Source organism: Rhea pennata, chromosome 3 (genome assembly GCF_028389875.1).
Source record: "Rhea pennata isolate bPtePen1 chromosome 3, bPtePen1.pri, whole genome shotgun sequence".
NCBI lineage: Eukaryota > Metazoa > Chordata > Aves > Rheiformes > Rheidae > Rhea > Rhea pennata.
In genome coordinates, this window is record NC_084665.1 from 15,353,848 (window position 1) to 15,497,478 (window position 143,631).

Genomic DNA, 143,631 nt, shown 5'->3' on the forward strand with positions numbered 1-143,631 from the left:
TTATTTCTGCAATCATTTTGAAAAGATAATTAGGATATGCAGTGTGACTACAGCTGTTCTTCATTTCAGCAATATCCATAGCATTTTAAGAAATGCTGGAAATAGCTGAAGATCAAACACCCAGAAAAAGAGATGACTGTTCTATTAGTGTTTGAGTCTCAGCTCTTTGGATAAGAAGTTTTTTTTTTCCAGATGGAATAATACGCATGCTGCAAACTATTAGTAATGTCTCATGGGATGATGGATCTACTGTGACACCCCCCCCAAATTCAACACAGCAGATTTTGCTGAAAATAAACACTGAAATGCTTTTATTTGACCGCTGATTTTCCAAGCACAATCTTTACCCGTCCTTGTAACCTCATTCTGTCTCATACATATCTTGAGTGGATCCATGTTCTGCTCTCAGAACAAGTGGTTCATTGGTTGTTTTCAAGACAGCTGTTAGCTGATGCCAGAACATTTTTTGTTTATGTTGTTCAGGGCTCCACTTTAAGTAGGTTTTTCTTTTCAATAGTTTCCTGAGTTTGCTGAACTTCTGTGGCACACTGTTGAATGGGAGGTCTTCCAACACAATCATAATGAGGGAATCTTGATTTTCATTCAGGACCCGGTGTTCAGCAAAATACAGCTCATATTGACACCAGCAACTGTTTACAAAACTGGGAGAGAGAACAAAAAGGACCTTGTGGCTGTTTTCTATACAGTAAAAGATGTTGCCAAGCACAGGATGCCCGGGTTTGAAGTCTCTCTCATGGTAACATATCTTGAACCCCTTCAGTTCTAGTTTTTCCAACAGATTCTCTTTTGTCCAATCTGCATCGTGTTCACTGTATGAAATGAAGGCATCATACAGCTTGTTTTCTGGCCTCTTCTCATACTGTTTCCTTTTTGCCATACACCAATACCAGCCCATTCTTACGTACCACAGTCCGTCAAAATGCCAGCATAAGCCTGTTAGCACTAAAACAACCAGGATGGCCACGCAAGCGGTAATAGCCATTTGAATGCCCACGGAACAATGCAAGAGTGTTAGATTACTGCTCTCAACCAGCAAGCCCCTTCTTTCTGGTGGAAAGCTACATCTAAGATTTTCTCTTCCATTTATATGCAAGAACGGATTATGGATATATATATTCACAAACCAGTACAAGTCACAGTTACAAAAAAAATGTCTGCCTTCAACAGTCAAAACACTCAAGCTTGTTAACTGGCCGAAAGTGTCCTCTACTATAGTGGTGATGGCATTGTTGCTAATGTCTAACTCAATCAAAGAAGCTGGAAGAGATCCGCTTTGTAGAAAGGAGATCTTATTCCCTGATAAATTAAGATATTTCAGTGCTGGAAGAGATTTCCCAAAGTGATCAGGGAGTTCTGCAATTAAATTGTGACTACTGTCTAGATTAGTGATTGCAGAAAATTGCCCAGTGGGTTCCAGTTTGCTTATTAGATTTCCAGAAACATTAAGATATTCAAGTTTCTTTAGGGTTTCAGTTAATGACAAAACCTGCAATTTATTTTTACTAATATCACATTTTGTTAAAGTTAATGGGAAATATTCAAGAGGCATATCTGTAATTTTATTATTTTGAATATTAAATATTGTTAAGTTAAAAAGGGATTTAAAACGAGGTGGTATTACTTTAATATCACTGTTACTTAAGTCCAGATGCTGCAGAGAGATAGGTAAGTAAGGAAATGTAGAAACAGGATTACTGCTGAGATCCAGAAGTAGTAATTCTTTCATTGTACCAGCAAACCATTCTGGAAGTTCTACAATAGAGCAGTTTGACATTTTTAAGTGTTTTACTTTTTTGGGAAGACTTTCAATGGGAGTACCAGCTTCATTTCTAACTAATGAAATTGCACTAATTCGTACAGTTCCAGGTGCAAGTTTTTGATTTTCATCGGTATTTTCTGGACTTGCAGTATATATGAAGTGATTTCCTTGAACATACATAGTTTCCAAGTTAAACAATTTTTTAGCAAAATTTTGGGGTATTTGACTTATGTTTGTGAAGGACAAATCAATTACCTTAATGGTCGAAGGGAGACATATTGTATCCAAGTTGTTCATGGGATTGTTGCTAATATTTAAAAAGAAAAAACTATGAAATTTGAAATGACAAATCGCTTCAACGTCTATGTTGTTAATTGTTATTTTGTTATAACTAGCATCAATAGACTGTACATTTTCCATTGGCAAAAACAAGATGAACAGTGATAAAAGGTCCATTTCTAGGTTACTGTGACTAATGTTAAGCTCTAAAATACTATCTAGCTGAGCTTGGCAAAGATCAGGGTTCAATATTTTCATGAGTTCTTCCTCAGACAGTTTACTCATTGACAGATCAAGTATTCCATTTATTGGTGTTCCACAGAAATTAGGCTTTAACTCAGCTGTTGGAGAGACTGTTACATTCTTCCCTGCTCTTGGAGGATCCTGTTTACTTCGTCTGAACCTTGGATTAGCATGCAGCCGGCCGGATGGACCTTCAGAGTGTTTCAGTCCTTTGGCTGACACAGAAGACTCCAGAGCAGTCTCTGATGGTGTTTCAAAGTATTTGTAAAGCTGTAAAACCCCCGAGACTTCTCCAGATGGTGGTAGTTTTAGATGAGATGTAAGACCAGATACATCAAGTTTCTTATCATTAAATGAAAAATTCACAGAAATCAGGCTAGGTAAGTTTTCAAGCGCACCAGATTCAATGTCCTTAATCTGATTGTAGGCAAGGTCTAAAACTTCCAGTGCATCAAAACCTTCAAAGTCTCTTTTGGTTATTTTTTCAATCATGTTATGTGAGAAATTGAGAACTCTTGCCATTTTTGGAGCTTGTGCTTCTGATACAGAAGAGAGGTTTAAATAAGAGTAGTTATAAAACTGGAAGGCATACATTCCAGATGTTCGCCAAGTTAGGAATCCGTCTACTCTACCGAATAGAAAAGACATGAGATAGAAATGAAGTTTTCCAAGAAGGATCCTCATCCTGGAGAGAAGAAATATAAAATCCATCAGTATAATATGCTCCACATGATATAAATGAGTACCCTCAAAATAATTCAAGAAAACACCTTGGTTTCCTTGCAAGTACAGAAATCATTTCTTTGTTGTATGAAAGAGTCCTTGCTTATCTATGTGCTATTTTGCTTCATTATTCAAGAGGCAATACTGAAAGAAATCATCCAAGAATGAGTTGAAGGAAAGCGTGCTAGACATCTCAAATCATTGTAAATAAAATCCAAAGGTTTCTCCCTTCTCTCCTGCCCTTCCCCTCCCAATCAGGTCATAGACAGTGTCTTTCCATTGCATAACCCAAACTACACTTTCCTGACCGCTGCTTACAATGCCGAGTTTACCCCTCTGGCTCTGCCCCGCTGCCGTTAACCAGCTCTACCAGCTGCAAACCTCTGCAGCCACCTAAGTAAAGGTGCTCAGAAGCAGCATGGCAGGGTCCTCCGCTTAACTGCTAGAATACATTAAAAGCTTGTGAGCCGGCAGTATTTTGTAGCTTGTATTCTGCCAAGAATTTGCTAGCGATTGTTTATTTAGCCCCACCCGCAGAGGCAAGGAAAACAGCAACTTCAAGTAGAACTTCAAAGATATCCATATATATATATATATATGGATATATACATATATATCCATATACATCTGTATCTATCTATCGCTGTACATAGACACAGGTCGCCGCCTCTCGCCCCGCGGCCGTTGCCGGCGCCCCCGGCCCCGCCCCGCGGCCGTTGCCGGCCCCGCGGCCGTTGACCGTGGCCGTTGCGCCGCTCGCGCTGCGCCACAGGCGCCCGGCGGGCAGCGCAGGGCAGGGCAGGGCGGCGACGGCCGGGGTCGGCGGCACAGCCCGACACGCCGCCCGGCCCGGTACCTGCTGCTGCGCAGAGCCGTTCCGCAGCACCCCGTCGGCGCGGCACGGCCAGCCCCATCCGGCCCGGCGCCTTTTGTCGGGTCGCGGCGGCGCCGGGGGGCGGGCCGGGGGGCGGTGCCGCGGTACCGGCCGCCCTCTCGGCCGCGGGCGGCGGCGCCTCCTTTGGTTTAGTGCGTGGAAAACGCAGGGGTCTGCGGGTAGCGTCTTACTGCTCGACTTTGCTGTGATGTGGCCGCGTTGTGGCAAAGGGAATCACGAGAACTAGCAGGCAGCAGGGAATCCTCCATAATCCGCCCTGTTAGCACCGTTTCTGTCTGAAGGCTTTGAGTCTCTGAATGGCTACGTACCACCGATGATAGTCACAAATACTTAGAGGCTAAGTGGCTGGCCAAAGACATGTATACTTCTAAAATAACGTTTGCCTTTTGTGCCTTCAAGGGGACATGGTCACAAAGGCTACTCCATAACTATGCTGGGTAGAAAGGAACTGCTTTTACAAAACAAAAGCTGAGGTTCTTACGAAACAAAAATGACTCTCAGAATTGATGCCTTAGGGGGAAAAAAAAACCCAAGTGTCATTAGACTTGTGATCGAAATCATGAGAGCTGGTCATGCTGCTGATGGACAGCTGGAAACTGAACGCAGCCGCCCCCATGTAAGCATCTGCTCGTGTCCGATTAAAAGCAGCATTAGCACATGAGTATTGTAGGGGAGGTCTGCAAAGCACCAAGCGTGACCATGGAGTCCTGAAACTGCTTTTCTCCTGCCCGGTGATTTGCTGTATATGTGTGTGGCAAGGTCTTTGCATTGGGCCCACTTACGTGTGTGAATACAAGGTCTTGTATTCTGAAAGCACTTCTGCAAACTGAGTAGTTGTGTATTTAGTGCACTTTAGCTAGGAAAAAAAATAGTATATTTTTGTAGTGTTTTCACTGATGCTTTGAAAGATGCATTCTTTGTCTCTAGCTGGTTCTGTTTCGGATGTTGACCAATGGGAAATGACCAGATTGCACAAGATGTAGATTCCTGTCCTCGATTCTGCTTTTTCCTTTATTGATTCTTCTTTCCTTTTCAACTGTCACTGACTGGAAACTCCTAAAGAAGCCCAGAGGATATCCTGTCCAAACCTGAGAGGTGGGAAAACCCCAATCCTCTTCTAGTCATACTGACCATTTTCCTGCTCAGTCAAGTTCTGTGACTTCACCTGAAGTCCTCCCTTCTTTAGACAAATCATAACTTGCTTTAATAGAAGAGACAGGAAATTGCAAACATTTTGGACATGTCAGGTTAGATTCTTCCTCCCTCTTTTAACTTCAGGCGATCTTCTGTAGCTACTCTTTTCTCCTTGACGAGTCATTCTTTCTACATCTAAATCCAGCTGTGCTCGTCTTCAAAGTCAGACTGTAGTTCCTTCCTTGACAAAATGGGCCAGCTATATTCTAATATGTGGGCTATCCAAACCATGTTTTCTTTGGCTTTCTAAGAAAGTATATTACATTGGAAGTAGCAAAGTTAAAAATAATATTTTTCTGTACAAGAGTAGTTTTTGCACCAACGCACTATGCTGGAGTTACTCTAACATTTGTTTCATCAGGCACGCACCGTGTATATTCATTCATTCTCCTGCTGTTGAAGGTTTGTGGAGGAACAGCAGCATATGAAAGAGGACTCTGTGGTTAAGAAAAGTACAAATAATATAGATGAGACCGTAACAAAGGCAGGATCTTAGTTCCCTGCAAAGACTCTGTAAAGAGATGCAATTTCTGAACTAGCTCTTCCGGGTTTTTTTGCTCTCTGCAAGGGATAGACTTTGTGTCTGACAGGTAATTTAAGAGAGAAGAGCCTGAGGAAGGCAGAGGAATGCACAGCCCTGATGGCTTGAAAGGTGTAAAATGTGTGTTCTGTCCCTTATTCTGGGCTATGGGATGAGATCAGAGATCCGTGGAATGGATTGCCCTTTCCATTTGACATATTACTCCTCTCTGTAGAAAAGCATGTTTTGGACGTTGTTTTAATGGCCTGGCATTTGCCAGCTCTGGTATGTTGCTTCAAGAAGGACAGTATTCCCTTAGCACACTCCTGGCTTTACGTCTGACAGCCAAGAAAAATAGTAGCCCTCACTCCTCTAGAATCACACCTGAGAATCTGAGCCATATATTGCAAAGATTTTATTTCCACCTTGGCAACTGTTATGGAGATATGCTTAATCAAGTTTATTCTTTTGTAAAATATGAGGAAAAATGAAAGAGAAAAATCTTTTTACTAGATTTTTTTACAGCAGGACACAAGAAAACATTTTTGAATGTGGGCAGACTGAGGGCAGATCAGCAGAAGCTGTACACGACCTTCTCAAATCCAAGGACAATGAGTATCAGTCTTCATGAATTCAGACCTCAGCAGGAGTTTCCTTTATTACAGTGGATTTACACATGCAGGCTGGATTAAACTTTAAGTAAGTCATATCTGGATAGCTGTGCAAATAGGATGTTTATGATCTGGAAATGCACTTTGTTGCTTGTGTGCAGGGAGAGAGAATAATATCCTGCACTTCCTTACCACCTGAGAAAATCTTTCCAAGATTCATGGTCTTATTTTGCCTTTCAGTTAAATGAAACTTTTCAGGGACTGTCTTTCCTTGCATCATGAACCACTGACTTGTCAGCCATGTGGATGCCTTACATAAGTGTTCACTCTAGTTTTTGATCCAATATTGCAACTAATTGATAATTTTTGAGTTTTAATAGCAAGTAAAAATAGCTCTAGAATTAGGCCTCATTGTCTGAGGTTTAACTGCTGCTATATTATTAAAGCAGTGTCTTTGGTTATGTAAGTAAGTAAAAACATAACAATACTCATATGGTTCTTTTAACATCTATAGAAAGTTCCAACTTCATTTCCTGATATTCAGTTAACAGATCTTGTCAAGAAATGAGCAGTGCTATTCTTATGTGTTTTGGTATTGTGTAAGAGTCCATCAGTTACTGACTCAGAAGTGAGTTTTAAACATGCCCGTAAGTTGGGAGGATTTTTTTACTTACTCGTATGCTAATGTACCTTCCTTCTCTGTGGATGTATCCTGTGCTCTGGGACCTAAAACAGTTCATTCTTTTTAGCTTTGATTAATTACCGATTATATCACTACTATTGCTGCAAAATTACTTTCTGCCATTCACGTTCTTTTCCACATCGTTAATTCTTAAATGAGCATGGAAACAAATGCCTCTCTAGCTGAGATATACAAACCTCGTGGATAACTTTAAGCAGATGATAGGCACAGAAAGCTACACAGCTCCAATTCTGCTTTGTACTTTCTGCATGCCATGGAAACCTATTTTCCCCATTTTTGGTGCTGAGATGTTCCCATATGCCTGGCGAGGGAGTGTCTGGGAGAGGGCTGAAGAAGCAAGATACTCTGAAGAACACATTTCTTTTAGACTCAAATGTGTTAGCATGTAAACCTATGGGAGAATTAATTACTTCAAGCAGAATCAACTCATGTTCTATCCTGCCCCATGAGGTTTTTGTGGTTTTTTTGTGCGTTATATGCTCAATGGTTCTTCTCTCCTAAATCAGCTGTTAGCAGGGAAGATATGGAAGAATGCAGAAAAACATGTTCTTTATCTTTGTAGATCTGTCTCCTTCTGGCCTAACTGGAAAAAGTCTTTTAAGGGAATTGTTAACATTGTCTTCTTGTCTGTCCCTAACCTCATGTTGCACCACCTATCAGTAAAAAGACTGGTGAAAACTTCTCATGACTGAAAAAATACCTTTAGATTGTCTTCAATTTCTATGAATATAGCATAAGTGAGGCAGAGGAGCAGTGCTACAGCTGTGCTTGGAGTAGACACAACAAGCAAAGTCGTAGGCTTGAATTTCGAGATTTTTGTGCTTGAGAGAACGTCGTATGGATGATCTTGCCCTGGAACACTTGTGAACAAACTGCTTCTTGTGCAAGAAGAAGTATAGGCTGAGGAATCTGAAGGACTAGGTACAAATTTTGTGACTTTGGGGATGCAGTTTGCTGATAAAACAGGAAAAGTCTTTCTTTGGCTTTAGTAGCATGTGAAGGAGCTCTGGCTGCTTAGTCGAAGAGGCTGCACTTCCCTGTCATGCTGGGGACTTCCCTCTTGTGTGGGGCAGGGGAATTCTTTTAAATTCTGTAAAATAGCTATTTCTGTCTTTTCATCTGATCTCATTATACCACAACTGAAGTATAGGCAGGAAGGATTTTGCTCTTTTTCCTTTAATGTGACCAACAGATGCGAAGTCTGGCACTATCCCCACAAACGCTGTGTTCTGCAATGGGGTGCAGTCCCTTTGACATGACACATGCTTTCCACTCAAACCTGAAGCTTGAGCACTCGCGACTCGAGAGCTCAGCACAGCTCTACAGAGTCCATGAACTCTGGACAGATGTTGTTTTTTGGAGCCAGCTGTTGCAATGGAAGAATGTGCTGCCTCCAGCAGATTCTCGCCCCTTTCAGCAATGGTTGAGGTGTGTTTGTTATAGCAGATCTGGCCCTTTTACACTAGTCTGCTAACTGATTTGAAAGGCAGCGCATCAGAAGAGCTCCATGCAGGGTAGGAAGCATTTTTTTTCCTGCTGCTTCTGTTCTTCACTAGCTCTTGCTGTGGGATCAAGAATAACCCTGCTGCCTCTGCTCAGTTCTACCTCCCTTCCTCCTGCTTACTTTCACACCGTAGACCCATTGTGGTCAGAGACTGCACAAACTGGAGAGAGAAGGAGCAGAGCTGGGGACTGCACTGTGCCTGTACCTGTGTTTTCCCTGCTGGCCTGTCACATGGGAGAAAGCACAGGGACACGTGTATGTTGTGGGGGGGATGGAGGGAGGAAAGGGAATGGTAGTGGCTCACACACATTGCTTTTTCACTGGTCCTGGTCCTGCTAGCGCCTGTCTAAAATGGCTGGGGTGAGGCCTGGCATGGTAGGCATAGAGGAAGAAGGCAGAAAAATTTGAACGAGAGTATCAAATTGCTGAAAGTGGAAACTGGAGAGCAAAAGCCATCCTGTCAATAGAATTCAGCTTCTGGCCTGCTCAACTTTGTTCCTACTCTGATCTAAGATTTTCTAAAAGCAGCTAAATAGGTATGAGGCAGCCTCAATTCAAAATAAAACTGTTATGAGGGATTGCTGAGTTTCTATATTTCTACCTACTGCTAGACTTTAATGAGAACATTCACCCAGCTGATAGTAGAGAGAGATTAGAGGAAGCTAAGGCTAACCATTTTTTCTCACTATATGCTGACTTGGGATGCACCTTCAGTGCTGTGTGCATGAGCTAGTTATACCTATGACACTCCAGAACTAGGCTAAGGCAGCTAATGGTAACAGTATAGCTGTAGGAGCAGGTGCTGAAATGCTAATCTGGAACTGCAGGAGCCCCTTCTAAAGTCTGTGTTGCTATAGTTGAGCCTGTCAGTACTCGAAGTAGATGGTTTAAAGATAGCTTGGTTGTAGCTACTCAAGCTGCAGCTATACCTCTGGCATCCAAGCAGATGGGGCTTGAGTGAAGCTACTGCTGAAGTCCATAGGTTTCTCCCCTCTAAACTTTCTAACGGACTCCTGTTCTTGATGAAATTTTGCTGTTTGATATGGAATTTACAAACTGATAGTGCAACAAATTGTTTGTGGTCAAAGAGAAACTTTGGTCAGCATCCAGCAACTATTACTCCATCCGTTGTTAGACAGTTGATGGGACACTGTTCTGTTTGATTATGGAGGCAAATAAAAGAATTTTAGGGAAACTAAGTTAGATGTGTAGATTCAGGAGAACACTCCTTTTAATATCTTTTCTAAAAGCTGCTGGCTAAAACATAGGATTAAAATTCAAGCAACTTTGTGATTTTCTCAGAATTTCACAAGAAAAAAAATCTAGGTAGAAGATGCTCTCCTCCTCTCCTAGTCTTCTTTGGCCCATCACTAGACCATTAAAATACAGATGGGATTAGGAACAAGGACTCAGAATTTAATATCTTGCTACTGCTTTGTTTCTTCTACTATATAAGATATAGTAAAATTAGTTTTCCTGTTTCAGCAGTCTAGCAGCTTAACTTGGTATTACAGGAACTATTCAACTAGTCATATGCCAAATGTTTGGCAAATTTCTTTTTGACATCAGTCACGAAACTCCTACACCTTGCACAACAGCTCTAGAAAAGAGGAAGCATGTAGCTGGCATACAAACAAGTAGTACTTACCAAGACACTGAACATACACAGTTGCTGCAGACTGAAATATTGCCCAGCTTTTGCCCAGTCCAACACATGAATCATCACAGCTAAGACTTTACACAAAGTTGCCAACCTCATGATGATGGAACTTAACACAAGAGAAGGTATATCAAAGTAAGTTCTTCCTCAGTGATAACCTGCTATTTCTGTCTTTTTGCAATGCATAATTAGTATGAGACAGCAACTTGAAGGACACACAGGTAATCTTGTCTTGTTTGGAGATGGTCTGTGTCTGACTTAGGTTAACTGGACCAGGTGTCTTAGAAAGGAGAACACAAAACAAGTGATCAGTGTAGCACATGGTACAGGCACTAAAATGATTTTTTGCCTGGCCTCCAGTGTTCTCCCTTGTGAGGGAAATCCTTGAAGGCATGTTGGCTCTAAATCAATAGTTCCATTTTATTTATTTACTTATTTTATTCCCCCTCCACTCTTTTAAATTGCTATTTCAGAAGTGTAAAGAAGTGCACTTCAGATACTGTTGTATCTGGAGGTAAGAAACCACTCGGACACTTGTGTAACACATGCCACTGAACATAGAGAAGTGTTCAGTGAAGTCAGGAGGCTTAGCTAGGCCTGGTATTGGCACAGAAATGTCAAGATTGTAGATTGCTAATATCATACGTGAGCTTCCTCTGATGCAAAAAAGTGAATCACTGACTGATGTCAGTAAAATAAATATATTGAAGTGAACTCTCCAATGTAGGTACCTGTAAATAAAAAGAGGTCCTGGAAAGTAGCCCAGGATGAAAGAAGGGGTAACAGCTGAGTGGGAGAAAGGCAAAGTAACAGGAGGAAGGACTGCAATATAAATACAGTTCCAAACGGTGACACTGATGCACTGTTTATGTTTAAATGACTATTAGTGTTCTAGGGGCCACTGAAGGCTCTTCAGCAAGAAGTGATTTTCCCTCTTCCATTCTATCTGTTGGCAGTTGACTCTTCACTTGATGCTAAGCCTTGTTTATTTGCCTTTCTAAAGTGGTAATTTATATCTTGATGATGATGTTGATTTGAGGACTTCTCATACACAAGTCAAACAGGAAGTGCAAGACAAGATTTTAATTGTTAAAAGTTTATCAATAACCTCTTATATACACATAGTTATACACAAAGTGGTTCATGAGTCCCCCATCTTACAGAATTCTGCTGGTAAGGTTGGTTGGCTGAAAATTTCAGTTTGCCTTTGTCATCTTGCAGAAGTGATATTAATACGGAAAATGGCAGGTGGGTGATTGACAGATATGGCTTTCTTCACAGGCTTTACTATTCTTCAGCTGGGCACTGAAAGGAGCCCATATTCATCTGCTGTATCCAAAATTTTACAGATGACTGGGGACTCCACCTTCAACATAAAAGATCAAAATGTTAAAAACTAGAATTACTGACAAACTTCTTATAAGAGATTGCAGCAGAGATTTACAGGAGATTAATTCCAATAGACTGCAACAGCCAGAGTTCTTCAGCATTACTTTGTAAAACTTAATATGCTATAGAGTCAGTACATCGAAGTAAAAAGCATAAATTAACAATGTAATTAATAATAATCCTCCTTTCCTAAGCAAAGGCAGTTGAACAAAAAGCAGTATTTGTTTAGCAACTATTATTAGCACTAAAGCATATGACATGACTCTTTGTGAAGAGTCACCTGAAGGGATGATTTTAAATGTAAAAAAATAGAGATAAAGCAGGTCTAAGGAACACAGAGGAAACTGCAGAACTGCAGCTTAGTAAGATTTAACAATAACACTTAAATAATTGTAACATTTTTCAGTGCATTTGAAAAACCCACCACGTCTTCATCTTTGGCCTCTATGCTCCCTTGTCAGAGGTGGATTGCATTACCATCTGTCAAGAGATGGTAGCTATAAAGGCTCTCATTTCACTAGAACTCTTCCTCTTGTCAAATAAAAGACTTTGTTTTTATTCTTTGGCTGATACAAGTAAAGGCTAAGATCAAAACCGATCACACACTTTCCATATAACGTGGACCATACACCTTGAGACACGCTCTACTAGGCAACACCTGATCTTACTGAATTCAAATATGTGTTTACATACCCCAAGAATGTATTGGCAAGAATGAGGCTCTAACATATATATAGTTACAGCATGAGGGGAATCAGATTCCTTACATCTGAAAAGAGAGAGAAAATTTTCAATTTATTATCCAAAAAGCACAAATCCAAAATATGGATTTTGTTAGTGTCGATAGCATTTTTTATGAAGCTCAGTTAACACTTTCTGAGCTTTATGAAAGAGAGTCTTTCTCCTCTGACATATGAAACAGAGAGATGAAATGCAAGTTTACATAAAAGGTTAACTTACTTCAATTTCACAGTCACCTGCCTTGGCTTGTCTGTTAAGTCACACACATCTCCATTTCCATAGAAATGAGACACCATCCTGCCACAAAAGTTTGGAATGAGAAAGCTTGGAAATATTAGACACTACATTCTCAAACGCTAAATTATTATACACACAGCTAAGTTGTGTAATAGAGTATCTCATAATTCTCCAAATGTTTAACTCCAATATACAGAACAAAAAAGCAATATGTTGTATTTAAATTACTGCAGAAGCAAATCATTGTTCACTATTTGAAGATTTCTTCGCATCATATCCAAAGCATTCAATTATCTTTTCTGATGTTCTATGTTGATTATGGAGAAAAACCTGTATGATCTTCTCTTGATAGTTTGTTTTATCTATTAGTAAAATGAATATTCACAAACTGCAGGAGTGGGCTCCAGTATTTCCTCTTCTCCTCCCACCTTGCAAGTGAGGGACCAGTTCAGGAAGAGCTAACCACAAGAGTAACCAAGGTGCCTGCAATCATACCTAACTGTCTGTGTACCATCTTCTCTGAGATAGTAGGTTCTAGCAGCATTCTTCTTGGACCATTCTATGTGTTCCTCCTTGCTCCACGTACCCACAACCACAGAAGTCTTGCCACTTTCCTTATCCTAAAAAAGGAAAAGCTGATAATTACCTTGTATCAGAAATTTAACAGAGAGGATGTTTCAATGACAATTAGCAGGTCATTTTTAGAGCAAGTCTTCTGCTGTCAATAATACATTGTTTGTGCATTTGGGACAAAGTACCAACGAACTTGTATGAAGGGTCAAGCCTCAATTTGACTGTCTTTTCGTAACAGCCGCCTTGGTTGTGTCAGCTGATAAAGGTGTTTCAAAGAACAAAACAGCATCCTGCCTTCCCTGCTTCCCCCCAAAAAAGCATAAAATGTTTTATTCAGCTTTGATCATCACTATGCTTTATCTGACATGGTTCCTACATCTCCCTGCATAAACTCTTCAGTAGCACACTGAGGATTTCTTCTCTTAAATCACTCCTCTCAAACCCAAGATGGGGATTAGCCAAGAAAAAAAGAATGTTCCCTTTCTCAATTTTTTTGAGGCGGATTCTCTAACCTTCCTCCCACCCCAAGATATTGCCTGATCATTATCAAAAAAGCAGGGTCCCCCAAAGCCATGTAGATTCAGCTATTACTGCAGAACAGAATGAGCCTCTCAAAATATCAAAAACAAGGTAAACAGTTGTACAGCTTGTCCAGTAAAACCTGAATTGTTAAAGGTTATTTAACAAAACACAAATATACCTCTCAAGGTCTTGTGGGGGCATGCAATATCTGCTTTGGTAAATATGTTAGGGACATAAAGGAAGAAATCTGTTCAGGTAGCAATTTTATCGTTTTAAAATGAATCTTCTTAAGGAAGCAAAGCGTCTGTTGCAGATTTGCCTAACTTTGAAAAGGAACGGCAGCTTTTGCTTTACACCCGAATGCCACACAGCTCAAAAGGAGTGAAGGAAACGTGGCTTTTTTTGCACGGTGCCTCATCCAGACACAGAAAAGCAAAGTGTTTTGAGGCAGAGAGGAGTTTCAAGGACCTAAAGAAGGCATGCGTCCAAGACAAATTAAGAAAGTTAATGGCTCAGTATGATTGCACATAGAAGACGAAGGTTAACAGTACCAGAACATATCTTTACTCAGGACCATCTTTGCTTGTTGCTGTTATTTAAACAGCACAACATCACTTTTGTTGAAAGTTAGTTTTCAAACAGTATATCAAAACTTGTAGGAACACAGAATTTTAAAAGTTTTTTTGGTTTTGTTTTTATATTTCTGCTCTTTTATTATTATAAATTTCTGTTGCTCCCACTTAAAAAAAGTCCTCACTCTTACAGGCTTTTGCTTTCAATAAGAGAAGCTGTAGCCATCTAGTGGCAGAATACAAAACTGTTTAAACATACCTCATGATACTGATGAACGTATTTCCCATAGCAGAATTCATATTTCCACCAACCAACACCCTGAGAAGAATAATTTCAGTTAGCACAAAAAAGAAAAAAAAAAACAAATCCAAAAATCCAAATCCCCAAAACACACAGACACACCAAATTTTCCTCATGACTCTAAATCACTGAGTATTATAGCTGAAAACTGCATACCTATTAGATACCTGATTCAAGGATCGCACTGAAAGAGATTCTCTTATTAGACAAATTGATATAGGCAAGAGATGGAATAGATCAGCTTAAGCGAAGAGAACCTAATTTTTCTGTGGACAGTCTGCTCTTGAAAGAGACTATATTCTTTAAAAGCTATTAGTATCCCCTCAATTTATCAAAAAAAAAAAAAAAAAAAAAAAGAAAAAAAAGAAAAAAGCTTTGTTCTTTCAAAGACAGGGAAGACTTCAGACTCCTTTTCTCTGCTGGCTGTTCTCTGAGTCTCCCTGAGTAAAACTCCTTTTTTAGTGCTTTGTCCTAATTGCTTCCTCTCTTAATGCCTTGCTGAGTTTTCACATTTTTTTTCTTCTTATTAACAAAATTGGTACAGAACATTCTCATCATCATCTACCTTAATTTCACAGTTTGTTCAAGGAAGTTTTATTTCAACAGAAAGATTGAAAGATTAAAGATACCTTTCACTAAATTTAATAGTGTAAACTTACAAGTTCGTAAGTATGGAAGTCCTCCTTATGTCAATGCAAGGAAAGGCAATTATTACGCATGTAATAATGCTCTTAAAACTCCTAAGTTGACATGGCTTGTGCAGTGAAAGCTCTGTTGTTACACTTAAATAGTAAAAGAACTATATTTTTACTTCAGCCTTGTATTTTGCTCAGTATGGCCAGGCAAGAACTAACTACAAGGTATTTGAAAGTCAGGGAAATAACATTTGCAAGTATAAAGCTCCTACTTTCCATGCTTCAGACCAGAGTGAAAGTAATAGGTTTAATGCTCAAAATATACTTTTCCTCACACACACAGCAGAATGACAGTATTTAGTGGGGAAGGGGGACAGAAACACAAATACAGATTGTACAGATACCAGAGCTGGCCCCAAGTTGTTGGCACAGCACAACACAACACTGCCAACGATATTAGTTTGGAGGCAGCCATGTAAACAAAGCATAATATGCAGAACAAGGACTGGGCAAAAGCAGGTCTTGAGCTTAAATTGAAGGAATATTTTCACTTAAAGCTAAAGTACCTAGAACATTTTTTAAAAAGAAAAATACCTCTTTTGTTATGAGAAATAAAGTCTCTGCTGAGGGAAGAATTTAAACTATTAAAGTTCATAAAAAACTAAAAAAATATAAAATAGTACATGCAAGTAAGAAGTGGTCATTTTATTATACATAGTTTTATTTCTCACCCCATGGAAGCAGTAGGAACCACTAAGAAACTCCTTTATAAGTTGGTCATCAGTCAGTTTTGAGATATGGGTTGTTCCCACAGTTAATAGCTGATGGCTTCCAACAGCAACTGGCTTATGGATGGAAGAAAATTTCTCTTCTTTTGTTGAATGCATTTCTTCCTGAAATTAGAGTATACATACGTATGTCCATTCAGACTTCATAAATATGTCCATTCAGACTTTATATGCCCCTTGCTAAATCTTAGGATCTATAAGAAGTCATCTAATATTAAAGTGGCAGGTTGTGGGAAAAAATATGAAAGCGTTTTGTCACTGTTTTTTCACAGTCTTCAGAACAGTTGAAAAAAGATGGAAGGTCAAAATACTAGTGACTTAGTAAACTGTAGGCTGAGGAGGCTACACGTTTTAAACTGGTAGCCCAAACTTAACTGCTTTATTTTCCTTCCAAATAAGGTAAGTCACAGATGATTGCAACAAACTTACTAAAGACCATTTGAAAGAATGACATGGTCTTAGACAGTTGGGGAAAAGAAATAATTCCACTGAAATCAAAGCTAAATGTGTTACAATATAAAAAATAGTACTATTTAAAATTACTTTCCTATTTCAAATTAAAGAAATCCTACCTCCTTAACCCTTCTAAAAGGCATCTTCATCATTTCCTGCTGTTTCTCCAGCTGTTCCAGGTTATGGGGTTTAAGTGGGGATCCCGGTAGTGATTGGCAAAAGATGTCATTCACAGGAGAAGCCCTGAACCTGTCCAAACAAGTTATGGATATACGACTTATGTTCTTTCAAATTTCTCATCATTGTACACACAGGTATGCCAACACACTCTCAGTACTGTTCAGCAGCTCAGAAACCTCTTCTAAAAACTTTTATTTTGGAGTAAAGACCTGATTTTTTATTACGGTTACTACAAATTCCATTGAGCTAAGTTGTGATTATTTTTTGTCTTGCACTTGCACCATCCAAGTCAAGACTACACTGTTGTCATAATAATTAAAACAGATGCAAATACTTTTTTGCCTTGTGTAGTCCATTAAAGCTGGCAGACAGCTAATCAACACAATCTAACCAGTCTTTTGCAAAAGGAAAATGGTGCATATCAAAAAGCAAACTGCATGGTGTATGTATTATGAATGCTGTGTCAACACTCTGAAAAAAGTTAGAAGTTGGGACACTCCAAAGGTTAAACTTCATAGATACAGTTCCTATATAATTAAAATAATATATTCTTACACAATCTGGTATGTAAGGCTTTTCATATACTCCTCCTCCTTTATCATCACCCTTTCTTTTCTCTACCTCTGTCTGCAAAAAGCAGCTCACCTTAGGAAAGAAATAACTAGAAGATGAAACAGAGTATCACAGCTTTCTCCTTATTTTACACAAATAAAGGGCTCATTAAAACACCAAAAAAGCCTTAACAGAAAATACTCAAAGGTCAACATTAAAATCCTACTGACAAATGATGAACTTGCTTAGCTTTCACTGTCCATCTCATTCAAAGATGTTATTTTGATGAAGCATATTTACAAAACAAACAAGTGGATACTCCTTCAGAAGCAAGATGGCTTTTTGTGACATTCTCCTAGAATGATGATGTGTGATACACAGCAGTAGTTATATAATAATAACCATTATATTTAAAAGAATCCGAAAATACTAGATCAACAAGTTCTGTACTAAAAAGCCTGGTCTTGAATTTTGTTTAAATAATATTACCGAACACTACCAGTTACAGTAGAAAAATAAATACTAGTCTTCACTGCCTTCTTCCCTGTCCCCAATTCCCACCTTCCTAAAGAAGGTCAATTTGTACCCAAATAAGACTGACAGACAGAACAAATGGCTATGCTCTTGCTAAACTAATGTGACTGCATTATTGGATAAGATAATAGGTTTAGAGGAAAAGGATTGGTGCCTACAATAGCGCTCAGTGCTGTTCCAGGGAACAGCACATGACAGAAAAAGTGTGCTTAACTTAAAATGAAGTTTGTTTGTTTGAATGTCTGCTGACACTGAGCAGCATTTCAAGCCTGCTGTATCCACCCTTTATTCACTAGGAAGACATATGTGGAAGAATAAAAATCTTTTATGCTTAGCTTAAGTATTTCTTGCTAGCAGCCAGAAAGCCTTCCAAACCTTCCTGTGGAAGGAAGAGGAGGCAGCAGCTTAAGATCTCTTTTTAAATTAGATTAAAAAAAAATTGCCTGTCCACCTTTTTGCCTCTGTAAGCATACAGAAGCTTAAAAGACACACAATGTATAATATACAAATAAGAGTGCAATAAATAAGCACAACAAATAACATAGTACTAATAGATCTGTTTACAGGAACAAAGTGATAAACGGTACTAAATACTTAGTAGCAGCATCACTTATTTACCTAACTGCCAAGTTTTTATAAAATGCATGATCAAGGATTTTATCTTACATGCTTTGTGCCTACTGCCAAATACTTAAATATTCAGTTGTTCAGAGATCAGTGTATATGGACAGTTCAGAGCTCCTGTCTGTTATATCCTGTTTCATATGAATGTCACGCACTTCCTTTGCTGTTCTGTTTACAGCCCTTGAAAGGCCAAAAATCTCTACAGTTGAGACTAAAGACATATTTTACAATTCAGGCAGGTGAAGAAAGAAATCAAAAGAAAGAAATCAATCAAACTTGATTTTTTGAAAATAACACTGAAATAATGAATTCTTTGTATGCATATGACTTCATATGCAGCTGAAGGTAAGGTAATGAGGCAGGACAGGACAGATGGGAACTCCTTAAGTTGGGAGTACTGCTAAAATAAATGCTAGTAAGGTTATCATTGAAGTCTGTGCATTTGTTTTCTGAAATTCAATAGAGAAGCTGAAATCTATGCACACATATATTGCACATGTGCAACTTGCAATATTTGAATACCATAAAAAAAAGACCCCTAAGACCTCAAAATCATAAAATACATAAGAGATTGGGTGTTCTTTGTCTGTCTGTGGCTGTCTCATCCTTCAGGCTCTACTTTATGTTTCTCTGGAATTACAAGGCTAGAAACTTACCTTTGAAAATAAAATAATATTTGTGCTTCTCATATGGGATCGATCAGCAGAGACTTATGACATGCAAATATTGTAGAATTTAAGATGAAAACAGCAAGAGTTGACAAAACTACACTGGCCAACATGCAAGTGTCACAGGAAATGTCTAGAAAATTTTGTACAAGAAACCACAGCTGGACATAAGACTTGCATAAACACATGCATGCATAGAAGTTGATGAAAATTTGGAGTCATAATGTTAGCCAAAATTTGGGTACCATACCTATATTTAGGATGGCTGCACAACAGAGGTGTCAATATAACCACTTCATATTCACAAGTTGTAACTTCTGCTACTGAAAGAATCTCATGTTTAGCTTCTGGATGACAGATGTACATCACTGTACTTGACCTGGGTAGGTTTTGTCTCAAGCTACAAGGTGTGCCATTTCCCATTTCTACAGGATAGTAGGGGGTCATCTGTCCTTCTATATTTTTTGTAGGTATCTAGGTGAAAGAAAGTAAAAGTTAGGAATCACAATAAAGTTCCTTTGCCTCTTCTGAAATGGAGGTGTTGCTGCAACTAAACGGGTTCCGGTTTATTACCTCCAGCACGGCACTGTACAAATGCACCAAACCTTGTGATTTGACTACAAAGCTCAGCCACATCTGATTGCAAAAGCAGCTGGAGTCTCTGCACAGGTTGCCTAATGTTTCAGTTTTAAGAAATCTTACCAGCCGAGTGCAATGTTTTGTCAGAGCACCAAGCCCCGCTATGTACAACCTGCAGCCTAGGAGACAAAGACACGTGAGTAGCTCTGCCAGGCTCAGCTTAGGCCTGACCAAGCATGTTACCTTCAGCGTGATGCCATATCATAAAGACCATGGCACCATGCAAAGCCATCCAGATATCTGCAGTCCACCCTTAGCACACAGCACATATAGTCTGCATTTTTCTTTATTTAGAGTATCCCAGCCATCTGCTACCTTGTCTAACAGAAAGTTAACAATACATACAAAATAAATCCCACTTTATAAGGTTTGAAAGGTTCATATAAAAAACTTTATTTTAAAAAGCTTTTTAAAGTACTTTATAAAGCCCAGGTAAAAGCCTTAAGTTCCCTCTCCTCCATTTTGTACATGCTTTAAATAAGATTTCTTCAGACTTGTTCCTTCATATTTAAAAACGCTTTTCCAATAGAAAAATAGCAACTCTCATTTAATGGCTTCTGAATACAATAGTTAATAGTGCACAATCATATTTTAATTTTTGTCCAGACAGAATTTTAAGGGCACTAGAAGCTAGTCATAAATGGATCTAAGTGTTCAAGTTTTGTCGAACTTCCACTTTGAGAGATTCATTCCTCAAACTGCTCATCATTCCATCAAAGCCCGCTCTTCTGGTTCCTATCTTGAATGCAGCTGGAGTTCCTGGGCAAAGTTCTGCTTATGCAAAAGCCACATTAGAATCTATGACACAGATCTTTCTCTACCTGTGTTTTTTGAACTAGTGAATATTATCAGTGCACAAGAAATCAGGCTCTGTGCTAAGTGGTGGTGGTGGTGGTGGTGCCTTCCATGGTCAGGACACTAACCCAAGAGACTTAGAACCCTTTCATACCTCACCTGCTTCAATTACCAAAGCACACGTTAATCCTGTCAAGGCCACTGACTCTCTCCTACTGAAACTGTTCCGTCATGAATGAATGAAGGGATACAATATTCATGAGGTAAAAGAATGAATATGACAGCAGCTTAATTGTTTAGGCACTCCGTTGCTTCCAGTCACTCCTCCACTCCACTTGAGTATTAAGTCACAGCTAGGAACTGAATATACATTCTGACTGTGTACAAAATAGCTGATAAAGGGAGTACCAGTGCCTTCCCTTCCCTTTTGAAGGAAACGACCTATCTTTCCTTAAATACTGAAGGACTGCCTAAGCATCTCATTGAGGGTCACTGTTGAAGACACCCAAAAGGAGACAGTTGTTGTCTGCACTTAACTGAAAGGCACCTACACAGGATTTAAGATAAAACCTCATCCTTTTTGGTTCTTTTTGGTTGCTTTAAGCACTTCCCTCCTGTGTTATCTGCCCTCTCCCTTTCATGACTACAGATTCCACTAAAATCGCACGTCTAAATTCTCTGTTGACTGAAACCTATGTACATCATAAATACTGCTGAAAAAGTTAGCAAAAGATTTAATTTATTCTGAAATGAAGAAAAAATTAGGCTACAAAGAATCTAGTTTTCTTCAACTTTAAAGAGGCCTAACTGCTGCAGTTACTGGAATGGGCCATGTTCTGTTTGGGCCTGCTTCCCCAACTGCCTCCATAATGCATACCAAGAACATCTATTTTCTGAGATACACTGCAGAAGAGGAACCACTCTTTGATACGTAAATTGGTACCACAAGAAACGTGTAGACAAAATTTGATTTCAGCAATTAACATGAAGGATAAGTGAAAATAAGGTAGGTGCATGTCATTCCACAGGTCAGATTTACTATTGCTGATTCTGAACTCCAACATGTTTCAGATACTTGTTTCACTATAAAGTAAAATAACTCAAAATTAAGTTTTGGACCTAATCAAATAAAAGTTCTCTAATGGAAAAGGGAAGCACAGAGTTTTATGGGATGGGTCATCAAGTCAGGTGAGAAATTTTCTACAGATTTAGCAAGACTAGTGCTGTAAGAGTTTGTTAGGTGTTTCTTCATATCCAAAATGCATGGGGCTAACATTAAAGGAATAGGGATCTCTGATGTAGCTTGAAAAATGACTGCTGCTAGGCCATAATGTCACTTTGTGTTTGTGTGTATTATCTTCATAGTGGAAAAGTAATTCATCTCTCTCAAATTTTAAGATTTGAGTAGCTTTGATGTCCTGGAACTGGAAGGGCAAGAAACTTGATGAAACAGATCAATAAACTTTTTGAGACGGGACCAATAATCAAAAGTGAGAAGAGTGCAGCTCAGGAAAGCAGTTTCATTTATTGTAGTAGGGCACTAATTATATAATTTCATCATATTTAAATTGCCTCCACTATTGACGGCAAAAATTAAAATAGATGTTTTTCACTTGCCTCTTTTGCACTCTCTTTTGGATTTTCCTTTTCTTCTTGATCTAGGGAATAATTAAGAATGAGGTAAGCATAAGGTCTGTGAACTTGAAATAAAATTAAATTATATACAAAGAGAAGTTTAGATGTTCTGTGTATTTGCTAGTATTTTGTGTATAAACTATCAGAGTCAGTTTCACTAACGTGCAGGTGCAAAAGAGGAAAGAAAGGAAAAAAACCCAGTGGTCTGGGATTCAGAGCAAACAGAACAAAATACGAGTCAGTAGCTTCTTGAAACAATTTCACAAGTGTTTCAGACAGGCCAAATTCATCCTTAGCACAACAATAAGGTGATACAGGCCAGAATAATATGTCATTACTGCTGTTCTCTGAGGGCCAGCTGACTATTCCTTTCAGAGTGAGTGAATTTACAGGCTAGGACAGTAAGCAGTAGGCAAGTACTTCAGCCCACCCACTAGTCTCAGCTGGAGGAAGAAGTTAGGCCAGAGTGCATGGTACACTAATGATCATGAAAGTAAGCATCAGTACAAGGCGACTAGAGGCTGGCACAGGTTAAAGCTATCCTTAGCATTCTGAATTGCTTCAGGAGGTAAGCCTGAACGGAGTGCAGACTGTATCAGAAAAAGGCAGCTCTGCTTTGCTGTCACCTGTTCAGTTGTTTCAAGCTTACTGTAATACACTTGTGGATTCATCTCAATCTGTTTTAATTTTGAAGAGAAGTAGCATGAATTGCTGTATAGGAAGCACAGACAGAATAAAATCTGCCACCCAAGCAGGAAGGACAGAGGGCCAGCATTCTGAGAGTCTTGGATATGATGATCTGGATTATCATACATGTAACTTCCTAGCATCTAAATCCAAGAAAAGAATTCATAAACTCAAACTAGACATCTGTTTTCTGTACAGCAGTATTTAGGGAAAATTATGTACCTCTGTACAGGATTAATAACAGCACAAACAAACACTGTAACTCCGTAATAAGAAATGCTAAAAAAAAATGCAATGTTTCTAAAACTCTGTTTCTGTTGAGAACTAAGATACCTAATTGAAGGCTGCAGGCAGGCATCCAAAGGCATGGAATTTATAGCTCTCAATCCCTTCTAGGACACAGGCACTCACGTTACCATTTTTATGAGGAGGAAAATGATGGCATCCACTTCTTACATATTAGCCCAGAATTTAAAAAAAAAAGACTCAAAGCTGATATATTTTCCGTTGTTTCCACTGAATCTAATGATGGACACTTAGTTTGTGGGTTTTTAAGAGTTCTTTGAACTAACATAGTGCCAAAATGCTCAGCCTTATATAAAGGAAGCAGCTATTGGCAGGTATGAACACAAAACTTTCAGCATTTACAGTAATTTGCTAGAAAAAAAGGAAGCGCTTAGAAAAATAGCTTGGGACTCAGCTACCTAAATTCCACTGAAGTTTCACTTCAGGCACTTAAATATTTTTGCAGATCTGTTGCAGAACTCTAAAAAAAAATCAAACAATTTTAAGAATCAAATCCATTTGCAAAGGCTATAAAAGGTTAGTTTGTATACTATGTTTTATTAAAGAACAGCAGAGCCGAACATATGCTACACACTCTGAACTCTGTTTATAGTTCGAAAGACACTTCCCCTCACCCAGAAAGAGGGTGAAGTAGGCTACATTATATCAAAAAATGAGATCAAGCACGTATCAGATCAACTACATATTTTCTCTACCTAATCCTAATTAACTATTGTATTTTATATAGTATGGCAAAACTGACAAGATGGATGTGATGTAAGGCACTGAAATTTATGGAAAACAACAGATTTTCAAAGAAAGAGTAATCCACAGAATTCTACTATCCTTTCACATTGGAAATAGTTTTCTACAGAAGTTCCAGCAGATTTCTCAGAATGTAGTAGTTAATACCAGAATCAGCATCAACAAAATAAAATAAACTAAGACAAACCTGGTTCTGACAATGGGTTCTTTATCATCATATTCCCAAGATAGTATTCTTGGATGTTTATTTTCTACAATTAAAAAACAAAAGTTAAAGTTTTTCAGTTACCATTTTCCATATATGATTTCAATTCTTTTTGAGAAGTTAAGCAGGTTTATGGCAGCCAAAAGGGGACAGAGACTATTAAATTTTAAGAAACCTACCTGGCCAGTTTCTTTCTCCTCGTGATATTGACGGATATGTTTTCCATGGCAGACTTCATAAGTCCAGTAAGATTCAATCTTTAAGAAAAAGGGGCGGGAGAAGGGGGAGAAGGAGGAAAAAATCATTTTCTGATTACATACACTACCAGAAGATGACAATCCCCCCCAAACTTTTGACCTTTACAGTAAAAAAATTTGGCCCAAGCAGGGGGATGAAAGCACAATTGCAAGTAGTAGCACAGCAAATGGTCTCAGCATTGCCCAAGGATTTTGACTAGGTTGCAAATAAACATAAAAGACAAATTTTAATTCAACTCTGCACAGACATAATACAGCAAAAAAAAAGAACTGAAGATGTGTTGGAGTTAATTCACTCTTTACCACTGGGGTTAAACTGTAGTGACTCAGCCCAGGCTATTTTTGGTCTCTGCTACAGATATCAGCTGTTTACTAGTAGGGCTTGACCCACTTTCTCTTCCTCCTCAAGGACTTCTGTGGGATCTGAAGATTCCATGATCCGTACAACAGCTGGACATTTTTGCTTTCTCTGCTTCTCAATACCCACTTGTTTGGTATTAGATTTGTTCTCAGAATATAAGAAGTGAATTTTAAAATAGTGATGATACTTGGTGAAACATTGGAAAACTTTTAGAATATCTAGAAGTACATTTGATTTTGATCTTCTAAAGTTTTCTGAGGAACGCCTTTCATTATAGACTGTGACACGCTAGGGCTTGACTCCGGGAATTTTAAATCCTGGACTCCTGGAACATTTTAAATCCCCATTTATAAATTGTTACTATAGTCACCCTGTTTATTTGAATTCTGAGATCTTCAATTATTTAGACTTTTTATAGTAGTAAGATACAGTCATTAAGATTTAGATTACTAAATCGGATTGAATTACTACCTGAACTACCTTTATCCACAGTTTGTAACTACATTGAACCTTGAATCTTAAAATGGGCTGGCTTGTAAACTTGTGATTAACATGCAAGTTATCAGGATAGAAATAACATACTCTATATGAACAGCTACTTTGCTTAAAAAGAGGTTCCAACAATTCTCCTGGAGTAGGACCTCTGTAATCCTTCTCTTCTTCCTAGAATAAAAAGATATTTTAATTAATTAAAATTAAAGGCATTCTGATAGTAAATACCCATTTGAAACAATTATGCTTTTAATTTTGCAATAAGGTTTTTTAAAAACTCATTAAGTCCTCCCATGAAGGAACAGTGTTGTGACTAGAAGATAATTTAGTTCAATAAAAAGAGACAAATAAAAGTCACAAATCAAAGTGTCAAACCAGCAAAATTCAGTGGTTTTAAGACATACAGATATTGCAAAAGAGTAGTAGCTCTCAACTTGCTCGTGTCAAGAGTGGCAGCTTGTGGGGTAAATAGGAAAACTGTATAAAAAATCTTTAATTTGTTAATCAATATTGATGTACTCATGCAGTACAATCAAAAGGTCATACAGCTTTCACTGAATAAAAAAAGTGCATCAGAAAGGCATATAAAATACTGAGGAAGCTTATTTCTGCATATTTTTAACTCTACAAATATGCATGCTATTGAAAAAATATGCACTGCAAAGTTCTATAGAACTAAAGATTTCTCACCTATGTTGAAGTACTCAGTACTGTCAATCACCTAGTGTCAAAATGGAGGCCCCTGCCATAGAAGTACGGCTTGTCTGCGCAAGCTTTTGCACGGTGTGAAAACAAGAACCATTGTAGGGACTGAAGACCAATGAGAAACCTCACCAATTTCCAAAGAAAGATGGACCGCCTCAATCTACTTTCTCCTGTATAAACAAATGTGTTCATATGTTTTAAAATTCAAACCCTGAATTGTACAATCAGTTTTCCAATATGGGAGAAGATAATGGAGATTGAAACTTTCATGACCGATACTACTAAATGCACTATGGCAGGCATTCAGATACAGTGATTGTGACAGCAATGTTAACAATCTTTTTAGTTATTTGCTGGCATAGAATTTGACAACGCTACTTAAAATATAAGAAATTTCCAATCAGTGTTGATTTTTGCTGAATTTCCAGAAGTAAAACTCATGACAGAGACTGACAGACCTATCAATTAATAACAAATGATTGCTCAGGTATCCTATAAAATGAGGATTTCAAGACTGTTCAGAGGGCTATACTTTGTATACAGCTAATATCTAATACAAAATGAATGCATCGATTATATGCTGTGAAAATGTTAATCACTCTTTAGATGATTTTTCTTTTATAGGAAAAAGATTATTTATTTTGAAAAAAACATAACAAAAGATGCTGTAGACTTATCTACAGCTTATAATTACGAAAAAAAAATCTTCTGAACTTACCTCATTGCCACTGGATATCAGTGGAAGCATACATTTATATTTTTCTTTATCCACAGTGGTCATGATGATGTAGTTATCCTCTTTGTACAGAACACCAGTGGTAGGCTAAGAAAACAAACAGCCTATGAAGTAGCCAGGGTTCTTTTTAAAATGATATTTGTTAAAAATATTCCTGAATGCGTGAATAATAAAGTTAATTCTGACTGATAGGACATGTGGTCCAGAGTATTTCCTGGGTTTTAATTACATCAAAAAAAAAATGGGCATTTCAACTTGAAGCACACAGCTAATATTTGCTTGCTTGGCTTCCTTTCTTCTTTGTTGGAATCCTTCTACTTCCAACCATAATCCTGCTCTCTTCTACACTCATTCTCTCGTATTTCCAATTCTGCCCCAAAAGAAATCCAAGATATTCCAACAACTTCTGTGTAGAATTTGCTCTTCTTTCGCATGTTGTCTGTTTTCTACGCAGAAAGTAGGATCTTGAGGAAAATGACAGTATCTTACTTTATAGTAGGAAAACAGACAATATCTAATACAGTACCTAATATAGTAGAACCACAGACAGTATCTCCAAGTAAAACACTACTTAATAAAAAAAAGAGGGGGATTTTGAGTTTACATGCTTTTAGATAAACTGCTTCCTATGAGTCTAGCTATGAAATAGCTTAATTAAAAAACAACCAACCTCCTCATAGCCACTACCATTTTGCAACCAGCAAAATGGTATTATATTATATTATTATATTGACTTTCAGATCACATTTGCCTGGGATTTTCCCATGTACAAATCCAGCAAACTCAGACTATGAGAGCTAAATTTAAGCTTTGACTCTCTTTGGATTCTTTCTGACTTGGTCACTCACAAGATTCTGTAACCATAAAATACAGTTTACATTAAAAGCATTGTTCAGGGAGAGATTTAATCGTGTTCATTTACTGATAGCACTGAAAAAGCCATAGGAACTACAGCAGTACAAATGTATTTATTTGCAAAGCACCAAGACAGTTAACAAAAAAACCAGGAGAACTTATATACAGTTTGTCACCACAAATAAAATGCATGGCGATCTTTAAACGGAGCTTAGTACAGCTACGCCAAGCACACCCGAAACTGAAATATCCTTTTTGCCACGCGGGACCTTTAAAAATACGTGCAAGGTGTGATTGTATTTATAGCTTCTGGAGACAGAAAGCAGCAGCAGCATATGAATTTAACTACCAGTGTCCTTTAGCAGTTACAGACTGCTAGCTCCTTTGGCAGAGTATTTTGTTAAAGCAGCATCTGGTAAAAAGGGACTTGAAAAACCACCTTTGCACCAGCAGACGAACGTAAGATTCTTGAGGCAGCGGTTACTGCGTGTATATTGCTAAATGCCCCGTCTAAACTCACAACCTTGACAGTCCTGTCAAGAAAAACCACAAATAAGGGGGAGAAAACCCGCCTTTTCCCGGCGCGCCCGCCCGCCCCGCCGCCGCGGCACCCACCAGGCTGAGCTCGGTGCCGGGCCAGTTCACCCTGAAGGGGATGTCGTCGCTGAGCTGCGGCGCGGCGCGCCCGCCGCCCGCCGCCCCCGCCGCCAGCAGCCCGCACAGCAGCGCCAGCGGCGCGGCCGGGCGCGGCGCCGGGGCCGGAGCGCGGCGCCGCCGCCCCGTCATGGCGCCCGCGCCGAGCCGAGCCGAGCCGAGCCGAGCCGAGCCGAGCCGAGCCGAGCCGAGCCGAGCTGAGGCGAGGCGGCCGCGGAGAGCCGCCGCCGCCGGCGCCCGCCGCCGGCCACGTCTGCTTCCGGCGCGGCGGCGCGGCGCGACGTCACGGCCGGGGCGGGGCCGCAGCGCATTAACATCCGGGGCGGCGCGCTGGGAGCCGTTAGCGCCGTTAGTGGCGGGCGGTAAGTGAGCGGCCGCGGGCGCTTTCGCGGCGCCGCTCGGGGCCGAGGGTGCCCCCTGGCCCGCCTCGGAGCTGCTTCCCGCGCCACCTTCCCGCTCCGGCCGTGGGAGCCAGGTTGGGGGAGGCCCGGCCCAGCAGGGCCGCTGCCCCCCGTCCCCGCCCCGCCGCCCCCCACCTGGGGCTGGGCACTTCCCTCCCGCCGGTTTCGCCGCGGCGTTTCAGCGGGTCCAGACCGGGGGCTCGGAGCCGCCGCGCGCGGCGGTGGCGGTAACGGCAGCTCTTCCCCGGCCCGGAGTGTCGCCCTGCCCGGTCCGGTCCGGTGCGGCAGCCGCTGCAGCCTGGGCCTGAAGGGAACGCGAGCGCCAGCGGGTGGCGCTCCCCGGCGTGTGGTTCGTGCCTAGTCTGTACCGGGCTGACCTGAAAGCAGATCAGGCAGGAAAGGCACCGGAGTTCCGCGTTATCGATGAGTTTGGCAGGCCTTACAGAAATGAGAACTTCTACCAGGCTAGGAGTAAAAAGCTGTCAAAAAGAGAGAATTTCTGGAAAACAAAGGTTGTCTTAGATTTATAAACTGATTATATACGCTTTTGTACTGATGTTGCAGCTCTGTATTTGCAATGAAATTGGGATTGCTGGTGAGAGATTTTTTTTTCTTTCTTTTTTTCTTTTTTTAGTATAGAAATACTTAAGCTGACTTCCAACAAATGAATGTTAGAAACAAAGTACCCGAAAGGTCTGTGTGGCTTACAGACCTTGCTGTGATGCTGAGGTTACTACTTACCTGGACTTGTTAGAAACTGATTAAAATCTAGATATGATTTTAAGAGACCTCCTGCCCTTGAAGTTTTACTGATTTTTATAGGCTAACTTGTGAAACAAACAGAAAAAAAATCAAGCATTTCTTTTCAGATTTTTTTTCTTCTACTTGTAGAAATCAGTCACTAGAATTCTATACTTTTATAGTTGTCTGGTCTGTCTACTTGATTCTGATGTTGTGTGGTTGTTTTCTTTATTCTTTTCAAATAAATCTTTATGAAATTAATCCTTTAAGGTAAGTGGCTGTGATGCTATCTAACATGTATTCTGCTGTGCTTTTATTATGAGAAGGCCCTCTAAGTAGAGGGCTTACTTGTGACTCTTGAAAATGAAATGCTGTGATTTGTGAAGATTAAGCAGTGATAAACCAGATAGGGACTACCTGTTACGACTCACTTACACAACCAATAGAAAAGTTAAGATGTTTTTAAGCCCTGATGTATCTATAACTTTTTTGAGAAACTAAAATACCGAGCTCATTTTTTTGTACAATACAGTTTTATTCAGTGTTAATAATACAGGTTGATGGAGAAGCTATCAGATCTTGTTCTCAAAGCTTTCTATTTGAGGAAACAATTTGTAAAGTTCATGTGTAATTTGTGTTAGTGTAAGTAAACACATCTATACTATTTAACAGTGAGGACTGTAGAAGTACTGTAACAGAATAAATGAACTTTACAGATAAGGGAGAAGTATTTCCCTGAAAAATAATAATACAGTAATTGTCAGAGTTGTTGGGAGTTGCAGGGGCTGGCTGTCCCGTGGGGGCTGGGGAGTTAGGAGATGGGTGGTAGCAAGGCTGGCTGAGGCAGTGGCCCCATCCCACAGGGCCTGAGGGAGGTGAGCAGGGGATGGCCTGGGCATGGTAGCCTGGGTCAGCCAAGGGAGGGCCCTTGTGATCACCAGGGAAGTCCATGGTGATGAGGCAGGTCAAGCTGGGGAGTTCTGTCTGCAGGTTGGGAGTGCAGATCAGCACTCCCATCAGCAGGCTGTGTGTCCAGGCACAGGTGCGGCTGCGCTGCAGTTCAAGAAAGGCTGTGGGTGTGAGCTTAAATTTAAAAATCACTTCTGAGCCAAAGGTGGGGGGAAACCTCTGGGGATCTGTCTAGCTTTTTCTCATGGAGCTCCAAGCCTGACTGGGTCTTCTCAATCTGCCCTCTCTTATCGGAGAGCTGACCTTGAGTGCAGGGAGCTAAATTCCAGAGTAGGCAGGAGGGAAGCAGGACTGTTTGCTTAGGCTTTGACATCCATACTTCATGTGCTTTTATGTATTTAGATGTTTTTAGCATGTATTTCTTTTATTGTAAGACAGCTGTTGTTCATTTCTCCTTAGATCTAAAGGTAGAGGACACTTTTGAGAATTGTGTAGCTCCAGTAAAATGCGATAAATCACTTTTTGGAAGTCTGGTAGAAATATGTATTTCTTAGGACAGTTTTACAGCTGTCACATTCATGTACTCGGCACCACAGCCTAGTGCAGCTTCTCCTTCTCAGAGGCATAGAGGGCCTGTGAAAGTGAGCTTCCATGCTGGAGTATGTTCACTAGTAGAACATGTATTAGGGATTTGTGTTGGAGCCAGTGCTTTTCTGATGTGTATAGTATCACTTGCAGTCTTTTTCAACTCACTAAGTTATTAAACTTTAGGATACTAAATTTTTTTTCTGAAAAAAAAATGCAGAAAGAGTGTGATTCTTTGTCTGGATGATAAAATAGCAGGTGAAATTTCTCACTGACTAATGTGAAGTAAGGCACATTGGACAGGAAAACAATTTTAACTGCACCTCTACAATGAGCTGACCATGGTCACTCAGGAATGAGATTTTGAGGATAAAATAGATGTGTGTAAATGTTAGATTTGGTTGTCAAAAAAAAAAAAAAAAAGGCAAATTGAACACTAACAACGATCAGAAAAGGAATAGGAAAAAATAAACCCATTATTGTGCCCCTGAAAAAATGCATATTATATCCATTTTGAATACTGTGGGAAGGTCTGGTCCATCTCACAGGGAAAAATCAAGGATGAAGTAGATGTGGACAATGTGCAGTATTAAATGGATGATAAAGATACAGAGTAGCTTCTATATAAACAATAAGTAAGTAGATCAAAATTCTTCTGTCTGGAAAGGAAAGGGCTGGGGGAGATGTGACAGATCTACGAGGTCAGGAGTGTCACACAAGTTGAAAAGAGAATGGCTGTCTCTTGCAGTACAAAACCAGGGAGGTACTAAATGAAGCTAGCATGCGTCACAGATTCTTCAAGTAACACATAGTTATTAACCTGTAGAATTTCTTGTCACAGGATGATGTGGATGCTAAAAGATTATTTCAAAGAGAAGATCAGATAACAACTGAAGATGGAAAGAGTTATTAAAAACTTAAGAATTCACTCTGACTCAGTAGGCTCTGTAGTCTTAAACTACATTTTGTAGTAATGGGTAGTGCTTGTTCTGAATCTTTTCCTGGTGCATTGGCTTCTGCCATGATTGGAGAAGAGATGTAGAGCTGGAAAAATCCAGTGGCTTCTTGAATTTCAGAAGAGTTAAGGTGTTGCACCTGCTTTGGGCTTCAAACATATCCTTCTTGTACAGAGCCAGTGCTGACATCCCCATTTACAGTGGGGATGGTATCATATGAAAGGCCTAGAATTGCAGACAGCACGATCTTTCTATAAGCCTCACAAAGACATTTTTGAATGATATGGGCAGGGGGGAGACTTCTGGAAGAGACCTCTGAGATGTTTACAAAACAAACAAAAAAAATCCCATAATGCAAATACAGACAAAGATTTGAGTACTATTGCTCTTTAGTTTGCTTAAATATATCTTAATCCAGATACAAGGATTTTTTTTTAAAAAACAAACATATAAAATGAGAAACATTTGAGTTCTTCCTTTCTGAATATTGGCTCTTATGTTTAAGCAAGCAGGAGTTCTGTATCTCATGTATCTGCTGCAGCTCCCTTCTGATCCCTTTCACAAACTTAGATTGAAAAGGGGCCTGGTTCTGTTGCATTTTTTCAGCAAAATTATTACCTATATAATAAGCATCCTGTTAGAGACAAAGCAAGCCTAGAAACAGAATCTTTGTGAAGGTTTTATAAGGGTTTATAACTAATTATGGAATGACTGCAATTTAGGCAGCTTTAGTTCTTCGCTTATTTAGAATTTTCTCTTTATCACATGGACATTGACAAAGAGCCAATACTACTGTATTTTCCATCTCACTGCTATTAGTACTAATTATCTACTAGGTTCACCCAGTTGTTTGGTTCTAGTACTCTAAATACTTACCTGCCAGTCCTCATTCTAGAGATTCAGAAGACAGGTCCGTGTATGGTCAGTAGCAGTCAAAAGGAAGTGTACTTACTTATGTAGAGTTAGACATTAAGAAAAGAGTAAGTAAAATACTGCATATTCAGGTTACAGATTTAGATAGTCACAATATATTTAATAATAATCTTGGTATCAAGTGGTTAGGTGATCATATACTGGAATATCAGGTATACTTTTTAATGTAGGCTTTTTGACTTTTTATTCACTTTGTAGCACAAATAAAAGCAAACTGTCTTATTGCAGTCTTTGTATAAATCTTAAATTTTACTATGCAAGTTAAATTCATATAGGACTCTTATTTAGGAGATTCAAAAAGAATTTACAGGTATATAGCTATATATTGCTAAATAGTAATCCCTTTCTGTGTAGAAGATTGCACATAGATAGTTCACAGTATCATGAGGAGATGAAATCTCAACCAACTGCTGAGCAAGTTGCTTTTCATACAAATAGACTTTACTGTGCAGTCACAATGAGGAAGACCATTTTAGCATACTAATACATACTGCCTCCTTCATGCGTGGAAGGACGGAGGGACATGAATCTTTTACTCCTAGGGAGTAAAATTTGACAACATGGGTGATTCTTGTTTCCTCAGACACTGATTGGAAACAAGTTTAGAGGTAGTTTAGTCTGTGTGTATATATTATGAAATTGTATTGCAAATCTCTATAGTTTTGTCATAGATCTAGATACAGTCCCAACCAGTAGGGAAAAAAAATAAAGCATGTGAGATGCAATAAAAATCTTGTGGCAAGTAATGAATTTGAAAGAATACTAGGCTTTTGTAGGTGATTGAAGAGGGGGAAGAGTCACAGCTCAATCCCATACAGCAAAAACAAGTGTATAGTTCCGACGCTTTAGTTAACTCTATGTTGCTAATATGACACAGTTTAAGATTACATAATAACAACTAGCTCATATCATTTTTCATCATTAGATCTAATAGCATTTTTATAACAAGATGCAATTAAGATGCCCATCGTTTTCCTTCCTATTGGCAGTAGTCTTTAAATAAGCATGAAATATCTGGAAACTTTTAACACCATTAATGTGAGACGTTTTTATTGAAGTTCTGTGCACAGACTGGAATGTATCATGACAGATATTATTGCAAGTTTTATGAATCTGGAATCAAATAAACCCACAATGTTCTGAATATGATTAAAGATACAAAATTCAGAGCTTAAATATAGATTTAAAGTGAGAATCATCACTGTTTTTTGGATCAATAGTGAGTTTATGCATCTTCTGCCCTCTCTTAAGGAACAGGATAAGCCTTTGAAGAAAGAATTAAAAAATAATGTATAGACTGGACATGTCCATTTGACATGATTTAACTTTACTACAGCTTGCTTAAACTTGAGGTAAGCAGAAAAAAGGAGATTTTATATATGTAATTCTTTTTTATATATATACTTATATTTTTAAGGGAGAAATGTTGGTATTTCTTTGCAACATTTAAATGTTCTTGAAGGAAATCATAACATTTTTTGGCAGTTAAGTATCTAATAAACACTTAAGAACTACCATTTAAGTCAAGGGGAATAAATGTGTGTGTAATGGAACATGCTTATATTAATGTTTATTTGGGTGCTGACTATCACTGTAAATCATCTGTGTGAGCTCACTCTAATTCCCTTTTCACTCATCTTAATGACTGAAGATCTACATCTTCAATCTATAGAAACATACATAGTCTTATCTATAGAAACATGAATATTCTGATCGTGTTTCTGTCCTGCTGTACAGCTAAATTTGTTGAGATTGTTTTTCTACTCAGTTATGTCCATCTTACACATGTCTTAGTGGAAAATCAAGACCTTTGAAGCCTGAAGGCTATTCCATTAGTTTACAAGAAACTTGATGTGTACTAATGGAAAAATGGGGCCTCAGTACATATGATTTCACTAATATGAAGATTTGCTTCTGCAGTTTAGACTAGATCATCAAGTGATACTCTTATCACGTGCTCTTAAAATAGCGACATTAAACCATTAATTTTAATCAGTAGTTTCTAAAAAGGACTATTTTTCTCAATGAATGCATGCTTAAGAGATGCCAGAAGTGCCCTAAAATTAAAATTGTTAAAATAGTCTGAAAGTGTTTTTTGGCTAAATATTTTCAGCAGTCAAGTTATCTATAATTTACACTTAAATTTTAATATCCCACAATCTACTCATTTGGGTGCCTTTTTCAGATATTTCTCTGTAACATTCATTTATGTTCTGTTGGCTTTTTTAGATGGCCAAGTAAAATCATAAGTGTGTTATGTTGATGATCCTGATATTTTCAAGCAATTACGAATACAAAACAGTAAGATGTAAAGTCGAAAAAGGGACAACCTGTGTAGTAAACATTTGGTTTTTGCAGTTACTGATGCAGAATGTAGGCTTGCAAGCTACAACAGAATACATACACTTTTTCTGTTTGAGAAAATGTGATACTATGCGATATTTGAAATAGGACTTTTCCTATGTTAACATACAAAAAAATAGGGGTTGCTAAGGGTTAAATTAACTTTTAAAAATAACTTTAAATTTTGAGAGGCAAGAAAAGTTTTTGTTGGGATGAAAACCCCATTTACTCAAAGGAAACCTACTAGCCTAAGTTGGTGTCTTTCAAACCTTATTTGATTGTATGTCCATACAACACACACAAGTCTACTGAAAATAGAATTCCTTTCTTAATTACCTTTTTGTCTGTGAATCCCTAGAAGATGGTTGAAAATTGACTTCAAATCTGTCCTAAAAGATTGGCTGATCTTTTAAAGAGGTTACAACAGCATCCAAAGGCAAATAGCAAAGATGAGAATTTCAGAACATTTGTGCTGTATTGTGCATTCAAGTCATATCCTTAGTTATTTTAACATTTTAGCTTTATTTTTTTATATTAATCTTAAAATGAGGCACCCATATGATATGGCTTATTTACATCAAAGTGCCTTGTGCTTTGATTTTTCAGGGGCTTGAAATAATTAGCCAAGGAAAAGTATTATTTCCTTGACAATAGAAGTGTGTCCTCTGCTTCTAAGGAAAAGTAACATGCAAAAGGTACGACTACTAGTTCAATGGAATAACTTAATTTCAATGGAGTTGAATCTTGGTATCATAGAAGTGGTGCATTTACTATGCAGTTCACAATAAATACCTAACATTTATCTTTTTAGCTGCACTGAGTTCCAATCCTGTGTTCTCAAATCAGAAAAAAACCTATCACTTAAATCAGTGGGAGTTACATCTGAATGCAGCCTTCGATCTTAAAAATAATTTAAAGCTTTTTGCAAACCCAAAATCAAAAATCTTCAAAGAAAGGGTGGCTAAAGTGATTTCCCCCCCCCCCTTTTTTTTTTATAATGAAAGTTGTGATCTTTGGATAAGAAGCTAATATACCAAATTCAAACCTAAAACCTGCTCCCCTTTTCTAGAGAGTCTTGGAAGAATGATTTCTTTATAATGATTTGTTCTAATGAGTCTTAGCTACTGTGTTTTGAATGCAGTATTAAATAAGATAGCGTACAGATAAATTAGCTTCCAAGTCATTTACCCATTGTGTAACAAAGCCATTTTTAAGATGAAACAAGATCATAAAAGTTGACAATCTTTTTTATATGCAATTTAGGTTTTGATGTTTTTCCAAGAGTTCCTTTACTAGTTTTTCTAAGGAGAAGAGATGCTCATCTACATCTTCTGGTACAAGATTTCTAATAGAATTAGCAAGTTCAAACAGGTATTCTGTGTTTCTTCCACTAGGACCAACTGCATTAAAAATCTGTTTAGCAATTTCTTCTAGAGGTGCTGGACCAAGGTAATTAGGGTTATCACAGGATCCAATATATAACAATACATCAAATGGTGCCATTGATGTGTCTTTTGGATAGAAATTGACAGTTGTAGTCCTGTAGCCTCCTTTCTCTCTGAAGTCCAGATACGCCTTTACTTCACATTCTTGTCCAGCTGGCAATCTATAAGCAACACCCCAAACACACTCCTGTTGACATAAGGAAAGAAAGACCAAGCAGGATTTAAAAAGATACTCACAAATGAATGTATTTCTATTTTTTGTTAAAACCATCTTAAAAAGCTTGCTTTTTTCTTTTGTTTTCAGTCTTATTTCTCACATTGTTCGCAGAAAGATACCCCCTCCAAACTAAAAGCTGTTTTGTTTAGGAAATTTTCATTCAAACTAATAGTTATGTGGATTTATCAGGTACTCTGATGCTGATGCCTTTCTTGGGAAACAATTTTGTTGCAGTAAAGTTTGAAGTAGTAAATAGACTTGGCATGGGCTTTTAAAGACTACTGACTAAAGAGATGGCAGAAAGAATACAACATACTCTCTTGATCTAAAAAACTAGTGCAGTGAAAATTAAAATTGTAAATAGTGTCAAATTCAAAGTAATTTTAATCAGATCCTTTCTCTGCTCCATTACAGTTTTACTTCTATTTTTTTCACTTGTGGTAAAGTTACTGCACTTAAGTTGAACTCAAGCAGGAGAAAAAGTTGAGATGAACCTTCATTTTGCAAAACTAAATTTGACATATCCACCATCTCAGCAAAAACTGTTAGCATAAATTTCATTGTCTTTCAGAATCTGAATGTTTCTTCATTGTCTTCACAGAAAAAAGCTTCTTACTACTGTATTATTTTAAAATAAATGATAATCTATTTTTGTCTGTTGACATCATCAAATGTGGATTTCTTCTGCAATTAAGTTGATATAGCAGTGGGGTGTGTGTGTGTATATACATGTATACACACACACATGTATATTAACAATGACTGGGAATGTATTGTTTTCTTCCTAAAACTGGATTTTAGTATTTAGCCATGGTATTAGACTATCTGTTTGGAGGGATTTGCAATGAAAACCATATGTTGGTCAAAGGCATTTTATTACTTAAAAAAAGTGTTTTTTTTTTCCTTGCATCCTCTGTAGGTGGCTACACTATTTGATGTACTGTGGCCAAGAACAGCACTAAGCAGTACAAGAATGGGTTCCCTCCTTTCCCTCACCTGTTTGGAATGGGGGTCAACTTCAGCTGTCTGTGGGAAACATTAGTTCTTGAAACAGTCCCTTCTGTGGGGATATACTTCTTTGTTGACAGGAAAATATATACAGGCATGGTGGTAATGGGGATTTCATAACTTTCGTTTAAAGCAGATACATACTACTAGTTCATTAGGCTTTGAGTGTCAGGGGATGGAGAATTACATACAGAAATCTGACAAGGAGTATGTTCTCATTTTCCTGTGTGGTTTCCCCTTAACTGGCAAAAAAAAAAAAAAAAAGTGGAAAAAGTTGAAATAGTTCTCTGAACTAGATGTTTCCAAACTACTGTGTGTATCACTGGCGAAAAATAATCTGCTTTGAAAGGATTAATAGACTAGCACACAGCTGAGAGCTGGCACTGCCAATGAGAGTACCACTGCTGTTGAAGCCATGCTATTTGGGGGTTGGGGGGAAGTAATAGCTGTAGTCTACTAAGATGCCTTCAAAATAAGGTTACCTTTTTAAAATGCAGAATGACTAACTGAAATTAAAGCAAATTATTTATCTCTTTCTTGTGCATCAAGTGATTCTCTGTTCATATCAGTTTCTGGAGAAAAGGCGGGAGGGGGAGAAAAGCCAACGATACTAAGCTGGTTTGCTAAGGCGGGGGGGGGGGGGGGAAGGTTTCCATGGCAATGAGTTTGTTGCTCAGTTTGTGGTGTTAAACAACAACCAAAACCATTCTTTGTTTATGTAGGAGTCTGTGTAACATAATGGTGCCCTACAGGATAGGAATGTAGAAAAACACTTACTAGAAAGGTACAGAAAATCACAGTGAGAAACAGTGCACTGCTTTTTGCTGGGTTTGCTAATTGCAAACACAGCTGAAGTTTACAATTACCTCTAATCTTACCTCTATTTGCTGCTATTTTCAGGGAAATGTCAATGTTAAAGCATTTTGTTTTGACTAAGCAGTAATAGCTTGAATGCTATATCAGGCTTAAAGCTGACTAACATGAATATTTGTGGTAGTGGTGAATAATATATTGATAAGATGGCATTATCATCATTTTATAAACATGCAACCATAAAAAATTACTACTACCAAAATGCATATCTTAAGGCCGTGTGTTGTGTATCCTTGCTGTACCTGTGCTTCCATGCCACCCTTCCTTGCTTCCTATCTTCTCTGGAGGCAGTGCTACCTGCAGGGATCCACTCTCTCGAGGTGGTGAGAAGCCTGATGGACACTAACAGCACGACTGTCCACAGCTGTATGCATGGGGCACTGAAGATCTGCTGGGGTGGGAAAGCAATTGTAATCCCCAGTGCCACCTTGGGCTGCACCTCCCTCTGAAGAAGGAGATCTCCTAGGAATAGGGCCTCTTGCTTTCTCCTCAGAGATCTGGGCAGTGAGAGGTAATGAGACCTTTGTTCATCGTCCCCTAAACTAGATTCTCTCTTGTACGAAAAGTAACATGATTCTTAGTGGAAGTCTGTCTCAAATATTAGTATGAGGAGATTTAAATTTTAACATCTCTTTGCTCTGAACTTTACAACTTTGTGCATACACCTAGGTAACAGAGCAGAGGCTCCCTGGCCTAGTTGCATGCAAGGTTCCCAAAAGTCAAAATAAACAGAGTCAAAAATACATGTACTTGTTTCTGGGATATTGTAAGGCTCTTTCTTAAATGAATACTCTGCCATGTACATAAGCAAATATTATATATTCTTATCCTAAACTGTATTTGAGAAACCTTAGGTGTGTGACTGTATTGTAGAACAGAGAAGATTCTAGCCCTCAGTAAGATAAAAACAAAAGAACAAATATTAATATTTTAATATGAATAGTGCACATATGCCCTTAAATTGGCAATAATTTGGGATTTAAAGCAGTCTACTGTTCAAAGCCTCTCTGAATCAGAACAGGGATTTAAGCCTTGCTTTCCCACTTTGCAGATGAATATCCTAACTATGAGTGTGGATGCAAGCAGAACCCTACTTGATTTTGCTGCCTTTTTTCATTTTTTTCTTCCTCTCCTTCAAACATTCTTGCTTTTTTTAATCTCAATAACAAATAGGGAAAAAAACTTAAATGCAAGATTTATGCAGAACAGAGGAACAATTTTCTGCCTAACTTCTATGCCATACCGAATCCTAATCATACGTGTTTTGATATTTGATAACTGTTTCTAAAATGCAACTGGTAAAACTGATGCCAGGAAGGGTAAATTCAAGTGACAGATCGAGATGCTTTCTCACTAGTGAAGCATTTCAGTCTTTAAGCCCAACTGCATTATGCTGAACAGGGCTTGTGAAGGGGGAGGAAGGTATCTGAAAGTTATTTGTTCTTTACTTTGAAAAATGACTTCTTAGTTCATTTGTTTTCTCATGCGTAAATTACTGGGCACCTCATAGACTGAGGGGAAAAACTGTCACAAATGCATGAAGGTCTAGGACTATACCATGAAGTGACTACACTATAAAGAACATAAGGGAGACTGGGTACCTATCAGTGTGAAGTAGTCTATCAAGTTTTGGAACATCGGCAAGGTTTTTTTACGTATATACTTAAAAGTGCACTGCAAGTGCTGCCTCCACTTCATTTTTTTTCTTGCTTCCATGGTTTACTATAATAAATCATCTTGTAATAAAGTCACTGATTTAGGAAAGACATTGGAGAAAAAATGTTTCCAAGTATTTGAGAACTCTCATAATTTTAACCAATGGTCTCTTGATAGCATAGCACTACACTAAGGGCCTAATCCACACCACTTTTTAGGTGATGTCTAAAATTAGTAATTGAGGGCATCCAATACTCCTTGTGATTACAGGCTGTAAGAAAAAACTGCTACTGAAGCTCTAAATTTGGAATGACTTTTTTCAAATTTTACCATGTGTAGGTTATTACTGAGTGTTCTAAAGGGGATAATCAGTGTAGGGTATAAACTTTAAATGAAAACTATGACACAAATAATAGGTTTTAATAGGTAATATTAGAATACTTAAATATGGCATAGCAGCTATTGCAAGGAACAGAGTTCACCTGCAGTGTACACTTCTATGAAGACTTCATGCAGTAGTCTCCCCAGGGCTTCCTGAAGTCTAACTTAATCCTTTTATCCTTGCTTGTGAGCAGTCTAGCCAAGAGCCCTCTGGTGGGAAGACTCCCTAAAAAGGATTGCAGGTAGTTTTAAAGGTAGAATCTTTACTGTGGAGCAGAACTAGATATTAGTAAAACTTAAGCCTAGGTATTTTTACTTTATAAGTAGAAAAATCCTAATTTTTCCTATATCTTACATGACTGTAAGCATAGGCCTTGTTTCATTCTGTTTTTCTGTAACCTAGGCACCTCCCTTGCTAATGCTTCCACTGCACTTTTCTAAGCAAGTGAGACTTGAGTAAAAGTTCAAAAGATAAGCAAGAATTGTACACTTAGGTCCATAACCTTTTTTTCTGAACAGGAGCTTACTTCACAATATTAAGTAGAAACCAAAATCACTATTCTGGCATTTATATTCTTAAGTATTTTGTTTATGTGTGGGGGGGAAAGGCTATCATTTTTATCACTGCAACATAATCTTGGTGTGTTTCAGTTTTTATTTTAGGCAGGCAAGATTATGGTTGTGATACAACTTCTGTCTAATACTGGGACATCCTCAGGCACTTCATGTATGCTGAAAGTAAAATTCTGCAGTCTTTATAACAGGATAGCTGCAGTGACTATTCAAGAAAATGCTTAAAAACATATCTTTGGTAATAACAGACCCAAACCATTCCAGTTGCTTAATTTGGGTAGATTGATTTATTTTGAATAGTCAATCATTGGTGCAATTCCAGAACTTTTGATAAAGATGATTTAATTATTTGCTTAAGGAGAAGCAAAGAAAATGGAGACTCGCTACACGAGTTTGGAATGCATTACGAATTTCTGTGCACTGGAGAGTAAATACTATAGATAAATCAGTCATACTGTACCTCAGGGTCTTCAACAAGGGTCACAACTCTTCCAGGCTAGAATTAAAAGAAATATTGCTTGTTCAGTTAAAAGCTTTCACTGTAAATCATCAGCAACAAACATACATTCAAACAACGGAAAGTAATAGAAGGGCAGAGAACTAACCCAAGAGTCTCAAGAAAGTGCAACTCTTTGGATGATTAAGGCCCAGTTTGTGTTTTCTGAGATAAAATTTTTGATCTGTATTAGATTAACAGAACTGGTAATAAATAAAATGTATTTTAAGTGGAAAATGCCTGCAACATAGAAGTTAATTTTAACGGTAGTAATAAATTGGGGAATTTGAATGTCCTTGCTTTGTATGTGCTATTCAGATTCAATTCTATTTCCATTTAAAATGGTGGCAATAACTCATTAATACAAAGCTATCTTCAGTGCACCTTCCTCAGTCATGTTGCTTCTCCTTAATAACTATGCTATTTTTCATCTCTAGAATGATAATGAGGTGGACTTTTTAACTTGCATACAAAACTATTACTCATGGTCATAGGAAATAACGTAATATGTAGAAATCTAGCTTGCATAAAACAAAGCAAGATTATTACTGCTTCTGGCTTAATTCACACTGAGTGAAATAAAGCATCAGCTATACACTAGGACACATGGCAATCCCTAGGTTTAAAAGCACTTAGATAATTGCATGTTTCTGAAAACACAGGGCAAAGAAATCTAGTAATTTTTAATAAGAAAAAGCTCATCCTGTTAGCACCATATTATGCAGATTTGAACAAACAAAAGTTTAAAGTGCAGAAGACTCTTGCCTCTCTTCTAGCTCATTCTCCCTTACTGGGTAGAGGGAGAATACTTTGGTAATGGCCTATTTTTCCGATGAGTTACCTTACAGGAAGAGTAAGAAGCATATTTCCTCCTGTTACATTGTTAGGAATTTTGTTTATTCCTATATGGTCAAAATAACAGAGCTGCTCTCATAGGGCAGCAATTAATCCTGTGTATCCAAACAATAACAAGAAGCCAAATCGGTAGGTTTCACAGAATGGTGATTGGCCTTATTGTCTAAATTTAAATGCAGTTGTCATTGTGCTGCCAACAATAGCTAATCTAGGATAACAGTTCTATGTATTTCTAAGTTCTAATTAAAATAAGTCATCAAAAATCTGTTTTACATTTCTCCGTTGGTTTTAATCTATTTGCACATTTATTTGAGAATACTGACCTTATAACTGTACTTCATTTCTAATTTTTGTCTTTCTCCTGCATTATTTTTAAGGAAAATACATTTCAAGTCTTGCATATAAAGTTACAACTGCATTAGAACTCACTTTTCCTTTTTAAAATTTGCATATACCAAAAGCACAAGTTTTTTAGCTTCATTGTACACTTGCTAATTCATGTATCATTTAAAGACAGTGACAGTGAAAATGCTGAAAAGACAAATGTTGATATTTTTCTGTATAATTTGGAGAATAAAATGATAAATATAAATTCCAATTAAGATTTTAATCTGTAGTTTAAAATTACTAATTTTAGTTCCAGAATAGTATACAAGTTTCCTTGCGTAGAGGTAAGGAGTAGTGGAGATACTAGCATTCATTAAGTTTTAGTGTAGGATAGAAATTTATTTTCTTAGGAGTTGTAAAGATGCTAATCTGAACTGAACTTGAATGCATACTTTCTATTTAGTTGTAGCTGACTTTCAGCCTTGGATTACTACATCATTTTAGTCTTTTCTTAGGACTTAATATTACAGTTTTATGGACATGTCCAAGAGTATGCTCTTCTATGAGGAAGCGACAAATAGTCTTAGCACATAGGAATAATGTAAGGTTTTCACCTACACTGAGTCAATGGAATGTCATGCTTTTTTTTTTCCATAGTTTAAACAAAATGTGAAGTTTAGTTTTTGCAGAAGTTGTGAATAGATGCCATCAATTGTAGTTGTTTCTTGTTCAGTGTTAGGTGTTTTGTAAGATTAGCCTGTCTTATTTATAAGCCCTAAGATGCTGTGTTTTTTATTTTTACATTTTAGGATGTGCCAGTTCTCAGCATCAGCCATCTATTTCTGATCTGATTAATTCAGTAAGGTAACAAAACTAAATACTAAAATTACTGATGTTTGTGTACACTGAGGAAACAGCTCTATTTTGATTAATCAAAATAACTTAGGTGTTTGTTTGGAAAAGATGAGCAATGCACCTGTCTGTATAGTCTATTGGAAAATGTCTCTGTCAATAAAGTATTTGAGGCTTTTTTTTGTTTTTCAGCTTAATCTCAAAGAAAGCTAGTCAATGCATTCCACACTAGTACGAAGGATTTATTCTTCATTAGCTATACTATTGAGTGTTTATCTGTAGAGTATATCCTACAAATCTAACTGGACAACAGGGGAAGACTGATCAACTGTTTTGTATAATGTTTTAGGTTGGACAAACTGGGAACAAACACTGTCAAAAATTGCCATACTGGGAAAGACTAAAAGTCAGTTGGCTAAGCATGTTGTCTTTTTTTATGCTGTCTTCCTGAGCAACTGGTACCATTAAAGAAACATACACACAATTGTGTGGGTGCACATGCACGCATACCTTGTTGGGGGTATGTGGGTGTGTAGGTATCCACACATATGTGAATGCTGCGTTCCCTGATACACTTTCTCAGCTCTGACAGTCGATGTCTTTCTGTGTTAAAACCTAAACCTGTGTCTTTCTGTCTTAGTTACTAATAGTTCCCTTTTCTGCTGATTTGTCTAAATAGTTTTAGTCCTTTAATAATATCATGGCAGTGAGCTTCACAATTTAATTACATGTTTTATTAAAGTTTTTGTTTGTTCTCTTTAGGAATTGCTTCTTGATAATTTTAAGTATCCCTAGTTCTGATATTAGGAAAAATAATTGATCCTTGTTGTCCACTCACTTTCTCTATATATTCTGTCTTTTAAGATGCAACTCTCATGGCTACTCTTCCTTTGTTTTCCAGAGTTCATCTGTATACAGAAGCAACCCCTTACCTCTGGTCAGGGTGACTGCCCCTCTCTGGACTCTCTCTCTCTCTCTCTTTTTTTTTCTCTCCCCCTGCTCCCCCCGCCCCCGTCTAATTCTGCCATAATCATTCTGAGATGCAAAGTCTGGTATTCCAGGCAATATTCAAGATACAAGTGTGCTATTGCTTTGTGTGCTATTCACTCCCCTCCTAATTATTCATTTCCTAATAATAATAATGAATCACCTGTGTTGTTATTATTGTAAAGGTAGATTTTTCTCAGAGAACTATCCATTTCCCTAGTTGACAGCTAATGCACCACCTGTTGCTGTATATGCACACTAATGGTTATGTCCACAATGCTATGAATAGTTAAATTTGTCTTTCATTTAACTGCGCTACCTCTCAGTATTTTGAAATCTTTATGCAGTTTTTTCAGTGAGTCTTAGATTAAGATACACTTAGTAATTTTGTATTTTCAACAAATCTGTCACCTCAATTTCTCCTTATTTTCCTGGTAACTTTCAACTATATGGAACAGACAACTTCCTTTAGAGTTGTTCCTTCCACTGTGAAAGCAGATCCTAAACCTTGTTTTTTTATTTCAGTTGTGTTTAATACCATTTTTCCCCATGGAAACTCTTCCCCCCCCCCTCGGAACCTTATTGAAAACATTATAAAAATCAAGTCTCAGAGCGTTTTTGACTTCTAAGCGACTTTTTAATGGATTTGTAAGGTTTCTACAAGAAGCCATATTTTGTTTGAGATGAGTTACTTTTTCTCTGGATTAGCAAGTGATGTATACTTCATTGGCAGCTTTACTCAGGGATTAAAAAAATTTTTTTTTGCCCTTCCTTCAGGGGACTGCACTGACCATACCGTTAAGAGCTCTAGGAGGATTCACTGGTATGCCATGCTTCACTCTGCAGAAACCATAACTGGCTCAGGTTGTCAGTGCTCTTCCCAGTTTCCTCAGGAGGAGCCATGGTAATTATTTCTGCCTTGAGTGTTATGACTGCCATGTAGCTAGGCCAGCAGTGATACTTTTACATATGTCCATGTGATACTGGGATGGCTCTATCATTTTTCTTTAAATGCATTACAAAAGTGTATGTGTGTGTATATATATTTATATCTTAAGTTTTCCACATGGCTACTGGGCTATTTTTTTTCCCCATGTCTATTAATACTACCGTAACTTGTTACTCAATACTGGTCATTACGGTTTTGCAAATTACAGATTAAAGAAACATTCTGTGGTAGGAAACAACTTTCTCTTTATCCCTATTACCACAGATACCTGTATCTGAGGCCTGAATGTTAAATGGAAGGGTAAGTACTCTTCAGATATGTGATGCAAGAACAGTCTGTTTGTCTAGGGAAGGACGAGATACTTATTTTACTGGTTTATAGTATCTGCCTTGCATGGAACTACCCAAAATAAACACCATTAAGGAACTAGGGGCATTACCTTTGGTACTGAGTAAGAAAATAATTCTATATACCATTAGCTATATAATATAAATCCAGGCCATATTTGTGCCCAGGGAGTACTGGCAAGGGGAAACGTGAATGATTTCCTAAATCATGCCTCTGACTGAAGGATTTGTATGAGTTTGTTCTGTGCAGCCTGCTGCCAGGAAGACCAAAAAAGGCAGCTGTGCGTTGGAGCATGCTGAAACAAAAAGGAAGGTTTGGGGCCTAGCATTTCTAGAGCTTAGGGCCATCACCTCTCTGAATCAAAAGAAATTCACTGCAGACAATTAATTACATCTTGTTTTAGCTCTGTATTTCACTTCAGGCCCTCAATCATACCATACCCTAGAGCTCCCAGATGAATTCCTGTGTTAACTGCCTGTGACAGGAGTCATTAACAACATCTTTGAGGTCTGCAGTAATGGAAGCAGCTGTTACTCACTGTCTTAGATATTCATGTTGGAGGAAACCTGCACTGCTGCATGAAAATCAGACCAAAGATCGTTTAAGGCTCTGAATCGTTTTGGCATCTCCTCCAGTGCTTTCCATAATCAAATTTCTGCTACATTTTGATTGCAACCAAGTAGTTTCATTCAGATGCCAACCTATGACTCTTCTAGATTTTTACTGACCTGGATTAAGTACAAAAGGGGAAAATAGCATTAGCATGTTGTAGACTCTACACTAGAGGCTATGACAGTTCTTCTGGTGGAGAGGTTTTGTTAAGTTACATTGAGATAAAGTTCCCCAGGACAATCTTGATGGCAGTTTAGCTGATGTGTCTTGTGAAAATAATGGGGTAAAATGGAATAAGGTCTTCCACTGCTACACTGTTTTCAGTGATACTGTACCACTGCTCAGATACTGAAATAACTAAATACCTACTGAAGGACGAATCAATTAGTTTCAGCATCTGGGTATGAAAATAAGTTAGAACAAAAGGAAGTGTTAATCAAGCTAAAGTTATTTTTAAGTTACCTCAAAACCTTTTTCTGAAGGGGAGTTCAAAGTATGCTAATAAATAGGAATTCAATAATTTAAATGGTTTCCTTCAAAGCCTGTGTTTATTTAAACAAAAAATAGCTTTTTATATTTCCTGTGACTCACTATGGTCTAATAATAGCTTATCTCTCTTCTTCCCTAACACCACTACTGGCAGTCATTCAACAGGAAGAAACTGTCAGAGGTAAATGAGTATATAAAACGAAAGCCAACTGATAAATGCTAAAAGTCATGCTGGAAAACAGACCTAATTTGGGAAGATGTCTTTCTATTGTGATATTAGATACTGCTTTCAGTGTCTGATGAACATTTATAAAGATGCTATTTAAAATATGCTGTAAATACTGCAAGACAGTCATGCCTGGGAAGTGAAAGGATTTCTTTAACATGAGATTGAGATCTTCCTGAAGAAATCCAAAAATTTTGCCATTTGAACGCTGTGTACTGACTGGCCAGCATTTCCGTGGCTGTGTGTGTCATGTGAAAATTCTGCAGGAATTAAAGGCCTAATTTCCTCAACAAATAACACTGCAGGTATTGCAGAGCTAGAACACTATTTACTCAGTATATTAAATTACACAATATTCTCCTGTTTATGACATTTAACTGCAGATTTGAAGTTAAAATGCCTTTTTCCTCCTTAAATTAAAGGTAACTTAGTGTTTATTTTTGACACATACTTAAAATCTCAGGAGTCAGATTCCAGAGTTATTTTCTCAAGAGTGGCATTCCTAGCTTTTCATTTCTGAAGAACAAAAAGTATGGAAGTATACGAAGACTAGCAGTATACTGCTAACAGCTTCACAGAGTATCTTATTTGGATAATTTGCTGATGAAATGTTTCTCCCATTTCACTTTCAACAGACTAAAAGCCCAACATTATTTTTACGTAAAACTGAATCATTCAGTAATTCTATACAAGCAGAAACTCATAGGAGTTTTCATTTGGACATTTCTAAATGGAAACTCTGCCTGCAGCCTTATCTGTTCCTGACACCCCACCGCAGTGGGATAGTAGTTGATGGGCCACTCCCAGGCACGCACACATGCCGTAGATCTCTCCACCACAAGGATCCCAGAAACAGTGCAATGTAATACTCAGCTTTCCACTCCAGTATTGATGGAGCACAGTGCAATCTGAGTATTTGATCAATGAAATGATGCGGTGGGGTGGGGGGAATTGTATAAGCTTGGTACATAGTAGTGAACATGTGGAACTCCCCTGGGAGTTAACAGTGGGTAACAGACAACTGGAGCTGGTCTGTCTTTTCCAAGCACAGCTAAAGCCAGTTTCTGACAGAGCAAGATACAGAACTAAGGTTCCCTGAATGTCAGACTTGCAATATTAGTTTCATAATATGGCTGAGTTTGACTGCTGTCAAAAGTGCCATATCTAGCATTCATGTGATCAAAAGCCAGCCAGTTTAACCAGGGATGGGCGTAAACAACATGTCTGTTGGTTAGCTTGCTTTTTTTTTTTTTTTTTTTTTTATTTTTATTTTTTTTTTTTTTTTTTGGTGAGTTCAGGGAGTGTACTGGGCAATTGAGTGCCAATGCTAGGTCAAGATAAGTGGCAAAAGCAAGTTATCAGAAGCTGGGAGGAAGGAGGATTGTAAGGAGAGGAAGTCAAAGTTCACTCTCCTGGTAGAAACAATCTTTTAGTTTAATTCAAGCCAATTTGTAGTAATGCTAGCTTCACACTTGCACCTTTCAGTACATTTACTCTTAAGTGATATTTTTCAGCGGAAGCATGAAGAAAGAAATTTCATATCCCACAGTAAAAAAGGGCATAGCTGTAGCATGGGGTCCTAACTTTGAGTAGCACTGAGATACAGCTCCTTTATCTTACGCCAAACAGGCCTTGAAGCAAACAGGGCATACAGACATGTACACTTAAAGGGTACTCTTTAAAGAGTATTGTCAAAAATTAGAACTTCCCAGAGTAATACATCTGGGTAAATCTGTGCCCCTAAATTTTAAACTAGTTGAGAAGGTCCAAAGTTTGATAGTTTTAACAAATTTTGGAACTTGGAAAAATGTTCCAAGAACTGGAAGATACCAAAATAATTTAGTATTTAAAAGTGTAAAACTAATAGCCTAAGGAACTGTAGATTAGTTTGATTATAATTGGAAGAAAAATAGAAGGATAATTACTTTGAGAATCTTCTCAAATATTGGAGGCTAAAAGTACAACTAGCGAGTATGAAAAGCTAGTTATTTTAGGGTTATTACCCTTCTGAAAACACTTTTGCTATGTATTCAGATCTTTCTAATACAATAGCACTTTCTTAGTAAGGTTTTATGACCTGGCAAAACTTAAACTGCTTTAATGTAATATTTGGACTAATCCAATGAAAATCTTCTATTTAAATAGAGCTAATGCATAGATTGCAGTATATTTTGCAGGAAACAATTATTCCTGTTTTGCCTTCAAAATTTGTTCTAACAATATTTTTTCTAATTTAACATCCTGTAAACTATAAAATGCAAAGTGATGTTTAATCACTGTATCATATCTAGTTAACTCTTTTACTACAGCATAAGTTGAACAGCTCTAAGTATAAGTACAGGGTCGTTGTAATGCTAAACTGAATTTTGTACTAAAAGGTTGCAGCCATTGTTGTACATGAAATGCTCTGTGGGTTTTATTTTTCGTGCTGACTGTGGAATGCTGTAGCAGCTAGTGTTTTCAGGAGAGTGTTTTTTTAAAAACTTGTTGGCTAGTATGTTATTCCTGTTCTTCAAAATGTGCTAATACTGGAGGACCAGTTTCACTTGTAATTCACCCACCAGGGACTGATTTATCTCTGATGTAATAGAGGTTTTAAGAGTTTTACAGCATTATATGTATTATTATGTATTAAGTTGCTGGTGCTAAGGAAAAGTGTGCTTTGTCAATGCTAAGTATTTATATAAAGCATAAGTAAAATGATTTAACCAGTTTACATAAATAATAAGCTGTATCCTTAATCTGTCTAAACAAGAATTTAAACAGAAATAGAACAAAGAATGAACCTCTGGAGGCTTTTTTTTTGTTTTAAGGTTCTTTTGTATGCCTACAGAATATGGTTCTGTGCATGATCTTGACTGGAACAGAAATACAAATGTCTAAGCTCTTGGGGGCAAAGTTTATTGCAACTGGTAGTAACCTGGCGTGACTGTTTTGCAAGACTTTCGATATATGCACACAGTCCCACTAAGTATTCCCCTGAATTTCAACTAGCCCAACAGAAGATAAAGCAGTGATGTCTCCAAGGACACTTGCAGAAAAGAAGAAAGAAGCAGCCAGTTTGGGTTTTGCTTCTTCATGAAGCTTAATGAGAAGGACTTGCTGTACTGATTTTTAGCCTAGTTTCCTAAGGAAAGGAGGCTTATAGGATCACAATTTCTCTTTCTCCCACCCTAACAACTTTTGCCTGTCTGTCAATTTATCCACATTCAACAAAAACAGGCATTTCACAATGTCTGTATGAAAATAATCTTTGTAAAAGGATGATTGGTAGCTGAGAAATACCTAAATTAGTGTTTCCACTGAGAAAGTGAGTGATCAGCAAGTCTCAGCCAGCCACAACACATGCTGTGCCCGTGTAGCAGGTGAGGTTACGGCGATGGCTGAGAGAAGAGCAAAGTTTTGAGAAACGAATTACATGGGTGAATATATGTAAGCTGGGTAGGAAGAAAACGTAAAGCAGGGGTGACAAAGGAAAGTGGTGCTGTTGACGGTACTGTTAGCACAACATGGCAAAGTGTTTTGGGGCTGAAGTTCAGAACTGGGACAGCTGCATTTACACCCCCAAAAACCATCATCTGGGCCTGAGCTGGCTTGCAGATAATCTGCTTCTCTGCAGAAAACTATTTTTTAAAAAACTAGACACCCAGTTCATGCTGGTACCTGAAGCATGGTAATTTTCATCAAAGAAAACTGATCATAGGAAGGCTTTGTATTATCTTTAAGTATTGTGCAAGTTATGGTGTTTGAAGCACTGATTTGTGCTATTTAGGATTGAATGAAAACTTCTTCTATGCTATAGGTAGCATGTTGTATTTTATTTTAAAGAGAAAAATCCTTTTGTTTTTTTTCTGGGAGTGCTATGTATTAGACTGGAATTAACATGGTGCCAGTTAGATGACTGCTTTAGCAAACATCAGGAATTTGTTTTATGATATTAAGCTAGCATTCAAAATAAGTAACTTTTAGAGTGCTATACTCAAATATCAGAATATGTACATTAATGATCACTTTGCATTTCTGATGACTTACTAATTAGCAGGACATGTGATTGTAAGTAAGTTTCGCCCCATCTGTGTTGTTCTTCTGACTTGCTGGATGCTTCTGTAACCTACTGTTTTTTAACATTTTTTGAGTTATTTAGAATTATATGAAAGTGATAGCCTTAATATGGGGAGGGTGATACGGGGTTTCAAATCTTAGTATAACTATATTATTCTCATTTTCGAAGGACTTGAAAGTACACATGTTCTTATGAAACTGGAAATGTTTGCTTTTGAAATTTTAGTTTCATTTTATTGCCTTAAAAAAAAATTTTTTTTGCTCCAAATGGGAGATGTATCCTCTGTGAGTGTTAATTCTGAAGTAAAAGTTAAAGAAGAAAGTGAGGTGGTTACTCAGATCCACACTTTTGATGTTTACTTAACCAGCCTTTTCTTTCAAAGCAACAACCCCACACTTGCAAAACAAAGTATTTTTCCCCTAATTATTTAGATTAGTGCCTATATTAACTCAGTTAACTCAATTATTTTTCATCTATTAAAATGTACAGTATAAGTCAAATTTGAAACAATCCTTAATACTTTTCAATAGAAGACTAGAATAACTGGAGTCAGAAAGCATCAGTTGTTCTTAAGAGATGCTTCTAAGTTTTTTAAAAAAATGATCTGCAAGCACTGCAGAAATGTAGCAAATACTCTTAATATTCAATTCCGTTCAGTTATTCCCTATTACTAGTAACCTTAAGGCATTACTTTGTGTCATTTCAAGTTAAGATACATCTCCCTCTTCATGCTTGCTCAGTATGTAATATAATTAACACCAAATGTTGTTCAGTACAAAAATGATCGATTTGGGCTAATACCTATTTTGTAATAAGACACTTTGAATTGCATTCAGAACTGGTAAGGTGTGCAGATACTAGCAGTGTGGAGGAGAGGCCAGGCTAACAAGCTGCGCCGGGCTCATGAGCTGGGTCTCTGTGCTAACACCACTGGAGCTGGGAGGTGGGGAGGGCAGAAAGGTTGGAGAACAGCTCTAGGAGTTTGAGCTGAGGAGTGGCGGCAAAGAGGCAGCATTTTTGAAGGCGCGGGGCAGAAGGGAAGGTACAGTGGTCCAAGTGAGATGCAAATATAAAAAGGGCTGGCAGTCGCTGATAAATCAGGACAGATCTATGTCTGAGTTGGTACCATTACTTCCCCTTCCCTTCCTTGTTCCATCAGTTGTTGTTCCGTCATGTCTCTGTTTATTACAAATGCAGGACTGGTGTTTAGAGTGGACAGATGAGTTCCCACGAGCCTCAGCAGGTCTCCAGTGGGAGGTGGCACCTAACTGTATCAGTGCACCTGAAAGGGTAGAATGAGGTGATACTTGTGGTTACTTCCTGGGCAGAGGTGCATTCCTCTAATGCCCGTTCATCACTGCAGCATTACAGACTTTTTAGTAAAGAAACACCAACGAAAACTTGTATTCCTTCAGCGGAGAGGCCAAATTAATGTTGACTGCTGCAGCAAATAAGGGGCTGGTTTACACAGATGATGAGGCAGACTGGTGGTGTTTACATATGTCTAAATAATAGCTATCCTGCTATGTAATCAGCATTTTTTTTTCTCAGAGAGTCATTGTGGGGTTGGGAACATTTTAGCCACCCTTACAGTATTTGGATCTGGTGTGATTCAGAGAAAGATCAGTTAACCTGCTTCAGTGCGAGATGTGAAGAGGAACATCCATATTTTGTAGTGGTGTGTTTCCCTCCAGTATTTGATGTGAGAAATGGATTTCAGTTAGAAGCAACTGTAGTAGCAGGATAGATTTAGTTACAAAATTATAATTACAATACTTGGATATGGAACTTCTAGAGCACATAATTTTCGAATACTTTATCTATTTTAAAGTATGACATAATTTCATGTTTTGCAAAAATCCTGTAAATTTTCAAATGCATATTTAAATTCAGCGTTAATAACGCTGTACAACTCTGCAACAGGATTATTCAGTAATGCAGGACACCAAAGCAGTGACACTCAAGTGATTCACCAGCCGCAATCTGGCCTTCCTTCCCTGGAGGAGTAACAGCGCGCGGGCTCGCTGCATCGTGACACGAGCTGCGTCGCACCTAACCCGCCGAACAGTGGGCGTGCGCAGTGCACTGCGCAGCGAGGGGCGCGCTGCCGCCGTCGCCGTCGGGAGGCCCGAGCAGCGGGGCCCAGGGCCCGCAGCAGGCCCGCTCCGGGCCTCCCGTCGCCGCAGCGGCGCCGCTTCCCCCTCGCCGGCGGAAGCGCGCAGCGCCCCGAGCGCGGCCGGCCGCGGCGCCGCCCCGAGCGCGGCGGGGCGGGCGGCGGCGCCTCACCTTGCCCGGCACCCCGCGGTGGTCGGTGCTGCCCTGCCAGAAGCGGCGGCTGTAGCCCGGGATGCAGCCCACCATCTTCTCCTCGTAGGGGAAGTCCACCTTCCAGATGAGGGAGCCGTAGCCGAACACCCACATGGCTGCGCCGCCGCCGCGCACTGCGGGGCGGAGCGGCCGCTGCGCACTCGGGCCGCGCCGAGGCGCCGCCGCCGCCGGGGAGCTGCTGCCCGCCCCGCCGCCGCCGCCGCAGGCTGCGCCCGCCTGTGCGCGCTGCCGCCCGCCGGCGGGAGGGCCCGGGGCTGCCGCTGGAGGCGCCCGGCGGTGCTGGGCCGCCTGCAGCAAGGCGCCCGTGGCCTTTAAAACGCTCGTGCGAAAACACTAACGTTTCTGAAATGCGGGGTGCTTGGAAAGGGTTTTTGTGACTGTGCTCGATGACCTTTCTCTCTCTCTATCGCTCTCCCCCCCCCCCTTTGAAAAGACCTCGCACAGTATTCTGAGCATTCGCGCGGCTGGACTGCCTGAGGGACAGCTTCAGCCACCGATGATTTTTCTCCCATCTTCATAGAGCCTCCCTAAACCGTAATTACTGCTATTAATTATTTTAAAAAACAATGTTATCATTTCACCAAATACTCTAAGCATATCTGTCTTTTTCTTGGACCAAGTGTCAGTCTGGTAGAGGTGTCCTACCCGGGAAAGCAGTGATTGCTTACAAAGAGAGTGTGCGAATGAAACCAGTACAGCACTGCTCGTTGGTGTATTCCCAGATTCTACTAAAATAATGTGGTTTAAAGGCCTTCTGGGTGAGAACATGTTTTACTAAAGTGCTTTAATGGCTATGAAAGTGTATAATGTTCTAGCAAAATAGTTTCACAACCTTAATTTTCTGAGGTCTTTTTTAAAAGTAGTGATTTTGTTTGTATCACAGGAGTCTCATATTGTAAGTAGCTTAGGGTTCTTGTGCATAATACCTCTCAGGGAACCTCTAAATTGGGTAAAAATAGGGGAAGCTTTTTTTTCCTTCTCCTTGAAAAAACAACCCCCCCCCCAAACCTTAGTGTGACAGCTTGGTAGGCTAACTTATCTTGCCTGTAATGGGAGTAAATTAGCTGTCTCCCTACCCAGGGCTGCTGCTGGGTGAGTTCCCAAACTTGGTCCTCTTCAATTATTGCCAGGTGTTTCTGAACTACATGTGGTCTGCGGTTTGGGAATATCTCTTGACACTTTTGAGAGGAAGTCTTAACTACCAAAATAGCTTGAATTCTTCCATTTCTTTTTTGTATGGGGGGGATCTTAGGCAAGTAAACAGCACTGAAGGCACTGCGGCACTTGGTTTTTTGGGCTGGCAAGACTTAGGACCTTGGTCAAAGCAATTTATCTGTGTCTCAGTTTCCTAAAAATAATAGACTATTTCTCTAGCTCATGGGGTTGTTGTGAGAAACAAATAACCACAAAGAAAAATCAGTTTTTGATAACTAGAAAGAAAAACGCCAACCTTCTGTCCTCCACTGGGCTTGGCAGCAATGTCTTTCAGTCAGGATTAGGCGAAGATCTGTTTCTGGGAAGTTTCTTCTTATAGAGAATATTGTGAGGCTTTTTAGGCAGAGAGGTATTTCCCTAGGTCTGCACTCTTTCTGAATTCAGGTATTATTTGATTCGGTCATCTGGGAGTTGGATAAGCTCTTAGCACTTTTATGTAGTTTTGTTACATGAATAGGGCTGGTTATTTAGCAAAGCTCCGAGAGGGCACATATATCTATCCTGTTGCCTTCATCAGCAATGTGCTGGATTGCAACAGGGCTCCAAGTTCTGGTCAGCAAGCTAGCTAAAAGCCTTTGTAACTTTCTTCTATTTTTCCCTTTTTATTTGTATGATACTTGTCTTACATAGGCTTCTAACCTAATTCTAGAACTAGATTATGAAGTTAAGCACTGTTTCCACATTGAGGATTTGTCCAAGAAGATTTCATTAGAAACAGATTTGAGTCCCCAGACTACAGGGTTTTGAGGTCAGTGTCATGTACTTAGGACATGCCTGAATCTTTAAAAATTAGTAAATGATAAAGCATTTCGGAGCATATGCTTTACAACTGTACGTACAAAATAGTTATCACGTAGAAATGGTACCAAGATGCATGGGTTAGTAACTAAAGCAGTTTTGCATGAGACTAAGTGTTACTGAAATGACATGGCAAAGTATTTCTTGTTAAGTAGTGCTGTTGCAAGATTATTTTATAGTTCATTTGGAAGGGGGACATCCGTATGAAATCAGACAAACTGGACAGACCTGGTGATTCTGTCCCTGTGTTTAAAGCTATTCTGTTCTTTTGTAATTTGCATATATATATATTTTGTACTAACAGATACTTAATTTTTCCTCCTCTCCTTCCTTCTCTTCCTCCGTGCTCCTTACCTTAGAGCTTACTTTATGAAGAATGGATTTCACAGAGGCCTATTCTGATAGATGTTCTGCTGTGGGACTTGCAGCTAGAGAAGGAAATGTGAAAATGCTCAAGAAACTAATTAAACAGGGATACAGTGTTGATGTTCCAGATAACAGAGGATGGATGCCAATCCATGAAGCAGCAGTTCGCAATTCAAGTGAATGTCTGAGGTTACTTATTCGTGCAGGTAAGGAAAATTTGATATGAAATAGTACAATTTTCTGCTGAATGTTTCTGTGATATGTAAATTAAATAATTTCTTATATCATATTCTTATTTGTTTAGTAAATTTAATATACCTTCATAAAATTTGACTAGGTATGGTTAAAAAAAAAAAGGCACTATCTTACTCTATACAGAGGTGTATGTGATACTATGTTTTATTACCTGGCTGAAAATATGTACAATCAGTACTAACTGTAGTCAACACCCAAATCTCAGTTCATGCTATTGAGGAGTAACTTATGGTTTAAAAAGCTGGTTGAAATTGCCAATTCGAGTATTTAAAAGTAGCGGATGCCTACTTTTAAATAATTTTTTGCAGCTGTACACCTCTTTGTTCACATGAGAGCAGAACATGCTGGATATTCTGCTGGGGCTGAAAGAAAGGAAGAAGGACAGACCTCAGGGACTCTTCTAGAAGTTTTTATTATTTCAAATATCCAGATAATACAGACTTGCAGTTTATCACGTTTATAAGAACATTCAGTACAATGATCACTCTTGCTCCTGCACAGCCTAGTTAACTTTCCAACATGCCAGCCTTCCCTATCTGATTTAATGTGGTCTCCAAGACTAGAGGTTAGGTCCTAGGTGAGAACCTAGTGTTAAGATGCTGATTAAGCTCTTACAAAGTGCTGAACATCTTATGAGGAGAATATACTAATGGATAATTTGGTAAAGCTCTAGAAGTGTAGAGCAACTAAATAAAAGAACTTCCTTTGGGCGACATGATAATACCTGTGGTATAATATGATAATATTCAAAATAACATGATGATAATACTCATGATAACATGATAGATGATATCATGATAATCAGAAAGAATAGGAATCATTTATTTTCTATATTCTTCCCTAAACCTTTAGATGTACTTATCAAATAGTAACACATCCTGCTTGTGTTAAGAATTCCCTTCATGTCTTTCCATCCTGGCTCCTTAAAAGGCATCATTCACACGTTAGCTGCAGCTTGCTCTGTTTGTTGTTTTACAGAAGCAAGAAATCTCTAAGCTTAATCTGTTTTGTATGCAAATTCTTTGTTCTCATACAATGCAATTGCTAGTGTTTTTCAATACTGTTCATATCAAAGGTAATTTAGATTGCGCACTGTTGATGAAGTCTGACTCCCTCATACTGCCTAAACAAAGAAAGATTCTTGAAGAGCTTCCTAGGATATTTATGGTTTCTTCCATTGGGGATCAAGGTCAAGTAATATATACTCAAAACCCAGCTAAGCAGCACATAATATATTAAATGTGCTATGAAACTAGTAACTTATATTTATTCATACAGGTTAGAGGCACTCACTTCATTCTCTCACTTCATGAGAGATCAGGCAGCTTCAGCAGCTTATTGAGATGCAAGTCTATTTCTGATAATTAAGAGTGGCCTTATTGGAGCGAATCTCCAACTTCTGTTCAGCTTTCATTGAAGCTTCAAAATGAGTTTCATCTTACCTGACTTCAGCTGTCTAAAATTTTGTTTTTACTCTCCATATTATCAGTAAAGAATTAAGGGCCTCTCCAGTGTCTTTGTTAATGTAGGCTGGTCAGAATCATCATCAGATGGTACTACTTTTTGTCCATTGACAAAGAGGTCCTGAAAGGTTAATAATTAAGACAGCTGAAGAGATTTTGAGGTCTGCCTCTCATAACTACCTCCTAAATGCAAGAGTGTGGCTGCCCATACTGATTTCACTTTTTACATTAAAAAGGCAAAGAGAGTTGTTATTACAGCAAATGTACTACTTCACTTTATTGTTGGACATAGTGTCCCATGTTCTTTTTGTTCTGCTCTAAAGTCTTTAGCTGTTCTGTGTCTGAAATTAGTTAAGAAACTGAATGATAAGTGATTCTGCCTTAGCTTCTCTGTCCAAAGCATGTATCTGTGTAGGACCAGCAATAACTAATACTGCTGTTTGCAATAGTCTAAAAGCATGTTCATGGGTACTCTGTAGGCCATACATCTCAAATTACTCAGTTATTTTAAGAAAACAACTGTGTTACATAATTTATTGCTAAATATACTCCTTTCATTATTCTAAATTTTAGCTCCATCTGAAAACTACATAAAATCAGAGACATTTGAAGGGATGTGCGCACTGCATCTTTCTGCAAGCCATGGGTGTGTGGAAAGCGTCAACTTTCTTTTGGAAGCTGGAGCTGATCCTAATGCAGTTACTACTGAAGGAAGCACCCTACTGTTCCTAGGTGATGCATGCTTTCTTGGAATCTGAGAATTAGAATACTGATTTGTAGGAAAGAGTCATAGTATATTCCAGAGTTGATTCTCTGCTTATCATGTTTTGTATTTTGAAAGCCTTTTGTATAAATACTAACCTATAGAATCAGAGATGTGTGCGGAGAATTGTGAAATATGCACAGTTTAAATACGCATTGATCATCATGAATGTTAGCTGGAGCAGGTGGTGACCTTTTGGGTCTGGCTTTTAGGAATAGGTCACTAATCTGGAAGGTGGATTCTCACCACTCTATCTATGAGACCGAATACTCTACTGGTCTTTCCCTGCTTCATTCTCTGTGTATTTGACTACGTTGATTAATCTGAGAAAGATGATGACAACAGTGAAAAGCTTACTGTTCAAAAAGAGACAGTAAGACCACTCAGAATAAAAGATTAATTGGGCCTTCGGTCTCATGGGTGAAATGGCTGAGATATTTTGGAAGAAAGATGTCCAAAAAGCCACTATCTTTTTTCCGTTGATCTTCCTGGATGACTCTGATTTTGTTTTTGTCTCTCAGTTCTTCACACCATTTATAATATTCCTTTTATATTTAAATACCATGTATTTCTTAAGACATTGCATGCATCCTTCTCCTATTACAGTAATTTATATGGAAAACATTATTCTACCAGTCATTGACTTCAGCATCTTTATCTGAGATTGATGATTAGTGGAGCAAGTTATTAAAAGCTTGGCAGTGGAACGCCAGCACAGTGGATAGAGAAGCAGCAGCTAGTGGGATAGGCCTGTAACTAGAGAACTAGAGTGCTGACAAACCGGTAACATTTCAAACACTTGGAAGTGAGAAGGCGTCTTAGGCAACTACAGAGGTAACATTTTATTTATATGTGTGTGTGTGTGTATATATATGTACATATGTATGTGTATGCACTTACATACACACATATACATATATACACATGCAAATTTACATACATATATGTATATATGTTTATATATATACACATACATTTTATGTGTCTATATATACCTTTGTATCTTTTTTACTTGGAATGTAGTCATTCAGGAGATTAGAAAATTGAGATGGTGCACCTTTGTAATGTGCAACTTAAATTCTGAACAAAAAGAATTAGCTTTTCAGTGAAAAACAGCTGTACATGTTTTTATTACATCAAAAAATACTAGAAATATCACTTACAACTAATTTTCAAAAATGGGGAGCTATTTTTGTTTCAAACCTTTATTTACAAATCTCTACTATGGAAAGAAGTAAAATATTAGAAAAGCAAGCTAATTAATGGGATACTAATTTGAAAATATGTCTATGGTCCTCTCAACAGTGAGAAAGTATGTGACTGATGCCTTGGTTAGAGTGTACACTGTCAATTTTGGGTGAGAACAGGGCAGGAAAAATTGTGGATTTTTTTTGTTTTCTGTTTTTTTTAACTTTTGTGTTATTTAGAATAACAATTTTTAATTGTATTTACAAGACAGAAACACAACATCAGTCTAGGAAGAATTTTTCATTAAATAGGTTTTTGTATTGTGGATTTGTTTGGTTTTAGAGGAGAAATTGGTTTATTTTCAGAATTAAATTGCAAAAATATTTACTTCTTGAGAATAGTGATACACTGTTTATGTTTAAGATTTTTCTTCCCATCTTCTTATGATTGATTAAAATTGTGATCAGTTTCTGATTTTTAGTTTTCGTAACAAATTTATTTTCCCAGTAAGAGAGATGTTCAAGGAATCACATTAAGGTTTTAGTTTATAGGTGTGTATATATAAGCCTTCGTATCTTCATAGAAAGCAAATTATTTAGCTAATGAGTGGGCTGATTCTTCCTCTTGCTATTGTTTTGTGAATGGCTCCTTATTGACTAAGTCAGTGCTTTAAAGTGAGCTTGATTGTCTTCAGGTACATCTACAGGGTCAGACTCTAAAAGAAATAATGAAGTGACTGTCTAGATGGCTTCTGCATGATTTATTGAAGATTATTTTTCACTGTGAAACCTGCTGGATATTTTAGTGGTCTCCTGAAGCAAAAGGTTGTCAGTGTATGTTGCACGTACTTTGAAATTGGTAGACCGAGGATTTTTGGTTTCATTAAGTGTAACCTAATTTGTAAAGTGGCATTTCTGCATATACTACGTATATTGTTGCTATAGTAATCAACTGTGATAAAAAGTAAAAAATCAAATAAAAGCTACAGCCTATTTCTTATAGCTAGTATCTCATAAAATGAAACTTATCTTGTGGATGGCTTTTTAAAAAAATTTTGTTCTTAAGTTTTACGGTCCCATCTAGTTATTCTCAAGCTAGCTCTTCAGAACTGTCTGAAGGCAGAGGCTTTTGATCTCTAATTTGTGTATACTTCTTCTGTGTTGTCATTAACATGCTACTTAAACAAATAATCCCATATTTGAGGGCCTTTTTAATATAAATAAACCAAACCTAGGAGGGGTTTTATCTCACTAGCCTTCAATAAACATAGTATTCATTGGCAAATATTTATACTGAGCTGAAGGAAAAATTAAGTTGTGCACTATGTTAGCTTTGTTTAGGAGTCCATTCACATTTTGCTTTTAAGAGCTAAATAGCTTATTTGTTCAAAACTGCTCCCCACAAACAGCACTTGTGGGGAAGTTGTCATTAGGGGAAGGCTGGGTAACTGTAATTAGCCCAATATCTGAGTTCCTCCGATGGAGGAATGGTCGTGAGGATGCAGAGCCCAGAGGTTTTTAAACAGGAGAAAGCTCACGGCCGGGTTATTCTGGCTGGTATCTGAGAGCTCCGGCACAGCTCTGCGCTGGACCTCGAGCGCTGCAAGCCCGAGGCGCTCGCCGTGTGAGCTGGTGCCCGGGGACGCCCCAAAGCGTTGGATCCCTAAGGAGTGTTGGCGCGTCGTTTCTCCTCGCTTCGGGCATTTGTCTTTGTAGAAGAAAGGCGTCTTGCTAGATGTGTTGGTGGTGGAAACCTGAGGGTGAATCGGGATGACAAAAGGAAGCCCTGACACCAAATGTATTGATGAAGCATTTAACGTGCGCTTAGAAAAATAAATTCTAGATTGGTGACGAGCCTTGAGAGAGACGCTGGAGTTGTTCATAAACCGTTATACTGCTGAATCGCAGCGAGACCAGTGAAGTGCAGGCGCCTCTGTACGGACCAGGACGTGCTGTTGCGACTCGAGCAAAAATGCGCTGAAAACATCCTCACGACCTGCTTGTTGAGTGTGTGCATTACACTGTTGCTGGAGACAGCTGGGTGCCAAGTAGCTCTTTCTTCAGAATGCTCCAGCGTTTCATTTCTGCGTGCTGATTTGCTTTAAGAAGGTCCTCTGTTTTCAAGGTTGCTTTAACACCTGCGGCGAGCTGTCTCTGAACAGGTTTTTGTATTTCACGTACTGCACTGTGCCTACCCAGTGTTTTGGAGAGCCGCTCGCTTTCTTGCGCTGACAGCAAACTGCTCCCGTTGCTGTAAGGACCAGGCGGTAACCGTGGTGTGAGGGTGCGTGGGTGGACCGTGCGGGAAGGAGAGGAGGTCCGCTTCCTGCGTGCGAGAGGACTGGGAGCCTTTGAGGGATGGTAACAAGTGCTAGCTGGGATGCTGTGGGAGCTTCTTAGGACCTGAGGTGTTGCTGTCCGTATATTTTGCGTGGAAGAGCTGATGTGCCGGACCACCCTGTGTAGCTGTTAATGATTTTGGACTGAGGGAGGTGTGTGCAAAGGACTGACGTATCCCGGGATGAATGGCTCGTGTGTTAGAGGTCGCTAAGGCAAGGCTGAAGGTGGCAAAGACTCCCCCGGCAGATCTTACAAAGCTTGGGGCGTGTTGTCCTGCAGTAACAGAAGTGGCAAATGCTGCTTTGTGGGGTTAAGATGGCACAGGGAAAGATGAGCAGAGCAGGCCCGTCTGTAACTGCCCCTTGCTTCGGGCTTCCTTGCCTGCGTGCCAGCGGGTGTCAGCGTGACCTGAGAAAGGGAACGTGGCTGCCGTGGCTTAAAGCAGCTCTTGTTAGAAGCCTCCTTCCGCGAAGGAGCCTGAGACTTTGGCAGCGAGGGAGCTAGTTGTTGTCTTGAGAATTTCTGCGGTTGCCTGTAAGCGAGGTCTGTGTCTTTCTGTAGCTAGGCAGTTGTTCCGCTCAAAGGCGATCGGATGTGAACGTTTCTGCGCGTTCTGAGGTTTAGGTGTGCCTTACGTTGTGCAAAGCCCTCAGCCTTGCACGAGGCGTGCGCGTGGAGCTAGCGTTAAGTGGAAGCTCCTCCTTGGAAGTATTGAACCTGCTGGAAGCTCTAGAGGAGTCTCTTGCTCAGTGTCATAGCACTTTACATTAGTGTTTTGACAGTAATTTTTCTGCTATGTTTATAGGAAGCTGGAGTTAGGACTAAAGCAGTAATTCTGAGATACTGACTTAAAAACTCTGCTGCCTTGACTTATTTTGCAGATTTAAAAATATTTCACTGAGAGTTCTCATGTAAGACTTTTACAGAACAGCTTTTGCTTATACTGTTTTGAGCCTTAGATATCCCTCTCAGTTCTCATGTGTAAGTTCTCATGTATAAATATATATACATATATATAAAAATAACACTCTATGGATATACTTTCATTCCTCTCCCTTATTTGGGGCTGCTTGAAATCCATATTGCTCTAATATAAGTATTAATGAGAAATATTAGAGATGGTAAGAGGAATTGTGCCTTTTCAGTTATGTGTCTTTGTTAGAAGTGTATTAAGATAACCAGAATATTCCTACAAGTAGTCATGGTGAAATATGATGTATTATTGATCATAAAAATCGATAAAGAACAATGACCACATTGTTGATCTCCAGACTAATGTCTTTTGCCTAAGAGAAATTGTCATTCAGAAGTTCATTAAGTAATCTCTCTGCACACGCAGTGTTTCTGGTGGTGTAGTGGTCTGCTGGTTAGCGACCTGTCTTGTGGGTCAGCACTGCCATAAATGCCAAAAGGTGCATTTTTGCAAGAGTAAAAATGCTGAGAATGAAATTGGAGATGATTATCATGCTGAACATGATTTATGATAAGGGATTTAAAACTAACCCAGAAATTGTGGCTGTAACTTCTTCAATAACTGATTTGTTTGCAGCTGTTGTCTGCATTGGCTTTTGAATTGTGTTCTGTGCTCATTTGATTTCACTTGCTGCTTTATCTGTGTTAGTTCTAGAAGACCTGATGTAAACAGGATCTCAGGCAAGGAAAAGTGGTTCCACTCTTGTGGAGATAATGCTGTTGATTATCCTCTGACCTATGTTGGAAAAGACGAAATTATTTTGTGCCTCTTAACATGAGGGCAGTCAACAAATTCTTTAAAGGATTTTCTCTTTTAGGTACTTTTTATTTGCACAGAGTACTTTTAATCTCCCATTTTTAATACTCTACATGGGAGGACCCAGATGCAATGCCTTTTAAGTACATTTTGTCTTTCAGCATCTCTCTTTTCCCCATAGTCAGGCTTGTTAGCCTCTGTTCCTTCGTAGCATTGCATCTGTTGTAATTCATGTTGAAAGGGGTAACTGAAGCTAAGATATTCCTTAGGTCTTCAAGACAATGAGGTTTCACACAGTATTTTTCTTTGTCATTGGTTTGAGAGTTGCTGACTTCTCATTCCCACAGATCTTGCTGGTCATCCATCAGTCTGTTACTTCTAAACAGAGGTACTCTCCATTCTTATCAAGAACAACCTATATAATCATGTATAGAAGTGCTGTTTAGAGAAGTACTTATAGCCTTTTCTATAATAAAACTGAATATGTGGAATATATTTAGGCCCTGTTGGTTTTGCAGTACTAAGATAACCTGTCTGAAAGCCTGTACGTACAGTTTAACTTGTTCCTTAAGTCCAAAGCCTCCAGAATTTTGTCTCCCTGAATTGTGCAGCATATGTAGAATTTTGCAACAACCTATTTTATTTTATGATAATTCTGGTTCACTTCCATGAGTGTCACTCATTAAAACTTCAGTGTTTCTTAGATGGACTGCTGGTTCTTGACACTTAATTGTGATCCACTCTTGCTTTCCTAATTCGAGAAGATAAAGTAAAGTGAGAGCTGAAGAGTGACTGGGGAAAAAGTTGTGTGTTCATAGAAGGAAGAAAAGAACTGGTATCTTTTGCATGTTGACATTCCACGAGAGCTGCCTGGACCCCTAGGAAGCTCTCATGCAGCAGCTAAGTTAGCCCACTGATGGACCCGTGTTAATATGCTGTGCTTCACGTCAGAACTTGTTGGTTTTGACTCAGTACTGCGCTGATACGGTCACAAGGCGTTGAGATCAGTGCTTGGTCTTACTTCTCTCCTGAAGCCTTCTCAGCTATACTCTGTGAAGCTCAGAGGAGGCTCTTGTGCCAAGAGTTAGGATGGTTTCATGCGATGAATCTTGATGGATAACGATTGAATACCTTCAGTTTTTTTGGTGTCTCTGGGAAAACTTCCGTATTTAAAAGAAGTCTTTTAAGATTCTTCAGGAGTGTGTGGCTTCACTGAGATAGTATTCCTTAATTCAGATCTAAGGTGTTGGGTTTTTTAATCTCTTCTATTAAGTCCATAAGAACTTGAGTAGCTGTTGGAGTGGGAATTCTATGACAAGTCACAGTTGTTGACCTTCCTTGTGTTACATGAGACATTCTTTGACAAAGCTTTGGGTAGAATGAAATTTTTTTTTTTTTATTAGTTGATCCTTGTCTTTATACTTTTTGTGCCAAGATGCTCCAATTGGTGAGAAGGTCAGTAAGCAGAGTTGATGGGACACCTGTCAGTTCTAGTTATCTGGAAGAGAAGCCTTGATTTTTGAAAGCAGACTTGAAAAAAGGAGAAATCCACTTTAGATAATTTATGGACTGTTTTGCCCACACTTGTATTTTTTTTTTTTTCTGGTTCATCCCTGTTTTTCTTCTAATTCTTCCCTATTAATCCCACAATGAAATCAAAGCCTTCCTTTTGCAGCTGTCTTGGAAACCTCTTGGAAGAATGGGTCCAGGACTTATTCCAAGCAAATATTTCTTAACTTCCCTCACAAACTATTTCTGTGAATTCCTTGCTTTTTGCTTGGGCTTCTAGTAGTTACACTTTGAGTTCTTTTCCTCAAATAAATGTACATACATATATTTACATACATATATTTTTCCAAATAGATGCTTATATAATTTCCAGAAATGTAATGTACTCAGAAATGTAACTACATTTCTGAGTACATTCTATTATTTTAATGTCTCCATTAAGATGGTGGTTTCCCTTGTAGTAACACATGCTAATATTCTGAAGAAATAGATCTTCTGAAATGAAATATAAATGTTTAGCTTCACTTTCTCTGGAATCAAGCTTTATTTTTTTGCATAATAATAAAATCAAGAGGAAAATATGTTAAATAGAAATTTCTGACCTGATATTAATGATGCTTTTATCTTAAGTATTATTTATTCTCTTTAAGGTTGTACTTGTGTGAATAAAATTATGTATACATCCGAGTCAAATTCTGCTACCTAAGAATTGGAGGAGGAAACCCCCCCCCCCCCGACTGGATAAAGAGTTTACATTTTAAGTTTTTCCTAACAGCAAACTCTTAAGAAAATTTTAAAGGAGTTCTTGACAAATAAACCTTTTTTAACATGAGTCTGTTGCTATCACTTTTTCTATTCGTGCATTTCTTTTCTGCTGTTTGAGGCTATTGTGATCTTTTACCAAGCTAGGGAATGCAAGGCAAGGCAAAGGAAAAGGAAGAAAAAGGAAAAAAAGACGCATTTAATATTTGCCTCTGTGTCTTGATACGTATCACCTTTAGTGTCAGCTATCAAAGCAAGTTTTTATGGATCTGGATGAGGAAAGGCAACTTTCCCCAGAGAAGAAGTTGCATGTTTTCAGCTTTTTATATTCACAGGCAATAAAGACAGACAGCTAGAGGAAACAAACTCTAATGATAGATATGGAGATATGAAGATATGGAATATCTTTTTTGGAATGATACGTTAAGCAGAAGTGGAATGCCCTCTCTTACATAGTAAACTGAGGGATGAGGAAGATGCCTGTTGCAGTGTTGGTTTGTGTTCAGCATGTTTTCATACAAAGCTGCGTCTTGTGAAATTGTATTTAGCAGGCTGAGTCTGAGGTCCAACGTGGCAATCCTACAAATCGTGTTACTTTCCACTTTTAAGCCTTCTGACTTGCTATACAAATATTAAGCCTTATTTATTTATGAACAAGTATATCTTAAATGTGTAAAACAGAGGCATTTAATCTTTGTCTTGCAGTGCTCAGAATTACTGTGTCTGACGCAATGAATCAGTAGTAGTATTAAGGAGAGAACAGTCTTCCACTTCCTTCAGTGATCTTTTTGGGGACTTAACTCTTAGTACTTTGTTTCATATCTTCGTTTGTATCTTGATTTGTAGTGGTGTGCAGGTGTAACTACATTGTACGCATCTTCTTTACTATGAGGTTAAATAGGAAATTAGTTCTAGTGCTAATAGGATCAGTTTTGTGCTCACCACCTGCAAGGTAAGTCGGAAGTACTTGTTATCTACAGTTTACATTAGCATGAGATCCGTATCTAGCCTGTCAGATATGAGAAAAGTGGCTTATATGAGTTGCCATACATGTACATATTCAGAACATTATATTCAAAGCCTCAGCCTTTCAGCTGAATGAAAGAACATATCTGAGAAAGTTGTTACGGTTTCAGATTAGTTCTTAAAACTGGTCTGATAAAATTCTGGATAATCGGAGAAACAGCATTTTCTTAGGAAGAAACACAGCATTTTTTAAAGTTCTTCTTAAATATCATTGAATGATAAATTTAACAATAATTCTAATTGCTTTGCATAGATGATTGTCCCTTTTTATTTGTGCATAAATTCATTTTCTTTTCTAGGAGTATTTTTTAGGTAAGTGCCTTAATACTGAGGACAAGAAATTAGATACAATTAAGCTGACTTAACTTTGATTTTTTTTTTTTGTTGCTCTTCCTCCTGAAGAAAGAAATACACTTTTCTCTCCTGTCTACTCACTCACTTTAATGTGTATTTTTCATCTCAGAGCATAAAATATTTTGCCTTATCTCTAAACAACATTGGAAATAATTTGTTTTATATCTAATGTAATGGAAAGAAGGTTGTGTGTGTTTGATATTTAGACTAGACTACAAACATCATGGTAATCAGTGCTGCATGATCATTTTGAAAAAATCAGATTTTGAGGGGAGAAAGGAAATATAAAAAAATTATGATTATGGCAGTGAGAACTTGGTGACAAGATCATCCGAGTTGTGTACCAACTTCTTTATATATCTGTAATAAAAATGATATTTTTTTCCTGTTCTATTTGAAGCTGTTGAAAATGGGCATCCAGGCATTGTAAAGTTGCTGCTGCAATATGGAGCAGGTATTAATGGACATCATTCTTGGTCTGGATGGAATTCTTTGCACCAAGCTTCTTACCAGGTAACCTGTAGGTAAATCATATGATACACAAGATATTGGGTAACAATAATTAGTTAAGTAGTACATGTACTTACGAGATTATTGTATTTGGAGAGTGAGTCAGTTAAGTGTTTTTGGAGAAAAATTTGTTTAGTATCTCATCAAAAGGAGATATACGACCTATTTCAAGAATAGAAATACGTTTGCTTAATGGTTCTAAATAACTAATTTAATTTCAATTTCTGTTTAGTGGGTAAATGAGTAAATGGGAAAAACTAAATCTGTCTAGTTTTTCAATTTTTATTTAAAATATGAACTATATTGCATTTTTTCGATTCTGTTGGGGAATTTGTGGAAAAAACAGGTTTGGTCAATTCCCTGCACCCCCCCCAGCCACTTTTTTTTGTGTGTGTTGTTTAAGAATAAAACTATGTGTTTCAGGGATACACTGAGATAATAAAAATACTCTTGGAGAAAGGAGCAAACAAGGAATGTGAGGATGACTTTGGAATTACACCTTTATTTGTTGCTGCTCAGTATGGAAAGCTGGAGAGTTTAAGAGTACTTATATCCTATGGTAATTGTCACGATTCATTTAGCCTCACTGTTTTTAAACTTGCACCAGATTGTCAGCAGATACAATTTTGGTTCTACTTCTGTATTTTATAATTTCATGATTCCATCTTAATTTCTTAAATCTTGTTATTTCAGTAATTTGATCCACTTTTCATTAAGTGATACTAAGAAATAGAAAATCAAACCTGGGAAAGGGTTAAGGACCAGATTTCACAGTTTTACTAATAACTCTCAATACCATTACATAAGTGGTCTGATTTTGATGACATTGCTCCTGTGACAGGGTATTGTTCAGGCAAAGAGAAGATACCTCTCTCTGGTCGTAAAGCAACAGCAATAGTTTCATTCACATAATCAACGTTTTCTATGTCTAAGTACATGTGTCCTTACAATCAAAATTAATACATATTAAACCTGAAGGTGCCTTAACCTAAGCAGAGAAATCATGCTTACTTATCTGTCAATGCCTGTGGATCAGTATCTCAAGAAATGATTGCAAACAAAATATCACTAGCTCGTTGCCTTTCCTCCAGCATGTTTATCTACTGTTTATCTTCAGTGCCGATCTTTCAGGCAGCTGGAATGGTGCCCCCCAGTGTCACAAGAATGTTCTCTCCTTTTATGACAGGAGAAGAAAATTACACATAAAGCTAATTTGTAGCACTGTACATATAAGTAATGAATGTGATTTATAGTTCTACTTCTTGCTGCGCTGCATTTTTCAGTATTTTGTGATTAACCTAAAAATGAAGTGAACAATGTAAAGCACTGTGTCCTCATCAGATGCTCGTGCTAATCTAAGGAAAGCATACACACAAAACTCTGCTGTTTTTTGAACATAAGTTAATTCTTTCCTAAGAACCGTAAGCTGTGCTTACAGAACTTAAGAAGGTCATTGGAACACTATGCTAATATGTATAAGCATTTACAATTTAAAAGTTCGCAGCAAGGTATTAAATGTTTTTCATTATTACAATGGAAAGCGGTGGCACGGTGAAGTCATTCTGCGGAAAGCAGTTACCGATTAACAGAAATTTGTTGTCCGTTTTGTGCTGTGCCGTGGTGGTGGTCTGTCATATTAAGTGTTGGCTTTTTTGTCAGGTGCAAACATCAACTGTCAGGCCAAGGACAGAGCCACTCCGCTGCTGATTGCTGCGCAGGAAGGCCACGCCGCGTGCGTGGAGCTGCTGTTGTCCGAGGGCGCCGACCCGAATCTCTACTGTAACGAGGAAGAGTGGCAGCTGCCTATTCACGCGGCGGCCGAAATGGGCCATAAGGAGTAGGTGATTAAAACGTGTCTGCACCTGAAAGATGCTGGTAACGCAAACGTGACTGGCGAAGAGCGTGTTTGGCTTTAGAAGGAAGAAAAATCCGTTGTGAAGCCAATCTGCAGTGCCGGACTGTTGGTGACAGCAGTTAAAATCCCAGGTGTTAGAGGAAGGGTGCGAGCTCGAAGGTACTAGCGTAGCTGCCTGGCCCTTGATGGTTGGCCCGAGGAGGGGCCTCAGCGGATCTGTCGCTGGCGTTTGTGTGTTGAAGTGAGGCCTCTGGCCAGCCGATGAGGAGGTCCGACTGGCGTAGCTGCTGCGAGCTGCTTATTCTTCAGCTTTCTCAGAGGCGAGGGATGGGCTGGCAAAGCAGTCGGCACTAGAAAGGTCTTCAGATGAAAAGCTGCCTTCGTTGCTTTTGCAGCGTGTGAGCGGCCTCAGTAACTTGTGCTGGCAGAGGAAGCAGCGTTTGCCCCCCGATCCCTGTTAGCGGGGAAGGACGTGGGTCGTCGGTGTCTGCAGCTCGGGCGTTCGGGTTACCTCCAGCCTCGCCAGCTGTAGGCGGGCACCACAGTCATGGCGTACGGCTGTGGGAGGGACCGTTGGGTGACCTGAAGTAGCCGTCTCTGGCTTGGTTAGAATACGTTTGCTGCCCACGTCCTCCGAGCGGTAGAATGCAAGAAGGCGTTTGGAGGGGTTTGAGGGTGCGCGCGGCGATGTCGTTTTTGCCGCCAGTCGCTGCTGTGTTTGCTGTGCTCAGACAGGTGAAATGATGGATGCTGTTCTGTGGGGCAAACTCCACGGTGGAAAAAGAATCGTCAGGGTTTTCTTAAGGGGCAGCAAGCTCATGAGAAACGGCCCGAAGGTGAAAACGTAGCTGTTTGGTAAGACCTCATGAGTAACGCATGATTTTAAATATTTGCAGGATACTGGAGTTGCTCATACCAGTTACCGACCGGATGTGTGACAGAGGAGAAGGCAAAGTGAGCCCTGTGTATTCGGCGATTTATGGCGGCCATAAGGAGTGCTTGGAAATGCTGCTCGAGGAAGGCTACGGCGCAGACGCTCAGGAGTGCCTCACCTTTGGCTGCAGGTCACCCATGTGCATGGTTTTCCAGAAAGAGTACGTATACCTCCTACAGTCTGAAATTACTCACGACTGCGTGGGCACGTGTTTGTTTGCCTTGTCTAGGTGTGCAGAGTTGCCCTGCCTTTCTTCCCCCACTCCCGAGGTGACAGAGTTAAACCTGAGGTACCTGGGTGACGCACGGGGTTTGGATCCACGCGCAAAGCTTACCTTGCTCGAGCCTCCTTTGGGAAGCCCGGCTCCTTGTTACGTTCCTGGTAGAACGTAACAGCAGTCTAGTTTTCTTGCTTTCGAAAGGCCTTATCAAGCCACCTTGGTCATCTGGGAGCTTGGCTGGCTGCTGTAGTTGAATCAGACAGACTCTTAATTAGCTGGGTTCTTTTCAGTGAGGATGAGTTACTAGAAAATACTGATTTACTTTCTTTCTATGCTGGTGTCATGCTTATAAACAAAGATATGTAATTGTCTTCTGCAATTAAACGTTGCTTCCTATACACGAACAGTGGGCAGAAACAAAACACCAGAAACTTCATCTGAACATAAAACAGTACTTTCCTGTGAAGGTCGTTGAACACTGGAACAAATTGCCCAGAAAGGATGTGGAGTCTCCATCCTTTTGGAGATGCTCCAAACCTGGCTGCACACAGCTCTGAGCGACCTGCTCTAGGTGACCACATGATCTCCAGAGGTCCCTTCCACTCTAAGTATTTTATGACTAGTGATACTTTGCATTCTCGGAAGATCTCCACTATGCTGTGGAAACAAAGTTATGACTTCAACACAGCAATCATGAGGAGGACTTGGAAATTGAATGATAAATTCTTTTAGACCTGGCCCATGTATTTTTATGCTTAGTATGTGATGCATACTCCAGGTATTCAACAGAGAATAAAATTATCTTGCAATGCAACAGCTGTAATTGCAGATGAAAACTAAGTAAGTATACCTTACTCCTCAAATAATCCTTAAATATACATGTGGCAGATCAGTGAGCTGCCCTTCATGTCATTGCTGTTGACTGTTCCATTAGCACATAAGTTTTGTTGTCTTTGTTCTATGGGAAATTAATTAATGAAGGAGTAAGATATTATTCTAAAAGATACAGATGTTACTATCTTTGAGCTTTCCTTGTCTCATCCCAGACTAGATTGATGCATAAAATACGCAGTGGACTGAATACTAACACAGCTTAGATCAGGATGGAGAATCAAGCATCAGTCATTCTTGGTTGGTTTTAGCATACTGTATAGAGCTGTAATGTTGATATGTTTATAGGTTCTATTTGGGAGTTGAGTGAAATGACCTGATGCTTCTCTATGCCTTAGAACAACAGAGACATTGAGAAGCTTCATGTGGTTGAAAATGTATTTGAGGTCTTTTTGTCATCAAGTAATTGCTCTCTTTCATTAAATATCTTTTCAGAATTGAATTTATAGAATCCTTTGTAGAGAATCCTCCTCAGGAGTATTACGCAAAGTAATGTTATGTGGCTAGTGTGCTTCATAAAGGTTTAATTAAAGTATTTTCCTTAAAATCTTCTGAAAACTCAGTTTCTAACAGAAGTCATGTACAAAATTTGTTACTTGTGTGCTGCCATTTAAATTCATGAATTTTTGGTAGCAGTCAATGTAGTTCATTCTCTGTTTAAAAAACAACCGAAAAATCCCCAAGCAATTATCCAGTTGATCCAGAAAAATAGTTCTTAGGGCTGACTTAATCTCTGAATCCTGATTTCAGTTTCTCATTTTTGTGGCACCTTTTCCACATGTGACCTGCTCCGTTTTCCTTTATTTATGGAAGAAGAATCAAATTAAGCAGTACTTTAACAGTTCTTAGATTCTTGAAGGTTGTTACCTGCCAACCTTTTTAGCTAAAATACAAAGATCAGGAATATGTGCCTTAGTGCTTTGATTTCTGTAACCCATTGAGGCTTGAGCAAAGTAGACAGCTGTAGAGGCTATTTGAGAAATCTCTTTGAATGGGAAGAGCTTGTTCACATTAAAAATAGTCTTGAGGTGGTATCCTTCTTTCCTCTAGGTGAATTTTTTGAAGGAATTAACATGAATGGGATATTCTTCACTGAAGGTTTTATTTGCCTTTGAAAGTTCTGAGTCTGAGTATTGATCTCAAATGTTAAAGGATACATAAATAATATAAAGTATACTATGTAATATAAGGGCTACATAGATGTTTGAATATGCATTTGTAATATGTACTCGTTACATGCTATTAATTAATAAGATAGCACACATCTACAGTTGTCTTAGAAATATTTTAAAAAACCTTACCAAAGATATACCATCAGTGTAAGAACAGTACGGGAATTGCAACAAGTAACTTGCCACTTTTATAACTTTCCTAAAGGGAAAAGAATGCAGTAATACTTTGAATGTATCTTGCTTCAACTAAAAGGAACATGCTCCAAGGGAGAAAATCAGCAAGGACAGATTGTGTGGTTTTTCTTCTTTTTTTTGTGCTATTGGTTTTAATAGTGAAGCACATCCCTGTGACTGTGCCTATTTACCTAATGTTTTTGTGGTTGGGCAGCTTTGAATTGCTTGAAGCAGGAACTCATCCAGATCCCAAACTGCGCATGTGAAATAACACATCTGGAGAATAACCTGAATGTACTCTACCAAGTCTCTTATAAATTATGTATTGTGGTTGCAGTGAAGCAGTGCCTAAGGTTTATTATTACTGATTATTTTATTCTTAGTACATAATAAAACCATTTAGGAAAGGAAGCAGATGTGATAATTGTACTAAATATGTGCTATAAAGCAGGTAGGTAGCTGAGATGTCACCACTTCAAAACCAGTTCTGTGACGTGGTGGGCAGTCAAATTTTTAACTGAAAAGGAATACGTGAATTGTTGGCCATAATCTCATTCGTTACAATATTAAAATTAATACAGTGTAATCAACCAAATGTTGAAATATGATAGACTACTAATTGCAAAGAGCATAAAGGAAAGCACTTTGACAGTTCATTTTTATCTTTTAGAACACAAAAGAATGAGTTACTGTGTGAGTTGTAATAGCCTATGGGGAAATCGGTGATTTTGTGAAAATGTACATGTCCTTGTAGGCGTGATTAAAATTGAGGGTAGAAAGAAATAGTACTTTACATTGTGAGCTCTTGCTTGACAGCTGTTGAGTGTTTAAACACTGTCACTTTTATTCCATCCTGCAAAATCTTAGTGAAACACTTCTGCCTCTAAAATGAGCACTTGAAGTGGTTTATAATTGTTCTGTGGGTTGCAGAGCCTCCCGTAGGAGGGTGAGTGCAAACCCTAAGAATGCGCCCGATATGAGGATAGTCCCTGACTTCTGAGATGCAATGTTTTGATATTTTCACCTACTTGACTATCTAATGCATGTGGCGTGTTTTTAAGGTGAAATCTATCCAAGTAGGCATTGTGTTTTCTGTTTAAAATAAACCTGCAGCAGATTTAGTATTGTGGTACTATACAAATCTAGCCGTTTGCTAGTAAATGGTGATGCTGGGCTGTTTCTATTAATGATGAGTGAAAAGGCTTGCTTTAAAGAGCTGGAAGTTTGTGCAGCTCCACCTCACTGCTCCCCCTCTCAGACACCAGACGAGCATTGCTGGGCAGCAGCACAGAGGCAACAGAGCAGGACGGCTCCTTGGGTCGTCCACGTGAAGCTGCCTGAAACGGCGTGAAGACGATGGTACTGTTTCCTCAACTGTCTACATGTGTCATCTCTGTGACTGGTGCAGTATGTTTTGGGGTGCTGCACTGCATCAGCAGTTCTGCTCATAACACTTGTTTAGATAAAGCGTATGATTAATGGTCATCAGCTGTTTCTATTACTGTAGATTTGTCAGGGCAGAGGGGGGAATAAAGAGCAAATGTGTTAAGTATAAGCACTGGGACCTCCTAAAGCATCAGCCTAAAACGTAAAGCTCCTTTATGGAGACAGTTGCAGTCCCAGTGGTTAGGCTAGGGTCCCAGTAGGGTAGGCTTTTTTGGTAACAAATTTGTTGTTGTAGTGGTACTTGGTGGAACTTAAGTGGCAAATATTTTCTGTGCCATGCTAACAAGATGTGCTGTTCTTTGTGTTCTGTTTATAGGTTTTTTTATTTAATTGATGTTCTCCTCAAATATGGGATCACCCTCCTTGGGATTAATTTAGGATATTGCCTGTACCATGGGAAATTTACTTTGTTTCGACGCTTCTTGAAGTTGGGCTGTTCGTTGCCATCTGAGGAGCAGTTGCTGGAGTTTGTACGTTATGCAGTTAAAGCACACGAGCAGTACAAGGAGTGGCTGCCTTATCTGCTGCTGGCTGGTTTTAATCCGTTGAATTTACTCTGCAAGTTGTGGTAAGAAGAGAATATATATATATATATATTTTTAATAGTGTCTACTAATTTGCAAGCCTATTGCTAGGCTTGTTTAACAAGGGCTTTCAAAGGATAGTTTGTGATAATTAGTTGCCATGATCTGGAGCAGAGAAGGTCATGGAAGGTGTGAAATGAAAGATTCATGGGTAAAGGCTGGATTCAGTGAAACCAATTTCCTTCCCCCTTTGAGGAAGAAAGCCAGAGTGAGAATTGTTTTCTCACTACCCTGGAAAAAAGCATCCATTTGGACACAAATGTCAGTTACTAGCCCCCAAATTTTGTTTAAGCTTGAGTGTGCATGAACAACACACTAATTGCAAGAAGAATTTCAAAGGCCAGGAAAGAGGTAAGAAGAGGTGGGAAGCAAATGTAAGGTGAAGCTGGGCCAAGGTTAGGAGGGGAGGGACTGGCTACAGTTAGAGAGTGCGTAAAGAGAAAATAATGTGGCAGAAATACTGGTGTGATTTTTGTATTATCGTACGCTTGCTTGCTTGGTGACTGTTTTATAGGATTAAGACTTAATAGATTACACTGTAGAATAAAACTTGTACTTCAAATTCTGAAGCATTTTTCTTCTGCTTTTTGCTATGCATGAGAAAGATGCTTAGACTTGCTTCCATTTTATGAGCTTTTAAGAGAATATTATGAGATGTATAACCTCATTCCATGTATTCCTGAGCAATGTGAAGGGAGTAGGAGTTTAAGATTTGCTCGTTGTAAATTGATTTATGTTTCAGATACTACAAGTAGAAAAATAAATTAGTTATGCTACCTGAACAGTGCTAACTGCTTTCCTTTGTGGTTTGGTGAAATTCTGTTATTCATTAGCTGTCATGATTTCCTAAGCAGTAGTTAGGGGAACATCCTTAAAGGCTGATATATCTGGGATTCTCTACATATAAAATGATCTAGAAGACTGCGTGTGCTGGAAGAGTAAACAGTGAATGGCAGTTCATTCAGTAGACTGATCTTGCTACACATTTTTATCCTATGTAATGCTTTTTTGCAGATGGCTTGTCTTGTTTAAAAATCTATTTTTAAAAATAGTGCTTATTACATGATAATCTACAAAATTTGGTTTTATATGTTGAGCTGCAACATTAGCTACTTCACCCTGCAAAATAACAAGCAAATAATAGGTATCAAATTATACATGCCTGTGGTTGATTAAATCTGTCTGACTCTTTGGGCAAAACAATTGTGTAATCGTACACTGGTCAATCTAGTGCACTGACAATGTTAATGAAAATAACCCCGGGCAAAGCAAAATCACCGTTTTCTTAAAGACAGGCAATCAGATGGTACTGCTTTGTTGTTCAGTAAGTATATGGAAACCAGTTTTCTGTTGGATGCAGTCAAATGCGAGGTCCCTTAATGCTGAAAAATAAAATAATAATAATAATAATTAAAAAAAAAAAAGCTTGAAAGGGCATAAAATAACCTTTGGCATGAAACAGTTACTTATACCTGGGTGTGTTGGAAGAGTAAACAATGAATGGCAATTCATTAAGTAGACTAATCTTGCTATACATTTTTCTTATGTACTACTTTTTAATATCTCTTTTAATCCACAGTGCTTTTTAGAAGAAATTCTTAGTTTGTTTAAATGTCTGATTTTTAAAATAGTGCTTATCATAACATAATCTACAAGATTGAAATTAAACTTATAAAAACATGAATAGTAACTATTTGTTCCTGGGAATTAACAAGAAAATAATAGCAAATTATATTTCTACTTACTGTTGGTTGTCTCTGACTCACTAGGCAAAACAATTGTACAATCATATGCTAGTTAATCTAGTGTACTGAGAATTCTATTTACTAGTGGCAAAGCAAAATCACCGATCTGTTTAAAGAAAACTAGGCAACCAGAAATCTCTCCTCTGTTTTTTAGTAAATGTAGACATGTCATATTTGACTGCATTTCTTCATGTTGAAAAATGAAATAATAATTTTAAAAAAACAGGATGTAAAATAACCTTTGACATGAATCTCTTGAAAAAAGCACACTTACTAAAAACTCATACTGTGCTATTTTTCTGTATTTAGAGCTTTTGGTTTTCTGTTAGGTGAAATTTCAGGAGTGTATGCGTCTAACTAGGAGGTTACTCTGTGAAATTGCATGGTTTTTCATCATACATAATACCAGAACAGTCACTTACACCTGGTGTGCTGTCCACTTACCCAGTTAAGCTGTTGTTAAAAGTTCGTCAGACATCGTAAAAATTTGAAATGTAAATCATACTGATTTCTGAATATGCACAAATGCAATCTCTCTGTGAAAAGGAGCATTTGAAATACTTGTGAATTTTGTGTTTTTTAAAAAAAGTAGCTATATATACATGGTATGACTTCTCCAAATGTGATGGAAAAGCTTATAGTGCCCTGGTAACAGGATATCTCATTAAAAAGTAACGAAGGGAGATATAATTGCATTAGTAATTTTGACAGCGTAACCCTTTACTTTGGACTTCTCTTTGGTGGTTTTCTGTTTCTGTGATTAGAATGTTGATGGTTAAGGATTTGTTAGAAATATAAAGCCTTCTGTGTATTTTTCCATTATAATTTTTGTTACTGTACAAAATGATATAATTTATGGGAGTGTTTTTTGTTATGTAGGATTTATTCTGTCAATGAGGATGCCCTTAGTTTCGTTTTGGAGTTCACGAACTGGAAGAGGCTTCCTCCAGCTATAGAACGAAACCTTTCAGACTACAAGGAGAGCTCCGCGTGGATTCCAAAGAGTCATTTTGGTAAGCAACATGATTAGAGGAAAAAAAAAAACCCTCTGTGTGCCATATTAAATGCAATGCAAAGTAATCGAGACAGTCTTTTAAGAGCCTTGGTAAGGTTGAAGACAACAGGATTATGCCATTATAAACAAGTCTGTACAAGTATGCATATAAACACATGCTCTGTATGCAATTCTTTAAGCTTTGATGGAGTGAGGAGCTAGAAGACTGTGGACTGGCTTTGCTCTTTGTTTTCTGTCCTTTATAATCAAGGTGACAATTGTTATGGAAGTGTTCAAGAAGCTGAAGGAATTTAGACAGAACGTTTGTGTGTGGAAAAGCAAAATTAGGGCAGTGAATGTAAATTAGTACTGCACCTTCCTAAAACAATTTGTTGAGCTTCTTGGAAAGTTTAAAGGAAGATGATGAATATGATTTAATTACATTTTCTTGACAATATCCCACTGACTTGGTTTAGTTTGATCTTGCTGACAACTCTGTATTGTATTGGTAAGTTGTATGACTTGATGTTTGCTGCTTGCAGTTCCAACATTAATTCTGTAGTTTAACAGGAAAGTAGCAAAGGCTTATCTGCAGTAACTACATAATATTAAATGTGCGGCATGTGTTATGCAGTTCCTGTAAGCAATATTGTATTCAGTTGCATATTACAAAAGATGTTAATCTGTAAACCGTAGACCGTGCTTCAGTTTCTGTGAGCTGTTAGTCATTAAAATGAGGTCCCTGATGTTACAGGGGTTACCGTTCCCCAAAGAAAAATCACTTGCCAGGAACTGTTGATCACGGCATATTGTTGCTTGCAGGTGTTGTAAGGGAATAAAGAGTGTTACTAACCATGAAAAAAGACAGCAGAGATGTAGTAAATGAAGAAGGAAAGAATACAACTTCCTGTGGAAAGGAGGAGTGTGAAGTGGAGGCTCCAGGCCTTCCTCTGAAGGGAGAAGCACTCTTGGCTGTCAGTAACGTCAGCCATCGACATTTTTATGAACAGAGTGAACTTTCTGATTCTTTAAGGAAGATAGGCTTGCTCCTAATAATAGGTGCCTCTCTCCAGAGATAGCTGGAACCATTTGAAATGAAATTGAGCAAAAGTAGACTTCTCCGTAAGTAAGGCAGAAACGATTGCCATTGATATTTTAGATTCCTTCTGACTAATCTAAAGAGAGAAGCAGTTCCAGAGCAGTGTGAGGGCACTAGAGTGGTTTTTAGTGCTGATGGGTTCCCAGAAGCATGTAATGTCAGGATGGGCATTATAAAAGCATGTACAGAAAAACATAGGTACCATTTTCAACGGAGAATATCTGTTAAAGGTGCTAGTTTATTCTTGGCTCCTACCACATGCTCCGTTTTTTGCTCAGATGTGAGTTTTGGAATTTACAGAGTAGTATTTTAGGACTCAGTTTTCTTAAATTTGGATCACTGGTGTTTTTAGTTTCTGCCACATTGTTAGATAATATATTTTGGGTCTCGTATGAGCTATAGTGACGGCTATTGCCGTAGTCAACACTTTTCCATCCCGACTGTAGCTGGTACTCTCCTTTGGGGCTTAGGTGCAGTGACCTTCCACAGCTGCTTGCTGCCTCGTCCTCCTCTTCCATTTCTTTGCGACTCCTGGCTCTTTACTAGGTGCTGTGGTCAGAGTAAAATATGTCCTTTTTTGGTAACTACAGCTTCTGTGAGCTATGGTGTTGTCCAAGGAGGAGGCGCTTTCCCCACAAAGCGAGCAGAAGAGCTGAGGACGTCCCTGCTGTTGGCGGGGAGTTGCATGTGTGTAACTGGCGCTGATTCCAGGAAGAGTGAAGAAAGGCGAGGTGCAGCACTGGGAAAAGGGCTTCAAGTTAAGGTTGTTCTTCCCCATGTCGCTTCCTAGTGCAGCGCATCTGGGGGCAAAGGCAGGGGATTCCACCCTGTGTCCTCCAGGGACGGGAATCGATAGGGTCCGGTCCGAGGTGGGGCGGGCTTCGGGTGGGCCCTCTCCAGGCACAGGGCGCACGCGGACAACGTTGTGTCGCCGAGTGAAGCTCTCGACCGCAGGCGCTTTCGTGTTTTGTGGATGCTCTTGTTGCTCTGCTGCCCTTCTGTTCTTGACATAAAGGTCATCCAATTACTCATGGAAACCCTGTAAGCGCAGAGCACGCAGCTGGGGAGAGGGATGGCAAAGCTACAGTGTGTGATTGTCAGTTGCTAATAGACAAGCAAGAAAATGAAATACCACCTTTTAATAATGAAAAGGTTATGCTAAACTCTGATCAGGAGTTGTTTTTTATTTTCCCGTTGGCCGGCAGACGTGATGTAGCGTCTGCACCCGCGTCTGCTGTTAATGAAATTAGCCTTTTCTTCCAGAACTTGCCTCTTTGTGCCCTGCCAGAAAGGCAGAAGCTTTGGGTGCTCTTCCTCTATTTTCTTTGCTCCTCGTCTGAGGTGCCGTCATAGCCAGGCTGTCTTTTGCTGAATTTTAGCCCCGACACCTTTTGCTGATTTGATTGCTCCCCGTTGTCTTTCTGCCGCTGAATGCTGTTGGCAGAGAGCCTGGTCTCCTGACTCCTTTAATGCTTCTAAACCTGCTCCAGCTTTCGTTCCGTCTGTGTTCTTTTCTCTTAGGTCTCTCTCACAAGATCTAAAGAAGCCAAAATCGCTTTTGTAGGTCAGTTTTAAGCAAGCCTTGCTTTTCTACCTAGCCTTCCTTTTTTTCCTCCTGCAGTCATTGTCAGTCCAATTTAAATCGACTTTCTAAAAGCTATGAAGCTTGGCTGTGTCTTAGGCCTGCTGTTTTTATGGTCCTTTTAGAGAGAACTTGGTGAGGTGCAGTGTCTCAGGTGAGTAACACCGTGTTGTGACTGGAGAAAGGCTTGTTGTGGTGGTTCTGGTTTAGCCCACGAGTTGTGAAAGGCGTAAGGTTGTTGCGGGTGACTGCAGCTGTTCTGCACCGTCGGAGGGGTGCGGAAGAGGTTTCTTGGCGCCTGAGCGTGGAGGCTGGGAGCGCTGGTCTGCAGCAGGAGGCTTCTCAGGAGGTAGTGAGAAGTGTGACTCCTGCTGTGTAAGGAAGCTAAGAGCAGCAGGTGGGAGTGGAAGGACGCAGGTCCTTCTGGAGGGTTCAGTCTGGTGGAGTTTTGCTGGCTTAGTGTCATGCAGCTGATGTTAGTGTTGTCTGTCTGGTCATATTTGAGACCAAAGCTTGAGGCTTGTATCAGGGTAAGCTACTCCATAATATGAAAGTTTGGTTTTGAGTTATTGTACTTCTGCATACGTAGTGTTGTACCCTTTAGCACAGTGGTTGTCCTTGGTCAAATTATTTAGCAATACCGTAGCTATAATATGAACCTTTGCTATTATGTGCTAGCTTAGAATGCGCTGTATTAAGTGTGAGAGCTTTGGAAGTGCTCTCTCCTATTCCAGGTATACGCTCTTTTTCCAGAGATTGTAATAAATATTCTTAATGCTTACTAAGAGAAACATTATGGAAGACCTTAGAATTTGTGTTTTGCCAGTGCAAATACTCGGCTCTTGGGTATTGACTTGAAATAAGCTGGGAGTTTATGTGCACCTATGATTCACATGAGCATTCATGAGAAGGAAAGAGAAACGGTTCCAGCGGACTAGTTTCTCATTTTGTGTCAAAGCATGCAAACTAACATGATTTATAAGTTTTCTGTACAAAAGCATAGTTAGATGTCTGGGCAAGTCTTAAATCATTGTGAAAAGTCAAGTTAAAATAACAACCACCTGAACAATAATACATGAGTCACGCTGTCATTTAATTCATTTTCTAAGTGTTATGTTACCTTTATTGTTGTTGTTGCTTGATTTGCTAGACTTGCTTATTTTTCATTTCTTGTAACCTGGCATGGGCTTCTTTCTCCCCAAGCAGTTGATTATGTTAAGCTAGCTTGTTGAAACCTTCTGGTTAAGGATAAAATGTCATTGACGTTTTGAGAAGTTTAAGATAACTTTGTTATAATGATTATGCAGCAATTCCAAAATGCTAATTCTGTAGCAGACAAGGGTCCTTTGCAACTGAGAATTCTGCTTAGTTACCTGATACAAACATAGGGTTTTCAAATGGGCTCTGCCTAAATTGGGAAACTCTAGGCAAACTGTGTGATCCTATGCTTCTGCTTACTGTTTGACTTATCTCTTTAATTTTTCAGACTTCATTCCTTCCTTGTCTCATCTTTGTCGTCTTGAGATCCGGTCCATTTTAAAAAGTGAGTGTCTACGATCTGAACAGTTTATCCGTGAATTGCCATTACCAGCTTGTCTCCAGGACTACCTTCTCTACTTGGATGTATTGAGAGTGAATGCTATTCCAGCTGTAGTAGAGTCTCTGGAGGAGAGCGATGAGGGAATTCCTTCTGCCAGTCGTTCCAGTTCTGAAGATGCAGAGAAGAGGGAAGTGTGTAATACTGGTGCCAGATGATGATACTGACTGTGACTGAACTCTGATGTAGAATTCATAATGGCAGTTAGGTATCAACCAGAGAAGAGCTTCTGTAAATAGCAATTTTCAGCAGCATGCCTTTTCATACTGTAGTTTTCTATCAGATCTAGAAGTTTGTCGCAAGATCTGTGATGTGCTTGTTCAGACAGTCTGTTGCAGACTTTCTAAGTCTGAAAAGGTTTTCTGAAATGAAATTTTTAACTCTTATGGAGTAAATTGGCTTGTTCAATGAACGGAACTTACAAAAGGTCAGACCCTGTTAGTACTAATGCTTTATTCAGAGTAGCGCATATACCAAATGAAATATCTGAGTCAAGGACACCTTATAGTATTACTGTTATGAATTCAGATGTTAGGGAGTGGTCTAGGTGAAGCAGAAATGCGAAATTAATATGAAAGAAGGAAGTGCTTGCAGAAGTAACTTTTTTTTCTTGGTCCTCTGTATTCAGAACTTGAAAATGTGCATCCTTTTGTCATCACTTTCAGTCATCTTTTGATGCTTCTTTCTTTGCTGCTTTTGTTGAAACTGTTTTAGGATATTCATTTGAATATAAAAATGCATATAGGACTTTACTGAGTGTACCATTTATTGTTCATCCTCTTAATGTGAACTCTTGTCATTTAAAGAGGGAAACGGATCAGGTTGATATGCATTTTCCATAGGTAGACTAAATAATGTTCATATCAGTGTCTAAATTAACATACTCCAATGATATTTTGCAATCATTGTACAGAAGAAGTTAAATGCTATAAAAATAAAATCTTTTCTGAAAGACTGAAGTGTCTATGTCCTGAATCAGCCCGCCCCCTCCCACCCCCCGAATCAGTCTCTTGAATATATTTGTTGTTCTTTAACTGCATAGCAACTGCAGTCTGTATTCTGACTTGAAATTACTAAAAATCTAAGCCAGTTTCTGATGCTTCTGAAAAAGCAATGTGTCTTGCCTCTTTCACCACACTATTGGTTTTAGTCGATATTTTTATAGTTACCACAGAGGAAATCATTGTATCTGAACATCCTTAATAAATTAGCTTGATGTGAAGTCAAGAAATTTGTTTATCTTAGTGACTAATAGACCAACATCATAAATCTTTTAAACCGTTTGCAACTTTGATTTGGAGTAATAATTTCTTAAGAACGTTTCTTACACCTCCAGTACGTGTTTACAGTTCTGATTGAAACCTGTGCAAGTTGCATCTGTGAACTGGAGGAATGGAATAAGCTCTGTAACTCACATTAAACCCCAATTTTAAACATCCGTTTCATCTGAATAATATTGTTATTTATTGTTAACATGATTTGCAGTATGTTGCAATTAAAAGCTGGGAAACGTACTTCTTGCAGAATGCTGTTATCCTCATAACTCATAAAAATTTGTTAGTGTGCATCATGATAGCTGTAGTTTGTGCCTGTCTTTGTATCTTTAGCTGAATGGATCCACTGCCCCACAGCAAGATTAGAAGCCAAACCTGCATTTCCCTTTGAACTAATGCAATTTCAAATTATTTGATAATGTTAGGAATTAAGATGGGGAGATGTCTGAAACTAAGCAAATATTGAGATCCATAATGGCTGTCTGAAGATCTTCCCATCTGAGTTTTGTTCTGTTCAAACGTTATTCTAGAAGAATGGCTACCTGCATGTTTTTTTCCATGCTTATTGCTTTATTACTCTTTATCGGTAGCAGAATACAAAAAATAGTGCGTTTTGTAGCTGGGGAGGTGATTCAAAGTTTGTTTTCTTCAGAAACAGAAAATGAAATGCAGAATCAATAAGATCCTCTTCTCTGTTTAAGATTGCTTGCATAAAATCTACGTTGTGAATTTTTATATGTTTAAATATTTGTTTATTTACTACGTTATACTAAACTGCAGAATTTTATTAGTAGTATATAATATGTACTTTTGCAGTCATTGATATCTGGGAATTTTCTTTCTGTTACAAACCACTTGTTCAATAAGCAATGTAAGTAAATTTTCATATTGGAGAGCTCCTTTCAGACTTACTATGCTTTCGTTGTAATGGTATTTTCAGTTTATGCTCTGTACGTTTTTAACTGGAAAAGGGACATTTCTGAAAGTTGTCAAAAGGATTCAGAGCTAATTTTAGAAGCTGCGTGTCCTGTTAAACAGAGCTGCCTGTGTTTTGAACTTAGATGGCAAAGCAAGAGACATCTCGATTAGGGACTGACCAAAATATTCTGTTTGCGGTGTTGCGTTTTATTTGAAGCGATGCCTGACTTCCGCATGTGTGAAGTCAGGTGAAATGTCACTAGCAACGTTAGGTAATCAATTGATTTATTTTTTTTACCTTATTGTTTGATCCTGTTCTGCCTATCCACATATGACATTAGAAAAGCGAAGGAAATTTCTTTTGGATGTTCCTTCCCAGTGTCCCCGCTGGTTTGCGTTTTGGCTGCCCACATAAGGGGGGCGCACGGTTGATGTGCCAAGAGCTTCTCCCGTGCTCTTGTGGAGTTCTAGTCTGTCTTTCCAGGACTGCTGTGTCTTGTTTATTGAGGATCTGCTGCATCCCTTTTTCTTTAGAAAAATCAGGCAAGAAAACCAATACGTCTCATCAGTGGAGAGTTAGTGGGAGGGCAATATGAAGACGTTTGTTTCTTTGTCTTGCAGGTTTTCTGATGCTCTAAAACAAGATGTTTTCTTAATGGTTAATTGTTGCAAGTATTTATAATATATTAAGTGCAACATAAATAAGGAGGCTATGTAGAATGGGAACTTGAAGACCAGGTTGGACTGCCGTGATGGACTCTACATATGCACCCTGTAAATTGTGCTCCAGAATCTGAATAAAATCTCTATCTATTGGAGAGAGATCTAATCTTGCAAAGGTGCCAAAGAATGGCTCTAAAGCTTTCTCTTAAGCTTTTCCAATCTTTAATTACCATTATTCTAGTACTGGTAGGAATTATTTTTATTTTATTCAGAAGTTGAATTTGTCTGGCTGAAATTGTAACTACATGATCTTGTTAGGTTTTCGAGAGATTAAGAAGTTCCTTGCTATCAGCTGCTTGTTCCATATGTAATTACCCCTACACAGTGATCGAGTCACCTTTCAGCCTTTCTCTCAACAAGCTGAATAGCTTGAACCTCACTTTGGTAGACTATTGAAAAAGCTGCCCAGAAACCCCTTTTTACACATCTAGCAATGTGAGGGCAAATACAAGGTGTTCTCATTGTTATCAGTATATATTTCTCTATGTATTCTTTCTAGATAGCGTATGTGTTACCTACATGTGGAGAGATGCAGCACAGACCATCTGCTGAAGTCTGCAGGTGAATGCTGCACAGAGGAAGTGCCGTTCCCTTGCCGCTTGATTGTGGTGGAGGGGCAGGACGAGACCTTTAATGAGCACTTTCTTGTCGTCTTGAAAAAAAAAATAATCGTGGTGTTAATTAGAATAACAATTTTTAATGGTGTTTACAGGATAGAAACACAACATCAGTCTAGGAAGAATTTTTCAATAAAATTGTTGTGGATTTGTTTGTAGAAAAGAAGTTGGTTTATTTCTAGAATTGAAAACTGGAAAAAAAAATAAAATAAAAGAGGGGGCAGTGATACACTGTTTACATTTAAGATTTGTCTGCTGTCATTTTATGGTTGGCTGTATTCGTTATCAGTTTCTATGTATTTTTTTTTTTAGCCTGTATAAGTGAAGTTCATTTTCCTAGTAAGAGAGGCCTTCAGAGGAATCCCATTATATCTGTAGCTGAGTTTATATATATAAAGCTTTCATGTTTTTTTAAAAGTAGCAATCTCTTTACCTCCTGAGTGGGCTAGTTGTGGCTAATCCACTTTGTTTTATGGTTGGGAACTTACTGATGAATGAATGAACGCTCTAAAGTGGACTCGGTTGTCTTAACTGGCACCTTCAGTGTCAGACTCGAAAAGGAATAGTTCATGCTTGTTGAATGACAGATCTGCTTCTGGGTGAAGTATTGTAGATTATTTTTTCACTTGTAAACCTGTTGGATACTTCAGTGGTCTCCTGTGGAAAAAGGTTGTCAGTGTATGTTGCCAATGGTTATGGAATTGATAGGCTGAGGATCTTTGGGGTTTATTATATGTAAACTAATGTGTAGAGTTGTTTTTTGTATGTCCTAATTTATTAGCAAATTTGTTGCATCAGAATCTATAATAAAATGCAGAAATAAATCAAATAAAGGCTACCAGTTTTTTCTACGAGCTAGTACTTCCTAAAACGGAACTTGTTTTAAGGATGGCTTTTAATTAATTTCTTATTTTGTTTTTAAGTCTGATGGCCCCGTATTGTCTCAAGCCAACTCTTCAAAAGTATGTGAAGGCTTTTGAGCTCTGTCTAAATTGTGTATGCTCCATGTGTCTTGTCTTATTAACATAAGATCTGGGAAAAATAATCTGGTGCTCTGAGGCCTTTTTAATGTAAATACCCCTCCTGTATTTTTTTTTCCATCACTAGTCCTCAGTGAACACAATATTCCTGACAAGTTCTTATTTCTGTACTGAGCTAAGAAAGTTGTGCGCTATGGTTAAATAATTGTGAATTCAGTTTCCTGTGGATATGCATAAAACAGCATGGGAACGATGTTAAAATACATTCATTTGCTTTTGTGACCTGGAGATAAAAACAAGGCTTAAGGAGAATGATAGTACATTTTTCCCACTCACGTCACTAGTCTGATAAACAGGCAGTCTTTCAGACATGTAGGTTCTTGCACTAGGATACTTGAAGATGAACACATCCGTAGTTTTCTGTCATGTTTTTCCCAGCCATATTTTTCCCAACCATGTTTTTAACAATTAAGGTCACCCACTTTAATTTTTCTAGAACTTTGGTATACATACCTAAAATGATTAATACTTTTGATATAGTGACACTTCAAAGTATAAATTGTCTGATTAAAGATACTTACAGTTTTGTTCATGTCCGTACCAGTCCAACATCACGGCTGCTATGTTAGCTTTGTTTAGGAGTCCATTCGCATTTTGCTTTTAAGAGCTAAATAGCTTATTTGTTCAAAACTGCTCCCCACAAACAGCACTTGTGGGGAAATTGTCATTAGGGGAAGGCTGGGTAACTGTAATTAGCCCAATATCTGAGTTCCTCCGATGGAGGAATGGTCGTGAGGATGCAGAGCCCAGAGGTTTTTAAACAGGAGAAAGCTCACGGCCGGGTTATTCTGGCTGGTATCTGAGAGCTCCGGCACAGCTCTGCGCTGGACCTCGAGCGCTGCAAGCCCGAGGCGCTCGCCGTGTGAGCTGGTGCCCGGGGACGCCCCAAAGCGTTGGATCCCTAAGGAGTCTTGGCGCGTCGTTTCTCCTCGCTTCGGGCATTTGTCTTTGTAGAAGAAAGGCGTCTTGCTAGATGTGTTGGTGGTGGAAACCTGAGGGTGAATCGGGATGACAAAAGGAAGCCCTGACACCAAATGTATTGATGAAGCATTTAACGTGCGCTTAGAAAAATAAATTCTAGATTGGTGACGAGCCTTGAGAGAGACGCTGGAGTTGTTCATAAACCGTTATACTGCTGAATCGCAGCGAGACCAGTGAAGTGCGGGCGCCTCTGTACGGACCAGGACGTGCTGTTGCGACTCGAGCAAAAATGCGCTGAAAACATCCTCGCGACCTGCTTGTTGAGTGTGTGCATTACACTGTTGCTGGAGACAGCTGGGTGCCAAGTAGCTCTTTCTTCAGAATGCTCCAGCGTTTCATTTCTGCGTGCTGATTTGCTTTAAGAAGGTCCTCTGTTTTCAAGGTTGCTTTAACACCTGCGGCGAGCTGTCTCTGAACAGGTTTTTGTATTTCACGTACTGCACTGTGCCTACCCAGTGTTTTGGAGAGCCGCTCGCTTTCTTGCGCTGACAGCAAACTGCTCCCGTTGCTGTAAGGACCAGGCGGTAACCGTGGTGTGAGGGTGCGTGGGTGGACCGTGCGGGAAGGAGAGGAGGTCCGCTTCCTGCGTGCGAGAGGACTGGGAGCCTTTGAGGGATGGTAACAAGTGCTAGCTGGGATGCTGTGGGAGCTTCTTAGGACCTGAGGTGTTGCTGTCCGTATATTTTGCGTGGAAGAGCTGATGTGCCGGACCACCCTGTGTAGCTGTTAATGATTTTGGACTGAGGGAGGTGTGTGCAAAGGACTGACGTATCCCGGGATGAATGGCTCGTGTGTTAGAGGTCCCTAAGGCAAGGCTGAAGGTGGCAAAGACTCCCCCGGCAGATCTTACAAAGCTTGGGGCGTGTTGTCCTGAAGTAACACAAGTGGCAAATGCTGCTTTGTGGGGTTAAGATGGCACGGGGAAAGATGAGCAGAGCAGGCCCGTCTGTAACTGCCCCTTGCTTCGGGCTTCCTTGCCTGCGTGCCAGCGGGTGTCAGCGTGACCTGAGAAAGGGAACGTGGCTGCCGTGGCTTAAAGCAGCTCTTGTTAGAAGCCTCCTTCCGCGAAGGAGCCTGAGACTTTGGCAGCGAGGGAGCTAGTTGTTGTCTTGAGAATTTCTGCGGTTGCCTGTAAGCGAGGTCTGTGTCTTTCTGTAGCTAGGCAGTTGTTCCGCTCAAAGGCGATCGGATGTGAACGTTTCTGCGCGTTCTGAGGTTTAGGTGTGCCTTACGTTGTGCAAAGCCCTCAGCCTTGCACGAGGCGTGCGCGTGGAGCTAGCGTTAAGTGGAAGCTCCTCCTTGGAAGTATTGAACCTGCTGGAAGCTCTAGAGGAGTCTCTTGCTCAGTGTCATAGCGCGTTACATTGCGGACTTTGGAATACTCCACTGAGAGTTTTCATGTAAGACTTTTACAGAACAGCCTTTTCTCATAATGCAGTCCACCCCTCAGGTCTCAAATGAAAACAGAAAAAGGTATTGGAGTCTCAAATGAAAACAGAAAAAAGAATTGGGGTCATTTGTCTTTTTAACTTGTCCTGAATGAAGTCTGGTTATCTTGTCTGTTCTTTTTTTAAAAAATGTGGAAATAAATAAATGTGGAAGGCAGTGTTAGATACAGCACTGATACCTGCAAGGTTTGCAAACAGGAGGGGATACATGTCAAGTTAACTAAACTAAAAACTTTGACATGCTAGAATTTTCACGCATAATACAAGCATTTCTGTGCTTTGTTTTCTTAAGTTTAATGCTTAAAAGAAGTACTATAACCCCTACTTACTGTTGCCCACATAGATAGGATCATGCCCTTTGAATAAAATTCAGAGTATAATTACACTCAAATATATTTATTCAGTTAAGTTCTCACTTAGGGTAGGAGGTTGCCTTTGCTTTAGGTAATCTTTTGAGTACATTTTATTATCCCTCTGCATGTGCAGATATATAACAGTATAAATTAGATTAGGAATATGTCTTTTGTTATTGTTTGAGTTGCCTTAGTTAATCCAGAAGCCAGGCACTGTTCATTGTACAATGGATTTTTTTGTACAATGAAAGATTTGTGATAGCTGTAAGTTTTTTATGTACCTTTTTTGTCTCAGTTGGGTTAGAAGGGTACAAAATAAAAATATAAAAAAAACAGAAGCAGATGTTGTTAATCATGAAATATTTACATTTCAAGTTAATATTTCAGAAATTGGAATTCAGTAATTGGAAAGCTTCCCATTACTTTCTATGGGAGTTAAATGCTGTACTTCCTTGGATGTTTTAAAATTCTTGCTATGATCTTGACTTTGGGATTTCTGGTTTCCTGATGCAAGCACAAAATGAGCAATTGGGTAAAATTCTCTGGCATGCTTTAGTGAAGTCAAGTAGTGCTGGGAACAACATTGTGAAGCACAGCCAAGCCAATAAACTTTCAAAAAGTGTGTAGAATTTCGAAGCAGTTGATAATATTTCTTAAAGAAATGGAACAAAAAGTGAACGTACTAAAATCAGTTTAATGTGATAATTCATAGTTTAAAGCTATTCACTGTTTCTACATTAAAAGCAGAATTTCCCTTTATTGATATGAACCACTATAAAGTGAGTGAGAGACATACTTGTGTGAGAAGACTGGAAGGGATTTAAACACAGGAGCTGAAACAAATTTAGGGAAGGAGCAAGAATGGAAAGGAAGACTGACTTCTTGGAGATGGGTCACTTTGTTCTTGCTCCGCTCTTCACTTCTTAGGTACTGGGCTAGCTGGTACCGGCTTTCGGCAGGGCCTGGTTAGCCACTGTTACACCGTGGAGTATGAAAGTATATCCTAAAGATGGAGAAAGGGAAAAGAGATGAGAGGACTAGCAGCTCAAGGATAAATGACAGCCGAAGAAGGCCAGTGAAGCTAGAGAAGCAGAGGTGTCTGCTTCCCGGGCTGGGCTGAAGCTAATGGTGCTGCGCAGTTCTTCGTATGCAAACGCAACTCGGTAAATGTGGGGTAGAGGGGGAAGGAGGGTGACCCACCAGTCTGTGTTTGGATAGCCTTGCCTCTGTGCTTTGAACTTTAAGCATGCTATTTCTGAGAGTATAAAATAGAAACGGAGAGTGTTTTTCTTCTATTTTCTGGTTCTTTCTTAACAGCTCATGAGTTTGTCTGTGTTAATGCGAATATAGTGATAAGAAGGAAGTAAAGAATCAAAGACCCTTTGAAAGGGGCGAGACATGGCAATGATGGGGCCACTTTTTATTTATTAGAAAGGATAAAACCAAAAAGTATTAAGTTTTGGGGGAAGTGCTGGAGCATGGCCAGTGGTCAGGAGACCATTGCAACTGTCACGTAGTTAACTGCCTGCTGCAAACTTGTGTTTCAGAGGGAAGAGAAGGTTGCTTTTATTGTCGATGTTAGCTTAGTATAGATGGAGTTTTAACAAACCTATCAAAAAATGCATTTTCATTCCTCTCCCTTATTTGGGGCTGCTTGAAATCCATGTTGCTCTTGTATAAGTATTAATGAGAAATACTAGAGATGGTAAGAGGAATTGTGCCTTTTCAGTTATGTGTCTTTCTTAGAAGTGTGTTAAGGTAACTAGAATATTCCCTCACATAGTCACGGTGAAATATGATGTATTATTGATCATAAAAATCGATAAAGAACAATGACCACATTGTTGATCTCCAGACTAATGCCTTTTGCCTAAGAAATTGTCATTCAGAAGTTCATTACGTAATTTCACTGCACACGCAGTGTTTCTGGTGGTGTAGTGGTCTGCTGGTTAGCGACCTGTCTTGTGGGTCAGCACTGCCATAAATGCCAAAAGGTGCATTTTTGCAAGAATAAAAATGCTGAGAATAAAATTGGAGATGATTATCATGCTGAATATGGTTTAGGAAAAACGGATTTTTAACGCTGGTTTCAATAAGGAGGCAGTCCTGCCTCCACTGAGCAGCTGATCACAGATGTTGTAGAGCTATTGCCCATCTCCTCTTTTCCAAAGCAGAATATACATATGTTTGCAGGATACATTAGGAAACAGAATGTGACAACTCCAGTGATGGGATGGGCAGAGCAGGCTCTATCCATTAGTCTTGTCTGGATTTGATCTGTAATCCACCTTCAAAGCAATGCTTAATGAGTGTGCTAATGTTTGTGCAGGAAATAGTAACAGCTTGTGTTTGTCACCAGGTTTATTCCAGTCTGTCTCAAAAGAAAGGGAAGGAAGCAATGAAGTTTTATGGAAAATGGTGCCTGACTTCCTTTCCAAGTCAAAAACAGCAGGGGAGTGGAAAGCAGTCCCTCCTTCTTGTGACTCACCTGAAGATGCATGGATTCCCAATGAAGCAAGAGTGACCACAGATTTCACTGAGAACCCCTCATTTGATAGTTAGTCTTTGCTAGTTTCATGAAGATACAAACCCTGGTAACAAGGCCCTGGGCAGCCCTAGGTGGCCCTATCAGACGGGAGATGAGAAGCTGATCTCTTGGTCAGTCAAGGACTACAGACTCGCTATGGGAACACAGAGACAGACACCTCCAGGAGGCACCTGAAAAACAGCATTTTCTATGTGGGTGATGACAAAAGGCCTCAACTTTGGCATCTGCAAACTGATAGAGACATGTGAGCTCACCCCCAGGGAAATTGCCTCCTGGATCATAAGGGCAGCAAACCTGTCCACCACCCACACGATAAGCTGCCTCTCCGCAATGCTCTTGTCGATGCTCTTGCATCAACACCAGCCCGTCCCAACAAGCAGGCACGGCCCAGCCAAGCTCTGAGGATGGGTGGTAACAGTGCCAGGTTTTTTGCAAGGGCAAGGGCCAGAGGACTGTCTGGAGACTAGTCCTCTCCTAAAGGAGAAGTCCGTGCAGGCTAGCACAGCGCAAAGCTTGGCTGGTATTTCTAGTGCCATGCAGCAAGGTGAGTCTTGGAGAACTGGCTTTGGGTAACCTTGTGCTCTTGGACCTGTGCAAGGGACCTGTTTCTCTTGGCTGTGGAGCCTGTATGTGCTGAGAGGTTCTTATTATGTACCCTGAGGACTTAGGACTTCTGTCTGAGTGGGAATTGGGTAGGAGGTTTTGGTGAGGTTTCATTTCAGTTTCGTTCCACGTTCCAGGTTTGCAGAAGTACAGAGATCCTGTGTGGAGCCAGACTGTGCCACCACATCTGTACGTTTTGCCTGGTGAAAGAAGGGAGGAGAAGGCAGCTCTGAGGAGCAGAGGGACCTCAAAGGTAACGTAATGGCTGACTTGAGACGGAGCTTTAGAGGTTTTGGTGCTTTCCTTGTTGGGAGGAGGTTACAGCCAAGGTGACAGCGTGATGCTGGGTATATGAGTGATACATTAAGTGGAAACAGAACAGTGGATACGAGGAAAGTGATTTATATGAATTGTCACATACATACATACATATTCAGAACATTACACATCCCAAGCCTTCAGCAGCATGAAAGAAATTATCTAAGAAAGCTAGTATAGTTTCAGATTACTTTTTTTAAAGTGGTCTGATAAAATTCTAGTTAATCAGAAAAACAGCACTTATTTTTAGGAATAAACAGCGTTCTTTAAAGTTTCTCTTAAATATCATTGATAGCAAGTTTAACAAAGATTCTGATTGCTTTGCACAAGTGGTTGTCTCTTATTTTCAGTAACTTTTGCATATAATTGTTTTGGGGGTGTGTGTTCATAAACGTTTTAAATTATAAATGACTTAATTCTGAGGGCAAGAAATTAGGTACGCTTAAGTTCAGTTGGTAGTGATTGCTGCTGCTCCCTCCCCTGAAGAAAGGGGAATATACTTGTTTCTTGTCCACCTACTATCATCTATACACTAATTTCCATCTTAAGAACACACTACAATATTTTGTCTCTAAGGAATGTTGTAAATAATTTGTTTTACATGAAACATGATAGAAGAAGGTTGTATGTATTTTATTGTAGACCACACTACAAATGTCATGGTAGTAAGTACTGTGCAATCATTTAGCGCAAATTAATTTTAATTTTTAAGGGGGAAATTAAATGTAAAAGCAATATGATCATAGCAGTGAGAAAGTTGTGATGAGATCATCTCAGTTGCGTACTGACTCCTTTAATTACATATCCTTAATATAAATGATTTTTTTTCTTTTTCTGTTCTGTTTGAAGCTGCTGAAAAAGGATATTCAGGCATTACAAAGCTGCTGCTCTAATACGGAGCAAATATTAATAGATGTCGTTTTTGGTCTGGGTGGAATTACTTGCACAAGGCTTCTTTTTAGGTAACCATCAAGCGCGTCACATCATTGCCACGTAACTGGTGTGTTCTGAATGACAGTTTGCGTAGCTGTTGTCATTTTATCAGATGATTTTTTCCCAACCAACCTGCTGGGTAGCAATAATTATTTAAGTATTATAACTATTGTATGTACTTATGAGGTAATTTGTTATATTTGGGAAGTGAATCTATTATAAGGTTTTCTTGAAAGATTTCTGTTTAGTATCTCATCATAAGGATATATGAGATATATGAAATATAGAACTGAAATTTGTTAGCTTAATGGCTCTAGTAAACTAATTTAACTTTCATTTGTATTTATTGAGTAAATGAACATATGTGAAAAAGTAAATTAATTTTGTCTAGTTTGCTCCAACATTAATTTTTCTGTTTATACCTAGAATATGGACTATATTACATCTTTTTGATTATGATTTGTCTTTGATTTTGTTTAGACTATGTGGAAAAAGCTGGTTATACCATTTCCCCCTTTTTTCTTTTTAGAGCAAAACTATTTCTGATACAATTTTAGTTCTACTTTTGCACTTCAAAAATTCAAATATAAATATTTTCTATTTAATTTTAGCTGCAAAAAGGTTGATGCAAAATAATCATTAATTATTTAAGTATTTTAGTTTCAATAAGCTGATATATTTTCCTTTAAGTAAGAGTAAGAAACAGGAAGTCAAACCTATGACAAGATTAAAGACCAAGTTTCAAATTATTATTAATAACCCTCAGTAACATGGCAAAAGTAGCCTGATTTTTGATGACATTGCTCCCGTGATAGGATATTCAGATTAAGTTAAGCTCTAAGGTGACAGCAATAGCTGTGGTTTTTTTTTTTTCAGTCAAAATTACATGCATAGCGCTCAAATCTGAGGGTGCCTTAACCTAACCAGAGAAATCAAGCTAATTGGTCTATTAATACCTGTAGGAGAAAGTCTTAAAAAAGATTGCAAACAAAATATCACCCAGCCCGCTGGCTTTCCTGCAGTGTGCTTATCTGTCGTTTACCTGTTGCTGTGCTGATCTTTCAGGGAGTTGGGATGGCGCCCCCCAGTCTCATGAGAATGTTCTCTTATTTTACAGTACGGGTAGAAAATCACGTGTAAAGTCTTTGTAGGAGTGTAAATCAGCAACGAATGTGATTTGTAGTTCCACTTTTAATATATTTTTTTTTATTATTAGCATACAGTGTACAGTTTGTAATTTGCAGGTGTATGAACCCAACTATCTATCAGTTTATGCCAAGATTATTGGCATAGAGAATAATGGCAGTGTCCTCTAGATGGAGAAAGTGATTCTCCTCAGTAGGGAGAAAGTGATCCTACTCTACAGTATATTATTTCAGTTCAATTTTATTAGTTCATCATACAGCACATGTATAAGGATTTAATATTTTCCTGCACTGCATTTTTCAGTATTTTGTGATTAACTTAAAAACAGTGTGACAAATATAATTTGTCTTCATCAGAGTCTTGTTGCTAGTCTAAACCCCCAAATCTTATTTATAAAGCTTGTTTTTGAAACAAGTTAATTCTTTCCTGTTCAGAAAATAGGAAACTTATTGACATAAGCCACGCGTACAGAAGGACAGAAAGTCACACGCTCTGCAGCAGTCTAAAACGGTAGCAGCAAGCTAGTAAGTGTGGTGGGATTTTGTTTGTTTGTTTTTTAAACGGAAAGCGGTGGCACGGTGAAGTCATTCTGCGGAAAGCAGTTACCGATTAACAGAAATTTGTTGTCCGTTTTGTGCTGTGCCGTGGTGGTGGTCTGTCATAGGAAGTGTTGGCTTCTTTGTCAGGTGCAAACATCGACTGTCAGGCCAAGGACAGAGCCACTCCGCTGCTGATTGCTGCGCAGGAAGGCCACGCCGCGTGCGTGGAGCTGCTGTTGTCCGAGGGCGCCGACCCGAATCTCTACTGTAACGAGGAAGAGTGGCAGCTGCCTATTCACGCGGCGGCCGAAATGGGCCACAAGGAGTAGGTGATTAAAACGTGTCTGCACCTGAAAGATGCTGGTAACGCAAACGTGACTGGCGAAGAGCGTGTTTGGCTTTAGAAGGAAGAAAAATCCGTTGTGAAGCCAATCTGCAGTGCCGGACTGTTGGTGACAGCAGTTAAAATCCCAGGTGTTAGAGGAAGGGTGCGAGCTCGAAGGTACTAGCGTAGCTGCCTGGCCCTTGATGGTTGGCCCGAGGAGGGGCCTCAGCGGATCTGTCGCTGGCGTTGGTGTGTTGAAGTGAGGCCTCAGGCCAGCTTTGGGAAGCCCGGCTCCTTGTTACGTTCCTGGTAGAACGTAACAGCAGTCTAGTTTTCTTGCTTTCGAAAGGCCTTATCAAGCCACCTCGGTCGTCTGGGAGCTTGGCTGGCTGCTGTAGTTGAATCAGACAGACTCTTAATTAGCTGGGTTCTTTTCAGTGAGGATGAGTTATTAGAAAATACTGATTTACTTTCTCTCTATGCTGGTGTTGTGCTTAAAAACAAAGCTGCATAAGTTTCAGACTTACTTTTATAACTTAAAGTCCCTTCCCACATGTGTTCATACCTGCCTCATGTAATTATTCTTGGAGCAGGACTGCTCTGCCATGACAACAGAAGTATTGGCTCAACGCAATAACTGTAATGAGGACTTGGAAATTGAATGATAAATTCTTTTAGATCATGGCTCTTGTCATTTTATGCATGGCATGTGATAATGCACCTGTAACTGTAGAGGAAAAACAAAGTATAAAAACCTTACTCATAACTGTATATCTGTATAGTAGATCAGTGTGCTGTCTTTCATGTCCTTATCGTTGACTTTCTTTATTACTGAGGTTTGCCATTTCTAATACTATATGAATTAATTCACAGAGGAGTACAGTATTATTGTAAAAAGATTCTGCATGTTAAATGTTTCTGAGCTCTCCTTGTCTCAAAATGGTTTGTGTAAAATATTATTCAGTGGACTGAATACTGACACAGCTCAGATCAGGATGGAGGATCAAGTTTCACTCAGTTTTTGGAAGTTTTGAATTCTGCATACTGCTACAATCTCAAAATGTTTATAGGTTTTAGTTGAGACTAGAGTGTGCTTAGCTGGTAACACTTTATGCCTTAGAACAGAGATATTGAGAACTTTCATATGGTAGAGAATATATTTGAAAAAACACTTGTTTTGTCTTCAGCTAATTGTAGTCTTTAAATTACTGTTTTGCTTGAATGAAAGTTAGTTCTTCCTTTATAGACAGTCCTCCTCATGAACACTGTGCAAAGAAATGCTATGTGGCTAGTGTGCTTCATTAAGAAAAATACCTTCGTTAAAGTCTAAACAGATGCTAACAGAACACTTCAGGCACATGGATCAAAATGTGTTGCCTGTGTGCTGCTGTTTAAATTCATGAATGCAGTCAGCATAGTTCACCCTCCTTTAAAAAAAAAACAAGTAAGTTATCCGGCTGATCCCAAAATATCGTTCTTAGGGCTAGCTTACATCTCTGAATCCCAGTTTCATTTTCTCATTCTTGTCACATGTTTTCCGTGTGTAACTTGCTCTATCTTCTTTTATTTAAGGAAGAAACACTAAATTAAGCAGTGTTTTAACAGTTAGATTCTTGAAGGTTATCTGTTAGTCTTTTTAGACAAAATACTAACATTTAAAGTATGTACCTCTTGCCCTGATTCCTAAAACCAGTTGAGGCTTGAGCACAGTAGACACATGTAGAGGCTATGTGAGAAATCTTTTTCAATGGGAAAAGCCAGTTCCCATCAAAATGGTGGTCTTGAGGTTGTATACTTTTTTTTTTCCCCTGAGAAATGTTGTTGAAAAAATTAACATAGCTGGGGTATTCTTCACTGAGGTTATCAATTGGAACAGGCTGCCCAGAGGGGTTGTGGAGTCTAACATGCTCTAGGTGACCCTGCTTGAGCAGGAGGGTTGGACAAGATGATCTCCAGAGGTCCCTTCCAACCTCAACTATTCTGTGATTCTATTTAATTGCCTTTGAACATTTGTTTGAGGATGTAGATACAGACTATGTATTAACCTCAAATGATCCAAAGGATCCATAAAGAATTTGTAAAGAAGTATGTTTAAATATATACATTTGTAATGTGAATGTATTTCTATGAGGATGGTCAGAGGGCTGGAGCACCTGCCCTGTGAGGAACGGCTGCGAGAGCTGGGCCTCTTCAGCCTGGGGAAGAGAAGCCTGAGGAAGGATCTTATCAATGTGTACAAGTACCTGGAGGGAGGGTGTCAAGGGGATGGGGACAAACTCTTTTCCGTTGTCCCATGTGACAGGACAAGAGGCAATGGGCAGAAATTGAACCACAGGCAGTTCCTCCTGACCGTGAGGGGGAATTTCTTCCCTGTGAGAGTGACAGAGCACTGGCACAGGTTGCCCAGAGAGGTTGTGGAGTCTCCTTCTCTGGAGATCTTCAAGGCCTGCCTGGATGCAACCCTGTCTACCATGCTCTAGGTGACCCTGTTGAGCAGAAGGGTTGGACTAGATGATCTCCAGAGGTCCCTTCCAACCTTACTGATTCTATGATATTTCACTTGTAAATATTCTTGAACTACATGCTGGTAATTAATAGAATAGCATGTTCTTACATTGACTTAGGAAGTTTTTTAAAACTACTGAATGTGTGTCATCAGCCTAGGAATGGTACCAGAATTTTAATAAATAACCTGCCAGTTTCATAAGTTCCTGAAAAGAGGAAAAAATGCAGCAATATTTATCCTACTTCAGCTAAAAGGGCTCATTTCAAGGGAGGAAATCAGCAAGGACACAATGTGTTTTTGTTTTGTTTTTAATAGTGAAGCATGTCCCTGTGACTGTGCCTATTATAGCTTAATGTTTCTGTGGTCGGGCTGAAAATGATTTTGAATTGCTTTAGGCAGGAACTCATCCAGATTCCAAACTGCTCATGTGAAATCACGCATCTGTATAATAGGCAGAATGTGCTCTACCATGTCTTCTGTAAGTTATGTATAAGGTTTGCAGTGAAGCAGTGCCTAGGGTTTATTATTACAGATTTTCATTGCAAAATCCTAGAAAGTGCCTTTAAAAATACTTGGACATCATGTTCTGTCCCATTCTTAGTATGCAATAGAATAACTAGCAAAGGAAGCAGACCTGATAACTGTACTGAAAATGTGTTATAAATTAGTCAAGTAGCTTCAAAATCACTTCACAGAAGTGATGTGCAATCAAATTTTTAACTAAAAATGAACATGCAAATTGTTGGTCATAATCTCATTCATTATAATATTAAAATTAATATAAATTGTATAAATTAATCGCAATGCGGGCAAAGAAAACCAAATTACTTTGACAATATCTGTATACTTAGAGGAAAACAAAGCAGTCCGAGTTCTGTGAGCTGATACAGACTATGGGCATTCAGTGGTCTTGTGAACATGCACACATCATTTTAGTCTGCATTTTAGACTGCATTAAAATTGAGGATAGAAGTGGTACTTAATATTATGAGCTCTTGCATGACAGCTCTTGAGTGTTTAAACATGGTCAGTTTTATTGCATCCTGAAAAATGTATCTTAGTAAAACTCTCTTGCATCTAAAATGAGCACTTTAAATGGTTTATAATTGCTCTGTGGGATGCCCTAGGAGGCTGAATGCAACCCTAAGAATGCGCCCGATATAAGAATAGCCAAATAGGTGAAAATATCAAAATGCTGCATCTCAGAAGCCAGGGACTATCTAATGCATGTGGCATATTTTTAAGGTGAAATCTATCCAAGTAGGCAGTGTGAGTGAGAGTGAGCCAGAGTGAGAATTGTTTTCTCACTACCCTGGAAAAGCATCCTTATCCATTTGGACACAAATGTCAGTTATTAGCCCCCAAATTTTGTTTAAGCTTGAGTGTGCATGAACAACACACTAATTGCAAGAAGAATTTCAAAGGCCAGGAAAGAGGTCAGAAGAGGTGGGAAACAAATGTAAGGTGAAGCTGGGCCAAGGTTAGGAGGGGAGGGACTGGCTACAGTTAGAGAGTGCGTAAAGAGAAAATAATGTGGCAGAAATACTGGTGTGATTTTTGTATTATCGTACGCTTGCTTGCTTGGTGACTGTTTTATACTTGATAGGATTAAGACTTAACAGATTACACTGTAGAATAAAACTTGTACTTCAAATTCTGAAGCATTTTTCTTCTGCTTTTTGCTATGCATGAGAAAGATGCTTAGACTTGCTTCCATTTTATGAGCTTTTAAGAGAATATTATGAGATGTATAACCTCATTCCATGTATTCCTGAGCAATGTGAAGGGAGTAGGAGTTTAAGATTTGCTCGTTGTAAATTGATTTATGTTTCAGATACTACAAGTAGAAAAATAAATTAGTTATGCTACCTGAACAGTGCTAACTGCTTTCCTTTGTGGTTTGGTGAAATTCTGTTATTCATTAGCTGTCATGATTTCCTAAACAGTAGTTAGGGGAACATCCTTAAAGGCTGATATATCTGGGATTCTCTACATATAAAATGATCTAGAAGACTGTGTGTGTTGGAAGAGTAAACAATGAATGGCAATTCATTCAGTAGACTGATCTTGCTACACATTTTTATCCTATGTAATGCTTTTTTGCAGATGGCTTGTCTTGTTTAAAAATCTATTTTTAAAAATAGTGCTTATTACATGATAATCTACAAAATTTGGTTTTATATGTTGAGCTGCAACATTAGCTACTTCACCCTGCAAAATAACAAGCAAATAATAGGTATCAAATTATACATGCCTGTGGTTGATTAAATCTGTCTGACTCTTTGGGCAAAACAATTGTGTAATCGTACACTGGTCAATCTTGTGCACTGACAATGTTAATGAAAATAACCCCGGGCAAAGCAAAATCACCGTTTTCTTAAAGACAGGCAATCAGATGGTACTGCTTTGTTGTTCAGTAAGTATATGGAAAACAGTTTTCTGTTGGATGCAGTCAAATGTGAGGTCCCTTAATGCTGAAAAATAAAATAATAATAATAATTAAAAAAAAAAAAAGCTTGAAAGGGCATAAAATAACCTTTGGCATGAATCTTTTGGAAAAGTGAATCTCTAAAGAATTTTCAGACAGGAACTTCTGTGTGTTTAGAACATTTAGTTTTCCATTCAGATGGAAATTTAGGAATGTGTGGGTCTAGCTAGGAAGGATTCTGTGGAATTGCATGGCTTTTTATCATACATAATACTGAAACAGTTACTTATACCTGCTGTGCTACCCACTTATCCAGTTAAGCTATTATTAAAAGTTCTTCAGACATTGTAAAGATTTGAAATGTAAATCACACTGTTTTCTGAATATGCACAAGTGCAATCTCTGGTGGAATAAGAGTTTGAAACACTTGTGAATTCTATATTTTTTAAATTAATAAATGAATAGCAAGATGTATTTGATCTGACTTTTCTTTTTCCCAAACATGGTGGAAAAACTTCAAATGCTCTGGTAACAGGAGATATTATTAAAATTCAGATGAAAGAGGAATAACGAATTACTGCAGAGGAGAATGATGCCTGTTATTGAAGCATATGCATTTTAGACCAGATACTTTTCCCCCCTGTTTAACTTGCTTCTAAAAAGTAATGGAGCAAGATATAATTGCATTAGTAAAAGGTTATGCTGTCAAAATAACCTTAGAATTGTCTTTGATGGTTCTCTGTGTTTAGGAAATATATTGCTTACGATTTGTTAGAAAATAGTAAAGCTATGAACTGATTTCGTTATATTTTTTATGCTATTGTGTAAAATGATTTAATTTGTAGTAGCATTTGGTTGTGAGGGATTTATCCTGTGAATAAGGATGCTCTTAAACTTGTTCTGGAGTTCGCGAACTGGAAGAGGCTTCCTCGAGCTCTAGAGCGAACCCTTTCAGACTACAAGGAGAGCTCCACGTGGATTCCAAAGAGTCATTTCAGTAAGCAACACAATTAGAGGGGAAAAAAAAACCCTCTGTGTATACTGGTTCCTAGGATGCAAGTGGGGAACAGCTCTTTGTGCTTATGTATGATGGCAACAGAAGGTCAAATAATCAATAGAAACTGAGTGTTCAGATATGAGGAAGCAGACATAGTAGTTACTTAGGGGGAAAAAGGCCCATACTTGAATGAATTTTACCCATTGTATTGTTCAGTCTGTTGTGTATGTTTTCAAGCAGATATTTTTAATATATTTAATATATTGTACTTCAAATTCTGAAGCATTTTTCTTCTGCTTTTTGCTGTGCATGACTAGACTAATGTATCCACTTCAACTTAATGAATCCACAGAAATAAATGTGTACGCCATATTAAATGCAATGCAAAGTAACTGAGATACTTTTCTAACAGCCCTCATAGGGTTGAGTGTTGCTGCTCCCCACATTTTTGGGAACCTTCCTTGACAGTCCTGCTTGAAAGTATAGCAGAGAAGCACTGCATCTTTGCACAATGAGCTAGTACCCAGTGACCAAACACAAGGAGAGAAGGCAAAGAAGAGGGGGGGAATGGGAGGTAAAAACTTTTCACCTTTTCCTTCTTTCAGCCAGCAGTAATCTAGGTAAGCAGGCCAGCTGTTGTGCTCAGATAGTACTTTTCAGGCAGGATTGCCTCTAAGTTCTTGGACTGAGATAGGCTGGCCACGTGCATAGCAAATTACCAATGAAGGGTTCCTGTGGAAAAGTTCAAAAACTGATATTTGCACCTCCTGGTGCAGTGTGTTCCTGGCATACCAAATTTATGGTCCTGTGGAGTTAGGCACCTGCAGTACTTCCCCTTCTCTACTGAAAGAGCAGCTAGGGTTTAAAAGTATGCAGGGTCCCAAGATAAAATGGGATGTTACTGTCCTTAGAAAGAGGACAGTTGAGCTCTAGTAGTAGGCAATGGTAAAATATGTCAGAAACGTGATTTCTGAGTTTGCAGTAGCTATTTAGGGCATTTATCAGTGGCATCACTAATCAACAGACTTTCCTTTCCATCTAGAAATCTGTGTGTATATTCTTTTTTTTCTTTTTTTTCCTCCCAGGCAATAAGGGCGCTGTGAGTCTTTGTTGTGCAAAGCAAAGAAGTTGCTCTGGAATTTGCGCTGTTCCTGTTTTGGTTCTTCATCAAGCTGCCTGAAAGTGGGCTCTGACCTTTTTAATAGGACACCCAGCTTTGTTTCACTGTGTGCGCTGTTACGCAGTGGTCTTTGCCTCCTCTCCCACCTGACAGAGCAGGTCCCAGGCGCTGATTCCAGGAAGAGTGAAGAAAGGCGAGGTTGCAGCACTGGGAAAAGGGCTTCAAGTTAAGGTTGTTCTTCCCCATGTCGCTTCCTAGTGCAGCGTGTCTGGGGGCAAAGGCAGGGGATTCCACCCTGCGTCCTCCGGGGACGGGAATCGATAGGGTCCGGTCCGAGGTGGGGCGGGCTTCGGGTGGGCCCTCTCCAGGCACAGGGCGCACGCGGACAACGTTGTGTCGCCGAGTGAAGCTCTCGACCGCAGGCGCTTTCATGTTTTGTGGATGCTCTTGTTGCTCTGCTGCCCTTCTGTTCTTGACATAAAGGTCATCCAATTACTCATGGAAACCCTGTAAGCGCAGAGCACGCAGCTGGGGAGAGGGATGGCAAAGCTACAGTGTGTGATTGTCAGTTGCTAATAGACAAGCAAGAAAATGAAATACCACCTTTTAATAATGAAAAGGTTATGCTAAACTCTGATCAGGAGTTGTTTTTTATTTTCCCGTTGGCCGGCAGACGTGATGTAGCGTCTGCACCCGCGTCTGCTGTTAATGAAATTAGCCTTTTCTTCCAGAACTTGCCTCTTTGTGCCCTGCCAGAAAGGCAGAAGCTTTGGATGCTCTTCCTCTATTTTCTTTGCTCCTCGTGTGAGGTGCCGTCATAGCCAGGCTGTCTTTTGCTGAATTTTAGCCCCGACACCTTTTGCTGATTTGATTGCTCCCCGTTGTCTTTCTGCCGCTGAATGCTGTTGGCAGAGAGCCTGGTCTCCTGACTCCTTTAATGCTTCTAAACCTGCTCCAGCTTTAGTTCCGTCTGTGTTCTTTTCTCTTAGGTCTCTCTCACAAGATCTAAAGAAGCCAAAATCGCTTTTGTAGGTCAGTTTTAAGCAAGCCTTGCTTTTCTACCTAGCCTGCCTTTTTTTCCTCCTGCAGTCATTGTCAGTCCAATTTAAATCGACTTTCTAAAAGCTATGAAGCTTGGCTGTGTCTTAGGCCTGCTGTTTTTATGGTCCTTTTAGAGAGAACTTGGTGAGGTGCAGTGTCTCAGGTGAGTAACACCGTGTTGTGACTGGAGAAAGGCTTGTTGTGGTGGTTCTGGTTTAGCCCACGAGTTGTGAAAGGCGTAAGGTTGTTGCGGGTGACTGCAGCTGTTCTGCACCGTCGGAGGGGTGCGGAAGAGGTTTCTTGGCGCCTGAGCGTGGAGGCTGGGAGCGCTGGTCTGCAGCAGGAGGCTTCTCAGGAGGTAGTGAGAAGTGTGACTCCTGCTGTGTAAGGAAGCTGAGAGCAGCAGGTGGGAGTGGAAGGACGCGGGTCCTTCTGGAGGGTTCAGTCTGGTGGAGTTTTGCTGGCTTAGTATCATGCAGCTGATGTTAGTGTTGTCAGTCTGGTCATATTTGAGACCAAAGCTTGAGGCTTGTATCAGGGTAAGCTACTCCATAAAATAAAAATTTGTTTTTGAGTGGCAAACTGAATTTCAGAAGTGCACTAAGTAAAATATCTTAATAAGTGTAAGCCCTCATTTTTTTCCAGACTACTCCATGCTGTTCAGTCACACAAATACTTCCCCAAAGCTAGACTAGAAACCAAATCTTCATATTATTTTTATTTGATAAAGAATAATTGCCTGAAATATGGAATTTCAAATACTGTGATGGTGTTAGAAACCAGGTTTGAGAAATATTTGATGCTAATCAAACACTGAGACCCCCAGATCTATTACAAAATGTTTCAAAGTGAAGTTTATTGTTTTCGAATAGTAGAACAATAACTATCTAAGTATTTTGCTGTGCTTGTTAATACAGTTCATGCTTTATTTGTTACCTAGATGAATAGAAGCAGTGGTACACTTTACAGCTTTACTGTTTTCTGTTCCTGTTTGCTGGAGGCAGACAAAAGATGGCAGACACAAGCTCTTCTCATTGTCATTTGTGTTTATTCCTCTATTAAATTAGTTTGTGATTGACTTTTATGTGTGGATGAACTGTGATTTTTTTTCCCCTCTCTGTATCTCTTCAGCGATGAAAAGATCCTTTTGCCTGTGTTCCCTTTCCCTTTCACCTCTCCATGCCACTGAACCTGGCATATTCCTATCCAGTATACTGAAGTACTCAGTGGTGATCATCGCTGACAGAGCAGAGGAAGAGGATGGACTTGGAAAATGTTGCCTGTGCAAGTACATTACTGCTGTTTTAAGCAAAATGACGCCGTGAGCGCTCTCCAGCTGTCTCCAGAGGCAAGTGCCATGCAAATAAACAATACACAGTACTTGGTAATTATCTGGTCTTAAAGGAATGCTCGATACTTGGTAAATACCTGGGTTTAAAGGAATGCTACCGCGCTATTTGGGAAAATTTTCCCACAGATCAGTGTATCGTCACCTTTAGAAATAAAAGCTATTGAGGTCTGGGTTTAGTGTCTAGATGCTGAGTTTGCAGGGTGCAGAGTTTGAAGCCTTCTGCAGGGAGAAGGGGCCTTCTGCGCGCCCAGGTGGCCGTGGGGAGGCCCCAGCCCGGCGAGCTCTGCGCGAGGCAGCCGCGGTGGCGGCGGACGCTGGCAGCGCGGCGGCAGCCCGCCTGCACCTCGTTTCCAAGCTGCGAACCTAAGGAAGGCTTGAAGGAACGTGATGGCTACGGACAGGAAAAAGTCCTCTTCTGTTCCCTGAGCGTTTGCAGCAAATGCCTGTGTTTTAGCTTATTTTACAGGGCTGATGTTGCTGGAAGAACACTTGGGGCTTTGCATAGGCACAGGTATAAGTACCACTGGGATTTTAGCACATGCTGAAGGTAAATCGATGCCAGAGTACTGGGCTGATTTATTGCATTTGTGAACTGCAGCTTCTGAAAGAATAATGCCATGTACTGATTTATGAAAGGGGGGGACGCAACATTTATCTGGAAAATGCAAGGGTCAGGTTAATCTTTGTGCACCCTGTGGCGTTCAATTCTTTTAGGAATCTTTGCAAGATTTCAAGCCTAAAGACCCCTGCACTCAGACTGTAAGGCTGTTGCTGCAAGAAGACAGAGTCATCTGTATAGCTTATTTATGTTAGGCAGGAAATTAATTTCAGAAAATGATGCATTTAGAAAAGAAACAGTAGACCTAAATTTGTGCAGTTTGGTAGTTTTGAAAAAAGCAGGCAGTCTAGAAATCTACAGCAGTTACATAACAATGCATCAAGGATTCATTAATATTTCACAAAAGAGTATTAAAATACAATGTTAGCTATTTAATTGCCTTGCAGTGGAAAACAAACTGCAAGGAGGCATTCTGTAGAAAAACATCAGAGCAGACTCGTAATTTACATTACATATAAGGCTTTGCTGGTGTAACAAGAGATTAGATAGGAGAAGGGAAGGAATTTTTAGGTTCTCTTCTAGTTTTATCAACCTTACATATTAAAAATATATAATGCACACTGTGAAATAAACCATAATAATTTATTCACACCCGCTATTAAGGCCATGTTCAGAAAGCACGTTGCTGGCCTCCTAAGGCAGAATAACAGCAACCAGTTTTCAGAGCCACTGTCTCAGTGAGGACGTGTGACTGCTCAGTGGCTGAAAATGAAGATGCTTCATCAAGATGCTGATATTCCAACTGTGGAGTAGTAACAGAAGCCAGCGAGGTTGCTTGTGTGAATGACTGTTCCCCGTGTGAAGCTCTGGGTGGTGAAGACCGAATAGTTTGTCTCTGCCCTTTAGAGGACACCAGCTGTAGCAGAAACCGAGCTTTACCCCAAGCATAGGTAACTCTTCAGGCTACAGTGCTCAAAGCATGCCGCATCGAGAACAAAATAGCTTAAGCGTGCTGCTATGGCCTCCTCCTTGCCAAATGGCAGAGAAACTGATTGAAAAAAATAAAGTGCTTCTTGCGTAGTTTTGCTTTACCAATAAATCACAACTGAGATTTGGCAAGAAGGACCAAGTGCTAAAAAGTTGATGAGATTAATTTTACCTGTGGCACTAGCTTTGTCCTGAAATCAGACATCTGATTTAACATTTAGTGGGCTAGCTTTAGGCTGCTGAGTGAGTTTGAAGTGATGTTTTTCCTGTGTATAATTATTAAATATGGGGCCCCATCCTTGCCCTCTTCAGGGGATTCTGAATCCAGATCTGAATTTTGCAGTGTTGACTCACCCCTAATAACAGTTCGTGTCACTTACTACTTTCCCCAGCTGTAATGGGGGGAGAAGTAATGAAATATCAAACACTTCGTAGTGTTTTGGGCATCCTGGGGGCACACGCATGCACGTGCGCTCCTTCCCCTCTATGCATTGATTCAGCTCAGAGCTGTCAGGGATTTAATACTGGCCAAGTCCTGCTTGTAGCGGTGCTCTGCCCGCTGGCAGCTGTGTTGTGCTGCCCACACCTGACACCCCTCCGAGGGCAGGGAGGAACCTGCGGCTGAAACCTCCCATTTTTGGTCCGTTCGCACAGAACGACTTGCACGTTTTGTGCAGAGGTTAGCCTTTGTTTGTAGTTAAACATAGCGTTTGTTTCTCAGAGTCAAATGATTTTTAGTAAATGCAGGCTTTAAAGCTGTGATGTTTGAAGGAATCGAGTGCTTAGCTTGTGCTCTAAAATCCCTTCTATATCCCTTTGAAAAGCCAAACATCTGGGGAGGGTTTCATATACACAACTGTTAACTCTACTAAAAAAAAAAAAAAAAAAAAAAAAAAAACTTTTTAATCATTGAAAACCCACTTTGTAAGCAGTGAAAAAGAGTACCATCTTCTTAAATAGGTCTTTTCTCAGTAGATACTGAAATACTGTACTGCAGAGTTCAATATCATCAACATCTTTTTACAGGTGGGGAAACTGAGGCACCATAACTTCACGGCACCTAGAAGCTAGAGTGCTCTCTTCATCCTGGTTTGTCTTAACATGCTGCACTGTACGGATTTGTGTGTTGTGCATCCAACATGCAGAGAATGAGAAAAGTAGCTGTGGGCAGCGATTTACCAGCTGTCCCTGAGTTAATACTGAGTTAATTAACTGGGACTGTTAGAAAAAGGGTTTCGCTTCGCTCATGCAGTGATGTGGGGTTGGATACAGCACAGGGACTGTAGCTTGGCTGACAGGTGGCAACTTTGTTCCATTCTAAGCCCAAAACCAAATTTGAGAGTACCTGAACATCTCTTCTGCTCATCGCCAGTTCCCGCTCAGCCAGTCTTTATTCCATGCGCTAAAAATGAAAGAGCTCTCACTGTCAATAAATTATTTTGACTTACAAGGCAGTTCCAAGTAAAAATAATAAAAAAGCAAGCCTTCAACGCAGAGAAATGATGGGATTGCTCAACTGTGGTATGTTTCTGGTTATGCTTCAGAACAGCTCTCGTGGAGTCGTGCAACAAGTTGCACACATGTATGAAATTAATGCCATGGTAAGTACGCCCATTAAACAAATAATTTTTGATGTGGAAAAACAAGAAAAGACTATCTTAAGTTTTGGCACTTTGAAGTAATAGAAGTGTTTATATCACTTTATTATTATAGTTCTTAAAAGATGTTTTTCATCACTTTGTCTCAGAGTAAAAATGTTCTGTAAAGTGCTTACACAGTGAATACTGATTGCAATGAGAGTTTTACATTTGAAGATAACTTAAGGCATGCCACATATGACAAAAGACTTGCTTTGCGATCAGGTCTGTTTTTCACTGGCTAGCATTGCCATATAGCTGTTGAAGAAACTGATTGATTGTATAAACAAAATGCATAAACGTTTCATATGACCCATGGCCATCTTCTGGATAACTTGGTATTATTACTTTATTTTTATTTTCATTTTGTAGTAACATAGATAAAGTTTTATTGGATTTAATATACAAGCAGCTTGTAAGGAGACAGGTCTGTTTGTATATATGGGAGTGTTTGTATATTTTTGATTTCTCTTTGTGTGTCGTCTGAGCTAACACCTTTTCCACTATGCATATGTATATACATTTGAAGTCCAATGCAAATTGCGCTTAAAACTGCTAGATAAGCAAATGAGGATTTCAACATTCAATCCTACAGAAGATGCCCCTCAAACATAATTAAATCTGATCTCTCTTGTCTGCAGACAAATGAATAATTCATGGAATTTAGGCATAATCAGGTTATGTGCTTTCTGAAATTCTCAGATGATGTGCAAAGGTTAATTTTTATATTAAAAAAAGGCTCAGATGGTTCAGTCTCCAATATGAAAATGCAGGTTGCCTAGGATACTGTATTAAAGGGGCAGAATGGTTCAGGATGTGTATACATCCTCTTTACAAGGAGTCAGACACATCCTAGTATTTATTTAATCCAATATACGTATAGATATATATCTGAATAACTTGTTATTTTCTTTTGAAAAACATCTATCATGAAAAGGGATAGGGTGGGGGGAGAGGAAGAGAGAGTAATGGGAAATTGGAAGTGAAAAAATCAAAAATGGTAAACACCCAAGAAGACAGAAGGGGAAAGAAAGAGGTACGGCTAGGAGGAGCAGCAGATGCCTGGCAGGTTTAAAGAAACCTGATGCAGATAAAGAGGAATTATACTGATCTGTAGGGTTATATACATGTAACAAATGAGAATTACAAGGGCTGATAACAATTTCTTTTCGCTGTGTATCGCCAGAAGTACCGTCCAGATGTTTCCAAAAGGCTGGAGCGTATTCTGCCTTTTATTATCGGCTGTTTTCTTCTAGGCTGCCCACTCGTACAGCCCAGGATGACAGCCCTCGCCCGGGCTGACGCAGCAGCTGTCCGTCAACGCGGCGCCGCTGCTTGGAGCAGCCAGTGCTGGAGCGCTGGGTCCAGCTCCCGGCTGGAGTCCACCAGAACAGCACGAATCCCCCCGCCGTGCCGCCGGCTCCGTGTGCCGAGCCGCGCGCGGCATCGCCATCCAGCAGTGCCAACAGCCTGGGGGAGCTCTTGGCACGTTTGAAAATAAAAGCCAGAGGGCTGCTAGGCCCCCAGCCTGCTTGCTGCTTGAAGGAGTGCGTTGTATCTAGGGGAGGAGAGAGGATGGTATGTGGTTCTGTAGATCGTTAGCAGATATTAGGCTAGTACTTGTGTGCTCTTATTTATTCCATAGCCAGAATTATCTACTGATTGCTTTCCCCCTCCCCCCAAGAGTATCTTTATTCTTAGATTTAATCTTAGATTCTCTGCTGTGCTGTATTTTACTCAGCATCTTTGCTTCCTTCTTTTGTTCTTTTGTTCCTTTTAAAAATCATATGCTTCAGGATGCCCCTTTCCGCCATGGATTGGATTTTTGCAAGTAATAAAGTGAGTCACCAGTGAAATGAGTGAGATTGTGCAACTAAATAACTAACAAACAGAGATTTCCCTCCTATTTGTAATGCATAATAAACATGAAAGATCTGGTGCTGCCTTTTTGTTCCGGTATGTATTATCTCTGGGCTTCTTGCTTGAAATAGCACTTTGCTTAGCATAATAAGGGTGAGGGCAAAATAGGCTCTGCAATAGTAAGTCTCAATGCATAGCTCAGGCAGCTGTAGCCATGCGTGTTAACAAAACTCCATTTTTCTTTGACATACCAGACTGTAAAGTGCAGTTGTTCAGCAGCTGTTCCACGGCAGCCACCAGTGCAGTGGAGTCTGGCATCTCCAAGACAGTCTGAAATTAATCTGCCTGTGCTTAATGAGCAAGAAGCTATAGATGCCTAATCTCAGAGCGGGGGTGACCTTCAGGCTTTGGAGGGTTCCCCACTCTGTGTGCAGGTGCTACGAACACCAGCATGGTATGCTTTCTTCCTCTGGGATCAGAGGGCAGTAATAAAGAGAGGCTGAGGTGTAAGTTTGGGCCAGCGAGAGGTTGCCCACCTTGGTGCCTTAATTACTCCAGTAGACTTTTTCATTGCCTGTATGCTTGCTACTGTAAAGTGATTATAGAACCCAGATCTGTTACTCATGCTGGGTTTTAATGTCTCTTGAGAGCTATTTTTGGGTCACCTATCCTGTTTCCCATCATTCAGATGAGTCTTATTGCAAGGCCAGTTTCTTGAGTGTGTATTACTATGTGGAATAGTTTTCTGTTTTCATCTGAACAGAGCAATAAGTGTGTTCAGTGTAACACTAGTATTTAGATAAAAGAGAAGCGTTAAATGCATTTAAGTCAACAATTTTGTTCTTCTGTTCACTGGATGGGTGTTTCATGTCAAACAGATACAAGGTATTGCATCTGTTTGGCACAAGGCAGAACACTCCTCCCCAAGATATATATGCATGATACTATTGCATTTGCTTCCTTATGACACCGTATCACCATATCTTTCAAAAACAGAAGCCGTGGGTTTCTACAGCAGAGTGAGAGAGAGAGATCAGCTGCGGAGGGCTGAGGGGAAAGCAGAGTGTAGAGACCTCTTCCTCTGGGCATGGAGGAAGTGCCCAGGGCTGTGCCCACCTTCCCAAGGGCTGCAATTGCAAAGCCACAGGCTGTGCAGAGAGAGCTGGTTTGGGAGGCTGTACAAACTACACCACGAGGAACACGTGCTTCCCTCCCTTCAGTTCATTGGCACTGATTTGCTGCTGTAGTAAGCAAAATCCCCTTCTCTATGGGATTTGCCACTGGGGCTTTGCCCCTTCTTTAGTCAACTTGCCACTTCGCACACTAAGTGGAGATCCCCTTCAGAGCAATTGAGAGGCACCTTGCGGAGCTGCAGTTTTCGTAGTCCCTTCCCTCTTCCTGCTTTGCCCTTCCTTAGAGAGCAAGGCAGTAAATGGCAAGCCATACTCCTTTGGAAGCACACCCTGTTTGCATGCCTCTCCTCATCTGAGAAGATCCATTCTCGTGTTCTCTTTCTCTGTGCAAGGAAAAGAGGCTCACCACCAGGGTAAACCAGCTGGGCTTGTTAGACCCATTGCACTGCACATTCCCCACCTTGCTAATTATTTTTCCTCCTATCAGGATATATTTCCAGCCTGCAGGAGTTTGCTTGAAGGGACTAATATCATCTCTCTGCCAAGTGTCCTGGAGTAGCTTACCTGTGCTGAGATGGGCAGGCCATTGTCCTTTGGGGTGGATTCTGTCCTAAAGCTTGACAAAAATGGCATGAGTCTACAACCTGTTTGGCCAGCACTTCTGTCAAAGGCCATGGTCTCCCTGTGGCCTCCTGAAATAGCTCCTCATTCCCAGGCTGCCCCTAGCCATTGGTGCCACCACTTGCCTAGCTATTCTGCCTCCTAAGCGGGCCAGACATGCTTTGTAGCCAACTGCTGAGCCATGAGATTCCACTTTGCCTCAGGGTTTAGAGGTTTTATGGAAGGCAGAGGCAAGCCCATTGGATCCGTTCTTTGATTCAGCTAGGTGATAGCTCTTCCCAGGATTGTTTTTCCCCAGAGATATCTACCTTTTCCTTGCTGGTTGTTTTGCACCCACTTCTCTAGCCCCTGGTTGGCAGTGGACCATGCAGTGCCTGAGTGTGCACAGACGCCAGAGGCTGCTTGCTCCAGTGCCATGTGCACAGCACTGAGCTCTGCCAGCTGGGCCAAGCCCTGCATTTCCTTGGCCAAAGATCTTCTGGTTGCTACCAGTGCAGCACCAGCTTTGCCTCTCCCTTGTTTCCCTGCTCACTTGGCACTCCTGCAAGGAGGGAACCATGGTGGTGCCTCAGGTACTGCATAGGAGCCCTCTGTAGGTCTCCTCCCAGTTTGCTGTACCCTCTCTGAGGATTTGTTTCCTTTCTTTAGCCCATAACTCCTTAACCACTAGTGGAGAGAGAAAGGCCCTTTCTGCAGAGGTGTCTTTTGTGCTACCTCCAGTGGGTAAGGCTGGCCACTTCTAAGTAGCTTTCCAGTAGGAATCTGTGCACATAACTGGACTTGCTCTCCTGAGTTATGGGCTTGGGAGGTAGCAGCCCTTGCTATGGCTGGAGATAAGAGCATTTCCTGCAAGGGAGGGTAGTTGGGTTGGGAGCCTTGCCAGCATGCAGAGCCAAAGGGCACATCTTGCCGCCATGATCCCCGTTTCCATCCCTGATCACCTAGGCCTATTTGGAGTGTATGGGCGCAGGTAGGGAGGGAGGGTATGAGGAAGGCAACTTTTAATATTTGAAAGCATTTAATACTTCTAGGGAGCTTTGATTCACAATTCCATGTGGAGCTGGTTTTCAGGAAACCATGCAGACGTGTGACTAGAATAGGGACTCCACAGAAGGGTGATCTCCAAGATACCAAGGTTCCTTATCAAGCTCGCAAATCATTTGGATCTGAAGCAGTGGGAATATTTGAGTCCTCTGCTTATAGAGATGCTGGCACAGTTTTCTGTGCTCCTACCCACTGGCTGCCAAAGAATGTCACATCCTGACTTGGTCTTTGGTTTCTCCACTCTCCGATAAACTGTTGCTTTCCTTTGTCCCAGCCCTCACCACCTGTCAATGGCTGTAGAAAGGCCATTGCTGCACAGGAGACTTCTCTGCTACCCCCATGGCATGTTTGGGAGGGAACCGCTCCAGCCTAGGGGATGTTTGGGAGCACTTAGCTGCAGTTTGCAAAAGAGAACAGCCTGGAGTGCTTTCAGAAGTATCTCCTGGATTTGCTGCTGTCCTCCTTGGGCTTGATGGGAAAAGGCTGGGATGTCTTTAGAAAGCTTTCTGGGGGGCTCGGGAGTGAGGCTAGTGTAGAGCTGGTGAAGACCAAGCCATCAGAGGAGAAAAGCAGCTCTGCAGGAGCACCTGGAGGATGTTTTTGGGACAGAGTGCCATTTGCTAAGGGTGACTTTAGGACGGCAAGGTGTTGTTTCTAGTGCCTCCTTCTCCAGGCTGTGCTTTGTGCTTCGAATGGAAAAATGCTCCCGGCTTTTGGTTACCTCCGGGGCCCTTCTGCTGCCTTGCAGGTTGCTGATCTGGGAGGACAGGTCTGCCTCAGAGAAGCTCCTGTGCATGCTGCTGATCTCCTTCCTCCAGTTTGTCAGGGAAGGGGCAGAGAGGCAGGCTGGATAGCTGCTGCCTATAAAAGCACTTGCTGCTTTGGGTTGCTCCAGGCCAGACGTGGTGGGGCTGCCGTCAGCTTCGGGGTTAGGGCTGTTGAAGGCAGCGTGGTTCTGCTGAGCAGCACCTGGGTGTTCAGTGGGGACAAAGCCTGTGAGGTAGCTTTTAGAGGCCATGAGAAGATGCCAGGGCACTTACCCTGTGGCCCCTCTGGCGGATGCAAACGCGAAACCTTTGTTCCCATGTACTGAAGACCTGAAAAGCCTTCCACTAGGGAAACCCTGCAATACCCTCTTCAACCCTCTGCAGCTCTCTGCATTTCCCCAGATGTTTTTGGCTCTGCCATTACAGCATGTGATCCAGCAGCCCTGGCGCAGGCCAATCAGCAGTCCATGCTCATACCTCTGGAGCTGTCTGTATGCTCTGGTGACTCCTCAGTTGAGGGTCTGAACGGCCAGGCGATGATGTCCCCAAAGACTGCTGCGCAGTTGTCGGTGAGGAGCTTCACCAAGAGTGTCACCTGCATGCAGAGAGCCTGGGAGTTCAGTGCAAGGGGCTGCAAAGGACTTGAGCAGCCTTTTGTGCTCTTAAGGGAGGTTTCTGCAGTCACAGTTGTAGTTCTGTAGCTCAGAGCTCATGTGGCCTGCCACAAGCAGGGTAGCTTGAGCCTCAGCTCCGTGGGGAGCGAGGTGCTGAGTTCAACAGACCTTGCTCTCTTTCTGCATGGCCAGTGGGGCTGAGCAAGTTTGGCCCCACACAGATCACCAGGTTGCTGGCATCCATGCGGTTTCTGTCTGCCTTTTCACTGATACGGTGGAGCACAGAGAGCAAGCGCTGGAGTAAGAGACAGTTTGCTGGAGGCAGTTTGCCAGCCACCCTGTGGGAACACAAGCAAAGAGGAAGAGGCGTGCCAGCTGCAGGGGCTGCTGCTGCTTGGTTTGAGCCGGAGCGGTGGGACAGGTGGCAAACTTACACTCTCAGCTGTGCAATTTTCTCTTGCAGGCTGGGCTGCTGCAGTGCTAGCAGCCACTTGTTGTAGAGGTCAGCCACAAGAAGCTTGTAGGGGATGTTTCTCAGGAAGGCCAAGGCCCTTAGGTGAGGCTCTGGACATGAGCAGGGAGCAGAGAAGCAGCATCACTGTGAGTTGGTAGCTACCTGCTCTCAAAAGTGCAGCTGGTGGAACTGAAAATCCTGTGGCAAAGGGAAATGCCCATGGGTCCTAGGCCTGAACCTTGGAGTGTGGCTTCCGGTGGGTGTTAGGCTGGAGTGCCTCCTAGGTCAATCTAGGCACTGGCATGGGCCCACGCAGATCCCCGCTGTGTGCTCCCAGCTGCTAGTCAGCAGAACTCACCTTCAGCAGCACTGCCAAGAGGTGCACGGGCTGGCTTGTGAGATCCATGTTCCCGCCTCTGTCCAGCTCTTCTCTCAACTCCCTACGCGCCTTCTCGTTGGCCACTTTCTGGAAAATGCCCTCAGTGGCTGGTCCTTTCTCACTGAGTATAGCCAGCATCTCCTGCAGGCAGAAAGAGAGAAATTTTTGCACGTGGCGCTGCCCTCTCCTTGACTTGGCTTGCTATGTTGTTCTTGCTCCATGTAGAGTAGCCCGGCAGTGCCTGGATTGTCCCGCAGTCAACCCTCGCCTGGCACTGGTGAGCTCTGGGGACAGCAGTGGAGTCGTCCCCGCAGGAGACCTCTCTCCCCAAGGTTTGCTTACCTGGACTGGTTGGGGCAGGGCAACATCTTGCCCACAGAGGAGGGCCAGAGGCTGCCCAAAGAGGGCCATGTGGGGGCTGGAGCCTAGCTGCCCTGAGCAGTCGCTGGTGGTGGGGGTTCCTCTCCAAGCCAGGGGCCAGGAGATCACCACCATCTGCCCTCCCTTTGCTCCATCTGCTGCAAGCCAAAGGAAAGCAAACATGGCTTCAGAAAACCAGGCGCAGCGCTGCGTGCAGCAGGGCCTCCTGCAGCATGTTTACAGGCACCGAGGTTTTGCACGGGGAGAGAAACCAAGAGCAGCAGCGGCTGCCTGCAGGGCTCGGGGTCCCCACGCCTGCAAGGCAGGAGCTGTGCTGACGGCTCCTGGGACTTGCTGCTCATTTGCAAGCACGAGGCAAAGCAACTCCCACCGTGCTGCCCGGAGCTGCACGGGGCCCCTTTCCCCACCGCTGCATGGGTACCACCATTGGTGCCACCGGCAGCCTGAGCCCCCGGCAGGGCTGACCTGAGGATGGCGTCGAGCCAGAGCTGCTTCACCTCCTGCCACCTGTGGCACAGAGCAGAAGCAGCCTCAGCCCACGCTGCTGCTGCTGCTTTGGACACGTGCATCTCCAAGAGCTGTTTCCTGTGCAGACAAAGCACCTGTGACAGGATCGGGCTCCGTGGGGCAGGATGGGCACCATGCCAGCCCTGGGACATGCCCCCAGACTCACCCCAAAGTGACCATGCAGAGGCCTGTGGTCCAGACGAGGATGATGGTCTGGCTGCTCTTAAGGCCAAAGACTTCCTCCTCCTCATGCTCTGGGCTGGCCGCCGCCACCACCTCCTCACAGCACAGCACCCACAGCTGCCTGAGGAGCACCCAGTCCTTCAACTAGAAGGTGGAGCCGCATCTGAGGGCAGGAAGGGAGCAGGGAGGGAGCAGTGGGTGCATGTGGTGGGAGCAGGCACAGCCGTCCTCCTGCTCCGGGAGCTGCGCCTGCTGGGGCAGAGCCGTGGGGAGGGAGGTGGGAGGGCTGGGACATGTCTCCTTACTTGAAGGTGGCGTTGGTGATGGCGTGCGGGAACAGCAGGAGGTGCCGGTGGTGTGTGCGCTGGTGCCGGTTCACCTGCACGCGCTGGCGGAGGAGCAGCTGGGGGCTCCTGGTCGACAGGAAGGCGCTGAGTGGCGCTGGGGACCGGGACGCCGCCCTGCCCCAGAGCCCGAGGCGGGCACCAGAAGCCCCACGGCTGAGGGGCCCAGGCCCTGCCTGGTTGCTGGCAGCGGGGGCACCACGGGCACCTCAGCAGATCCCCTGCCCCATGGCGCTGGGGCTGCGCAGACCTGCGCCAAGCTGCAGGCGTTGCCTTAGCCGAGCAGTATCGCGGGGCTGAGAGCTGCCTCTGCCCGCACTGCCCTGCGGTGGCACGGTGCCGCAATGGGGCTGGGCTGGTGTCCATCACCTGTGGGGTCGCTGCGATGCCACCGTGGCATGTTGTGATGCACCAGTGAGTCTGTGGGCAGGAGGGGGGGCTCATTGCCTCCGGCACCTCCGCTGCCGCACCGTTTCCATGCCTGTTTCTGGTCGTGCCGTTGCCACTGTCCTCTCCCACGGCAGCAGGCAGACAAGGCTGGCTCTGCCTCCTTAACACCCTCCCTCCAGATAAGGAACTGCACTGACGCGATCCCCCCCCCGGGCTCCTTCTCTCCACAAACAGTCCCAGCTCTTGCAGCCTTTCCTCAGGGGACAGAGGCTTCAGCGCCTTCCTCATTTCAGTCATCTTTCCCTGCACACCCTGCAGATCACCTCATCCAAACACCTGCTCAAGCAGACTCACCTAGCGTAAGTTGCACAGGATCACGTCCAGGCCCTTTTTTGAATATCTCCAGAGAAGGAGACTCCATGACCTTGCTGGGCAACCTGTTCCAGTGCTCTGTCACTCTCACAGTGAAGAAGGCTTTCCTTATATTCAGATGAAATTTCCTGAGTTTCAGTTTGTGCCCATTGCCTCTTGTCCTGTCACATGGGACAGCTGAAAAGAGTCCAGCGCCATCCCCTTGACACCCTCCCTGCACGTACTTATCCACATTGATCAGATCCCCCCTCAGACTTCTCTTCCCAAGGCTGAAGAGGCCCAGCTCTCACAGCCATTCCTCACAGGGCAGGTGCTCCAGCCCTCTGATCATCTTCGTAGCCCTCCGCTGGACTCTCTCCAGTAGCTCCATGTCTCTCTTGTACTGGGGAGCCCAGAACTGGACACAGTACTTGAGATGAGGCCTCCCCAGGGCTGAGGAGAGGGGCAGGATCACCTCCCTCCACCTGCTGGCAACACTCTTCCTAAGGCACCCAGGATAACATTGGCCTTCTTGGCCACAAGGGCACATTGCTGGCTCATGGTCAACTTGTCATCCACCAGCACTCCCAGGTCCTTCTCTGCAGAGCTGCTTTCCAACAGCTCAACCCCCTACCTGTCCTGGTGCATGGGACTATTCTTCCCTAAGTGCAGGATCTTGTGCTTGCCCTTGTTGAACCTCACGAGGTTCCTCTCCACCCAGCTCTCCAGCCTCTCCAGGTCTCTCTGAATGGCAGCACAGCCCTCAGGTGTGTCAGCCACTCCTCCCAGCTTGGTATCATCAGCAAAACCTTCTCCTTCGTCCAGGTCATTGATGAAGAAGTTGAACAAGGCTGGATCCTGTGACCCCTGGGGGACGCCACTAGCCACAGGCCTCCAACTAGACTCTCTGCCTCTGATGACAACTCTCTGAGCTCTGTCATTCAGCTAGCTCTCAATCTACCTCACCGTCCACACATGTAGCCCACACTTCCTGAGCTTACCTATGAGGATGTTATGGGAGACAGTGTCAAAAGCCACATTTACATTACATTTTATAAGACTATTTACTAAACTGCTAAAGCTAGAAATGGCTTTAGATTTCTTTTTTACTTGAAATTTGGTTTCCAGACAGTTACATGGTAGGACTATAAGACTGTTGTAACAGATAATGTAGTCAGTCCAAATATGAACTTCTGTAGTCCATTTCTGGGCAGCAATCATTTTCACTAATATAATATTCATCCACTTCGGAACATCACAGCTAGGCTATGAAACCTTTATTTTTTCATTAATTGATAGATTTTGGCCATGACAGTGAAATATGTGAGCAATGATGTGCAGCAAGACTTGTGTTTATTGATGAGAGAATTCCTCAAGTCATCTGCATTTCAAACAAAGCATGTGTGGTGAGTGCCTATGAAGTCCCAGTGCTGGACAGGACAAGACGAACAAAAGAACTTCAGTGGCATTCCCAAGAAGACCATTTAATTTTGGCTGAGTCCATGGAGCTGCCGTTAATACAGATGTGATAATAAAATCAGCTGAATCAAACATTTATTTTACAACCTGAGATTCTGAAGCCGAACTCAATAAAAATTAATGCCTTTAAGGTAGGGTGGTTGCTGAATGCCGTTGGAGAACAGAGCAGGCTGACCTGGAAGACATGCCAAGAAAGACATGGATTTTCTGGAGTGAGTCCAGCAAAGGGCCACAAAGATGATTAAGGGTCTGGAGCATCTGTTATATGAGCAGAGGCTGTGAGAGCTGGGACTGTTTAGTCTGAAGAAGAGAAAACCGAGGGGGCATCTTATTAATGCAGATAAATACAGGAAGGGAGAATGTACACGGGATGGGGCCTCAGTGGTGCCCAGTGACAGGACGAGAGGCAATGAACACTGAAACACGGGAAAATCCAGTTGAACATAAGAAAACACTTCCTTCCTGTGAGGGTGGTTAAATACTGGGACAAGTTACCCAGATAGGGTATGGAGTCTCCATGCTTAGAGCTATGCCAAAGTTGGTGAGCTCTAGGTGACCCTGTTTGAGTATGAGGGTTAAGGCAGATGATCTCCAGAGGTCTCTTCCAACCCCAGCTATTTTGTGATTCTGTGTTGATAGCTGTTCTAGTTAGATTCCCGGGGGCCAAACATCCGGTTTGGCAAGCCAGCACAAACTCACACACACACACAAACACTCTTCAGTAGCAAGCAGTTTATTAGTAGATACTTACAAACAGACCGACTCGATAGTAATCTCAAGGACCACCTCAATGCTTGTCCCGATCGTCTGCATGGTGAGAGAGAGAGTCAGCAGGCACAATCTTTTCGGGCGTCCCCGAGGAGGCAACGTGGTCCTCTGTTGTGTAGCAGCCTCCCCCTCCTTCGGAAGAACTCCGGTATTTATGATTACTTGCGGTAGGTGGGAGTCCCAGCACATGGAGCCAGCAAATGCAGGGAGTCTAGCCCAACTCTGCCCCGGTTGCATAACTGGCCTGTGATACTATGCATGCGTGCAGACTTATTTCGGGGGGCCGCGTTGACTTTGGGGGTCGCTATTTCACTACGGTTCAACTTCCGACCTTTGTGTCGACTGCTTTTCATGGTGATTCTGTGGCTGGAAGCCACCGAATCTCTATGTAACCAACCGCTGTTCTTTCTCACAGATTTCCAAGACCTTGTAAGTTACTTATTTGTATCCTGCTTAACACAGCGGTATTGTTCTAGGCACTAAAAAGTTACAACACAGACCATTCCCATCAAGTATCACATAGTACGGATACAGTAGTTCAGAGCTGACAGCCTCGGGCATCATTTTGAGGGAATTGTTTGCTTTCAGCAATCCTGAATCTCTTCACTACCATGAAGCTGCTTCAGCAGAGGATCACTTTTTTCACAGTCTGTTTAAAATAAATGGCTGGACTGTCTTTCTCCATGAAGAAAGTCAGAAAAGCCATATTTGACTTAGCGGGGAAAGAAATCTTTTAAGTGGAAGCTTTGGCTGTCACTGAGAACACAAGAGGTTGAAACTGTTCCTCTGGAGAGGACAGCCATTCAAATAGACTATTATTGCTGTACAAAGATGATAGATGAGGCACGGAGAAGAAGAAGAGTAAGCAAGATGGTCTAGGAGTGACCACAGTTAAGTATCATCACCTATGTGAGGTTAAAAGATGTTTTTTTTTTTTAGTATTGCTGAGTAGCTGGGAGATGAGAGATGGCTTTAGGTGATGCTACAGATTTAAGGCTGTGTTGCCTCTTTGAAGCTGGGCCTAGTGGTCAGTTTTTGACTAGGCAAGCTATGTAGCTCTCAGATGCCCTCCTGCACTGGCTTCTGCTGATGGCTGCTCTGTGACTCTGTAGGTAAGAGATGCTGAAGAATGGAATTGGCTGGTATACTTTTGTGAAAAGTGCCCTACTGCATGCAAAAAGTATGCATGAAACCCACAGATTGCAACGTAGTTGTGAAATGCAGTCTTTGCACTTAGTGAGTCAACATTTAATAATAGAAACAAGCCACACACTTTGTATAGGAAGATGACATCCCCAAATCCCTGCTATGTTAAAGGCTGGCAAATAATGACTTTGCAGTTAATGCTGTGGGAAGCAGGTATGTTTTGCTTGTAATATAGACCCACCTACGATAGAAGAGCAGGGAAGCAGGTTAAGTTTCTGGATCTTCTATTAAGGAAATAGAAGTTTTCCCTGCTGATAATACTTTCAGAAGTAGGTAAATCAGTCAGTGGTAAAATCATGTTTTGCTTATGATTTGAGAGGGAATGACTGAGCATGTGAGTGCAATAAAGTTTTATTTCAAGACTTAAAAGTTGCTTGAAGTCAATACGCAATAATTACACTCTTCGTACACAAAAGCCTTTAACCTTAGAGCAGGCCCTATTTGGTAGATGTATGGAGTTGAAGATATCCTTTGGTTCTCTAGTTGTAAAGAATTTACAACGTAGATCAGTTAAAAGTGTTAGATCATGAAATAACCATATTAATTTATTTGTACATTAAATCAGTGTAGCGTGCAAGAAACGAAAGAGTGTAAAAAAAAAAAAGACTTTGAGAAATTGGAAAGCCTAATGGGTCAAGGAGGAGACATTAAAATCCGCTTGTGTGGGAGTTGCATTGCATCTGTTCTCATCTGTTCTTCTGCCGTATTTCATTTTAGGTGTGTTTTTTGCCCAGGTTGATTTAGTGGGCTTGTGTTGTAGACCTGGATATACAGGGAGCACAGTTTTATGTGGCAAAAATTCACAAAAAATCTTCCCTGTGTACTCCTATATATCCAGGATAGTCAGATGTGGACCCTGAGACAATTTTTCATACTTGCAAACAAAAGAAGCGGGGATTATATTGGCATACTGTCTGTTTGCTTTATCTAGGGTCTCAGAAGCAATTATTTTTGCATATATTAGCAAGTCTGAAGTCTTTCAGTCTGCATATTTACAGAGTAGAAACAATAGCTTCAGGGTCTGATCCTTGAAGAAGCTGAATTAGCACAAAACCTGTCAGGATCAGGCCCATGCTGATGCCTGTAGCACACATTCACCAGTTTATTTTATAGCATTAATACCTAGTTTACTGCCAGCGATGGCCTTTCCACCTCATTTATCTGGCAGTAAAGCTTATGCTTAAGGGTCACCTGTTGCAGCCTCTATGAATTTAGCATTATTCCTCTCACGTGGTTAGTTTCAGTCTCAGCTAGTAATCTAACTACTTTATAACTCTGGTGACGTATTTCCCTTTGGTCCAGAGCTTGTTCTAGCTATTTTATCTGTGTGAGATAAGTTTACATTATTTTATAAGTGCTTGATAACAAAGTAGATGTTATACTTGGGTAACTGTATGCGTATGATCCAGAAGTTATCCTTCCGCCCTCATTTCTTCATTACAATACACAGCAGGTAGAACACTTGGCCAGTCCCAGGTTTAATCTTTTGGCTCAAGTTCTTTGAGACCAGTTTTCCACTTCTAAGTGAACTCGGCTGTAAGTCCTGAGAGAGGCTTTTCGCAGTCCCTGTTGTCGAGTGGATTGCTTTTTCTTTCAGTGGGACGTTTAAGTACTAATTGTTCCAAATAGTAAGAGAGTTACTGTATGGCTGAATCCTTCACGCATTTTCTAGAGAAGGGAAGGCCTGGGGTTAAGTCCATGAGCATGTCCTCTAATTAATTTGTGAATGGTGACAGGCCACAAATCCCCCATCCTCCGAGGTAAGGGCAGTAATTGCTAGACATCAGAGTCAAGTTTCCTCTCACAGAGAGGGAGAAATTGATGATTGATATCTCCTGTTTTCAGTGAGCCTAGTAGTGTGTTGCTTCCAGACAGAGGGTAGTGCTAGTTGAAGTGTGGGAAAAGTCGGATATACATTGCTGATATATTAGTCTGTGGATAAAAAAAAGTAAGAAAACAAGAAATCAAATTTAGCTAGAGCAGGAATTGTCAGAAGGCACTGTGGGCAGGTGGACCACAACAGCACTGTGATGTCTTCTGCCTTACAACATGGTCATCAGCTATCATTTGAAATAATGATCTTTGTTCTGAGCTTCAGCTGGAATAAGATGAATAGCAGCCGTTTACCATATTGTGTAATCAACTGAGAACAGATAGAGTAGGCAGATTGGCAGATGGGTCCTGGCAAGTATGTGGGCATCTATACTTCATTAAATCAAGATCGGAGTTTGTATGGTCACTTTGATTACAAATATTCAACCTAAAGCTAAGTAAGTTTTCAGAGCAGAGGGAAAGGGTCTTCCTTCTCTTGATGTTCACTGCCGTGAGCACACATGACTATGGTGCAGTTCCACAGCACCTGTGTAGGCAGAAAGCCGGTGAGATGTCTGTTCCTGACCCACGTGAGGTTTCCTATGGCCAAAGCTGACTCTCCACACTAGATTCTTAAAGTTTCCTTTTTCTATCTCCTTTGGTGCAGCAGATATACTTTAACATATAGTAACTTGCTACTCGTTTGCTGGCTTTTATGGATCCTAGACACAGACAACCAAATCTCCATGTGCATTGCATAAGGGAACTAGGCATGTAAGCTGCAGTTTTGGATTCCAGTAGACTTTATGGCACCTAAAAGGTAGGAGTGGCAATTCCTCAGAGGCAACTGAACCTCAAGGAAAAAGAGGCACTTCTGAGCCATATAATGCAAAACTTCAAAAGTATACAGTGAAAATCAACAGTTCTTCTGGGGTTTAATTTTCTCTTAAATAACATCTTGGAGGGGGGTGGCACTTTCAGGAGTGTTGTGGACTGGACCATAGAGCAATGATGTTCTTGACAAGCACAAAGAAAATGCTTGAAATATCATCTCTTTGCAGTGTCTCTCATTAACTTAAAACCAACTGGCCATAAGTCACAATCTGTTCAAATGCTTCCATATGCATGCTTGTCTGTAATAACTTTCAAGCAGTTGTGACTAATCAGGTAAGAGGCTGACATTTACAGATTTCAAGTGACTGTATAGCTTAGAAAAATAAAGAATATTCCCAGTGCTGTGACAAGTTTATGAGACTAGTAATTCCCTGATACTGTTAATATGTTGTCTTCATGACACATACATACCCATTTTTTAACTGGTGCCTTTCAGGGCACCTGTAGTTAAGAAAGTTTATATGGCAAATGGGGAAATTAGAGCTTGATACAGTGTTCTCAGCAAAGAGCATGATGCTTTTTAGAGGTTCGGATAACACCTCTGTCAAATAGCAGATCTGTTTTGTGAACCATGCAGTTCTCTGGCTTAAGACAAGAAGGTGGCAATGGATGTGAGCACAAGAGATGCAGGATCTGCAGTGTAGAGGGCCCTGATTTTGCAGCCGTCTACCTGGTCTTATGGCCTGCAGGTACTATGGGAGGCCATGGGATGACTTTTTGGCAGAAAGAAAATTAGTTGTACTGAGTACCTACATCTCCCTAACTTTTGAGTCAAAAATACCTTTTCACGGATGACAGCAATAGAGAGAAGATGCTCTGACAAATTGTTTTGGTCATCTAGTGAAGATAATACTTGGACAACTGAACTACCTAGTTTCTTGCTGAGGTAACTGAAAAGGCAGATGCTCCCAGTGAAAGGTGCCCTAGTGTGCCTGGAAGAGATTGCAGTAAGATTTGTACGAACCATCTAAACTCGTTTATATTTGTGTCCAGAAAGTTACAGTTCTGAGGTCTGCTAAGTAAGTTGAGTGATGAGACAGTTAAGCCCCAAATCCTTGTGCTCCAGGTTAAAGCTGAGCTTGTCTTAGTAGGAAGCCCAGTACCTTCTTCATTTTCCATGGACAAAGAGATGTTACTCATGATAGAAATGATGAGGTGATGGAGAATAGGTTCATCAGGCATGAGGAGTAGGTACAGGTGAGCTAATTGTATTCCTTTCTCTTCTCTTCATTGCTGCCATGCAATGAATTTATTATTCAGATTTCCTGAATTAGTGATTGATTAATTAGAAGCTATATTGAGAGGTCAGGCTTTACTAAAAGCACACATTCCTTTCTTAAGAGAAATATTTTCTCAAATACAAATATCTGAAATGAAATTTAGTTTCTTAGCCATTTCTTCTGTTAAAGAAGATATGCTGCTGTTATATTTTTATGTTTTTTTTTTCTTTAGACAAACCAGAAATGTGGGATGGAAAGAAAATGAAGAACAGCCTATGTTCTACAGACATCTTCATAGGACTGGTGCGGAACAAAATTATTCTGAGCTGTTAGCAAATGCTGCTGTGCCCTGTATGTTCTACAGGGTCATGTGCTTTTTTTGTCAGTATTGGTGCTTGCTTGCTTATTTAAGAAGATAAGTATCTATTAAATTCAGTTGTTGCAATCTTTATGGGCCATTTCTAAATGTGCCTGCTTAATAGGCCATCTGAAATTCTTCCCTTTTTTTCTTACAAATCTCCTTGTTTTTAAATGTGACCTTAAAATTTTCACAGCTATAACAGATACAGCATTTTAATCATGTTGTCAGGCATACAATACTTTCAGAGGTCCAAATAACACTCAAGTGAAATGTTCCATTGGAGATGCAGATAATAGGTAATTACCACCCTGAAAATTGTTGCAGCAGAATGAGTTATTCTGAGTTAGGTTTGTTTTGTGTTAGATCATCCAGCACATGGATGATACTTCTTGCGCAGTCTGGCTGCAATTGTAACTTACTAAATGTGATGACTTTCTCACAGGATTTCACTGGAATACTACAGCTGTGTTTTGTGTGGCCTTTTTTTGGGGTGTCTGTGGCATTCTGTCCCTGCAAGTTCAGTAGCTTGCGTGCTCTCCGCTTGCTCTGTGGGCTGCTGCCCCATCATGCTACTGGCCCAGTTCCTGGACTGGAGTTGTGGAGGGTGTGATGTGTCCTAGCACAAATGGGACCAGCCTCGGAAGACTTATCTTTGGGCCCCTGCTTTCTCAGCCTTGGCTGTCTGCTTGTGAGGCTAGCATGCTGCTTCCCCCTGGCTTGGTCCCCCCCTGCAGACTGCCTGCTGTTTGTCTAGCTTGTGTCTTTCAGATGTTTGAAAGCGCTTGCAGAGTTTACCTTTTATCCTCTGCTTTGAGCACCCGCAAGATAGTTCCAATCAGAATTTGTCTAGATTCTGAACAACAGGAAAAGAAAGGATGAGGTCTGCGTTTGCTCCCAGAGCCTATGCTCACTGTCTTGGACTGAACTTTAAATACATACAAATCAGGAATGCTTGTGGTGCACTACCCTGACCATTTGTGTGAAGTGCAGAGCAGAGATGCCTCTGAGGAAAATAACTTTATGGGAGGGAGGCCAGGAACAGCCATGAATAAATGCTTGGATGTGTTTCTGGACTAGAATATTTACTGTATAATGACTGTATTTATACTGAAAAAGAGTGGGCAATAAGTTACTCCTGTCAGTAAGCACAAATACTTCAAAACCAGCTATTTTAGTGATTAAGAATATGCTTTCTTGCTCATACTATTTTTTTTGAGACCTGTATACATTTGCAGTAGTGACCAGACATATACAGCAAGAAACACTTTTCTCTTCCTGTGAACTCTCTTCTTCCTGACCTCTGAAAACTAGAATTTCAGAACCCTTGTACTCTGCAGGTTCTAAAACTTGTTATGCTTCCTTCTGTGCCTGGAATCGCATTTTTAATATCTTGGCAGGTGGTGCTCAAACACTTACGAGTTTTACACCCACAGTTCCCCGGTGCCAGTTGGACATTTCTTCTGAGGAGCGTTTTTCTTTTCTTATTATATTATATTGCACTTCTTTTTTCATCTCTAGCAGTAACACATTTTGCAGTTTTGGGTGTATTACTACTATCCAATAGTTTGGTAGGTGGAAAGTACATACCTTCGAAATTTTTACCCCTTTCCTCCCTCACCTTCATTTTCTACCAAAGTAATTTCTAGTACAATAATGTGTTGCAGCCTGTTTTGCTGCTTTTCACAGAATAGTTGAGGCTGGTGTTGAGGTTTTCATGCATCTCCAAATGGATCAAAGTTATAGCAAAGGGGGAGAGATTGAAGGTACTAGAACTGAATTTTGTGGACAATCTGAGCTGTATAGGTTATCCACTGTGGTTCCCCCCCCCCCCTTTTTTTTAAGCCCACCAGCTAGAACTATCAGTATGCACTTAGTTACGAGAAAAGGAAAAGAAGAAGGGCATGTGCTGAAATACAAGGAATATAGAAATGATGACCATTTTTCTAAAGGTTAAGGTGGAGCCAGATAACATTATTTGCAGATTAAGGAGTTTTGAGATTAGGGGAGGTAGGTTTTATTGTGCTTTGGAACTCTATAAATGACAGCCTCATGTTTGAGTCAATTAACCAAAAGGCATCTACAGGAAATCTCTTCTTCAGGCTTTCTAAAGAGGTAATTTGGCAGGTGGATAGAATAATTCCAGTGCTACTCTGTGCTCTGATTTCGAAATAGGAGAACAGAAGCTAGTCCTTCCCTAGTCTAGTCCTTTCCTCGTCCTTCCCACCCATCAGTCTATATACCACTCTCCTCTCACTGTATCTGGGTGTAGATGGCTACTGAGGTTGTGAGGTAGTGAAGCATGTTTGAAAACCACTGTTGTCAGGCTACAACAGCCAAATCCAACATGGGTCTTGGAGAGCATCTTGATTCCAAAGAAGTAGCTCAAATCACAAGAGAAACCACAGAGAAGAACAATCCTTAGACATCATCCAGGCATTTCAGAGGAAGTATGTTATTCTTTCAGATAGTAGCTGTACACTTAAGGACAGAGTGAAGGAAGCGACACAGATGGAAAATATATGGAGACTGCAAAGGAGCATGGTGGGTGGTGCTATCTTGAAGTAGGCTGAAAGAGTAGCTTGATGAGGGAGCTTGCTGTGTACGTACAGGGAGGATGTCTAGGAAGAGCAGCCTCATGCTGATGAGATGGTGCACTATGCACCAGAAATGCCGAAACTAAGTAGTTCAGCTGCCAGAAGTCATTAGATACAAAATGTCCCATCTCGGCACCGAGGGTTGTCTGGCTGTCAGGACTGTCACGGAGATGAAGAGGACTGCAGTCCAAGTCCAGCTGGTGTCTCTGTCTCTACGTAAAGCTTATATTATGCTTCACTTCTTCCACTTCCCCTCCTCCCTCCCCCACCCCAAGTATGATCACAGGGTTCAGCCTGGGCGAGCAGACGTTCCTGCATCAGAAGTGTAGCCATAAGAGCGCTTGTAATCACTATTTGGGAGCTCCATTCTACTGTGGAATTAAAAGCCCCAAAGCACCCCAATGGCGTTTATAAATGAATGTGAAAAGCCTGTGTATTTTCAGTCAAGTGTCTTTTATAGATTAGGTGATAAATTCAGTTGCTTGTGAAAGGAGTGTTTTACAACAAACGCTGGAGTTTAAATACTTGGATTTTTTTTTCCATTTCAGTGCTTACATTTTTTGCTATTACATTTTTCCTCCTGTATCTTCATTTAAGCCCATTCTCAAGTAAGTGGGAAGTTAAAGTTACACTATATTTACTTGGTTTTATTTGTTCTGAATTGAGAATTAAAAGCTTTAGAGAGAGGCGGGATGTGCAGAGCTTCCAGTTTTGTATTATGAATATGTTGCAAAGCATAGCTTATTCTATTAAAAACCTAAATTAAAATTTCAAGCTGGGATCAGTCAGAGGAGACCTTAGGAAACGTTACTGGATTTCCGGCTAATTGTAGAACATCTGTTCTGCTCAAGGCTGAGGTGAGAACTGGGAAGCTCAAAAATCTTAAAAGCATCTACATGGTGTAATTTTCTCTTACAGTCTTGTGGTGTTACATGCTTGTTCTGCTCGCTGGTTCCAGATCTGTTGGGAACCACTGTACAATTTGGAGGACTAAGAAGAATGATGATTTTTTCAGAGGGAAGATGTGCATGTTTATTATGTACGTTTTCTTTCTCTGAAATCCTGTTTTAGCACCTCAGCTTCTATAAATGAAACAAAACAGACAGATTTCTTCTCTTGTAGTTTTTGGCATTTATTAAAAATTTTATTATTTTTTCCAAGTATAGGACTCAGAGGTGTCAGCTCTCCATTGTGCATCTCTTGGTCATGGGAAAAATGGATCTATCTGATTAATTCTTTCCCAGAAATGCAGCAGAGAGATTGAACTGATGTCTCTGCAGTGTTTTGATATTACTTATATAACTACATCAGTTTTATCTTACAAGGGTGCTGCCCAGCTGAGGTGAAAGGGTGACCTGCCCTTGGTAAGGCAGGAGCTATGGAAAGACTCTTTGTAAGAACTGGTTAATACCATGCAGCATTTTCCTTCTCTGCACTGCAGGGGTAGACTAAAGAGGCAAGATGGGGCAAAAAAAGTTTTGGATTTTTTTTTCTGTGTGTGAATGTCTTTGCTGAGGATGTTTGAAACCTTTGCTGCCTTGATCTAGTAGCTAAGATCTGTTACACAGAGAAACCTTAATGCTGTGAAGCTCTTCTCTTGATTCTGAATGTGAGTTGGTTTATCTCCTATATTCAGCTGGCACACTCATCTAATATGTGCAGAAATGCAATTTTTGATAAATTCAGAAGATTCTCCACGGGATGTGGAGCGTTTTAGGGTATTTGTTTGCTCAGGTTTTTATGCTTTAACAATTTGGGTGGAATATGTGATTAAGGTGCTGGCATTTTTATTTTTCTTTGTGAAACAAGATGTAAACTGGCCCAGCAGACTAGCATACCCAATAGGTGCTGATCCTGCCAGATACTGAGCACTAAATTCCTCATCGTGCATAAGCAAGTGTTTGGCCTGTGATCAGCACCCGTGAAGTCAATAAGATCGTACAGATGCTTGGAGCACAGCACGCGCTCGCGAGGTTGGCAGCCAAGCGCAGTCTGGCTCGCAGAGTCTCGTATGCAAGGCACGGCATCTCGCCACGTGTGGCATGGGGCATATGAGGCTGGCAGGTCAGCTTTAGCACAGCAAACTTGCTTGGAGTAGAGATCACAAACGAAGGGGGATCAGGCTTTCAGCCACGCGCCTCTGGACCTTGCAGCCCTTGGCAGATTGGGTCGTGAACCTAGATCTTGCCTTGAATCTTGTAATTCTTGGTGTTTCTAGAGAGGGTGCAGCGGTGTGTAACTGAGCCGTCGTTGCTGTGTTGTTGTGTCTGAAGGATGGTCCTTGCAATTCACAATCTTCTTTCTCTGCTATTGATGTGTGTTTGGCTTTTTTAAGGCATATAGTAATGAATTCAAATGAACATATTTATGACCAACCTCATGTTTGATATAACTGAATTATGGTGTAATTAAAATAACTTCTAAAATGTTTTATTGTCATCACTCAAGCAGCAACTTGAGCTACTATATAATCATGAAACAAATCCAGATAACACGATAATTTGTTTGCTATATCTAAAACATTGGTCTCCTTTTGTTTCTCTGGATCAAAATCTTATGTGGTTTCTGCTTACCACGTTATGTATATTATAGTCTGTTTTGGGGTTCATTTATACAGGACAATTTACAAACAGTTGTAACATGCTATGGTTTCTGCCCCAGAGTTCCCCAATCCAGTAAATACTTAAACTGTGTGTATCAGGAAACTGAGTGGCAGAGTTATTGAAGTTATTTGACTGATCTAAAGAATTCTCTTATTGATAAGGTCAGTATAGGAGTAAAATGGCACTATGGAAGCTGCTTTGGAATAACTGTTCTGGACAGTTTCTCCTCACAGAGAGAGACTTCCATGCACAAAATCAACGAGACTGTCTATACACATATATTCATACATCTGAATATCTGCTTGCAGGATTGGGATTTGGAAAGGTAACCTCTGAGCAGAGATGGCTCGGGAGTCTTACTATTTTTTCTGTTTAATTCTTCTAATTTCTTTCCACACTCAATTTTTCTGTGCAACATAAAATTGAACAGGATCTCAACACATTTAGTTTCATCAGTGAGGATATCAGCTCTCCTTTTCAGCCAGAGCTCATTCTTCATAAATTGGCAGTGCCTTCTCCATATTACTTTTAAGGATGTTTTTTTTTTGCTAGAGAACTCATCAATAGATCCTGATTTACACTAATTTCTGTTCTGTTTTCTTTTAGAATTAGTGAATTCTGAGCTATAGGGTAGATGCCACAATCCTTTTTTTTTTTTTTTTTTTTTTTTCCTAAGCAGAGTTTTATTCTGTAAGTATTCACCTGGAAAAGAAGATCAGGATAATCAGCAGGATTATTTGCAGATTAATATGCAAAGGCAGCAGAATGTGGTCCCATTAAGATTTGCTCTGTGTGCAAGCAAGTTTCCTTAAAAACAAAACAAAACAAAACAAAAAATCCCAAACCAACCAACCAAACACCCCAGATACCAGGAATCCTTCATTAATATCTAACTAAAAAGTATTGATGCCCTTAGAAAGTGACCCCTGATTAAAGTTGACTGACATTTCTTGGTGAAGGGGGGAGGGAAAGGGGGAGAAGGAAGAGTGGAGAGAGAAAGAGACTGAAAAGGCTTGCAAAGTGAATATATCTCATGGCTCAAGCAGTCATTCAAATGCTTTTTCTTTGAAGCTGGAGGAGCAGTGGTTGCCCTGTTCTTCAAGCCACTTCCCCATGTAACTGGCAGATCAGCATATACTGTTGACGCAAGTGGATGGCGTTGGTCACGCCCTGATTGCTGCAATGCTGGTACCAGAGCCTAGGAGGGACAACGGGGTGGCCATTGCTTGTCCTGTCATGATCTTAGTATCTCCTTTTGTGTTAGGAGGAGTGAAGAATAATTTACATAAGCATCGAGAGCAGTGAATATTGTGGTCCACTTTCAAGTGGCTCCTGCTGACAGTTGAATACCACCAAGTGCTGCTCATCATTTTATGTTGACAGTTTAGCAGCTGGAATGGAGGAATTAAAGTGAAGTCTATGCGAATTAGGATTTGGAAGTTATTAAAACAAAGGTGGTATAGAGAGATGAGACAGAAATAAGGAGAAGGCAACGGAGGATGGAAACTTGTCCCAACTGAGAGCGTGCTGCCCTTGCTTGGCATTGCTAACTGTGATGCTTTGATACCGAGCCAATGTCTGAACTGAATAAAAGGGCTTAACTTCTCCATGGTTATTACAGAGATTCTGTTTTGGGCTTCTGCACAAACAGCTTGTGGTTGGTTGTTAAGTTTCATCTGCAATTTGAAAGCTATATATAATTCTGAGTGTGCAGCTAGACTCATGGGCCATTATGGGCACTGGGATTTTGGCCTCTCTGAGTGAGTTGCCACACCTGGTCTCTTGTTACCTGAGACTTGAATTCCCAAGTACTGTCTAGAATTTATTAATTACCCACTTATTCTGGAGGGACAATTTCTTTGTGTCTGGCCAATTTACAGCTCACACTGCAGATTTAACATTACTTATTTTAAAACCAAGCATACTTCCTAACCATAAATGTCTCTAGAAAATATTTGTAGGGAAATGTTTGGGGGAGATAAATATAATACCACGTTATCATTATTTTGTGACATTTTCCTGTCGGTTCTATTCCTGTAATACAGTTTGTGCCTCTTATAGGACTCTGAGGCCAGCGTTAAGTAAAGCAGAATTAAAGGACATAATCCATTCTATTTATTCTATAACTCAAATAATACAGATTTAACCAATGTTAATCTATATTTTATAGCCATGTATGTTTATACACTTCTGCTTAGAATGAATAAGCTATAAACTCTAACTACTGTACCCTTTTAAAGCCTCTGCTAATTGTCTATAACAAAGAAGGCATATACATTGGTTATTTCTTACCTTAAGCATGAAGTTGGATATTTGTCAATGAAGGACATGTACATTTTGCACATAAACAGGTTGGGAGAAATAGATGATAAAACTTATTTAGAGCTAATAATACAAGAACAAACCTTCTCTGTAGTTTATAATGTCTTGCAAATAACAATTTCATCCTTATAATATATGATGCTTTGTCTTACTGATCTCTTCTGTTATTGGTGTAGAATTGTCTTGCAGCATGAAAATGAAATTAGAACAGTAATTGTTTGGATTTAAACATTCAGATTAACATTTTCTTCTAATGCATCTAAGAACAGCCCTTACTTACAGAAAGTAAGTATTGTAGCTATTGCAAAAGTGGATTCTAGTCCTTAGACTAGCACAGACTTTCAGGTTGACTCTTGCTATATATTACTTTGGCCCAATCTTTTTCAAAACAGGTGTTGAAATTACTAGATTGACACACAAATCCACAATGACAGACTGTATAGGAAGTCATTCCTGGTTTCAACACCACTGTGTAAGTTTGCAATTTCTAGGAAAAAGCCCGCGAAAGAAAAGGTAGTCTGAATTGCTGCACACAGACAAACTTCCATGCATGCTGTTCACAAAATGCGACCATAATAATGTCTACACATCAGCTTAGCCTGGTTCTGAACTCGAAGAGCCTTAAAATGCTTTGTGGCCACGCAGAAGGATCCCCAGATCTGTCACGCGTTCGTTCCACTGCTTCAGTTCTGTCTCCCTGCGAACACTAAGCTATGCTCCAGAGTGCTTTGTGGGCATAAAATGGAGCCAGGATGGAAACCTAAAGCAGGAGCTTCCCTTGACGGTGCCATTTTTGTGTGAAATTCACTGAGGCAGACAGCTGGTGCTGCTCTGTTTCTCACTAGCAAATTTCGCTTTCCACTCCTGGCCAGGAGCCCAAGGCGAACGCAGCCGAGGAGTGAGTGTGTCTGTGGTGATGTGATTGAGTCTGTGTCTCAGAAAGTAAACGAGTGTAATAATTTTGAAATTTCAGATTTTTTTTTTCTCCCTAGGGGATCTTTAATTCTAAAATTCTTTGTCTGTATTTGTATACGTTTGGTTTCTTTTCAACTTTTAAATAAGTCGTTGCCAGTAGTTTTCAGTGGCGATATAAGATGAAAGTGCCTCGTTAACACTACAGCATTCGGTGCTGATTCAATCCACCTGTTTGGATTTAGGCAATATAAAATGTAAAGCCTGGACAAAAATTCATAGTGCTTGATTGAGAGTTTGAGCTGAATTACTTAAAGACATGTCCTAGTAGATGCGGTCAGCCTACTTATGTGTGGCTGTTACTTGTACTTAAAGAAGAAAAGATAAATTTGAGTGAGGAGTCAGCATTCCTGCAATCTCTTCACCTGCAAAATGTCATTACTAAATATAGTTGTCATTGCTGCTTTTGTATTCTTAGAAATATGAGGTGGCTAAATTAAAAGGGGAATTTTGTGACTGGAGAAGAGAAAAGGAGAAACATTCTGGAGATGTGCTTTCATGCTTCATTTGTGTTTAGCAGCTACTAGATTTTGAATTCTTGATTTTTTTTTTGATTGTTTTATTACTTTCTGGTTCTGTGTTCAAGAACTTACCTCTCTGTTTGCTCAAAGCAAATTTCTGAGGTATTTTTTTGGTTTGTTTACACTTCTCTGATATTTGAAGGGAATTCAGGTTGACCTGACAGCTTTGGGTGCTCTTGTTGTCCAAGAGTGCCTGCAACCCTAGACAGATTTGGGAGATCAGCAGTGACCAGGCATTTCTCATCATCGTGCAAGACTGACTAATATCCTCAAGTGTCAGTCTACTGGGTGAAATGTCCCCATGGTCATTAACCAGGATTTCTTTGTCAAAGAGCAGATTAGGTAGAGAGAGCCCGTGATCACTCGAACATGATCACCAGCAACTTGTTCCAGGCATCCAAAGAAGAGTCCATTTTTCAGTCTTGAGTGCTTCCAACTTTTCTTGGTGAAGCTGGCATCACTTTTTTTTTTTTGTTCTGGGCTAGCATTTTTGAAAAATTAAGCTGGTAGTGCAGCTTTCATGCCCTAGCACCACTGAAGGAAAGTTGTGCCTGCCTTAGATCAACTGGAAAGAAAAGTGCTATTTGCAGGCACTACTTAGGGCTTTTGTATGGATCCCCATAGCCACTGGATATTGGAGTCAGGTGTAGCAATTCTTCTGTGAACCTCTCTCCGATGCAACAGTATGTGGCGCTTCAGGAGAGATTTCCTTTTGCAGATCCTAGTGATGGTGATTTTAGTATGGTGGAGTAAGATACAAGACAAGCAGTTTCCTGAACTGCTGTCTGGAGTTTGGGTGATGTAAAACATCCATCTGTGGGTCCAGTGGGCCTGGTACACAGTGCATTTGAAGTATACAGGAAACAACAGTGGACTTTCTCCTCGTTTGTTTTAGGTCAAAAGCAAAATGGGCCCACGTCTAAATCTCTGATGTGAGCATGCTTGCTCTCAGCACCTCCCCTGGTCGTTACCTCACCAAGTCTCAGGATAATCTCTTATGAGTGGAGCGGATGTGGGTGCTTTTCCTAAAACGGTGCATGATCATGTGTGTCCGCTCCCTTTGTGAAATGAAAACTTCTCAAGTACTGTATTTCCTCAGTTGTTTTTGCAGCAGGTCTGTGTCGGGTTACCCGTGATTCTGTGGTGGTGTACTCTTTCTCCTGTTATGAAGCCCATTATAGCCCTTTCTCTTTAACGTACATGCATTGCTGTGGCAATCAGCCTTCCACAGAATTATCTCCCTTTTAAGTCTAGAAATTACTTATATTGCAGAGTGCAGAACTACCTTGCACAACTTTGTCTGCTTAGATTGTAATAATCTAAGAAAGAGACTTATATTCTCCTTCAAGACCTTCAGTCATTTCTGCTATGCAGGAAGAATCATTTTCATACTTGGAATATTTCGCCACTGCCATTACTGTATATCCTATTGAAATGAGGTATCAGAATGTGGGAGATTATTCTGTTAGCTGCCTGATGGTTTCTGCAGAGTTTCAATATCTGATAAATTTCTTGGTACAAGAGCTGCTTTAGTTCCTGCACTTATTTTAGTTTGCCAATAGATGGATGAATTTTACGGCAAATGCTGTATTTATCTGTCTTAGTGAGTCTTAACTGGAAAATGTGATAGTAATATTCACAATAAGAAGTGGATATTCTTCCTTGATGGATTTTTGTGCTTCTCTCCCCACTCCTTCCTTCCTTCCTTCTGCAAGATGACCTTCTTGGACTGCCTTTATTAATGTTTGGAAGCCAGAAAGCAAAGCAAAACCTGTGATTCCCATCCTTGTATTATGGTCACTTAGGCCAGCTCTGAGAATTCATAATGTGTCTATTCAGCCTGCTCAGTGTCAGAGACTCCATTTTGGCCTTACTTTCCAGGAAAACAGTGACAAGTCGTGAGAACTATAAATTATGAAGAAGTAGAGCTCTAATATGCTTCAGTGTATTTCAACAGCTGGATGGCATTAGATATCAAATTAGATAAGGATATGCATTTCACACTTAGAAAGATAAAATTTCTGAGCAGGCTTGTGTTTGCTGCTTAGGAATGGAATTCACCTCAGCTATTTAAAACAAAATGAATTTGTTCCCTATTCAGGCTGAAGAATAGTTCATGGCATGAATATTAGTTGTTGTCACTAAATCAGAAGCAATTCTGAAAGTTATTACCAAAAACATATACTCTGCTTTTTGATTAGGAGTAGACAAAAAAATCTACATATATTAATAAATATATAGTAGGTGCAATCTTTGCAAGCAAGCAATGGTATTTATAACTGTTTCCTGAAAATAAAGCATAGAAATGTGTAAGTTTAAAGAGCAAAAGGTGATAAGAAGGATTTTGAATTCTCTAATCACCATCTTATTTCTACTGGGCTCCCACTGATTTAATTAGATTTTTAGCTTTATAGTCTACAATGGCACTGAAACTTTTGCTTTGTAGCTAGGGGGCAACCTTTGAATCTGCCACTAATTAAGCACATGGAGTGTGGCTGTGTACTCACTAGGACCTCTACTTCATTGCCTTGATTTTGGTAGAGCAAAATAATGGTGAGAGTATATGGCGGCCTGTTTTGCAGTGGAGTAAATGATTGTTTGAGGCACAAGGGAACACAGAACTGGGATTTCAATATTTCCTTTTTCTCTGATTTTTGAAGTTTGTGTTATATGTGCTTTTGTCTGCAGGGGCTGAGAAAGAACGTTTTAGGAAATTAAGGATTGGAAAAGACAGTGCCTCATGTTTGCAAACAGAAATTAGAAACCCACTGAGATCCTGCAGACACTAGGTGGTGCTTTTAGTCCAGCAGTGGAGTGCTTGGCAGGCAGAAGTTCTTCAATAAATCAGAGTTGCAGATGCAGCTCTCTACTAATTCCTGCTTTTGGAGGGCAGAGACTGCAGGGATAGTGGACACCCTGTCCCCTTCTTTTCTTTTTAAATTCCTACTTGGTATCATGGACTAATGAGGCATGATGCCTGTCCTCTGCTCTCTATCAAAATGGTCCAGGATGGCAGATAAATCTACCCTGCTGGCAGAAAAAATGAGGATAGAGATTCAAATCTCTGATCCTCCAGAAATAATCCTTCCAGTTTCTTTTGGAGTCCAGTGAGTGTTATCCCTATAGATCTACCATCTTGGATCACACCAGCTTTTTAGACAATCAGATTTATTTTGACTTTTTAAAAGGCTTTTCACATCTTTAAACTGAAAATTTAAGACCATTCAGGCAGGTTACAGAATGAGGTGGGCTTTGTTCTCCATATAGACCTACTGCCCAGAAAGCATATGTTAGCTTCTGGGTGATGCAGTGTCCAGCGCAGGCAGTAAAATGATCCGTTAAACTGAGATTTACTCGTGGGAGACAAGTCTAGAAAACATCTGTTCGTCTATAGAAGAAGGAAGATTATGTTATAGGTGGATTTATAGGCTCACTACAGCAACCTCCAGCTGTAAGTCTCTGTCGTAAGTGACAGTGACAGTGCAATGTGCATTTTGGAATGGTGATGACTCATTGCCAGTGACAGCAAATTAGTAACGCAGTGCTGTCAAGACTCCCTTTACTGATATCATAGATAGTACAAACCTAGAATATGACATCTTTCGTTTTAGTACTGGCATATGGCTGTTGGTTCACTTTCACCTCTGTTATTTTGAGAGGATTTGCATGTGCGTTTAAGACCATCAATCACGGTGTAGTTTTTAGGAACAGAGCTAACCCACAAAAGCAAATGTGTTTTGACCCCTAGAACGTGACGGGGAGCTGCTGGTGCGTCGCCGTGGAGGAGAGCTGTGCATGGCGTTGCTGTACGAGCCCAAGGCTTTCAGGAGTCACTTGAGTGTTTGTTGCCGCAGAGCGTGGAGCTAAGAGCATGCTCTGGAGAAAACTGGTTTTCCAGAAGCTGCTTAGCAATTACCTGCTGAAATTCAGGCCTCTCAGAGGTGTTTGAATTAAGTGCTGAAGTTACTACCTTAAAAATCTCAGCTGTGCTGTTTTCCTTTTTGGTGTGTTTTATAGCAATCACATATTTTTCCTCTCCCAAACTCTGCAGCTCGTTTGATGTGTATTTCTTGAATTTGTTTGAAAGTGTTCTTGACCTTTTTTGAATAGGTTCCACTTTCTCAGTTATCTGAGAGGAGCTGATTGCTTATGTTTGGAGTTTGAAATTTACACTGATTTCTGTGTTCAGAGAGCAGAATAGTTTCCCTTACTGAATAACTTAAATGACTATGCAGTATGAGTTGTGAATTTTGTAACCAGCATCACAATGTGCTTTTGGTAAATATCTGAACTTTAAAATGCATTTTTCACATGTATTCACATCAGTACAGCATTTTATGAAACAGGAGTATAAAGAATTATGAAGTGGAAGAATAAATGTGCTTCTAAATACGGGCAGATACTCCTGCTCTTCTTTTAACTTTGCTTAGCTTTATTAAGTACCTTTAAAAGACTTTTAAAGTATTTTAAAGATCTAGTAAAGACTTCTAAAAAGTTGTTCTTGATTTAAGACTGAAACTGAGTGCTGTTAGGAAATGAGTATCTTTTTAGGGAGCAGTTATGTAGATGATTTGTTTCAAGACAGCCGGTGGGTGTACTCCAGCGAGTAACTTGCAGTTTATGCGAAGATTTTGGAGTCCTTGGTATTTGTGGTTGGGTAACCTGTGTGTTCAGGTTAGTTTCTTAATTTGTTCTCCTACAAAGAGGTGATTTTTGCTTTGCCTCTACTTTGAAAGCTCCTGTTCCTTCATGAAGTTCTGGAAATTTGGCTGCCGTTATCTGAGAGTTTTGCCTAAGGCTCTTTAACTGGGTATTATCAGTGCTATAAATGGGTGCAGAAAAGTCATTATATGACAAGAAAAAAGAAAGTACAGTTTAAGATTGAAAGAAAAGACATGTTGGCTTGCCTGGTCCCATGGCTACTACCCACATTAAAATTCTTTTAAACCTTTCATTAGCTATAGAAAAAGTGGGGAAAAAAAGAATGAAGTGTTTGAAAGCAGAAGTATTAAGAAAAGCTTGACAGAATATCTCTTACTCTCTCCTAGCTTTAGAGAATTTTTTTGGGGAGGTGTGGTGGTGGGGGAAAGCCTGAGTTTCTGAAGGCCTAGTGTAAAAGACGGTTATGGCTACCTAACTTTCATGTTTGCGGAGGAACTGAGACGAAAAAGTGAGCTGAAGATGACTACCTGTTCTTAAAATCCCACCTTGCATTTTTGAAAGCAAAGCAAGAGGAAATACAGGCAAGAAGAAAAAGGGTAAACCAAAGGCAGAAAGTGTAATTTCTGTCCTGAGCTGGCTCTTCCCCACAGGCCATCCTGTGGCCTTTCTGGAGAAAGGCCAGGCCATCCTGTGCTCTTTCCAGCCTCCCAGGACTCAGCAGTGCCTGGTCTGTCAGAGGCTCTGCTTTTTGCTCCCTCTTCGATCATGGGCTTTCCCAACCAATGCGATACAGGCAGACATGCTGGGTCAGCTAAGCTGGTCTTCTATGGAACTGAAAAGGGGGGAAAAGGAGGGGGAGAATGCAGGTTATAAAGCAAGGAAGAATTTCCCTTAAAGGTGGAGGTCTCTTCTAGATGAAGAAACTGTACCTAGTATTCTCTTTGAGAGGGACTGTTTTGGACCTGTGGGGGCTAAAAGCTGTTGCCAGCATTGAAAGAGGGATGCAGCTGCACTGTGGGCTGGAGTGTAAACTGTGGAGGCTCAGAGGTAAAGTACTGCTGCAGCTGATGGGAAACAGGTGCAATGCCTTATCTGTAATGCAAGGTCAACTTACTCTTGCCTTTTATCCCTGCCTATTGCAATTAGCTTTCCTGTCAAAACTGGGTTAGGTGGTGACTCAAACACCATACACAACTACATCATGGCCTATGGAGGGGATAGGGCTGCAGACAGGTACACCTACAACCTAGCTCAGGCGAGGAGCGGAGGCCAGGTGTGAGCTTAGCCAGAGCTCCTGAGCCCACAGGTGGAAGGCTCAGGTGGAGGCCCACAGGTGAGGCTGGTCAGGGTGATTATGCAAGGCCTGTTAGTGCACGCAGGGTCCAGACACTTTTTAGTTACACTGTGTGTGTGTATTTATATGCACATGTGTGTAGGGAAATGTTTTCCTTAGGTCAATTAATTATAATTGATTTTCTGGTTCCATTTAACAAAAGATAATTGTTTTAAAAGGAACTAAATAGATACTCTTTCTTCCAGTGTGGTGGAGAGGAAGAACTTACTGACTTCTTCCTCCACCTTTCCCTGGTGAGCTGACGAGTGAGTCACTGAGCTGCTAGTCTGGCATAGTACTAGCAAGGTAAGTGTTGAGAGCGGGTAAAAAAGGAGATTTTTTTTTTCCAGAGCTGGATGAAAGAAGAAGCATTTTGAGCAAAATGGAAAGTGTAGGGGAAACTTGAATCTGGGGAAAATGTTTGGACAGGAAATAGTATTTGAAGTCAGATGGGGAAAAGGAGGATGTATCCAGTGCAGAAGTGTTAATTTGGCTTGTAATTATGGTGGGTATATTTTGTACTGCATCTTACTCCTTGATTTATTGTTTGCAATTACAAGCTGAAGTTAACCATTCTAGGTTATTTAGCATGCGTGACTCAAATTGGAGCTTTGGGCTCTCCTTTCTGGAGTCTGATGGAATAGGTATTTATCTGGGTCATCCCCGTTACAAAGAAGAACGTACAGGCAAGGAGGGAACAAAGCCGTTGCAGGCGGCCGCACTGCTCATGCGTGCCTAGTACAAAGTAATCCCTCCTACAAATAATTACTGGTTTTCACCTGTTTCTCTTGGGGCTTAAATAATTGCTGTGTTAGCAGACTACAGATTGTGTTCAAAGGTTCGTGTTTATGCAGCTAGTTCTGGAGGGATAACAAGGAATTTCACAGCCAACAAAAGGAGAGGAGGGAATTCTGGGATTATATTGCCATGAACACTTGTGTCAGAGTCCAGTGTGCTCTGAAAAAGTTCTTATGGGTATTTTACATGTGGAGGGTTTAATGTTTAATATCAAATTTACTTTTTGAAGACTTGGGTGGGATTTTGATTAAGCAGAGTAATCCAGCAATATACTGAAATCACAGTACAAGTGTAAGCTATGCTTAGCAGAATATAGAAATCGCAATACACAGTTTAATCACCATACAACGTGGCTCTCCATACTGGTCTCTATAATATGCTCTCTGTCATGATGCAGGGGGTCCTCAGCAGCAAGAAGGAATGTGCAAGCTGAAACCAGCTCAAGCCCATTGCTCTCTCCAAAGTTATTTTCATGTAGTTGTTAAGCTGCTATACTTTATATGTTGAGCTGAGCTACTATATGTGCCCCCACCCGCAATGCTAGTCTGCCTAACTCAAGGAGAGATTCACATTATTTTGGTTAACCCAGGGGAAAACACTTACACAACCAGTTGATTTAGTTGATTCACTCAACTGATACCATCAGTTAATCCACTATTGCCATTTATCTAAAACAAATGGTGAGGTAAATTAGTCTTTCGTTGCAGCAGCTCTGGTCAGTCAGTCCCTACATTCTTCCCTGGAGCTTCCTGGGTGCATCACACTTGCCAGTCTCCTCTGAGCTGTCTTCTGCTGTGGGGGTTTACTAACTGGTCATAACTCAGCTTCAGAAGTTTTGGTCAATTCTTAAGTGGATTAATTTTGTAGATTGATAGCTTCCTTTTTTGGTTTGTCAATATTTTTCAACAACCAGCTACTTCTTACTGTCCTCTTGTATAGTCATAGGCAGACAAGTTACTGCTCATTTTTAGCTCCCTATTAAATATCTGCTGAACTTTAATAGTGTCCTAAATTTTATAGGGGCAATGCCAATTTGTGAAGCAGGAAATAAGTACCAAGCCCTGCTGTGTAAGGGGCAGTGCATGTTGCAGAAGCAGGGAAGTAAAGAAAATCTGTGCAAAAGCAGTAATGACCCAAAGATAAGTGTATAGTAAAATAAACTAGATTTAGTTAGCTATTGCTGTGATGAAATTCTCAGAAGGGTGGTTATGCTGGAGGTTTCAGGATTCAGCAGTTAACAACATGCACATGGGACACTCCCATTCAGTACTGTGATCCATGCTTGACTTACAAAGTAAGTATTTCCCAAGAATCCAGCCCTATCTCCATATTAATGAAGAGTTTTGTTTGGAAATGGTAATGTACCACCAGCATGGATCAACAACTGTGCAAGCTTTAATATAAAATTAATCTGGGAAAGGATAGAATAGTGTGGTACCTTGGGAGCTATTTTGGACTCTTGGGTAAATACCATTTAGACTTGTGTAAATTTGTAGGAGTTATTTTGACAAAAGCACTATTTACCCAAGATAATATATGCTTTATTTTGGTACCTGCTCTATATGTATTTGATCAGTCTGCTTACTGTTTACTTAGAGTGTACCTCACTAACGCTTTCAAGACATTCTAGACTACTGGATAAAGTATATTTTTGGTTTGATCTCTGACTCAGATTTAAAAGATGAAGGCAGTGGTAAAGGATCAGGGTAATCTGGGTAATTCTGAGTGACAGATTGCCTGACCCATTTCTCCTTAGAACCAGAAGAATCATATAGGAGAGAGTCTTTAGATCATGAATTCCTCTGGATTAGGGCCTCTCAAATGAGAGAGAGAAGTGAATATGCCTTGGGTAGTGGTTTCACTTTTTAAATGGTGTTATTTTTTTCCATGGGACTGTTGACATTGTAATTTAAAGAGAGCTTTATACAATAGATAAGGAACATGCGCTGTCCCAGGGAGAAAGCAGAATTCTGTGTGGGCACTGCAAACTGTGAGCATGCAGCCAGCTGCTGGGCTTTAGATGTGGTGTGAATGTTAGATGCAGGTTTTGCAGGTTAGGGCTGGGTTTTCAGAAGAAGAGTTGAGATGACAGGAGTGTATTTGAAGTTGGAATGGGAGGGCAAGAAACAGTAGTTAGAGATGTAAAGATGCAGAGAATTTAAGCTTGGGAGGGGAACAGGCAAGGGGAACAATTAAAAGATTAAAGCTTGATGGAAATGACTATGTAAAATGTGGATTCATGTTGAAAGAAGGAATTTGTTTTAGACTACTATAAACTCTGTAAAGGCAATGTCTGTGCGCATTATAACGAACCCTTAGTTAGGTAGATGCTTGTGGTACTGCCCCGCAGATACGTATCAAAAAACACATGTTAATATTTCTGACAAGTGCCACCCTTTTACTATAAGCCTCTATGTCTTCTTGAAAGTACATTTGCTGGCAGTGGCTCTTAGATTTCCCTGAGAATTGGGAGTATAATGTTTATGGAGATACAATAAATGTTCTTGGCAGTACAATACTTATTGGAGAATCAATCTTGCAAGACAATCTTGACAAGCCATCCATGAAAACAGTTTAGTAGATTATTAATT

The 143,631-nt window shown here is 40.3% G+C and overlaps 5 protein-coding genes across 10 annotated transcripts; 1 reads left to right on the forward strand and 4 right to left on the reverse strand.

Moving 5' to 3' along the window:
* Positions 1–314: 314 nt before the first annotated feature.
* LOC134139141 (toll-like receptor 2) lies at positions 315–3,943 on the reverse strand. The gene is made up of 2 exons (XM_062573537.1): positions 3,882–3,943; positions 315–2,987 (listed from the first exon to the last, which is right to left on the reverse strand). Exon 2 carries the CDS (start codon positions 2,984–2,986, stop codon positions 362–364), a length of 2,625 nt encoding a protein of 874 aa, XP_062429521.1. The 5' UTR covers position 2,987; positions 3,882–3,943; the 3' UTR covers positions 315–361.
* A 7,249-nt stretch (positions 3,944–11,192) lies between these two features.
* Positions 11,193–28,024, reverse strand: ERLEC1 (endoplasmic reticulum lectin 1). The gene is made up of 14 exons (XM_062571689.1): positions 27,914–28,024; positions 26,426–26,530; positions 25,093–25,173; positions 24,072–24,149; positions 23,875–23,938; positions 21,933–21,973; positions 19,132–19,355; positions 16,443–16,572; positions 15,814–15,975; positions 14,406–14,465; positions 12,975–13,099; positions 12,462–12,539; positions 12,195–12,270; positions 11,193–11,478 (listed from the first exon to the last, which is right to left on the reverse strand). The coding sequence occupies exons 2-14, from the start codon at positions 26,486–26,488 to the stop codon at positions 11,407–11,409; spliced, it is 1,254 nt and encodes a 417-aa protein (XP_062427673.1). The 5' UTR covers positions 26,489–26,530; positions 27,914–28,024; the 3' UTR covers positions 11,193–11,406.
* Positions 28,025–28,276: 252 nt separating this feature from the next.
* Positions 28,277–83,000, forward strand: ASB3 (ankyrin repeat and SOCS box containing 3). 5 transcript variants are annotated; one of them, XM_062571693.1, is made up of 11 exons: positions 43,460–43,515; positions 45,268–45,394; positions 55,878–56,090; positions 58,176–58,334; positions 67,673–67,785; positions 68,206–68,341; positions 69,442–69,619; positions 70,534–70,731; positions 74,791–75,042; positions 77,683–77,816; positions 81,965–83,000. In XM_062571693.1, exons 3-11 carry the CDS (start codon positions 55,895–55,897, stop codon positions 82,231–82,233), a joined length of 1,635 nt encoding a protein of 544 aa, XP_062427677.1. In that variant the 5' UTR covers positions 43,460–43,515; positions 45,268–45,394; positions 55,878–55,894; the 3' UTR covers positions 82,234–83,000. The 5 variants fall into 5 exon arrangements, with proteins under 5 accessions (XP_062427676.1, XP_062427677.1, XP_062427678.1 ...); XM_062571694.1 differs by lacking the exon at positions 43,460–43,515 and adding an exon at positions 44,415–44,440; XM_062571692.1 differs by lacking the exons at positions 43,460–43,515; positions 45,268–45,394 and adding an exon at positions 28,277–28,314.
* CHAC2 (ChaC glutathione specific gamma-glutamylcyclotransferase 2) lies at positions 33,500–53,662 on the reverse strand. 2 transcript variants are annotated; one of them, XM_062571697.1, is made up of 3 exons: positions 53,464–53,662; positions 41,434–41,469; positions 33,500–36,452 (listed from the first exon to the last, which is right to left on the reverse strand). In XM_062571697.1, exons 1-3 carry the CDS (start codon positions 53,596–53,598, stop codon positions 36,069–36,071), a joined length of 555 nt encoding a protein of 184 aa, XP_062427681.1. In that variant the 5' UTR covers positions 53,599–53,662; the 3' UTR covers positions 33,500–36,068. The 2 variants fall into 2 exon arrangements, with proteins under 2 accessions (XP_062427681.1, XP_062427683.1); XM_062571699.1 differs by lacking the exon at positions 41,434–41,469.
* Positions 83,001–113,554: 30,554 nt separating the features above from the next.
* LOC134138079 (T-cell activation Rho GTPase-activating protein-like) lies at positions 113,555–115,834 on the reverse strand. Its single transcript, XM_062571291.1, is given in 7 exon segments — positions 113,555–113,695; positions 113,697–114,094; positions 114,370–114,567; positions 114,675–114,844; positions 114,941–115,068; positions 115,319–115,480; positions 115,682–115,834. Coding segments are annotated over 7 exon segments (1,350 nt in total).
* Positions 115,835–143,631: the final 27,797 nt, after the last annotated feature.

Coding starts and splice junctions, on each gene's coding strand:
- ERLEC1 (XM_062571689.1), bottom strand. CDS start 26,488: ATGACCACTGTGGATAAAGAAAAATATAAATGTATGCTTCCACTGATA. Junction 13,100..14,405: donor ACGTTCATCAGTATCATGAG/GTATGTTTAAAC, acceptor TTCCTTTTTTAG/GATAAGGAAAGTGGCAAGAC. Junction 12,540..12,974: donor GATGGTACACAGACAGTTAG/GTATGATTGCAG, acceptor CTTTTGTGGCAG/GATGGTGTCTCATTTCTATG.
- CHAC2 (XM_062571697.1), bottom strand. CDS start 53,598: ATGTGGGTGTTCGGCTACGGCTCCCTCATCTGGAAGGTGGACTTCCCC. Junction 41,470..53,463: donor ACCGCGGGGTGCCGGGCAAG/GTGAGGCGCCGC, acceptor TTTTAATTCTAG/CCTGGAAGAGTTGTGACCCT. Junction 36,453..41,433: donor CCCTTGTTGAAGACCCTGAG/GTACAGTATGAC, acceptor TTATGTCAACAG/GAGTGTGTTTGGGGTGTTGC.
- LOC134139141 (XM_062573537.1), bottom strand. CDS start 2,986: ATGAGGATCCTTCTTGGAAAACTTCATTTCTATCTCATGTCTTTTCTA.
- ASB3 (XM_062571692.1), top strand. CDS start 55,895: ATGGATTTCACAGAGGCCTATTCTGATAGATGTTCTGCTGTGGGACTT. Junction 56,091..58,175: donor GAGGTTACTTATTCGTGCAG/GTAAGGAAAATT, acceptor TCTAAATTTTAG/CTCCATCTGAAAACTACATA. Junction 75,043..77,682: donor AATTTACTCTGCAAGTTGTG/GTAAGAAGAGAA, acceptor TTTGTTATGTAG/GATTTATTCTGTCAATGAGG.